General features: G+C 27.1%; 40 protein-coding genes across 41 annotated transcripts; 17 read left to right on the top strand and 23 right to left on the bottom strand.

The window, feature by feature from the left end:
- Window positions 1-8504: 8504 nt before the first annotated feature.
- OCT59_020710 (uncharacterized protein) lies at window positions 8505-9431 on the bottom strand (the record flags this gene model as incomplete). The annotated part of the gene is made up of 1 exon (XM_025311853.2): window positions 8505-9431. One exon carries the CDS (start codon window positions 9429-9431, stop codon window positions 8505-8507), a length of 927 nt encoding a protein of 308 aa, XP_025167717.2.
- Window positions 9432-10253: 822 nt separating this feature from the next.
- OCT59_020709 (uncharacterized protein) lies at window positions 10254-10673 on the bottom strand (the record flags this gene model as incomplete). Its single annotated transcript, XM_066149360.1, has 1 exon — window positions 10254-10673. One exon carries the CDS (start codon window positions 10671-10673, stop codon window positions 10254-10256), a length of 420 nt encoding a protein of 139 aa, XP_065990271.1.
- A 324-nt stretch (window positions 10674-10997) lies between these two features.
- On the bottom strand, window positions 10998-11686 carry OCT59_020708 (uncharacterized protein; the record flags this gene model as incomplete). The annotated part of the gene is made up of 2 exons (XM_066149359.1): window positions 10998-11309; window positions 11372-11686. 2 exons carry the CDS (start codon window positions 11684-11686, stop codon window positions 10998-11000), a joined length of 627 nt encoding a protein of 208 aa, XP_065990270.1.
- A 647-nt stretch (window positions 11687-12333) lies between these two features.
- Window positions 12334-12960, bottom strand: OCT59_020707 (uncharacterized protein). The gene is made up of 2 exons (XM_025321874.2): window positions 12702-12960; window positions 12334-12635 (listed from the first exon to the last, which is right to left on the bottom strand). Exons 1-2 carry the CDS (start codon window positions 12934-12936, stop codon window positions 12379-12381), a joined length of 492 nt encoding a protein of 163 aa, XP_025167715.2. The 5' UTR covers window positions 12937-12960; the 3' UTR covers window positions 12334-12378.
- Window positions 12961-13525: 565 nt separating this feature from the next.
- On the bottom strand, window positions 13526-13882 carry OCT59_020706 (uncharacterized protein; the record flags this gene model as incomplete). Its single annotated transcript, XM_066149358.1, has 1 exon — window positions 13526-13882. The coding sequence occupies one exon, from the start codon at window positions 13880-13882 to the stop codon at window positions 13526-13528; it is 357 nt and encodes a 118-aa protein (XP_065990269.1).
- Window positions 13883-13995: 113 nt separating this feature from the next.
- Window positions 13996-15619, bottom strand: OCT59_020705 (uncharacterized protein; the record flags this gene model as incomplete). The annotated part of the gene is made up of 3 exons (XM_066149356.1): window positions 13996-14785; window positions 14863-14990; window positions 15185-15619. 3 exons carry the CDS (start codon window positions 15617-15619, stop codon window positions 13996-13998), a joined length of 1353 nt encoding a protein of 450 aa, XP_065990268.1.
- A 323-nt stretch (window positions 15620-15942) lies between these two features.
- On the top strand, window positions 15943-16887 carry OCT59_020704 (uncharacterized protein; the record flags this gene model as incomplete). The annotated part of the gene is made up of 2 exons (XM_066149355.1): window positions 15943-16156; window positions 16297-16887. The coding sequence occupies 2 exons, from the start codon at window positions 15943-15945 to the stop codon at window positions 16830-16832; spliced, it is 750 nt and encodes a 249-aa protein (XP_065990267.1). The 3' UTR covers window positions 16833-16887.
- A 471-nt stretch (window positions 16888-17358) lies between these two features.
- OCT59_020703 (uncharacterized protein) lies at window positions 17359-18272 on the bottom strand (the record flags this gene model as incomplete). Its single annotated transcript, XM_066149354.1, has 5 exons — window positions 17359-17393; window positions 17481-17491; window positions 17758-17791; window positions 17867-17948; window positions 18087-18272. The coding sequence occupies 5 exons, from the start codon at window positions 18270-18272 to the stop codon at window positions 17359-17361; spliced, it is 348 nt and encodes a 115-aa protein (XP_065990266.1).
- Window positions 18273-18548: 276 nt separating this feature from the next.
- On the bottom strand, window positions 18549-18863 carry OCT59_020702 (uncharacterized protein; the record flags this gene model as incomplete). The annotated part of the gene is made up of 1 exon (XM_066149353.1): window positions 18549-18863. The coding sequence occupies one exon, from the start codon at window positions 18861-18863 to the stop codon at window positions 18549-18551; it is 315 nt and encodes a 104-aa protein (XP_065990265.1).
- On the bottom strand, window positions 18833-19289 carry OCT59_020701 (uncharacterized protein; the record flags this gene model as incomplete). The annotated part of the gene is made up of 3 exons (XM_066149352.1): window positions 18833-18874; window positions 18943-19004; window positions 19133-19289. The coding sequence occupies 3 exons, from the start codon at window positions 19287-19289 to the stop codon at window positions 18833-18835; spliced, it is 261 nt and encodes an 86-aa protein (XP_065990264.1).
- A 133-nt stretch (window positions 19290-19422) lies between these two features.
- On the bottom strand, window positions 19423-20422 carry OCT59_020700 (uncharacterized protein; the record flags this gene model as incomplete). 2 transcript variants are annotated; one of them, XM_066149351.1, is made up of 2 exons in its annotated part: window positions 19423-19843; window positions 20061-20422. In XM_066149351.1, 2 exons carry the CDS (start codon window positions 20420-20422, stop codon window positions 19423-19425), a joined length of 783 nt encoding a protein of 260 aa, XP_065990263.1. The 2 variants fall into 2 exon arrangements, with proteins under 2 accessions (XP_065990263.1, XP_065990262.1); XM_066149350.1 differs by lacking the exon at window positions 20061-20422 and having other exon boundaries at window positions 19423-19839.
- Window positions 20423-20481: 59 nt separating this feature from the next.
- On the bottom strand, window positions 20482-20946 carry OCT59_020699 (uncharacterized protein; the record flags this gene model as incomplete). The annotated part of the gene is made up of 1 exon (XM_025311852.1): window positions 20482-20946. One exon carries the CDS (start codon window positions 20944-20946, stop codon window positions 20482-20484), a length of 465 nt encoding a protein of 154 aa, XP_025167708.1.
- A 1131-nt stretch (window positions 20947-22077) lies between these two features.
- Window positions 22078-22811, bottom strand: OCT59_020698 (uncharacterized protein; the record flags this gene model as incomplete). Its single annotated transcript, XM_066149349.1, has 2 exons — window positions 22078-22588; window positions 22660-22811. 2 exons carry the CDS (start codon window positions 22809-22811, stop codon window positions 22078-22080), a joined length of 663 nt encoding a protein of 220 aa, XP_065990261.1.
- Window positions 22812-26464: 3653 nt separating this feature from the next.
- Window positions 26465-26722, top strand: OCT59_020697 (uncharacterized protein; the record flags this gene model as incomplete). The annotated part of the gene is made up of 1 exon (XM_066149348.1): window positions 26465-26722. The coding sequence occupies one exon, from the start codon at window positions 26465-26467 to the stop codon at window positions 26720-26722; it is 258 nt and encodes an 85-aa protein (XP_065990260.1).
- Window positions 26723-27240: 518 nt separating this feature from the next.
- OCT59_020696 (uncharacterized protein) lies at window positions 27241-28768 on the top strand (the record flags this gene model as incomplete). The annotated part of the gene is made up of 5 exons (XM_066149347.1): window positions 27241-27352; window positions 27418-27504; window positions 27585-27623; window positions 27705-28040; window positions 28134-28768. 5 exons carry the CDS (start codon window positions 27241-27243, stop codon window positions 28766-28768), a joined length of 1209 nt encoding a protein of 402 aa, XP_065990259.1.
- A 411-nt stretch (window positions 28769-29179) lies between these two features.
- Window positions 29180-29988, bottom strand: OCT59_020695 (uncharacterized protein; the record flags this gene model as incomplete). Its single annotated transcript, XM_025329079.2, has 5 exons — window positions 29180-29291; window positions 29362-29547; window positions 29624-29664; window positions 29743-29908; window positions 29981-29988. The coding sequence occupies 5 exons, from the start codon at window positions 29986-29988 to the stop codon at window positions 29180-29182; spliced, it is 513 nt and encodes a 170-aa protein (XP_025164156.2).
- Window positions 29989-31580: 1592 nt separating this feature from the next.
- Window positions 31581-32175, top strand: OCT59_020694 (uncharacterized protein; the record flags this gene model as incomplete). Its single annotated transcript, XM_066149346.1, has 2 exons — window positions 31581-31825; window positions 31893-32175. The coding sequence occupies 2 exons, from the start codon at window positions 31581-31583 to the stop codon at window positions 32173-32175; spliced, it is 528 nt and encodes a 175-aa protein (XP_065990258.1).
- Window positions 32176-32515: 340 nt separating this feature from the next.
- Window positions 32516-33280, top strand: OCT59_020693 (uncharacterized protein; the record flags this gene model as incomplete). Its single annotated transcript, XM_066149345.1, has 5 exons — window positions 32516-32525; window positions 32581-32614; window positions 32807-32869; window positions 32937-33094; window positions 33159-33280. The coding sequence occupies 5 exons, from the start codon at window positions 32516-32518 to the stop codon at window positions 33278-33280; spliced, it is 387 nt and encodes a 128-aa protein (XP_065990257.1).
- Window positions 33281-33551: 271 nt separating this feature from the next.
- OCT59_020692 (uncharacterized protein) lies at window positions 33552-35821 on the bottom strand (the record flags this gene model as incomplete). The annotated part of the gene is made up of 6 exons (XM_066149344.1): window positions 33552-34684; window positions 34754-34783; window positions 34863-34901; window positions 34999-35052; window positions 35151-35336; window positions 35713-35821. 6 exons carry the CDS (start codon window positions 35819-35821, stop codon window positions 33552-33554), a joined length of 1551 nt encoding a protein of 516 aa, XP_065990256.1.
- Window positions 35822-36868: 1047 nt separating this feature from the next.
- OCT59_020691 (uncharacterized protein) lies at window positions 36869-38670 on the bottom strand (the record flags this gene model as incomplete). The annotated part of the gene is made up of 9 exons (XM_066149343.1): window positions 36869-36959; window positions 37029-37158; window positions 37395-37404; window positions 37461-37489; window positions 37582-37617; window positions 37918-38000; window positions 38170-38284; window positions 38342-38381; window positions 38584-38670. 9 exons carry the CDS (start codon window positions 38668-38670, stop codon window positions 36869-36871), a joined length of 621 nt encoding a protein of 206 aa, XP_065990255.1.
- Window positions 38671-38761: 91 nt separating this feature from the next.
- Window positions 38762-40033, bottom strand: OCT59_020690 (uncharacterized protein). The gene is made up of 5 exons (XM_066149342.1): window positions 39982-40033; window positions 39818-39907; window positions 39657-39752; window positions 39502-39586; window positions 38762-39426 (listed from the first exon to the last, which is right to left on the bottom strand). Exons 1-5 carry the CDS (start codon window positions 40003-40005, stop codon window positions 39059-39061), a joined length of 663 nt encoding a protein of 220 aa, XP_065990254.1. The 5' UTR covers window positions 40006-40033; the 3' UTR covers window positions 38762-39058.
- Window positions 40034-52788: 12755 nt separating this feature from the next.
- On the bottom strand, window positions 52789-54541 carry OCT59_020689 (uncharacterized protein; the record flags this gene model as incomplete). The annotated part of the gene is made up of 3 exons (XM_025317615.2): window positions 52789-52955; window positions 53059-54003; window positions 54091-54541. 3 exons carry the CDS (start codon window positions 54539-54541, stop codon window positions 52789-52791), a joined length of 1563 nt encoding a protein of 520 aa, XP_025177831.1.
- A 2330-nt stretch (window positions 54542-56871) lies between these two features.
- OCT59_020688 (uncharacterized protein) lies at window positions 56872-59063 on the bottom strand. The gene is made up of 2 exons (XM_025310848.2): window positions 58473-59063; window positions 56872-58391 (listed from the first exon to the last, which is right to left on the bottom strand). Exons 1-2 carry the CDS (start codon window positions 58831-58833, stop codon window positions 57298-57300), a joined length of 1455 nt encoding a protein of 484 aa, XP_025177832.2. The 5' UTR covers window positions 58834-59063; the 3' UTR covers window positions 56872-57297.
- Window positions 59064-71368: 12305 nt separating this feature from the next.
- OCT59_020687 (uncharacterized protein) lies at window positions 71369-72961 on the top strand (the record flags this gene model as incomplete). Its single annotated transcript, XM_066149340.1, has 5 exons — window positions 71369-71596; window positions 71731-71800; window positions 71877-72064; window positions 72142-72484; window positions 72570-72961. 5 exons carry the CDS (start codon window positions 71369-71371, stop codon window positions 72959-72961), a joined length of 1221 nt encoding a protein of 406 aa, XP_065990253.1.
- Window positions 72962-74669: 1708 nt separating this feature from the next.
- On the top strand, window positions 74670-75530 carry OCT59_020686 (uncharacterized protein; the record flags this gene model as incomplete). The annotated part of the gene is made up of 4 exons (XM_066149339.1): window positions 74670-74943; window positions 75115-75188; window positions 75277-75363; window positions 75507-75530. The coding sequence occupies 4 exons, from the start codon at window positions 74670-74672 to the stop codon at window positions 75528-75530; spliced, it is 459 nt and encodes a 152-aa protein (XP_065990252.1).
- A 1147-nt stretch (window positions 75531-76677) lies between these two features.
- Window positions 76678-79259, top strand: OCT59_020685 (uncharacterized protein; the record flags this gene model as incomplete). The annotated part of the gene is made up of 5 exons (XM_025308848.2): window positions 76678-76893; window positions 76967-77027; window positions 77101-77285; window positions 77376-77844; window positions 77926-79259. 5 exons carry the CDS (start codon window positions 76678-76680, stop codon window positions 79257-79259), a joined length of 2265 nt encoding a protein of 754 aa, XP_025177836.2.
- Window positions 79260-79649: 390 nt separating this feature from the next.
- Window positions 79650-81299, bottom strand: OCT59_020684 (uncharacterized protein; the record flags this gene model as incomplete). The annotated part of the gene is made up of 6 exons (XM_066149338.1): window positions 79650-79742; window positions 79860-79990; window positions 80083-80428; window positions 80508-80695; window positions 80933-81002; window positions 81072-81299. 6 exons carry the CDS (start codon window positions 81297-81299, stop codon window positions 79650-79652), a joined length of 1056 nt encoding a protein of 351 aa, XP_065990251.1.
- Window positions 81300-83147: 1848 nt separating this feature from the next.
- On the top strand, window positions 83148-85766 carry OCT59_020683 (uncharacterized protein; the record flags this gene model as incomplete). Its single annotated transcript, XM_066149337.1, has 8 exons — window positions 83148-83378; window positions 83459-83519; window positions 83600-83787; window positions 83872-84079; window positions 84151-84354; window positions 84439-84555; window positions 84760-85008; window positions 85312-85766. The coding sequence occupies 8 exons, from the start codon at window positions 83148-83150 to the stop codon at window positions 85764-85766; spliced, it is 1713 nt and encodes a 570-aa protein (XP_065990250.1).
- Window positions 85767-88311: 2545 nt separating this feature from the next.
- OCT59_020682 (uncharacterized protein) lies at window positions 88312-90853 on the top strand (the record flags this gene model as incomplete). Its single annotated transcript, XM_066149336.1, has 6 exons — window positions 88312-88518; window positions 88594-88654; window positions 88738-88916; window positions 88996-89467; window positions 89545-90561; window positions 90612-90853. The coding sequence occupies 6 exons, from the start codon at window positions 88312-88314 to the stop codon at window positions 90851-90853; spliced, it is 2178 nt and encodes a 725-aa protein (XP_065990249.1).
- A 1613-nt stretch (window positions 90854-92466) lies between these two features.
- On the bottom strand, window positions 92467-93078 carry OCT59_020681 (uncharacterized protein; the record flags this gene model as incomplete). Its single annotated transcript, XM_066149335.1, has 2 exons — window positions 92467-92906; window positions 93054-93078. 2 exons carry the CDS (start codon window positions 93076-93078, stop codon window positions 92467-92469), a joined length of 465 nt encoding a protein of 154 aa, XP_065990248.1.
- A 2779-nt stretch (window positions 93079-95857) lies between these two features.
- OCT59_020680 (uncharacterized protein) lies at window positions 95858-98421 on the top strand (the record flags this gene model as incomplete). Its single annotated transcript, XM_025317617.2, has 6 exons — window positions 95858-96085; window positions 96162-96222; window positions 96297-96484; window positions 96566-97055; window positions 97132-97647; window positions 97738-98421. The coding sequence occupies 6 exons, from the start codon at window positions 95858-95860 to the stop codon at window positions 98256-98258; spliced, it is 2004 nt and encodes a 667-aa protein (XP_025177843.2). The 3' UTR covers window positions 98259-98421.
- Window positions 98422-102289: 3868 nt separating this feature from the next.
- On the top strand, window positions 102290-104868 carry OCT59_020679 (uncharacterized protein; the record flags this gene model as incomplete). The annotated part of the gene is made up of 7 exons (XM_066149334.1): window positions 102290-102496; window positions 102573-102633; window positions 102719-102900; window positions 103018-103228; window positions 103292-103492; window positions 103583-104053; window positions 104600-104868. 7 exons carry the CDS (start codon window positions 102290-102292, stop codon window positions 104866-104868), a joined length of 1602 nt encoding a protein of 533 aa, XP_065990247.1.
- Window positions 104869-105715: 847 nt separating this feature from the next.
- Window positions 105716-108381, top strand: OCT59_020678 (uncharacterized protein; the record flags this gene model as incomplete). The annotated part of the gene is made up of 5 exons (XM_066149333.1): window positions 105716-105934; window positions 106011-106071; window positions 106149-106336; window positions 106419-106902; window positions 106982-108381. 5 exons carry the CDS (start codon window positions 105716-105718, stop codon window positions 108124-108126), a joined length of 2097 nt encoding a protein of 698 aa, XP_065990246.1. The 3' UTR covers window positions 108127-108381.
- Window positions 108382-108508: 127 nt separating this feature from the next.
- OCT59_020677 (uncharacterized protein) lies at window positions 108509-109111 on the bottom strand (the record flags this gene model as incomplete). Its single annotated transcript, XM_066149331.1, has 1 exon — window positions 108509-109111. One exon carries the CDS (start codon window positions 109109-109111, stop codon window positions 108509-108511), a length of 603 nt encoding a protein of 200 aa, XP_065990245.1.
- Window positions 109112-110923: 1812 nt separating this feature from the next.
- OCT59_020676 (uncharacterized protein) lies at window positions 110924-111684 on the top strand (the record flags this gene model as incomplete). Its single annotated transcript, XM_025330390.2, has 2 exons — window positions 110924-111062; window positions 111176-111684. The coding sequence occupies 2 exons, from the start codon at window positions 110924-110926 to the stop codon at window positions 111682-111684; spliced, it is 648 nt and encodes a 215-aa protein (XP_025177848.1).
- A 1142-nt stretch (window positions 111685-112826) lies between these two features.
- Window positions 112827-114772, top strand: OCT59_020675 (uncharacterized protein; the record flags this gene model as incomplete). Its single annotated transcript, XM_025317620.2, has 6 exons — window positions 112827-113078; window positions 113167-113197; window positions 113296-113580; window positions 113658-113719; window positions 113808-114307; window positions 114398-114772. 6 exons carry the CDS (start codon window positions 112827-112829, stop codon window positions 114495-114497), a joined length of 1230 nt encoding a protein of 409 aa, XP_025177849.1. The 3' UTR covers window positions 114498-114772.
- A 2128-nt stretch (window positions 114773-116900) lies between these two features.
- On the top strand, window positions 116901-118332 carry OCT59_020674 (uncharacterized protein; the record flags this gene model as incomplete). Its single annotated transcript, XM_025317621.2, has 1 exon — window positions 116901-118332. One exon carries the CDS (start codon window positions 116901-116903, stop codon window positions 118161-118163), a length of 1263 nt encoding a protein of 420 aa, XP_025177850.1. The 3' UTR covers window positions 118164-118332.
- A 299-nt stretch (window positions 118333-118631) lies between these two features.
- On the bottom strand, window positions 118632-120727 carry OCT59_020673 (uncharacterized protein; the record flags this gene model as incomplete). The annotated part of the gene is made up of 3 exons (XM_025317622.2): window positions 118632-119432; window positions 119517-119977; window positions 120066-120727. The coding sequence occupies 3 exons, from the start codon at window positions 120725-120727 to the stop codon at window positions 118897-118899; spliced, it is 1659 nt and encodes a 552-aa protein (XP_025177851.1). The 3' UTR covers window positions 118632-118896.
- A 4933-nt stretch (window positions 120728-125660) lies between these two features.
- OCT59_020672 (uncharacterized protein) lies at window positions 125661-127190 on the top strand (the record flags this gene model as incomplete). Its single annotated transcript, XM_066149330.1, has 7 exons — window positions 125661-125663; window positions 125753-125989; window positions 126059-126128; window positions 126250-126419; window positions 126497-126609; window positions 126676-126824; window positions 126907-127190. The coding sequence occupies 7 exons, from the start codon at window positions 125661-125663 to the stop codon at window positions 127068-127070; spliced, it is 906 nt and encodes a 301-aa protein (XP_065990244.1). The 3' UTR covers window positions 127071-127190.
- Window positions 127191-141875: 14685 nt separating this feature from the next.
- OCT59_020671 (uncharacterized protein) lies at window positions 141876-142574 on the bottom strand (the record flags this gene model as incomplete). Its single annotated transcript, XM_025317624.2, has 1 exon — window positions 141876-142574. The coding sequence occupies one exon, from the start codon at window positions 142572-142574 to the stop codon at window positions 141876-141878; it is 699 nt and encodes a 232-aa protein (XP_025177853.1).
- Between the last annotated feature and the right edge of the window lie 1605 nt (window positions 142575-144179).

Raw genomic sequence — 144179 nt, 5'->3', positions numbered from 1 at the left:
TAGGGCATTTTTTGATTGAGAATTTTCTAAGAGTTCATTTAGGGAGATTATTTTTGAGAATTTTTTAACCAAAGGGACCATTGGAACATTTTTTGATAGAGAATTTTTTTGATAGAGAATTTTCTAAGAGTTTGTTTGGAAAAATTATTTTTTGAGAATTTTTTAACTGAAGGTATCATTTGATAGAGAAATTTCTAAAAGTTCATTTAGAGAAAATTATTTTTTGTATTTTTTAATTAAAGGGATCGCTTAGGGCATTTTTGATAGAGAATTTTCTAAGAATTCGTTTAGAAAATGGATTTTCGAGAATTTTTTAACTAAAAGGATTATTTAGGGCATTTTTTGATTGAGAATTTTCTAAGAGTTTGTTTAGGGAAATTATTTTTTGAATTTTTTAATTAAGGAGATCGTTTAGGGCATTTTTTGATTGAGAATTTTCTAAGAGTTCGTTTAGGGAAATTATTTTTTGTATTTTTTAATTAAGGGGATTGTTTAGGGCATTTTTTGATAGAGAATTTTCTAAGGATTCATTTGGAGAGATTATTTTTGAGAATTTTTTAACCAAGAGATCGTTTGGAACATTTTTTGATAGAGAATTTTCTAAGAGTTTGTTTGGGAAATGGTTTTTTGAGAATTTTTTTAACTTAAAGGATCATTTAGAGCATTTTTGATTGAGAATTTTCTAAGAGTTCGTTTAGGGAGATTATTTTTTGTATTTTTTAATTAAGGGGATCGCTTAGGGCATTTTTGATAGAGAATTTTCTAATGATTCGTTTGGAGAGATTGTTTTTGAGAATTTTTTAACTAAAGGGAACGTTTGGAACATTTTTGATAGAGAATTTTCTAAGAATTTGTTTGGGAAATGGTTTTTCGAGAATTTTTTAACTAAAAGGATCATTTAAGGCATTTTTGATAGAGAATTTTCTAAGAGTTCGTTTGGGGAAATTATTTTTTAAATTTTTTAATTAAGGGGATCATTTAGGGCATTTTTTGATAGAGAATTTTCTAAGGATTCGTTTGAAGAGATTATTTTTGAGAATTTTTTAACTAAATGGAACGTTTGGAACATTTTTGATAGAGAATTTTCTAAGAGTTCGTTTGGGAAATGGTTTTTCGAGAATTTTTTAATTAAAAGAATCATTTAAGGCATTTTTTGATAGAGAATTTTCTAAGAGTGTGTTTAGGGAAATTATTTTTTGAATTTTTTAATTAAGGGGATCGTTTAGGGCATTTTTTGATAGAGAATTTTCTAATGATTCGTTTGGAGAGATTATTTTTGAGAATTTTTTAACCAAAGGGACTGTTGGAACATTTTTTGATAGAGAATTTTTTTGATAGAGAATTTTCTAAAAGTTTGTTTGGAAAAATTATTTTTTGAGAATTTTTTAACTGAAGGTATCATTTGATAGAGAAATTTCTAAGAGTTCGTTTAGGAAAATTATTTTTTGTATTTTTTAATTAAGGGAATCGCTTAGGGCATTTTTGATAGAGAATTTTCTAATGATTCGTTTGAAGAGATTGTTTTTGAGAATTTTTTAATTAAAGGGAACGTTTGGAACATTTTTGATAGAGAATTTTCTAAGAATTTGTTTGGAAAATGGTTTTTCGAGAATTTTTTAACTAAAAGGATCATTTGGGGCATTTTTTGATTGATAATTTTCTAAGAGTTCGTTTAGGGAAATTATTTTTTGAATTTTTTAATTAAGGAGATCGTTTAGGGCATTTTTTGATAGAGAATTTTCTAAGGATTTGTTTGGAGAGATTATTTTTGAGAATTTTTTAACTAAAGGGAACGTTTGGAACATTTTTGATAGAGAATTTTCTAAGAGTTCGTTTGGGAAATAGTTTTTCGAGAATTTTTTAATTAAAAGGATCATTTGGGGCATTTTTTGATAGAGAATTTTCTAAGGATTCATTTGGGGAGATTATTTTGAGAATTTTTTAACCAAGGGATCGTTTAAAACATTTTTGATAGAGAATTTTCTAAGAGTTCGTTTGGGGAGATTATTTTTAAGAATTTTTTAACCAAAGGGATCGTTTGGGACATTTTTTGACAGAAAATTTCTAGGAGTTCATTTGGGGAAATTATTTTTTGGGATTTTTTTAACTAAAGGGATCATTTAGGACATTTTATTTTTTAATAAAGAAATTTCTAAGAATTCATTTGGAAGATTTTTTGAGATTTTTTTAATAAATCTTCTAAGGGTTCATTTGAAGAAATTTTTTAAAAAAGTTTTTTAACTAGAGGGGTCATTTCAAATATTTTTTTGATGAGAAATTTTCTAAGGGTTCATTTGGAAAGATTTTTTTTTTTGATAATTTTTTAATCGAAGGGGTCATTTGGATTGAGAAATTTTTGTTTTACGACGTAATTTTACCAAATTTAATTATAAATGTATTCAGGCTATAAAATAACATGCGGTAAGTTACGTTACGTAATATTGTTATCATGTGATCACATGATTTAAATATTTACATTTCGCATTTTTGTTTATCTTATTAAAACCTTTTCTTCGTTCTCAATTTTTTTTACTTAAAAACACAATTTTTTATCTATTTAATATATCCAGAAATACATATTTTTATATTTTTTTTATTTATTATATCTAGAAATGCATAAAAAGGTATATATTACTAATATTTCTTTTCTTTATTAATGTTTTTCTACCATTTTTTTTTCGTTTCTTTCTTTTCTTTTACTAATACTCCTACTAATATATTTTTTATTATTTTTTTCTACTATATTAACATTTTTACTATTTAATATTTTCTATTAATATTATATTACTACTGATATATGTTCTCTTTCTACTAACATTTTTTATTCTACTAACTTTTTCTTTCTGCTAATGTTTCTACTAATATTTTCTATATTTATATATCTATACTAATATTTTTTAATAACATTCTCTTTTCTCTTACTAATATATTTATCATTAATGCTTCTTTTAAATAATCAAACAGGTATAAGCAAACAAGTGATTTTATTTTTATGCTACTTTTAGTAGAAGTTATATATTATATATATTTATTCAAGTATTCAAGTATAATTAGTATAATTGTTTTTTTTTAATTAAAAAGTGTAAATAAATTTAAATTGTAATAAAGTTTTGAATTAAAATTAAAAAAATATATAAATTATGATTGTATTTTATAATTTTTTTGCCTGAATTAAATTATAAATCTACTAGTATTAATACGAAATTATTATCCTATATCTATCCGTCTGATATCTGTATGATATCTGTATGATATCTATATGATATATATCATAATATATCGGGTACCCAATAAGTCTATGATATGTGACCGATATTTAACTACCCGATATGTAAGATGTATATGTGATATGTACATGATGTGTCACCAGTTTTCTACATTTCTACTACACATATCGGGTACCTGATATGTGTAGCATTGTTAAATATCATACACATATATCACATATATTGTACACATATCAGGTACCCGATAGGTACCCGATAGTATTAATTTTGACCAGTGTAAACTCCTAGGTTTCAGCAAGCAACCTTAGTCTGGATGTTGTAGCAAAAGACTTGTAAATCTAAAATTAAATAAAAATTTAAACTGTAAGCCTGTAACATAAAGTTAGAATAGGCAATTCATTTTAATATATGGAGTTTTTGCAATAGAAAGGTATGAAATTCAAAAAATATCAAAAATTGAATTAATATTAAATTTGCATTTATTTCAGTAAAAAAAACATAATTAGCATATAAAGTAAAATTAAAATTTTTTTTAAGTTTCGTACCTTTCTATTGCAAAGACCCCATATATTGTAGATTGACTTTAATTAACCAATCTTGATAAAATAAAATATGAATATATGATTGTAATTGCAAGTATATTCAAATTGAAAAATATGTATGGCTGTTTTTATAGTATAAGCAGTAAGTCAGCAAATTTGTTTTAGTAATTATTACCTACATGTACTTTGACTTTAAAGAGTAAAACTTAAAGATTTTTGGTGTAAATAAGCCATTTAATTAATGATCAAAGCTCAAAATTTTTGGTTTTATAATATATTTGAATATTAGAATAAAAATTGGAAAGTATATAGTTAGAAGCTAATAATAACCAATTAAGAATTCATAAAGAAAGAAATGTATAAATTAGCAGGTATAGTAGCAAGAGTAGTGTAAATAGCAGTAATTTTAGTATATACTGTATAATAAGAAAGGCTAATTTTTAATTGTACTATGAGTGTATATTATAACAAAGTTCAAATGAGATTCATGTTTTTAAACTCAATTCCATTTTATAGAAATATCAGAAAACCTAAATTGATTAATAAAAAGCAAAATTCATAATATGTGTCCTTTAAAAATGTTAATTATTTGTCAGTATAAACTGAATCAATTAAGAAAGATAGTATAAGATATGAAAAATTTCAGATAACATGATTAGAACAAAATTTGAACTTGTAAATAAATGATTTTTGTAATTTTAAAGAGTTTTCAGATTTCTGCCTATATCACTAATGCAAAGAAATTATCAAATACAGAGGATAATTTCTTTTGTTTAGTACGAAAATTACAACCATTAAAAAAAGCACTTTAACAGTGTATTTTTAAGAATTAAAATTGGTATTAAAATATAATTTAGTAATATTAAGCAGACAACCTTGGTATCATTATAATAAAATAAGTGAATTTATTATCCAATTGAACAGCAATTTTATTTACCAAAGACTAAAAAATTAATATCATTAATAAATATAATTTAATACTATTTCTTTTTATTATCAAATTAATCATAAAGTAATAAAGAAAAAGAAACTGAAATTAAAGAAGTTATAGCAGAATGGAAATACTCAAGTAAAAGTTATTAGAATCAAAAATAATGTCATTAAAGTAACATTATTGAACAATTTAGAAAATTTGCCTATTCCTTATTTTTTAATATAACATGAAATAAAAAAAGATTAGAATTCCACTTACTTATAAAATAGGTTACTCCTAGGTCTAAAGTAAAAATCATATATAAAATTCTTTGTGAATTCTACTATAAAAGAAAATTTTATATTACATTATTATAATTTTTTTCTTTTTTAACTAATTAACCAATAGAATTTAGTAAAAGGCTAATTTTCTACAGTAAACTTTATTTATTATAAATAAGTAAGATCTTAAAAGACTATAGAAGCAAATAAAGATTTTATTATATGGTAATATCTAATAAATAAAATACTAGACATTTTTATAAATAGTAAAGATTAGAAATGAATTTTTAATATATTTTTTATTTAACTTTTTATAAATTTAATTTAAATTATACTAAATTTAGTAAATTAAAATAAATTTAATATTTAAATTATATTAATTTTTATAAATCATTATACAGTATATATTTAAATAAATTTAATACTTTTTTGAATATATTACATATTATATAATTAATAATATTATTATATAATAGTTAATTAATTGATTTTTCAATAATATATAAAATTAAATAGGTTTAATAAAAATTTCTGCATATTTTGTAAAACAAAATAAATAAATAAATATTAATTATAAATAATAATTTTATATATAAAATAGATAATAAATATAAATAAAAATTATTAATTTATTAATATTTTATTAAATAATTTACTATTTATTATAAGGATAAATCTAATTGTAACAGCCTGTTACGCATCTTATTTGTAACAACCCCAATTTTATCCAATTAAAATTTAAGATCAGGCGTAATGTAAACAAAAACAAAAGATCAGTCATGTAGAAACTGCTTATAACTTAAAATTTTGTCTATAAAACTGTCTTAAGTACATTAAGTAAAAGTTTTCCAAATTAAATTTTGCATATAAAAATTTTATTTGTGAAACACATATTAAATTTATTATTAAAAAAAAATAAAAAAAAGGATGTTACAAATAAGATATGTAACAGGCTGTTACAAATACATTTTTTCTTATTACAAATATAAAACTTATTATTTAATTCATTTTATTAAAATAAATTATATAAACTATATCATATTTTATTTTTATAATTATTACAATTATTTTTTTATAAATATATATATATTTTTATAATTATTATTATAAATGTATTGTTTTTAGAATTATATATATAATTTTATAATACACAATAAAATTTGATAAACCGGATATGATTTATTAGTTTCACTAAAAATATTCAGTTTATCAGAATATCTGGTATATTGAAAAAATTAAAAATCTATTATACTGAATTTTCAAAAAATTTTCATACTAATAAAACTATTATATGCTATAATTTAATTTTTAATTTTTTCATCTTAGTTTTAAGTTATAGAATTTATGAAAATAAATATAAAATATTTTTAATTGAAAATATAAGTAATGCATAACTTCAATTAGAATTAAGATTTTTATAATTCTGGCTAAAATTAAGATTTACCACCTCATATTACTTAAATTTTATTAGTTAAATTATCATATGATCTGGTTTATTGAATTATTTTTACTATAGCTGATTAGAAAATTGATTTATTATAGTACTAAATATCAAGCTTTTACTAGTAAATTCTAGTATATTAAAACTATTTTAATATACATAATTTAGTTCTAGCAAAAAAGTATAGTTTAGGTTCAAATTCAGTTTATCAAAGATCTGGTTTATTAATTTCATTATGTAATATATTTAAAGAAAGTATATATTTATAAAGAAATATTTATAAAGAGTTAATTATAAATATTCCCCTTTATATTGATCTATCACGATTCCTTTGAGTATAATAATAAAAAAAAAATTAATAATTTTAGCATTTAAATTTTTTTAATAAAGTTCATTGAATTTTTGGCAATTAAATTAAATGTAATAAGAATTTTAAGTAAAAAAAAAGCTAAAAATTATAAATTTTAATTATAAATTTTGGATTTTATAATTTATTGCATTTGTAATACATTGCACTTTTTTTTGTCACTTGTATTATATTCTTTTTTTTTCATTTTTTATATGTATTCTAAAAACCTAGAATTTTTTCAGTTATAAAAAATCACTCTAGTTAAATGTTATATATTTTAATATATTTTAATTTTACCTGCTATTACATAATTTTGCCTAAAGTGCCTATAGTGCAATATATCACAAATGCAATAAAAAACAAAACTTATAAATTTTATATAATATTTGTATAACTACGTGTGTAAACACGAGTCACGTGATTATTGTCATTTTCCGGTGATCTGCATAAAAAATTTCCTAATTTGGAATTTTGTGTAATGCAATTTCATTTTTGCTGAGAAACAAAATTTCCTTTTTTGGGTTGTATAACGTTACTATAATTTCCAAAATTGGAATTATAGTAATTTTTGGCTGGAATTATTGGAATTATAAAATTTGGCCGAAATTATGGTGTGTGACATATAATATGTGACAAATAAGGTTTTTCCTACCGAAAAAATTCTAAGTCCCTAGAATAAATAGTAAAAATGGAAAACTATAGGGGTGTGACATGGGTGACAAATTATAGTCACGTGATACGTGTTTCGCACACTAGTGTATATTAAGAAATCTTAATTGTTATATAGTGGGATACCACATGAGATATAATTATATCTCATGCGGTATCCCACTTATTCTAGATTATAGTATCACATATAATCTAAATATCACATATAATCTGGGATATCACATATAATCTGGATATCACATATGATCTAAATATCACATATAATCTGGATATCTCATATGATCTAAATAATGTAATCTAATTACCACATATGATCTAAAATGATGTGATCCAATTGTCATATATAATCTAACATTTTATTATTTCTTATATCGCTTTTACATTCTAGCTATGTCTTTGAGTCTTTCTTAGTATTCGTGTTTTTATGTTAATATACTTTTTATTACCACAATGTAATCTAAATACCATAAGCAGTTTTAATGATTTATAGCGGTTTTATCGATTTGTAGCCGATTTAGAGAGACTACACACTACTAAACTCAAATTCGATTGGGATCATCTTTCGGGCTAAGCTAATCTTATATTTACATGCATCTTCGGCTGAATCAGTTTGTGGCATGATGTACTGTATATCGTATCACATGACATCTCTACCAGTTCCCTCAATAGTTCTAGGGTTTCGATAAATCACGAGATGGTTGGCCGTAATCAGATTTCAGATTTTTTCTTTAGCCGGATAGCCTGAAAAATGATTACGAATAAAATGCACATGTTCGAGATGATCGGCTAATTTAGTCATATGGATTCTTATTCGAAATCTTATTGGGGAGAAGTGTGATATTAATGTCACAGCTAAACCAATAAAATCTGGTAAAGTTTTGGAACAGAGTTATGGGTTATGACAATTTATATGCTGAAATGAAAACCAGAAACTTTATGATTTTTGCTCTGAGAGCCGTGACATTAGTGTCACACTACTTTACAAATAAAAAATCAAAAATGGCCGTACTACCCTAAAATAATCCTCCCTTTATTATCAAGAGTTACACAAAATACATGTAGCAGTAGTTCTATTTATTCGTTTAATCTAGCAATAAGAAAATCGACATCATCTGGGATAGATTTAAGATTGTAGTAGCATTAAAAGACTTTAACCGTTCTATTGCTTCTATACCACCAACATTACTAAAAAGTCTGAAAACCTTTTTACCCCTTTCCTTTCTTTTTCGAAGGTTAGTCTCGGTAAGCTTATCTTGTACAGAAATCTGATTCATGATTCTATCGTTAACTTTAGCATTAGATGCATCCTCATTACAAGTTTTTCTAAAATGATCGAATAACTGCTTAGTGGCTTGGCCAAAAATATAATAGCATCGAAGCAAATCATGAAAGGTTCTTCGAAGATTGTCTTCAGCAGTACCAATCTTATTATATAAATCGAGAAAATCAAGCGAGTTTACGTCCATCTCAGAGACACGTGACTGCAAAGTGATGAGGGAGTCTCGAGAGAGACCATCTTCTTGGGACTCCGGAGAAGTCAACTCCATAATTAGTTTTTTCAATGTAGGGGATTCATCTCTATCAATCTGCTTCCTGGTCTGCTTCGCTTTTTTATTTGAATCTTTTTCCGAAGCAAACTCGCTAGAACGTTTTTTCTGGTTTGTAGATTCTTCTGTAAGCACTTCTACGTCTATGGGGGCTGTCTGGTTTTGCAATCCCTTTAAAAGATCCCAAGAGAGAAAAGTTTCGATATCTCTATTACAACCATCATAAGGGCAACTAGACTCACCATCCACCAAATACTCTTTGAGACATTTTTGGTGAAAAATATGTCCACAGGAAGCTAAGGTAAATTCTTTGATTACGGAGAGTTCAAGCGTATAGATATCATTCCCGCATATTGGGCACGGATCTACTTTTGGAATACTAGTGTTCTCACTGGAGGAGGGGAGAGCGTTAGCCTTACTAACGATATTTATTGCAAGAGCTTCGATATGTGATTTATCCATATTGCCCACCTTCGATTGTTAATCAGCTAGAGGATAAGGCATTAGAACAGCTGTGAGAAAAAAGGTTCCCTTCTTACCCTTTTATAGCACTTATAAACATCGTAGGAGAAATCATTCCCCGGATCTTCACTAGCAATTACGCATCGCATTTCGTCATTCATTAATCCCTTGCAAATCAATAAAAATGATGAAGGATTAGCATATACCCCCAAATCCCATATGCGAAATAAAGATTATCGGAAAAAATATCCATACCTGAATATTGTTTTATTGGTATGATACTAGCGTGAACCCGCAAGCTCTGGAGATGATATGCAAAAAATAGACTCAGAAAAATTAATGTGAAATATATACAGTGTCGCACAGCCCCTATTCTGAGATTCCACTGTCATCAGGAAAAATTGAAACAATTGTAAGATCATTAGATATGGTAGGACAGAATTTTTAAAAATATAGTTGCGCAAATTTATTAGACTGATCAGCTATGAGCCTATGGCATAACAAAAAACATAAGAAAATACTATATATAAGAAAAAAACTAAGTTCTGCATTTGATCTCATTTCATAAGGTGCTTGTTTGCTTAAGCAAACTCCAGGAATACGCGTTATTCTATTGCTGTTGCCTTTGACAACCTCAGTGTACATTTCGAATTGAAAAAAAATGAAACTAATCTCCACAGAATCCTAAAAGCTGGTTCCCGATTAACATAAAAAAATGATCCCAAAGGGACGGAAGATATGACATATTTTTCTCGGTAACCAGGGCATATAAGATTTCATAAAGCTATATATGGATGCATCCATAATGAAAATCTAGGCCACTCATTTTGCGTTCATATTTTTAATTCTAACGCTTCTTCTCATAGGTTTCTTAGCTATGGTTTTATTAGCTGTGGTTCTCTCCGCGGGTTTCTTATCTGTGGTTCGACCTCTTTGGGTCTCTCTCTTCGCTTTAGTTCTATTACCTCCGGCAATGGGACTGTTATAGTGAGATTCCAACATGCGTAGTGCTAACTCTTGGGCTATAGCATTCAGCCCCATAACTTCTTCTGCTCTTAAATTTACGTTCCAATGTGAAATGGTTACATTGAAAACATTACCCATAGTATCCTCCATTCTTGCATTTGTAGAAGCGCATTCGGCCGGGATTTTAGATAATAGAGAGAATATGTTTGTAGAAGCGCATCTGGCCGGGATATTAGGTAACAGAGAGATTATGTAGCTTGTAATTTCGTTCATCATCTTGTCAATGAGTGGGATTTCCAAGGAGTTGGAAATGGGTCTGGCACATCATTAAATACTTCATGCGACGCCCAATCACTGCTATTTTGGAAATGAACATCAAATAATCTATGTTCATACAGAAAGTTTTGGGGTGTACACATCGATTTCATGTGATTATCATCAGGAGTATATTTTTTTCATAAGTGCTTTTCGGCAAGAAATTTTACCGATATCGACTGCGCATTTCAGGTGATCGGCCCACATGACGAATATAAAGATGACGTACAATATCTAAGCCACCCAGTGTTCGAAAAAAAGAACAAATATATACGATAATTCAGTCTATGCTTTTACAGATACTATTGGGAGTTCTTTATTATAAGCCTCATAACATTCAAGGTAATAAGCATGTTCTCCAGAATATATACCAGAACTCCATCCACCCTTTATATTTTCGCCTTCATGGTTTTTATTACATATGGGGCAACGTATTGAACTATTAAACACAAAACTATCGCCATAACTCTCACTATACTCCAAGGATAGATAAGGAAAACGCTTTAACACCAACCCAATGATATGTTTTCGTTTCTCTTCGGAATCATCAGGATCATCAGGTAAAATAGAAATTGGAAGCCGAGCTCTGATTCTCCCCTGGGGAATAAATGATGTACTCACTTCAGCTTTGGACGAACTGCCCGGACTAGAGGAATCACCTGAAGAATTTTGGCCGGGCCCCCGGCTGAAATCTCAGTCATGTGAATTGATACTTCTTCCACATCGGTGTTATCGTTATCATTTTGCTTGGAGAAATTATCTATAATATCTTGAACTTTATCATTAGTCAACTCAGAAATAGAGTTTGCACTATATGTCGTAATATACTTAATATTATCTACGCCTACCTTTTCAAATAATTTATATATCTTCACAGCTTTCTGAGTTTTCCTTTGTAAGTTTTTACAGGAGATTTCTCGCAATCCTGTTTCTTCAGATCTCTTTTTATGGATAATGGAAAGGTGTTCCAACATTTTATCTCATCCTGAGAAATACTAGATTTATATTGATTGACCTTTAAGCGCTTTCTAATAGCAAGATTGATCAATCCTTTTTTCTTTTGTTCCAATATCATTTTGATTATTTTTAGGATTTAAAAATATGAGTATATTAACATATTTGATTTTTGTCAATTGAAAGGCAAATTGATCAATGGATGAACAATTATCATAAGCACGAACCCAATTCTACCATATGAAGAAAGTAAATTTTTATTGCAAGCCCTAATTAGTCCCCACTGTTTTTTAATTTAGAGGGTTCAAAAGGTTAAAATTAATACATATGGATAATTAGTTTAGTTTTAGGTCGCAACATAATATTGTTAATAAAAAATGATATAAAAGCTATTATTTCGCAGAACTAGAGAGTGATTTTTTTTCTAGATAACATTCTGAAATTAGAAAAGTAAATACAGAGGAAATGTGAATAAAAATAATGGTTTTTAAAATAGGCCAATGCCCTGAACCATCTACCGCAAATATGGTATAAAAGAATATATTGGCCTTCAGGTAGGACATAGACGTAAATATTATAACATTTAGGGACGACATCATAGACATTTATTTCCCCCCGTAATTTCTTTCCTTTTCCTTCCTTTACCGGATTTAATTTTTTTTCTTCCCTATTATATGTTCTAATCGTACCCTTCTTACATAACCCGATTACATCATCTAAGAGGTTTAAAGTTCTTAAATCGTTTAGCATTTTCTTGATGTTTCGCGCTTGAAAAGGAAACGTGGTCGGATCTGGCGGTTTCACCACGATGTTCACGGTCTTTGCTTCTTCCGGTTGAGGTTCCCTTGGTTTGAGTAAATGAATACCATCCTTTCCTGGCGTCTCGAAAATGCCGATCGGAACTTTTGCAAAAAGCATCTCTATGATCGTGTCTTGTTCTCCCCCCGTCAGTGTTAAGTCGGCTGGCTCCTTAAAAAATTAATAAAGTTTAGTATTATTATTTACATACGAAAATAGAACATTCACTAGGTTTACCATCTGATCTTTTGTTAGAAACTCCATTCTGATTTAAGAACATTAAAACTTCTTCGGGCTCTTCATATGGTTTTCCCTTTTCGACCCACTCTGCATACGCATCCCAGTCAAAAGCTTCTTCAAACTCTGGCAAATGAAAGGACACTACAGTCTCTGATTTTTCAGGTAAATCTCTTAACTCTTCCTCCAGTTTTTTAAGCTTTGCTGATTCCTTAGTGTTAGACATTGTAGACATTATAACGTTAGTAAATGAGTTTTGGTAAGATACGCAGTTCAGTAAAAATTGGCTTTTTATTTGCATATCAGATAGATCAGATAGATCAGATAGATCAGATAGATTACCGTGTTCAAATTTCAGAATTTCAAATTTAGAATGAACAGAACGATTATAAAGCAGAATAAAGCAGAACGAACTATTAGTAATGGATTTATATATATCACGATTTATGATTAATTTGATCAATTCATCAATTTAGCGAAAATAGAGGAGTTTCTTTTTATTTTACTTTTGATTGAACCACCGCAGTAGGTCAACTAGATTCAAATGTGATATGATGCAAGTCACAATCACGATTTGTGATAGTTTAATTACAAATCGGGACAAAGCTCGTGGTACATGACGTTTCGGCTCATACTATGATCGCGAACTTGAATTTATTGCTTGAAAAGAAGCAAGTAAGACAATACTTCAACTTATCTTGGGAATACAACTTCGCTAATTTAGGTTCATAAGGGAGCTGATTCCCATTTTCGCAGTACCATGAGCCATGTAATCCATAATTCCCATGTTTTCCATCGCAAATAGGGCATGGTGAGTTCCATGGCTAAAGAGATGTAAAATTATAATTATCAATCCCTCTGAAACTATTTCGGAATTTCAAGTATGGGAAGTGCTCTAAGACGGATTTGATAATTAATTCTGGATCAGGTTTGACTTTGAAAGTGATAGGCCCCTCTTCTTCACATTGCTCGGGAAAAGATGATACTTTGTTTTCTGGCTTCGAATTTATAGCTTCCGATTCATGTACTTCTGTTAGTTGCCATGGCTCATTTCCAGTTTGTTTTTTATATCTTTTGTATAATTTGGAACGAATCTTATCTGTCAAAATACTTGGTAATCCAATTAATTTGGTATGCCAATCCAGATATTCGGCGGTTAGTATTTTATCAGACTCAGTCATTTTCCTTTTTATATGACTGCAAACAATTTAAATCCCTTTTTCTTCCTCAGGTCATCAATTCGAAAAAAAAGATTAAAAATTTTTTCAGATAGAAAGCTGTCTAATCATCTGGACTATGCAGTTATCTCAATTTCACGCTGTTCACATTTAATAAAGTAAGATCCGGCTTTATACTCACCTTCTATTTCTTCATCATCATGGCCTAATTTGCATAATGGGCAGATGTAGTCCCCGCATGATGTCTCATCAGTAATCCCATAATAATCGAAATTTTCACAACTACATTCTTTATATAGATTAGGATATTGATCCAATATCTTGTTGCGAAAGTAGGCTCGGTCATAAGTTGGCTTAGATTGGACTCGTACATTAGTCTGATTGGTTTTTGAAGTCTGAGATGTAGGTGGAGTGCTTTTCCCGACATCTGGTGATTTTTTCAATCCAGACTTGTTTGATTCAGCTGGTAGATCACGTGAGCGTGAAGAATTCTTCACGCTGATCACTTTTTGACATTCTGCAGTGTAAAGGTTTATTATATTTTGAATTTGTGCACCCGTTAAACTTCCAATAGCATCGACACTGTATGTAACTAACCCGATTTTATCTATTCCTATTTCTTTAAACAGTGTATAAATATTTTTAGCTTTTTGAGTCACCTTGCGTAAATTCTCTCTCTTCTTACCTGGAAGGTAGGGCTCCATTTCATTGTAAATCTGCGTTCTTGCCATTTGATCACTAATATTGTTTTCCAAAGCAATAGTTATGGCCTTTTTTTCGAATTCCTCACTATAGTAATACCAACGTAACTTTTCTTTCCGACCAGTTTTTTCGGCCTTATCAAATAAGTGAGCTAAATGAGGTATAGAACCCGGAGCTAGATCAGAATCGACTGGAATTTGTTTACTAGATGCAGTAGAATTCGGTAAGGATTCATGGCTTCTAATGAATTCAAGTAATTCACATACTAAACCTTTTTCTACTTTTTGTTTATAGGGAACTTTCCCTCCTTACTATATTCAAAGCCGGGTGAAGCAACACATGATTCGGATGATGGACTGGCAAGATAAACATCTTGTCCATCTTTTTCGTTCAAGGGAATGACAGAATCCTGAGAATCGATATCAGAGATATCGGCTATGAGTGGCTCTGAATCCAAATTCTTCTCCCGGGAATCACCTTCTCGAAGCTTTTTCTCCCGCTTCCTTTATCTTATTTCCTCACTAATCCTTTTTGTTCTTCATCCAAGAAAGCGTCCATCTCTCTGTCCTCTAACGACCCCCCTTGATCTGGTAGCAAAACTACCTCTTCGATCTGTGGGGTGAGAGTCAAACCATTCTGATTGCACAGCCCTGGATCTCGCACCTCTGATAAATTTAACTGACTATAAACTTCGTGAATAGGCGGGGGTATACACTGTTTGGGCTGAGCTATAACTGAGTCAGGTACGTTGACAGATTCTTCGAGAATAAAATCATCTATTACCTTATCTGGTACCGATTGCTCTGCAATCACCTCAGGTACCTCTTCCATTGACTTGGTGTTGACATCATTTTGCTGGTCTATTACGGAGTCAGATTCATCAACGGCTGATATTTTTGCTATCGTTTCCCTATCGTTCTGTGACTGCCCATCCACTACCGAGGATCCCTGTTCCAACATCAAGAGTCTGGCCTCAAGTTCCGTATTTTTTAGTTCTAATTCCTCGACTCTAGCATCACGCTTAGCATTCTCATCCATAACCTGCTTTAGAAGCTCGACATTCCTAGCCTCAATCTCAGCTTTCTCAGCCTCAAGCTTGGCGTTCTTAGTCTCAAGCTCGCTAATGCGTTGTCTCAATAATTCAAGCTCTGTTGACATGATCTATAAAATTATACACTCTACATAAGCATTCAAAATAAAAAAAAATCACGTGCGCGTGAAGATTCTTCACGCCGATCACTTTTGCTAAGAAAAAAAAATATTAATAGGGGTTTACGACCATCATACAAGTAGGCACGATCCCCCTTTGGGATCAACTTATTCGTTGTCTCTCTCTTTAGAGACGACGATAAATTTTAAATATGAAAATGAGTATGAATAATGGACAGAGGAAAGAAATGTCTTGTAATTGGTTGTTGGTTGGAAAGACCCATTTCTGCGAAAAATCAGCACGGGATCAATATTGTGCATCCCACGCATTCAAAATACAAAAGGGCGTAATAATCCCACAACCATGTAAAGGATGTGGACGAGGCACTAAATCAAGCGTTCAGCTTTGTGTCCAATGCGGACAAGGTAAGGAAAGAGCATACATATATTATAAAAAGAAGAATATGGGAGGAAATGAGTAATTAAACATACCATTTTCATAAGTACTAATCATCTATTATCACTTTCATAAATGCTAATTTCAACAATCCATATGCAAGAATCAGACATACATAGAACAGTACTTAATTTACTAACTGGTCGATGGATCAGCCCGAATGGAAAGTTATTCCAGAAGTTGATTCGCGAAGGTTATAGATATGCTAATAGACTTTCGGATTATTTAGAAGATATTGGGACTATATGTGACGGTGAATTTGAACTGGATCCCTTAGCCGACTTCTACTATCCAGCCTTAATTCCGCCCTTATCTATCTTAGCAAGTAGATCGGATATTCATAAAAACTTCCCTATTACTGTGGACTCTGCTGTTGGGGGTGGGATGAGTTTATTTACCCTCGAAAAAAATAAACGATCTTCGCTTCAAAACCTAATGGAAATGAATTACAGTAACCTATCTACATTGATAGAGATAACTTGGGAGCGTGAGGAGACGAAAGCTTGGAGGAATGACATACTCGTGAAATTCCTTCATCATCCAAATTTGGTTCCTTCAAAGTATAGGCCAAATTCTTTATATGACGCATTTACCAAGACAAGTGTTTTAGGGCCAGAACATATATTGGCTCTATCACGAATTTAAGGCGTGATTATGATATAAATAAATTGTTTATAGCCCTGGAATGGTAGTTCCATGACTAAATATTTTTTCGCTTATCATATATACCTGCAAATTTGCCAAGAAAAATTTTTATTAATATACATACATGCAAAAATAAATACAAGATCGGGACTTAGCCCGTGATACATGATAGTTCTATGCTAATACACAGACAGTTGCGGAGTAACGTTATTATTATTCTTTTTTAAGGTATTCTTGAACCCTAGCCTTTTTATTCTTAGGCTCTTTCTCAACGTCCACCCGTTCCCTCAATAACCCAACAATAACCTCCATCACCCGCTTCACATTTTTACACAACTCCTTTTCATCCTCCGAACCTTCTTCCAAAGCAGACTCGACAAAACGAATATTGAGTGGGTTTCTACTCGTGCAAGAAAGCCCATCTGGGGTATAAAGGAGAAAATGCCATTCCGTAGCTGTAGTCACGATCCCGAAGAGATAGTCATATTCTTCACCGAAAGCATCATCCGCCTTTCGTTTTCTCTTATTAGTTTGTAAAGCACTTTCGCATTGTATAACATTCTGTAGATTGCCAGAGGTATGTTAGTGGAACAAGTCTTGCCGGAGGCGCCTAGGCAAGAAACTCTGGAATAAAATAGGCTTACTAACCTGAGCGAATCCTATTGCAATTTGATATTGTTTACCCTCTGTGATGCAAATTAACTCCTCAAGCGCTTGGATTGCGTAATCAACACGACCTGTATTTTCCTCGCCAACAACTTCGAACTGCGGGTTTAGTGATATTTTTTTTCCGGTAAGTTCTCTGACTATATTAATACATGCATGGAGGATTGCCGAAATATATTCACAACGAATAGCTTCGTTACTTTCAACGACGGGTCCCATATTGCGTAGCCTGAGTCGTATATCTTTAAGACAGTGTAACAAAGCCTCGTTCTTATCATCGATGTTGTGGGGTTCTGTTCATAAAGCAATAATACTATACGTTAGTTCCTGAAGGGTAAGTAATATACGGCAAAAAGGAAAAATCATACTTGGTGTAAATTGAGGTATGTCTGTTATTCGCCCATCTTGGACTCCATACTTTGCTAACACCTCTTTCAAGTCTTTCTTAGTCTTGTACGAGGAGAACGACCTCAGCTTTTTCTCCTTGCACTCCCTAGCGAAGTCTACGAGAGCAGTTGCAGGTCCCAATTTCATTCCATGACGCTCAAGCTCTTCTTTGGTTATCTTGAAGAAGGTACGGCCATTAACCTCTTCATTTTCTAATATTTTAAGAGCTGACTCGCTAAGTCCTAAGTCCTCCTGACCCTTCAGAAACTCTATAAGCTTGGCCGTGTCATATTTTTTAATTTCGTCCGCGAGCGAGACCGTCTCATTTCCAGCAACAGTAGTAGAGGTGGAAGCTGGAGTATAAGGTGTACTGGTTTCAGAAGACATAGTGTTACGTTTTTATAGGGATATTTGGCTCGGACAAAAAAAATAGTGTTACTTTCCGGAGTAAGATAAATTTTTATTTCTGTTCGGGAAAGAGAATACTGGGCGTTAATATAGGTTTTTATGTAGCACAGGAATTGCATCATTACACGTGACCCTTTCTCATATACGTTCGATAAAATAATACTTTATTTATGAAATACTGTAAAATAGTTGCCGGTAGCCGGCTTACAATACATAAAAATTGGCCGTTAAGGCGCTTCGCACGAATATTTCGCATTACAAGTCATAATAACCATATACATCATCCTCTATAAGAACATGGTAAACGTCCGCAGTGAGATTTTCATCAAAATAATTAGAAATCAATCCCCCTTGTCGCATAGCAACGTAATTTACAAGCCCAGAGCGGAGTGCGCGAAGATAAAATGGGACATTTCTGAATTGCTGAGGTAACTGTTGTTGAATCTGAGCGTGAAGATTTCTGACTGTATTTCCAAGGGGAATTGTAACCGTTAGATTAGCATCATTGTTTGGAATTCTAGTGAAGCGACCGGTGGGAATTATAAGGCAGTTGAGAGTAATATTGGCCATATTTTCGTTTTCTGGAATGTAAGGGCCCGTTGTGAGAAATTATCGCTTGCAGTAAACATGACTTTTGGCATATACATACCTCAATTATTTTTGCGGAAAGTTGGTTGAACTTCCACATACCTCTACATGCTTTATATCTTGCTGGGAAAAAGAGCGCCAAGCCGAAGTTAAGGAGATAAGAATAGTGATTAGCATTGTCGTATGATGCCAAGAGTTCTATGAAGGCACATGCAAATAGAATTCTCATACCTTTTCACATGTAGATCTACCGGAAAGACATAGTTGGTTTTCCGCCTGGCGATCTCGAAATTCCAAAGTCCTCAGCCTTTCATAACATATGCTTTTGTCGGCACTATTTACTTTTAGAGCTGGTCCTGTGCTCCAACTAGACCTCCTTTCAAGCGAAGCGCCTGTGAAGCAGGCCATTTTTTCCTCATGTTTGTTCGGGAAAAAAATAAAGAATAAAGGTTAATATGTTTTTCGAATATATATGTGAAAATTAATATGTCGCACAAACCCTGCCTGGTGATCGGCCTTTTTCTGTCACACAATCTGTGGCTCAGCAAATTCTTCCGAGCTGAAGAGGTCCTAAAGGGACCAGATCACTGACCTCGGACTGACCAATATATACCATCCGGGCAGGTCCCCATATTTCTGATCGAAGTTCAAGTGGATAATATGGCAATTCTATTAGACTTATTATTTGTGGGAGATAAATAACATTGGATTGTAAGAGTACATGGAATAATGACGTTGGATTACTTACACTGGGTAGACTATATACAAATCGCTTAAGTATTTTCTCTCTCCAATACTTGACAGCTTTTGTGTTCCAATGGGTCTTAATTTCACAAAAAAGGTCATCCCAGTCATACCAATCATCATAAATAGTCCAATCCTCTTCTCTCTGTCCATATTCTTTGGTAAATTCATCGAAGGCTTTCTCCTTCTCAGCATCTATATCCTCATCAAACATTTTGCTAATATTGTAGATCAATTATACTTAATAAAAAATAAAGTACTGTTAGCGTGCATAGCTTCTTTTCAGTATATGCGAAAATTATGTTGCACATGAGGCTGTTCTAATAGTTCTGGTAAATAAAAGATGCTTGATTGCGCCATACATAGTGCATGTTATATGTTGTATCTTTAAACGAAAAAATAAAATTAGCCAAGCCTAGTTCGCTGGTAAATTACTGCTCCGGACTAAGCCTTTCCACTATGTCATCTAATGCAAGTGCTTGTAACCCATCCAAACGAACTTTTAATATATCTTCAGGTGATAATTCTCTGAAGAATAGATTTTTAAAAAGCCATTCTGGATAGTCTTTGCTTAAATTACACTCTTTCAGTTTCGAATAATATTCCTTTACTGTATAATTGCCTTGAACTATTCTCCCAAATAAAAAATTCATTCTTTTGGACCATTCAAGATTAACCTCTCTTTCCCATATATTATTTATATTGCGGGCATTTTTTAGATCCCGTTCTGGGAGGTACTTTGAAATGGATGGTATTAGTTCAGGCGGAAGTTGTTCTAGCAAATTAACTGTATACATTTATATACGGTTAGAATATCTTTCGATCAAAAAAAGTGAAATACAATATTGGAAAGCTTTCATCCTGATCGAAGGGTCTTAACTTTCTTTGGTCGCGCCCTTCTTCGTTGCTTATGAGGGACAGCCTTTTTTTCTCTTACCTCAACCGAATCAGAATCTTCAGAAGACTCAAACGAATAGTAGGAATCCTTATGCACATCGCCTTTCAGCCCTTTTTTACTAATTAGCGAGGGAACTATTTCATGTATTAAGTCGACCACAGCTCCCCTATCTACACATTCGTTCAGATCATCCAATTCATCATCCAATTCATCTTCCAATAAATTGACCTTCCTTTTAAGCTTTACATATTTGATATGATAATCTTCCAGTCTTTTTTCTAATGCCCAAATCTGTCCAGAGAGTGCTTTATATGCTCTTGTATTCTGCTCATCCAGTCCTAATGACTGGGCTAATTTCTCTGTACGCCTGATAACTTCCTGCTCGCTGGATATATCAGATGAATACTTTTGATCAGCTACCATTTTCGTAATATATTCTATATGCTAGATCTTGCCTCGAGCGAAAAAATAAAATTAATAAATGATATCAGACTGATAAATTAGTCCTCCCGATCTTCTAACCCATATATCTAATTAGTTTTCATCAGAAATCCAGAATGGTTTTGCTTGATCATAAGGTTGTCCTCTCCTTCTGAAATTAACTATAGTATATCTATCAGATGGAGAAGCATGGTTATCAGGCGAATGTCGAAGGGCTTCACTGGCATAAGTATTGGCTTTTGACGGTGTAATAACTGAAAATATAATAAATAAATGACGCAGTAAATCCCGTGGCGCAGTAGGTCACATGATATGGTTACACAAGAAGAAATGGTTGGAAATACAAAAGTCACGTGACAAGTCACATGGCGCAGTAAGTGACGGATAAATATTTAGCCGATGGATAAATAATTAGCCAATAAAATTATATTTTAGTTTAGTATAATGAGAAAGTCATATGATAATACATCTTTTATTTCTTATTATTCTTAGAATTTTGATAGAGAAAGAGTAGTAAATAGTAGAAATGATTTTCTTAAAATGTATAAATACAAGTGGATTTCGATAGGAAATTCCGCAGTTCAATTTTTGAAAAATAAAAATTATTTCGTCCTTTAATAAAAACTAACACATTCTTTTAACCTTTTTCTTATGATGAAAAAGAGGTGTCATTTTTAATGACCTAATAATGATTTATGAATTTAGGGAAACTATCGCGAAATTAATGTTTGGGTAAGAAATTATGTTTTGTAATTTTTATAGCTAATATTTATTTTAAACCAAGCATAGATATTATACGAACTCAACACGTCGGTGGCAACATACGATATTTTATTTTAATATCCTATGGGCGGCGTGTTACAACGGATTTTTAGGCCCATGCACTACAGAAGCAAATACCGCCCCTAATTTGCGCAAGGAACTAGGAAGTAATGGCTCATAAGGTTTAGGAATATATTCATCTTTTTTCAGAAATGAACTTAAGTATATCGATCTAGGCTTTCTGGGGTCTCTTAACTGTCCGGAAGAAACTGCTTCCTGAATCCATGTAAGTAATTCTCTTGCTCGCTCCTCATTTTTTTCCAGTGATCTAAACACCCGAGGAACATCCTGTTAGCCTCGGTTTTTTGCGTATCCAGTTACACCTCCATTTGCTATGCGCAAGTTTTTAATTTCAGCAGGGCGGATACAGAGCATGATCATTACATCAGCTAGGGCCTGTTTATCGGGTGTGTTAGACACAACATATAAATCTAGCCGTTCCTTAACTGATTCTAACGAGAAGTGGTCCGGATAATGAAGTCCTTCATTTTTACGTTGCTCAGTACGCTCCTGTTGGATTTTATTAGATGCTCTGGTTATCTCTGGAATCTTGGTAGTAGAGATTATTTTTTCTGGAGCATTGAGGGTTCGCAATTCTCTTCGAAGCCTGGAGAGACGTGATGAGGCAATAATAGGATCAGAGGCGGTTTCGGCTAAGGTTCTAGATATCGCTTTTACATTTCTTTCACTAAGATTATCCCGAACAATACGCTGAGCCATTTCTCTAATAGTCTCGCCTTCTGGGGCGTTCTCAGATACTAGGCTTATATTCACTTCGGCTTCTAATCCTCTAGGATCGGTACTTGACTTATGTACCGCTCAATTCTCTGGTCAGGAATCAATGCGAATGCCTGTCCTTTGCTAAATTTATACCCTTTTTGAAGACGATTACGAGCCTGGCACCTTTTCTCTCTATCATCTCCCAAGAGGTCACGCATTTCTAGCGCATACTGACTGAGCTCTTCGATACTCATCTCATTGGTGAATTGATGGTCTGTAACGAACTTGGTTGTAATTGCGGACATTATGTGGTATGTAGATTATATGTAGTAATTAGATAATCTGTGGTATTCAGATTATATTATGTGGGAAAAGTTCAATTCGAAAAATATTCCGTAATTTCACTACCCCATGGTCGGTAAAAACTATCGAAGGGTTAGAGAAAGGGAAAAAATATATAACTTATGGGAGGTCTCTTTGAGCCACCTGCTCCGGCCGGGATATCTTTTATATATATTTGAAAATTGTGGGTAGATATGATAAAAAAAAATATAATAATAATTTGGAATAATATATCGCTTAGTTGTAAAGAACGAAAGTCCCATCCTTACTAATATTAATTAACCCACTCTTATTCACTCTTTACCAAAGCATACCATTCTCCTGGAGTATGCTTACCGTTTTTTTCCATTTCTCATCGGTATCAAGCCAGGAGGATGTAACTCCATCATCCTCGCACTACGACGAATTATTTCTTCTCCTATTAATCTTTCCCGTACTTTCATGTCCATATATTCTTTGGGATCTTCTTCAGTCTCTATAGCCCAATCACATATTCGTGAATCAGTTTCCATCCTATCACGGAATGCAATGGAATCGAGTCGGTTTTTTTCAGTGATAGTCACGAAGGCATCTGGATTCTCGCCGAGTTCGACTGCCTTTTTTCTGAGACGCTCTTCGCGCTGGGCTCTTGATAGAAGTATGGCAGACGATACTTCATTGATAGGCTTAGAAAAATCGGGAAGCTTGCTAGTTGTTTCTTTAGGGGGCGTATTCGTGTTTTTACTTATGGGTTCGTTAGTTTTGGAAAGCTTATTAACTTCAGACTTATCGATTACTGGCTCAGGTGGTTTAGAAGTCTCGGATGTCCTAGATGTTGAAGCACCTGGGAGTTCAGCTTGTTCTGCCTCATAGTCAAAGAGAACTTGGGTCGAATTGTCCTGTTTATCCGCTTTCTTACCCCTTGGAGGGAGATTCTCTTCCGGTTGAGGTGGGGTTATTTTCTGGGGAATAGTTGGTCCCTCTAGGACCGTTTCTGGCACATTGAATATAGGTATGTCTGTAATCTCATTTTCGGGCAAGTCGTCTTGAGATATATCAGAAAATTCTTCCATATCACCTAAGCCAGATTCATAGAGCTTGGCTACGATCTTGGGGCGGTCAAGTATATACTGATATACTCTTACTCCATTATCTCGTGAACGTGTCTGATCAATACTAATTAGTAAAAATTTAGTTCTAGCATCCTTCTTAGCCAATGGCTTCTCTCCATTACACTCACACCATTCAAGATAATCCTGGTATACCTTTTTACAACTAAACCTATTAATACAATTTTCAGGCCAAGGTAGAATATAATCAATTATAAATCGAATAGGATTAGGAAGTTGTCTTCGCATTGTTTCTATCTTCATTTTAGTTGTAGGAATTTTTCCTGGACTCCAATTTGTTAAGTTACGGCTAAGAAGGTATGACATTACTACTCCTGGTACATCAGGATGGTCTAGAATTTCACCTAGCCGGTCAAAATATGGTATATTGCCTCTACAGCACGCAGAGACATCAAAACAGACTATATGAGAATCCCCTATATCTATTTTGAGCGGGCATCCTGATTGCTTGTAACCATATACCCAGCATAATCATTTATTCGTACAGTTTCAAGGCCTTTGCGTTCTATAGCTACCATTCGTTCTGTTATGAGTGATTTGAGATGCCCGTTAAATCTATGCCATTCCCCACTAGACATCCCAGTCTCATTCATAACAATAAGCTTTCGAGTTTGGATGGCACTATTAAAATGCCCAAGAATTTTCTCCAGATCTGACGTTGCAAAATGGAGGTGTGACCCCAAGACTTTGTCACCAATAAAATCAGTGATGATATTTTTCCCGCACTGTTGTAATGTAAATTTAAGAACTAAGATAGTTCGGGGTTTCTTCTCTGGCTTCTGAACTAAATATGCCCACCAGTTCCAGATATATTCGTTAAGCCTTTCATCTTCACTACAGATTACGTTCTTCACATGCCAGAGAATCGGATCCATAATTTCTTTATTAATTTCTGGCGCTGGCTTAGCTAAAATCCTATGAAAAGATTAAAGAACTTTGTATCATAAGCTGGAGTATTTAGCGGATATGGAAGAAAATTAATATTGTGGTAAAGAATTAGACCTTTGGTAACCGCCCGATCTATTAAATTAATTAACTTCACCGGCTCTCCTCCTAGCTCAACTAAGTTAACTTCATACTTGGCAAGATCTAGTTTTGGCGCCATATCAAAATAAAGCCCACCATTTGTATTTTCTGTCTTGAGTACCCATAATCTTGATGTCGTTTGAATACAGGTGACTGTTGCCTGAATTGCGTCATAAATCTCATTACGAGAAAATTTTCGCCCAGAGGTACACATATCAATTAAATCTTCCCATACAAAACGGTCATTTGGGTCAGAAATTCTGGATTGGTCTAATTTTATAGGACTCGGAAGCTTTTGTTCCTGTTGCAAAGCAGTTTCACTAATGGTAAGCTTTACTGAGGGATTTCTAGTTCCAGGTTCTCTTTCGTGGTTTGCACGATGACAATAAAATCTATATGTTTTTTTATTTCGTAAGATATATCCGTTATCACTTTCATGTTCCCGATCACATATTGGGCAGTGTGATGGGGAGTTGCGAGTTAATGGAAACAAGTCTGGAATGTTATCTGAGGGGAATGAGAGAGTATACCCTTCGATACCGTTTCCCCCACGTAACGATTCCACAAAATCGAAATCAGCCTGGGTAATTTCATTATTTGTATCATTATTTTTCTTCAAACATCTGTTAACTTCTGACTCTGGAACAACCAAAAGAGGACTGTCAATGACTCTAGAATCATCATTGGGTGGACGAATCATAAAGTCAAAGATGGATCCATCTTTTGGACGAATAACTTTTTTTATACGAACATGTTTGTCTGTTTTTTTATCGTATTTGGGCGTTCCAAGTATTCGTAAGGAGAAAGATTTGAAAGAACCTATATTTGTTATATTATCAATTATCCCTTTTTTCTGTAATCCTGCTGGAAGTTTCTTGCGAACAAGTTTGGTGAAAGCTGAAACCTTAGCGATATTTGGAAGTCTCATGCCGAAAGTTAAGACATGTAGAGATATTTTTTTCTCATCACTACTTTCAGCAATAGACATAGTTTCTTTATCCCATTCTGGGAATATTTCTAGGCAAGTATCTCTAAAGGCGCGACAAAGTAAATTTTTTGCCTGACCGCTTGAAAGCTTGGGGGTAATAGCATTTAATGCTTCTACTAGTAAGTCAAAATCTATAATGGGGCGGAGTGGTTCATCAGCATCGATGATTTCGTGCAAAGAATGACCTTCGCGATCTGAGAGTATGGCTTCTATTTCATCCGCATTGTCTGCACCTAAAAAATGTCTCAGTCTAATACTATCATCGCGAATTTTATATAGAAATGCACCTATATTGGAAAGTTTAAACCCACAATAGTACGGGGCGGAGGGCGCATCGAGGAACTCTGAAAGCTCGGAATGTTCGGTCATAGTAAAAATTTTCGGATATGTTATTTAGTATACCTGGGATTTGGTATATAATACCCTTGTAAAAAAGTTTAAAATAAAAATAAATATTATTATAGACAGTAAAGATTAACCGGAATAATATCAAATGGGAGCCAAATATATTTGCCAGTATCTCTCCGATGAAGGGATTGTTTGTGGAGGTGGAAGTACGCGACCAGAAGGGTGTAGTATTCACTGGAAAAGACGCCAGCGATCTCTATGCAAACAAGATGGGTGTATAAGACCGACAGCATCAAAATATGGGTATTGTAATTGGCATATAAGTAAATGCCATTCGAAAGCAAATTATCATCAAAAGAAGATGGATAAAATGTTTCGGGATGGGCAAACACCAGCCCTATAAAAAGTCCACATCCTTAAAATGTTCTAGTTTTATGGTTAAAATATCCTTATACAGTGATAATATTCTTAAAATATACTAAAAATTGAACAGACGGTTTATTTAAATAGAATTTTATAATAATAAATTATTTTAAATTATACAAAAAATATACTGAACTTTTGAATTGTAATATTAATGGATATTTAAAATATTCTTATTGGATATGCAAAATATCCTTAAAATTAATTTACCAATAATTTAAGTATGAAATATTTCGATATTAAAATCGATCGGCAAAAAATATACTAAATATATTCTTAAAATAAAAATAAAAATGCCAACGTAATTAGATAATTTTTTTTTTTTTATCTGATGTAGTTCGATTTTTTATTTCAGATTTTTTTTTTAAAAAAGTCGAATTACGTATTACGATTAAAAAAATTTTATGAAAAATATTTAAAATTTCGTTTTTTTGGTTTCTCTTTTTTTTCAAATTACCGAATTTCTTTTACCAATTTTATTGCAATTTGAAAAAAAATATGGACTTCTCAAAACCAGTAAAAATACGAAATATTCACCTACTAAAAACAGCTATTTTACCTTTTCAATTTAATAATACTTCTGCTCAGTCTGAAGAACATCCTGAAACAGGTTTGCAAAGTTAACTAATTAGATATTCTATGATTTCTATTTACGATTTTTTTTTACTTTAATAGAAACATCGTCTCAACAATATGATCATGAATCATCATCTCGAGTAACTACTGAACAGGAGGAAAATTCGCAAGTAAATAATAAAAAATGTAAGTCAATACAATACCACTTTAATTTATGTTACTTTTTTTAAGCAAATGATAATAATGAAAATAATTTAATAATTCAGACAAAAGAGTCAAGACTAAGTCATCACCTCAAGAAACAGGTTTGCAATTAAAATTATTATTGACGTTTTATTAAATTTTATTATTCCTGCCCGCGTAATAAATATTTGATATTTTCGCAGAAGATTCAAGAGAGATGGAACGAGAGATCAATAAATTTGGAACCAACTTTATCGATGTATTGTTTCATTATTTAGATAATATGAAACAACATGGAGTCTTAAGTGTTACATTTAACATCTCTGAAGGCACCATATCAGTCGTTGATTCTGAGAGTACATTAATATTACGTTCAAATCAGTACGCTGATTATTTTCAGAAGAAAAAAATTAAAGAAATTTGTCCCAGCGCTATTAATGTTGGCAAAGATTTACATATCTTATTAGGTTTATTCTTGAGACTTCCTCAAGAACCTCCTATGCGTGATAAGATCATATTTCCAAAAAAAGAGATTTATCGTAAAGCCTTACTAGACCATTTAAAGATCATTTCTCAAAATAACCAAGAATTCAAATTCTTTAAAGGGACTTAGAGTGTAAATTTGAATCAAGTTGGAGGTAGTTTGGAATTGGTTACTAAAGTACCAATTAAGGTTCAACAAGGAGATAATTTTTCGGTTAATTTCAAATATATTGCAAAAAAATTAGCCGAAAATATTTATCAATCTGTTAATGGTGAAGTAAAGGAACAAATTAACAAAGAAATGTCCAGAAGGAAGGAATTAAGATTCCATGTTGAGGTGTTTAAGGCGTATACACGACTTCAAGCATTTTGTGCGTTAAATCTAAGTCGAAGTAAAAGCGAGACGGCAAGATCACAAGCAAAATCAATTGTTGTCAAATATTTTCCACAAATTTCTTTGCAAAATATGAGTTTAATGTTACAGCGGGCACCGAGAATATACCGATTACTCTTACTTTCAAATGAAGACTGGCGTTTAATTGATTCTTTTGAAGAATTAAGCGCGTGTTTTTTTAAGAGTTCAATGAATTCTGCCGCCAATTTTGAAATTTGGCTTAATTTGGTAAGGACGGGACAGATAGCTGATTACAAAAATGGTACAAGTATGTGCGAAGAAGGAAAGAAGTTCATGAAAGAAGTAAAGCTTAATATTATTAAAGAATATTTTGATGAAGTCGATGAAAAAAATCTAAAGGATTTTATTACTGATGATGACGATGAATAATAAATAATAATAATGTAGAAATTTGTATAATAATAATGTAGAAATTTGTATTTTAGATGTAAAAGAAACAATTTGTAGTATTCATTATAATGCTAATAATGCAATATGTTTAAATAAAAAATTTGTTAAATTTGCTAAATTCGCTTTATTACATTTATCAAAAAGAAAATTTTACTTTTTGTATAATTTTTTTGATTGAAAATAATATACACGTATTACAATAATCTTCATATATTATGGTACTTGTTCGCTATCAATAATAAATTATAGTTTTTTTTCTTTTAACTAATAATAAGTCTTTTTGGGATTATTCATTTCGGGATTTTGCCTTTCAGGCTTATGAAGTATCGGTATTATGAAATTTTTCGAAATTATGGCAATTCAGGATATCATTGTGCAACCAAATAACGATTATTCAACATCAAGCTTTATTCGTTTATTTTCTTGTGATTTTTTTATTACAAATTTAAACATATTTGAATTTTCTATTTTTTCTATTTTTACTTTACTAGTTAATTCAATTCTATCATATCAATAAAAGTTAGTGGATATGCATAATAATAAATATATAATTTATTAATTTAACAACTTACTTTGATGGTAATGTTATAACATATTCGAAATCGCCGACCGGTATCGATTTTTTTAAAATGCTTCCTGCAAAATCGAGTTCTTTATATTCTCCGGAAATTATTATATTTTCTTCGCCTTCCGTGAATAATTTGATTTCGTCCTTATTTGTAATAGAAGGAAGGCAAAGAACAATGATGAAATGGGAACTATATAATGAATATTAAAAGTAAACTATCAGTAAATTTTTTAATTTATATATTAAAATTAAAATGAGAACGTTACCTATCATCATAAAGGTTATAATATGGTTGCCAAGTAGAACCCTATAAGTTAATAAATACTTTAATAATAATAACTTAATAACTTATGCTTTGATATTTCTTAAAAAATTATCAAATTACAGGTTTATTACGGTATTCGCTATGAAGAGATTCGTTACTCTTTCTCTTGATAGGTTGAAATTTAACAGTAATATTTTTCTCCTCTTCAATTTTAAATTTAGCTCCTCTTACACTGTAAAAGAAATTGTCTTTTTCTTGTACATTATTAAAATGTATAAACCCATAACTAAAAAGTTTAAAATTCTCCATTAGTTCATTAAAAATTTAAAATTTTAAACCATTATTAATAAGTTTATACATACTCATCTTTTTTTTTTTACCACATGAACAAAATTTTGTGGAATCTCATCATTTTTTTTAATCAAATCTTCTAATGCTGAGGATTTAAGATCCTCAAGATTACTTCCGCCAAGAAACAGCGCGCAAGTGTCGGGGTGGCAAGATTCTTAAGTGTAAATGAGAAAAGAAAGGCATCATAAAAAGCCTTTATCAGAAAAAGGCGACATAAAAACCTTTATCAGAAAAAGGCGACATAAAAACCTTTATCAGAAAAAGGCGACATAAAAAACCTTTATCAAAAAAGGTGGCATAAAAAACCTTTATCAAAAAAGGCAACATAAAAAACCTTTATCAAAAAAGGTGGCATAAAAAACCTTTATCAAAAAAGGCAACATAAAAAACCTTTATCAAAAAAGGTGGCATAAAAAACCTTTATCAAAAAAAGGCAACATAAAAAGAAAACGCGACATAAAAACCTTTATCAGAAAAAGGCGACATAAAAAACCTTTATCAAAAAAGGCGACATCAAAAACCTTTATCAAAAAAGGCGACATAAAAAACCTTTATCAGAAAAAGGCGACATAAAAAACCTTTATCAAAAAAGGTGGCATAAAAAACCTTTATCAAAAAAGGCAACATAAAAAACCTTTATCAAAAAAGGTGGCATAAAAAACCTTTATCAAAAAAAGGCAACATAAAAAGAAAACGCGACATAAAAACCTTTATCAAAAAAGGCGGCATAAAAAACCTTTATCAAAAAAGGCAACATAAAAAACCTTTATCAAAAAAGGTGGCATAAAAAACCTTTATCAAAAAAAGGCAACATAAAAAGAAAACGCGACATAAAAACCTTTATCAAAAAAGGCGGCATAAAAAACCTTTATCAAAAAAGGCAACATAAAAAACCTTATCAACGAAGGTTAAAAACCTTTATTAAAAAGGCAACAGCGACATAAATGAAAAAGAGCAATATAAAAAACCTTATCAAAGAAGGTTAAAACCCTTTATACAAAAAAACTCACCACTCATTTTACTCTTTTTTCAAAAATAATAAAAATATTTACACGCTAGTTAAAAAGTTAAAACAATTGTGTATTTATTTGTGATGAAAACAGGGTGCATAAGATCATTAGCATGTGTACCCCAAAATAAAAAATTTTTTTTTCAGATGATACTAGCGCAGCCCTGTCCGGGAATGGAAGCTGGCCATCAAATTAAGAAAGTAATGATATGCCTTATTTGCAATGTGAATAGGTCTAGTTTTTTACTGTTATTATCATAAACTAAGAAAGTAATTATGCCTTATTTGTCATGTGAATAGGTCTAGGTTTTTATTGTCATTATCATATAAAAGATAAATAGAGTAATGTTATATATAATTTATGCAAATATTAATGAATCGTGTGAATGTTACAATTGTTTAGCGATTCGTCACAAAAAAATTTGTCTCAAAATAATAAATACATTAGTGATCTATTTTACTTATTAGGATTAGTACAAATACGAGGTAATCTAAACGTTTACATGTCTCACAATCTTTTTTTTAATTATATAGATTTAAGATATCGTTACATAATGTGATGTGAAAAAAAAACTTCTAATTTACAGCTCTTATAATAATGCAATATTTTTGCTCTTGCCGTACCTGTAAAATAAATCCTGGTGGTGGAAAGTGGTTGTCTACCAAAAAAACTTTTAAAAAACATCAAGAAAAAGAAAAAGCATGTATTGAAAAAATTAATGAATCAGAAACAGAAAGCAGTAGTGAATCAATTTCAAGTTATAATGTAGCTGAAAAAAGAAAGTTTGATGAATTAGATAAATCGGATATAAATTCGGTGAATAGTCTTTCAGATAATGAGAGGTAATTAATGAAATTATAACAAAAAGTAAATTTTACTTTTTGCTAATTATATTATTCATCAAAGTAGTCTTGATAATGAAGACGATAATAATAATCCAAGTCAAGAAGATTATAATGGTGACAATGACAATCCAAGTCAAGATTATAACAATTATAACGAAAATTATAATGGTGATAATGATAATTCAAGTCTTGATGAAGATAATGGTAATAATAACAATCCAAATCAAGATTATGATTGTGATGATAATCCAAGTCTTGATAATGATGAAAATGATAAAGTAGAAGATATGGAAACTGAAAGTGATGTTTCTGAAGAGAATGATGAATTTACAGAAATGGACAATTAATTTAATGACATAGAAGACATAAACGATGGTATATATTTAATATTACATCGATAATTGTGATTACAATTTTTAATTACTTTTTTTTATTTATTTTAGACGAATTGATCAAAGGCTTACGCCTTTTACATACAAAAGTACTTCATTCGATATCCGATATTGCATTTAACAAAATACTCGATAATATTAATTCTAATTTAACAATTTATAAGTTGAAAAAAAAATCAATAACATAATTCCTTTTAAACCGCAAAAATATGATACTTGCAAAAACAGTTGTATAGCGTTAAATATGAAAGAAAAGCATATTTTTGGAATGATGAACTTTCGGTAAGTTTCATCAATGGACGAAAGTTTTTTAAAATTTTTGTTTTACTGTTGTCTTACCATTATTTCTCCTATTGTCAGGGACCTCTCGCTACACTAAATTGAGATTGTCAAAGTGAAAACCTTCCCTTATTTGTTAAAATTGCCCTTATTTAAAATCAGCATAGTCAATTTTTTTACTTTATCTACGAATAATTAAAATTATCATTATACCTCCTAAAATATTAGCTAATATATCGTACTGTCATTGCTAAAAGTAAAAATTACTTTTACTAATTTACTAATTGTTGTTATAATATGACTTTAGTGACAGTAATAATCAAAGCTTTGATGTTCCATTTCCTTCAGTGTTAGAAGATACATCTAAAAGGTAATTGATCGATTATTTATAATAAAAAATATAACTTACATTTTCCTAATAATTACAATTATTTTAGCGATGATCAAATTCTTGATGATTATGATTATGGACCTTTTAAGATCATTGATAATTATGATAATGATAATTCAGAGACAGAAAGTGGTACTTCTGAAGAGTATGATGGTTTTGAGGAATTTGAAATAACAGCAGAAAAAGAGAATAAAATATGGGACGGTATGTTTAATATTATAAATTTAAAATTTTAAACTAGATCATTAATTAACATTTAATTTTTTAGATAAATTAATTCAAGGACTACGTCTTTTACATGTAAAAGTACTCCATTCTATATCTGATGAAGCGTTTAACAAAATATCGAACCAACTGGAACAATGTTCCAAACCATTAACAACAAATTGATGTAAATAATAAATGTATTAAAAAAAAAACGTTTTTAAATAAATACATAAAAACGTATACATAAATAACATATCGGAGTTTTTTTCATGTAAAAATAGGCTAAGCCACAAATTGATTTATTTATTTATTTATTTATGATAGTAAACGATAGCAATTATAGCAAGTTTATTTAGCAAATGTTAGAATGCGCAAACAATAAAAGATTGCATATTATTTAGCCTTTTATTCATGTAAAATTACTAAATTACTTATAATGTTAATTTATAAATACCTACTCATTACCAACCATCTCGTCAAAATTAACCCCTGAAATATCAAAATATTCCTTAATAATTTCAATTTTAATCCTCTTGTTTTCCCTATTTCTTTCTTGAGTTTTTAATTCTTCGTCATAACTAATCAGCTTGCCTGTACGGACCAAATTGATCCATATTTCAAAGTTAATTGCCGTCTTTACTCCACTCTTAAAAAAACATGCGCTTAATTCTTCGAAAGAATCTAAAAGTCGCCAATCAAAATTGGCTACTTCTAGTAACCTGTATATACGTGGTGCTCTCTGAAGCATCAATTCCAAATTCGGTAAAGAAATTAAGGGGTAAAATTGAGCAATTAATATTTTTGCTTGAGATTTTGTCGTCTCTGATTGTTTTCTGTTTAAGTTTATCTCACAAAAAGCCTGTAATTGTATGTATGACTTAAAAAACCCGACATGGAACCTTAGTTCCTTGCGTCTGGCCATTTCTTTATTTCCTTGCTCATTTGCTTCTCCCATTACGGATAAAAATATATCCTCCGATAAATCTTTTGCAATCTTCTTGAATTCATCGGATAATTCAGTAAGTGATGAAGTCTTTTCTTGCACACGAATTGGTAAAATTTTAAAAGAACTGCAACTTTTTTGATTGTCATCAGAAATCAAATTAATACGTTGAGTACCACGAAATAATTGAAAATCTTGTGTTGAATTAATCTTTTCCAAATGACTAATGAGGGCTTCTCTATACTCTTCTTTTTTACTGAAGATTGACCTATCACGTATAGGTGGATTATTTGGCAATTTACCAATATAACCTAGCAGCTTATGCAAATCTTCCGCCAATCTTATACTTGCCATATCCAATTCTTTGAATTTCTTTAATTCGATAATATTTGCCTCGAAGCTGAGATCCGAGGCTTGATTATAATCATAATGAGGAAAACTGGCATTAATTGTTATATCATCGGAGTTAACGTGATTTGGCTTTATCACTAATGTTCCTGTGGAATCCATAAGTCGTATATTATTATTAACCAAGTTCATTGTTACACTTTTAACTCCGGTATTTTTCAATTTGCTCAATGAATATAATAACGAATCTATTGTGGGACCTCCGATCTTATTAATGGCCAATAATATTTTTTCGTCTAAAGAAAAATATATATATTATTTCAAATTCAAGTTTCAGAGTTTACTTTCTGTGAATTATACAATACCCGGTTTAGCCCTTTTACGCATCGAGGTATCTAATATAATTTAAAATAACAAAAAGTAAGTATCTCTTTTGTTAATCAACAAGGTAAGAAAAAAAATGCGAAAATTTACCAATTTTCGTTCTTTTTTTATCATTTTTTTGGGTTGAACCTTATACATTACAATAAATAGAAAATAATAAACATAAATTTAAATATTACTGTTTGCTCTAAATTACTAAGATTATAAGATATAAATTGAAACTTACAAAAATCTTCGTTAGCATCATCAGTATTGGTATCCAATACTTTTACTTGATCATCTATAAAATATAAATAAGAAAAAAAGAATTTACTTTTTGTAAATAACAAAAGAAAAAGACGAAACAACCTACAAAATCATATTAATTTTAAAACTAACCTTGACCATGATCCTGTTCTTCATTCCTATCATCATTGTCAAAAAATTCATTATTTATATTTGGTTTTTTAGTGCCATTATTACTAAAAGTTTCAGAAACCCCAACCCCGACACTGGGAGAACCAGAAGAGCCATCGTCACTTGTAACACTTGGAGAAATTATTAGGACCAATGGTTCTTGTTTATCTTTAAATATATCCAATTATGAAATATTGATTCAAAATTGAAGTAGATATTAATTGATTGAAAATTTCTAAGTTTACACGGGGTGTTTGCACACGGGTCATATAAATATAATTTTTAATAGACTAATTTTTTGTTTTTTAATTTGAAATTGAATGCTACCGACATTATACTCTTTTACTTTTTATTCTTATTATATTACAGATAAATATATGTATTTTCACCTGCTCTGCAAGTTTACTTAAGGCATTAAAGGAGGTTTTGAATGCCGTTTTTAATCTACTAATATGACCCGTGTTTAAACACCCCGTGTACAAATAGAAATTGCCTAATTGATTTATTAGAATTAGATACAAAATAAATAATTAACTTTGCAAACCTGTTGCAGGCTGTTCTGTTTCGGGTTGTTCTTCAGAATCAAAATTATAAGGTAAAATACTTTTTTGCAGCTGGATAATTGGTATTTTTACTGATCTTAAAGAGTCCATGTTTTAAAATTGCGATAAAGGTGGTAGAAAGAATTCAGTATTTTTTTAAAAAAAGAAGAGAATTAGAGAAAGAAGAAAAACCAAAAAATGAATTTTTAATTTTTTTTTTGATAAATTTATTAATCGTAATATGTAATTCTATTTCATGGCTTTTTTGCTGCGACATATTAATCGTAATATGTAATTCGATATTGAATTACATCTTTACATCTTTTAATGGAAGCGGTGTATTTATACTTTAATGGCAAAGTGGGATTTGATGAACCAAAAATGGGTAAGATTTAATTGTGTTATAATAATGATGTTCCACCACCTTAGCGTGACACATTAAACTCTGTGCAACATCCACATTTCTCCCATTCGGTATTTTTTTTTCGCAAATAAAAAATTTTCTCACTAAAAAAAAATGACAATTTTGATGGTAGCAGAATGTAACAGTTAGGATTGACAAAAAATTTTTTTTTCTCTTGTAAAAATAATTATTAGATATATAATAAATAAATAAAAAAAATAATAGGTGGGTTATTAAACTTGCGCAATGTGCAATGCGATCATAAATTGGAATCATTACGTTAGACGTTTTCGTCTTACGAACCGAGAGACCTAAAAAAATCTTCAGGTAAAGAAAATTTATCATTCAGTTACACGTCGATTTTTTTATTAAGATTTATTTGAAATATATATATATATTTGCTGATTGACTTTAATATCACAACAGTGTTCGTACAGTATAACATATAATGTATAACGTCAGGTTAGGTCTGCATCATTTTCGTTTACATTCATTTATATCTTTCTTTTTTTCATTCTGTCTTTTGGCTCTTTAGTCATTTTATTCGCAATACCTGTAATTTTATTGCACTTTGTATTGTCACTACTCTTGCGCTAGATTTTATCCTTCATTCTTAAAACTAGTTTACCAAGCACGTCAATATTTACAACTTACAACAACGATAATAAACAATTTGTAACATATTATATTATTAATATTTATTAACATATAGATGAAAAAATATATTAGGAATATAAATAACATTATACAAAAATTTATTTTCCCCTTTTCCCTCGTCCCTGTCCCCTTCTTTGTCTTCTTTCTTGGCCTTCTTCATCCCTTTCCTCCCCTTCTAAACGAGTAATCCTAATAAAATAAAAGTGAAAAATTATATTAATTTAAGGAACCTTATTAGCAAAAAAGTTGATTACTTACTTCCTCTCTGCCTTCTTTAATTCATTATGTACACGCAGCAATTCTCTCTGGTCATCTCTGTAAGCCCGATCCATACCATTCACTTGCTCTTGAAGTTCCTGCACCTTTTTTTCCAATTCCTTTATGTAATCTAATGGGGGAAAAAAATTGGTTAACTTGATCTATGCGCAGCTCGACCAAGCGGGTTTCTCCATCTTAGGTTGACACCGATACCGCTTAGACGTCCACAGATTCGTTTTAGAACAGACGTCCACAAGTCACCTTTAGAACAATCCAAAGACGTCCACAGGATCATTTCAGGACAAACGTCCACAAGCCCTCTTTAGAACAATCTAAGCCCCCAGGATATCATAGAGAGGAACCCACCTGCAACTACCTGACGAGCACTTCCTCTCTTGCTCTTAATGCGAGCAATTCGTTTTTCCTTCGAACGTTGAGAGCGGTGTCTGACCATCGTGAATCTATTATATAAATTAAAAGTTATTCCTATCATTAAAACTATCTCGGCAGGCTAAAACCATCCAAGCAGCCAACCGGTTAAGCGCAGACTTACCTAAAGAGAGTACCACAGTTTTAGACGTTACGAAAACTTAAAATAATTTTTACGTAATTGGATTGTATATATAGGAAAAAATGCGTGAGAAAATACATGTTTCAAAAAGAAGGATTTTAGCAAATACACGAGAACGATAAGATTTTTTGTGAAATGGGAAAAATGGGGACAAAGAAAAGTACAAAATTAATTACAAACAACGTGCTAGAAACTTTAATCGGAATAGTACAGTATGCCGATCTGGTTGTTAACTGAAAGTAAAATTTACTTTTTGTCAGTATTCGTATTTTATTTTATAAATTATACAAATATTAAATATGAGCTATTAGTAATTACGTAAAAGTAGCAGATCTTCAATGTAACAGGATTGTTTGACAAACTCCTTTTCTCGTGAAAAAATGATTTTTTTTCTCACAAAACTTGTTTCGTATGGGAAGATATATCATTTTTATTTCATATGGGAACATATCATTTTTTTCTCCCATGAAAAAAAAAATTTTTCACGTAGTTCTTTGGGGAACAGAATAGTTGGGAGAACTGAATTATAATAACATATAATTTATTAACAAAATTATTCATTTTCTATACATTTGCAATTTAATAGTTTCATTTTCTAATTTATTTTCTATTTCTATTATTTGGTTTAACTTTTGTTGATATAATTCAACGGCAAATGTTTTTTGCCGTTTTAATTGTGTAATTTCTAAATAAATGTTAGTAATTGATATATATTATTTATACAATAATAATTTATAATTACCTTTATCTTTATTTTCAATTGTTTCGTTTAAAGAGTTGACCTAAACCAATTTTTTAATTAGAAACCAGATAACAACCGAATACAATTATATACTCCATCTTTTATTAAACCCTCCAAAAAAAAAATAAAAAAATAAAAAAATAAAAAATAGAAGAAAAAAATAAAAAAAGCTATCTAAAAGATCTGAAAAACTACGGGCGAACCTAGTAACCACTCTAGGCGGTTCTCAAGTGTTCACTCACCTTATCTCTTTTTCTTTTATTATTCGAAAAGGATTTATTTTTTCGTTCTTGTAATTTATTTTGACTTCTTTTGTGAACCATCTTCATTTGTAAGTTATCATAATTGAAGGGAAAGGTATTTATAAGATTTAAGCGATTTTTTAGAACAAAAAAGATTAAATGTGTAAAATTTCTTATCAAAGTAATTTATAGTGTGTAGATTATTTATTAATGATTAGAACAATTAAACATTGCGTAATGAGGCGTGGACAAATTACGCGTTACACAATTCAAATTATTTATGCGGAGGTAATCTAAACGTCTTCAAATTTTTAATTTAATTCGAATGAAATGCCGAATACTGATATAGTGTATGAGAAGATGAATTAACCAATAGTTTATCATAACAAGATTTATTGAACTAATTAAGTCAAAACTATGTATGATTCGTTTTATACAAGAACGAAGAAATTGTCATCTCCGAGATCAAGTTTATTTATTTACTTGATTTTGCTTTTCTTCCTCTTTTTTTGGGGACATTATTTTGATTTTCTTTGTCATTTACACGTTGTTTCCGGACCCTTTTTGGAGGATCACTTTGAACTTTTTCATTAGTACGTGGTTCTGGAGGCCGGACCTGAACTTGTTCATCAGTACGTGGTTCTGGAGGCCGGATCTGAACTTGTTCATCAGAAGGCTCAACTGGAGGCCGGATCTGAACTTGTTCATCAGAAGGCTCAACTGGAGAAGGAGGATCTTGTTGTGCTTGAGGAGATGGTGGAGGACGGTCCTGTAATGCTGGAGAATTTTGTGGTGGAACTCTTAAATTATTTTCTAATTCATTTTTTTTTTTCAGATAATAGCCTATTATAAATAAAATGAAATAATTAATTTCTACTATAAACCAACTAGGTATAAATAAAGTTATTATTAACTTACGTTTATTTTGTATAGTACTAACAAGCATCTCCTTTACAGCCCAATCGGCTGCGGTTATAGGGAAGTCAGGAGCCTTTTTTTTAAACTATAATATAATAATTTTTAGTATACTTCAAAAAAAAAAGAAATGACGAAAATTAAAATTTAATATTTACAGAACGAACTATTTGTGCAGTTATTGTATGCTTTTGACTCCTATAATCGGCGGTAAAATCTACATTCTTTTCGTAGAGACATTCTCGCATTATCTCCTATTACAAAAATTTACTATTAAAAAACAATTTTTATCTTTTATTAAAAATTAATAAATAGTTACCAAATAAGCAAGCCAGCGTTGCTTTTCATTTTTTAATCCTAACGCATCTTGTAAATTATATTTAGACGTAGGCTTATATATGGGCCTGAGCTATAATATAGTAATAAAGTAAGAATTTTTGATTATAGATTATTAAAAATATTTTTATATTTTTACTCTTATACCTCAGTTTCGGGTGTTTGTTCCATTTTCTTAAATTTTTTTAAAAAAATGCGTAAAGAAATGAAGAATCACTAAAGATAGCATGTATTTATACTTTATACTTAAACGTGACGCGACTGACGCGTTGTTTATTTTTATTTTTTATTGATCGCGAAATACCATTTATAGTTGTTCGACACCATTTTCTGATTTTCTGTCCTGATGGTCTGACAAAGTGCCTCTCCAAAAACTGACTCATTACCCCTGTGAATAATATATTACGACTCGTTTATGCATCAAAGCCCAGCTCGAGGACACTAAGGAGACCAGTATCAAACATGTCTAATAACCGATATAACTTTATTTTAGGTTCTGACTGATTGAGAGCCTTGCGAACAATTGGTGAGAGGGAGTTACCTTTAAATATAACTTTTGCATTTCACTGTAGTGTTGGTGTCATAAAGAAAAAAAATATCATGAAAATTATATTATGAAATTATTAATGAAAGATTATTACAAGTATTAGGACTACATTCTTGTCAGTATTAACACGGTTAAATTAACTTCATTGATAATAATACATAAAATATAATGATTCAATTTATCGGTCATCAGTACGAGCGTTGCTCATAACACAATCTCTTAATACAATTAGTATGGCTTTGTATGAACCGTTGCTCATAATAGGCTTTGAACAATTATTATGGCTTTTATATGAACCGTTGCTCATAATAGGCTTTGAACAATTAGTATGGCTTTGTGTGAACCATTGCTCATAATACAATCAGTATAATTATTACGAATATTGTCATTATTATATCATCTCTAATAACGATACACAATCTTGTAACACAACCTCTAACTTTAATGCGTAAATTTAATACAATCATGTAATACAAACTATGTGATTGTTTATAAAAATAGATCGTTACATAAATTCTATCACGTTTCAAAATGCCATTTCTTTGTTCTTGTCGTATTTGTAAAATAAATTCTAAAGATGGTAACGGAAAGTGGTTGTCTACTAGAAAAACTTTTAAAAAACATCAAAAAAGAGAAAAAGCAAATATTGAAAAAATTAATGAATCTGAAGCAGAAAGCGGATCAGAAACAAAAAGCGATAGTGAATCAATTTCAAGTTGTAACGCAGCTGAAAAAAGAAAGTTCGAAGACGATGAATCGGATAAATCAGATACAAGTTCAGAAAGCAATGTTTCAAATAACGATCATGTTCCTGTAATTTTAAAAGACATACCAAAAAGGTAATTAATTAATTGTTTTATAAAAAAAAGTAAATTTTACTTTTATTAAACATTATTGTTATAATAATACTTTAATAATCATCAAAATCATGTTAATTGCAGATCAGAAGATTATGATGATGACGATAGCGATGAGCCATTTCTTGACAACGAAGATTATAATAATGGTAATCCAATTCCTAATAACGAAGATTACGATAAGAATAGTGATAGGCAAAGTCTTGATAATAAAGATTGTGATGAAGAAGATGATAAAGGAGACATAGAAACTGAAAGTGATTGTTCACAAACAAGTGCATATATTTCTGAAGAGAATGATGAATTAACAGATGATGATAAAGAATTTGAGGAATCTGAAATGACAAACATAAACGATGGTACAGTTAATACTATGTTTATTGATTTTAATTTTGATAGAATAATAATATTTATTTATTTTAGATGAATTGATTCAAGGTTTACGTCTTTTACATACAAAAGTACTCCATTCAATATCTGACATCGCATTCAACAAAATACTTGATAATGTTAATTCTAATTTAACAATCTATAAGTTGAAAAAAAAAATCAATAGCATAGTTCCTTTTGAACCTCATAGATACGATACTTGCAAAAACAGTTGTATTGCATTTACATCATCATATGAAAATTTAGCCAGTTGCCCTATTTGTGGTGAAAACAGATTTGATGATAATGGCAAACCTGTAAATACAACATTTTTTTTTCGGTAAAAGAACGCCTAATAATTCAATACAAGAATAAAGAAAGAGCCGAAGAATTACAATATAGAAGTAATTATTCCCAAAACAAAGGAGAGGAGGAAATATATGCTGATATCTTTGATGGATTGTGAGTATAATTTAATTACTAAAGTAAATTTTTTTTTAAAAAAAAGGCCATTAAAATATGTTTCTTTCAATAGGTTATATAAGGATTTATTACAAAGGGGTTTTTTTAAAGATGAACGGGATATCGCACTATCTGGGACATGTGATGGATATCAGATCTTTGAACAACGAACCGATGATTGTTGGGTCATCTTATTAATAAATAATAATCTTCATCCTTCTATTCGTGTAAAAAAAGAAAATCTACTGGTAACAATGATAATACCAGGTCCCCGTTCGCCAAAGAATTTTAATTCTTTTTTATGCCCTCTTATAAAAGAATTACAAGAACTCGAAGGTATAGCTAATTTTAATATCTAATAAAAATGTATTTTTTCTATAATTGAAATTTTATTTTGTTAAATATTATAGAAGGAGTTCAATGTATAGATGGACGAACAAATGAACCTTTTATTTTACGCGCACATTTATTAACATGGACGGGGGATGTTCCAGCGTTAAGCAAAAGCTTAAACCTCTCTGGACACAATTCGTATAAAGGTTGTCGTTTTTGTATGATAAAAGGGACTTGTCACCCATCAAATAAACACATATACTATCCATCATCTGCTCTTTGCAATATAAGAAATCATGATGACACGATCAATATGGGAAAATTAATTGAAGAAGAAACGAATAAAGATCGAAAAGATGAAATGATCAGAGAAACAGGTATGATTTTCTTGAGAAAAAAAGTAAAAGTATACTTACATCTCTGTATTAATTATTATTACTTTACTATACAGGAATTAAAGGGTCCAGTGAATTGTTAAAATTACAAACATTATTATTTCCATGGTCTTTCCCAACAGATATAATGCATTTATTCTTCGAGAATGTGGCACCGTCAATGTATGCACATTGGAGTGGAAAATTTTTTTATAACAATCTATTATTGTCTAGTGATTATGAGTTATCAAAATCACAGTGGGAAAGTATTGGCATACAAATGGAAAAAGTAAAAAAAGATATGCCTATTGAAATTGGTCGCCCTCCACGTGACATATTTAAATATCATAATGGTTACAAAGCGGTAGAATGGAGAAATTGGATAATTTTATTTTCATTACCATTACTAAAGGTGTATCTGGATAAAAGGTATTTTAATAAAAAGTAAAAAGTTAAATTAATACATTTTTAAATTTTTTTAACTAATCAAAAAGTAAATTTTACTTTTCGTTACATAATAGGCATCTTCAAGGATGGGCAAACTTTGTGAAGGCTGTAAAGCTTTGTTTAGAACCTGAAATATCTGAAGAACAAATTGATGATGTACAAATTTTGCTTAAAAAATTTTCAGATTATTATGAAAGGTAATGATTTCTGTCTTATAATTTATAATTGTATAATAATTAAAATAATGATTAATTATTTTAGAGAGTATTATCAGAACAATGGCCAACGTTTAGCAGCATGTAAGATAAGTTTCCATTACCTCTTACATGTAGCAGATTCTATTAAATATTGTGGCCCTAGTTGGACCCATTGGCAGTTTCCTATGGAAAGGGTGTGTGGTATATTACAACCACTCATTAAATCAAAGATCAAGCCATATAGCAACCTTGCAAATATGCTTACTTTGTTACAGCAATTTTATATGTTACCATTTTTTTCTATCTCAAAAGCTATTTTCAAAGAAAAACCGCTAAAACAATGGAGTAAGGAACGGGTCTTTAGTACTGAAGGGTATGACGAAGAATTTTATTCCCCTTCTACTCAATATTCTCTGCTAAGCCAAGAACACAAACATCTGATTAAATTTTACGAAGGATCAAGCAATATAAATCGTAATGATTTAGAAATGGTAATATAAAGCTTTATTTTATTTAATTTTAAATTCATCATTACAATAACAAAATAATTTCGTTTTTTAGGAGGTTAATAATTATGGTGTAAGATATGGAAGATTAAGAACTTCAGATGGACAATATATTAGTAGCTGTTGTATAAAAAGAAATAATAAAATTGCAAGAAATAATTATTGTGCTCAGGTAAAATTTATAATCTTTGATTACTATCATTGCTATTTTTTTGATATAATTTTGATTTAATTTTGATTTTATATTTTATTTATAAATATTTTAGATAAGACGCACAATAGATAAACTTGCCCACAGACCCAATGCGCCTCCTCAACTCGTTATTGTAGATATATATGGAATCGTAAATTATTATCTTGTCCATGAATTAAACCATCAGGTTTACATGTTAGCCTATGTACAATTAACATCAAAAATTGTAGAAGATGAATATGGATGTAAACATTTTACTCAATTCAGATCAAAAGAATTTATCGATGTAAGATGTTTAGATCATTGTATAGGTTTTGCTAAAATAGATAATAGATATTATATAATTGATAAAGAAAATGCATTTGATGACTCTAATTGGGAAAATATTGGGCATTGATTTCTTGCAGCAGTTCGCACTTATAATAAAACTTTTTATGTTCTAGTAAAAAACCCGATAATTAAGAATATTTGTTGTATATTGATTAATTTCTAAAAATAGCTAAACACGAATAAGATTATCCCATTAACTTTATTTGTATCTAAAAATAGTTAAACACGGATAAGCGATGATGAAATAGATGAAATAGCTATTATAAGCAAAACATTTCACTGTTTTTTTATTTTACCTTTTCTCTTTTCTGATAAAATATTGGTAACAAGTCTATGTTATTCTGGTAATAAGTCTATATTATTTATAAACTTACTGACGAAAAATATTTTACCAGGAATAAAGGATACAAGATACAAAACCTTGAATTTCTGGGAATTAGAAAGTTTTAATTAACCCTACTTAGAAGAGAAGCTGACTATATTACAGGGAAAGACGGTATGAATACATAAATTTTCCACCACAATATCAATTATCCAATAGTTAGTTACTGTCGAAATTAATATTAACTGATTCTTTTATTTTTTCTATTTTAATGTAGCCGTGTCAGGTGTTAACTGTAGAGTGTAGACGTGTATAAGTATTTTTTTACTTAAAAATTATGTTTATTAACAGGTATGCATCAAACTTTATTGTATTGGATTTAAAATTAAATAATTAAATTACTAATATACCTTTTTTCCCTCTTTAACAAGTACATTAAATTAAATAGGTCCGTGTCGAGGTGTTAATTGTAGACGTGTATAAGTATTTTTTACTTAAAAATTATGTTTATTAAACAGGTATGCATCAAACTTTATTGTATTGGATTTAAAATTAAATAACTAAATTACTAATATAACTTTTTCCCCTCTTTAACAAGTACATTAAATTAAATAGGTCCGTGTCGAGGTGTTAATTGTAGACGTGTATAAGTATTTTTTACTTAAAAATTATGTTTATTAAACAGGTATGCATCAAACTTTATTGTATTGGATTTAAAATTAAATAACTAAATTACTAATATAACTTTTTCCCCTCTTTAATAAGTACATTAAATTAAATGGGTCTCGAGTTATTGTGTAATGGGTATGAAAAATAAGTTTTCCTAACTGTATCTTCTTTTCTTTATTTATTTTATTCTTTATTTAAAACATTTTACTTTACTATAGAAATTATTTGTATCATTGGTTATTAGCATAGCCTTTAAAATGTACACGAATTATTATTGAAATATAATCAAACCATATCGATATTGTATTTATATACTAAAAATATCATTATTATCAAATGTAAAAATGTAATTAAAATAATCTTTAATGCAAGTAAAAATGTATGCTATTTTTAATTAAAAGATACATAAAATATTATTTTATTTGAACTAAATTGACCTTTAAAACTACTAAAAATATATGTTATTTCTAATTGAAATATTATTAAAATATATGCAAAATACAATTGAATCATATTTATAATACACTGAAAATGGGCTTTAAATATACTTAAATATATATAATAACACGAAATAAAATTATCCTGAAATTAAGTAGAAATTAATGACATAAAATTTGCACTGAAAATATACTTAAAGAGGCAAAATTTAAGGGTGTTTTATGAGCTTTTTACATATTAAATACAGTATATTTAAACATAATTTAAGCATTATTTATGGATATAAATATCTTACATAAAATATGCTAAAATTATATTTAATTTATACTTATAATATACATGATTATATAGTTAAATATTCTTAAAATTCAGTATATTTTCAGTATATTTTCAGTATATTTTCAGTATGCGAATTTTCTTACTGGGCAGGAGCATTAGAACAGGCTCTTGATAAAATATTGCAACAAGTTAAGTTGTCCCTAGAAAGTTGTCCCTAGCGAAAATTTTCTGGGGACGCTTCAGGGACGCTAAAAAGTAGGCTTTTTGATGATTTTAGAATTCTGGGAAGTCTTCTAGGTGGGTGTCCCTAGTGTCCCTAACGTCCATCAGGAAATTATATAGTGCGAAAAGTTGCGCAAGTTTACACATCATAATATTTCGTAAGCTTCCAGACCCGCCGCAAGTTTGCGTAAGCGTAATATTTCGTAACTTTTTAAAATATTTCAAAATATTACGATATGCAAAGCTTCGTAATTTTACGATTTGTAATATTCCGTAATTTTGCGGTTCGCAATATTTCGTAATTTTACATAATATTTCGTAAGTTTTCAGACCCGCCGCAAGTTTGCGTAAGCGTAATATTTTGTAACTTTTTAAAATATTTCAAAATATTACTGTATGCAAGGCTTCGTAATTTTACGATTCGTAATATTCCGTAATTTTACTGCGTAATACTTCGCAACTTTTTAAAATATTTCGAAATTCTATGATGCGTAATGTTCCATAATTTGACGATTCGTAATATTCTGTGATTTTACACAACTTAATATTTCGTAATATTTCAAAATATTTCGATAAATAATACTTCATTTTCTGTACTATAAGTTTATATAATGTATGTTTTATTAGATATAATCATAAAAAATTACAAGTATTTATTAATATATACAGAATACATAAAAGTAAAAAAGAGAAAGAGTAGAGTAACAATATTATTAGACGTAAAAAGAAGAGAAACAGCTATAGTAACGTTAGTATTAGATATAAAGATAAAAGAAATATTGTTATTATTGTTAGTATTAAGGTAAAAAGAGTTAAAGAAACAGTAAAAGGAGTAAAAGAAACATGGATATTATCGTTAGTATTAAAGTACAAGTAAAAAGAAATAAAGGAAACGTAGATAGTATTGTTAGTATTACGACATAAAGTAACAAAGAGGTAAAAAAAAAACGCGTTAATATTAAAATAATTAGTATTAATAAATAAATATTTCTATACCTGCAAAGTAATTGAACAAAAGAATAAAGAAATAAAGAGAAAGGAAAAAATAAACATGTTGTTAGTATTGTTAGTATCGTTAGTATTAAAGTACAAGTAAAAAGGAATAAAGGAAACATGGATATTATTGTTAGTATTACGATACAAAATAACAAAGAGGTAAAAAAAAATGAAAATAATTAGTATTAATAAACAAATATTTCTATACCTGCAAAGCAATAAATTATGAAATATATGTAAATATATTGTATATAATTAAAGAAATAATAGAAAGAAGAGACAAAAAAATTAAAAATATTGAACAAAAGAATAAAGAAATAAGAAACAAAAATAAATAAGACAAAAACGCGTGCATGATTAAATGATTAAATGATGCAAGGATCAGCCTAATTTTGATTGGCCAGAAATCATGTACATCGTATAGCGGGTGTGACATAAATAAATCGTGACTGAAATTTGTGTTCAATTTGTGTTCAATTTGTGTTGATAATTCTGGTAAAAAATTATTAATTTTAGCCAAATTTCGTTAAATTTGTTAAATTTGTGTTGAGTTTGTGTTGAATTTGTGTTGCGTAATTTTTTATTTATCACAAGGGGATGATATTTAGTAATTGCATGTACGACGTACAAGATTTTTTTTATGATTTTTTTAAGAAATGTACGCAAAATATTTAATCAGAATATAATTGTTTTATTTTTAAATATGTGATTTTTTTTTAAAAAAAAAATTGATTTTTTTAAAATTCAATAGAATGTGCTAATAATAAATTGGTTTATTTTTAAATATAATATATTGATATTTATATTTAAATAACCAAAACATGTACATGATTTTTAATTATTTTTAATTGAAATCAAACTAAGATTTTTTTTTTAAAAAAAATTAAAATAAATTAAGTGATTTATATTTATATTTAGAATCATGATATTTATATTTAGATAATCCATATCCGCATGAGATTTAATTAATATGTTTAATGATGAAAAGTCTAATAAATTAAATTTTAATTGAAACGAGAAATAAAATCAAACCAAAGAGGAATTGTTCAAATTTTATTTAAAGTGACATTTTACGACTTTCTTTCAAATTTTTACTCATCCCAAAATCAAATTACTAATAATGCCTCACCACACACGTCGTCGTTCCCACTATAACGTCCATTGGAACTGGGCTATGATGGACAAACTTGTTAACATACGCCGAGACAGAAACCGTGCCTACCACAATATTAATGGTAGAAGCCGCCAAGATTTTTGGGACTCTGTTGCCAATAGGTTCATATGACTAATATCTATAATTTCTTTAAGAAAGAATTTAAATTCAAATTAACCAATCCATTTAATTGAATCAGAATAAATAGAATATTTCGAACGAGGGTTTCTGGGCAACAGTGCAGCCAAAAGTGGAGGAACCTCATCAGGGATTACCATGTAAGTAAATAAATAACATTACATTCATATAAATTAAATGTATTTACCGAATATTCAAACTGATTTTGATATTTAGAACTATATCCTTTATCGTAATGGTAACCCTGGGCGGCGGCTGTGGACGCGTACCGGCGCAAGATATTATCGCGAATTTAGAACGAGATTTTGGGAGAGGCCGGGTAATTATACTATAATAAAATTTATAATTAATATTTACGTTCATGTTTTAAATTTGATAAATTTGATCAATTTTAGTCACGCGTGATGATCGTAGGGCAAGGAGAAACTTACCTACGTATCGTAGAAGAAGATAATTATTTTTATTTTTTTATTATTTATTAAGTGAGTAGCTAGGTCCAGTCCGTACCAAATATCGGCTGGAGACTCACGTTTTTTTTGGGCTGTGACTGATACTGACGTCCACGCCGTACAGCCTGGGTACTATTTTATAAAATAGTAGCGAACAAGTATCAAATGTGTATTTTTTTTATTAAGTTATAATAAAAATTAGAATTTACTTTAATTTTTAACATAAAAATTGTAAATAATAAAAAATTCGTAAATAAAAATAAATTTGCTTTCCCAAACTTAAAAAAAAAGGTGTTTATATAAAAGAAAAGGTGTTTATATTATTTTTGATTATTCAATAGTATCACATGCCCCTTGTATACGTTCTACTGCATATGCAGTTTACAATCTCGTAAATTTTCGAAATATTTCAACCGTAATATTACGCAGGTTTACAGTTTCGTAAATTTTCGAAATATTTTAACCGTAATATTATGCAGGTTTACAGTTTCGTAAATTTTCGAAATATTTCAACCGTAATATTACGCAGGTTTACAAGTTTCGTAAATTTTCGAAATATTTTAACCGTAATATTACGCAGGTTTACAGTTTCGTAAATTTTCGAAATATTTTAACCGTAATATTACGCAGGTTTACAGTTTCGTAAATTTTCAAAATATTTCAACCGTAATATTACGCAGGTTTACAGTTTCGTAAATTTTCGAAATATTTCAACCGTAATATTACGCAGGTTTACAGTTTCGTAAATTTGCAGAATATTTTGACCGTAATATTGCATAAATCTTACGATATTGAAAACTTACGTAATATTTTAACCGTAATATCACATAAATCTTACGAAATTGTAAACTTACGTAATATTTTGAAATTTTTCGAAATATTATGCCATAAACTTTCGTAAACTTACAAAATCGTAAACTTACGCAATTTTTCGCGCTATAAAATTTCCTGATGTCCCTATGAAAAATCGAAACTTCTAAACTTTTTTTTATTTTTTAGCATATGTATATTACACATATCATCCATATAGTATCCATATACCACCCATATAGCATACATATATAGCATAGGATAAGTTTCGAATTTTTTTTCCTATAACTTTACTTTTACTAAGGACACTAGGGACACTAGGGATAAGCATAGAAGAACATAATCAGTAAACTTAAAACCCCCAAAATCGATATCATAGTTGTCCCTAGAAAGTGTCCTCAGAAAATTTTCGCTAGGGACACTAGGGACGCTCAAAAAATTAGCATACATACTGTCGGCAGTTTGCCAACGACGTGACTCAAGCGCCCTTGAACCTGAAGGCAACGTGATAATAACAATAATTTCGGCTAATACTATTCCACAATTTCGGCCAGAACTTTGGACATAATAATTCGGCATCCAAGCTGGCATTCCATGCACTTGCAGATGGTTCTCGCTGAGTTCCAGACAGCTTCGCAGAAGTTCCAAGAACGCTGTCAGTCAATCATCGATACAAGCTGATCATCGAATCGCATGTCCAAAAGATCAGCCAAAATTATGGCATAATGTCAGCCAGAATTAATCGCAGATCTAGATCGAATTACTGCGCCACCTGACACCTTTTTTTACACTATTTCGGTATCTAGAAAGGCAACCAAATAGACGCAAAAAGGTAAGTACTTTAATATAGAATTTGACATTCAATCAGGCGCAGAAGGTCAACACCTCGACATAAAACCAGGTATCTAAACAGCTACAGAAGGTTGACAATAGCATTATAAAATTTAGCATGCAAATGCTAAACAAGAAACAAGAAGAAAACCGTGGTATTTAGATTATATGTGTGTGGTATTTAGATTACATTGTGGTAATAAAAAGTATATTAACATAAAAACACGAATACTAAGAAAAGCTCAAAGACATAGCTAGAATGTAAAAGCGATATAAGAAATAATAAAATGTTAGATTATATATGACAATTAGATCACATCATTTTAGATCATATGTGGTAATTAGATTACATTATTTAGATCATATGAGATATCCAGATTATATGTGATATTTAGATCATATGTGATATCCAGATTATATGTGATATCCCAGATTATATGTGATATTTAGATTATATATGATACTATAATCTAGAATAAGTGGGATACCACATGAGATATAATTATATCTTATATGGTATCCCACTTATATTTATTTAATTTTTTTCAAATTTATAGATAATAAAAAAATTTCAAATATTTACAAATCAAGTTATAAGTCATACTTTAGCAAATTAGTTTATGTTTAAAAGTTAAAAATTAGAATTGTATGATTTTCTTAATATTCAATATTTAATTTTGATATTTTGTAAAGTTTACTGAATATTAAAAAAAAAAATGATTTTAATTTTAACTAAAAATCCATTATAACTTATATATTATATATTTGGATTTTATAAAAAGAATATTAATTTAATTTAATTTGTTATTTTAATTAGTAAATATTTTAGTTATAAAATACTTTTATATTTATTAAACTTTAAAATTACTTTTAAAAAATAGTAATTTGTAATTAATAATTTTTAGTATTTTATTAAAAAGTTAGTATTTTATTATAAATATTTATTTTAGATAATTAAAATATTTGATAATTATATATAATTTGTTCTTTATAAGTATATAATTTAGATTTTTCCAGGAGTGATCATTACCGTTGGCTGGAATTATCAATTTTTACTGGCACTATATTTTTTTAATGCTGGTCGATCATCATAATTTCAGTTACCAGTGATCATAACCCCTGGTGATAGTTAGAAAAATTCTATAATTTATATACTTTTATTTTATTAACATATTAATTAATATATATTATTACTTTATATGAAATGAAACTCCAATTTGATATACTTTAAATAATAAAAAATATATATATTACTACTCTAAATATTTTAATTATTATAATAATTTGCTTCAATAAATTATTTTTTTAATAAAGTCTTTTCAAATTTTCAGTATATATAAAAAAAGTAAAATTATACAATTCAAGATTTACAGTATTTATACAGGTAATTAAATATGACAGTTTTTATTATTATATAAAATACTAGTATTTCTAAATAATATTTTACAGGTTCTACTTCTTTTACAGTAATTATATTTTCATTTGAATGGATCTTAGACATTCTTTGATAAAGTTATAGTATAGGTTGTTTCAGCCTACTTGGTTTTGCAACTGAGATATGAAAAGCTTTTACATTTTCTTTATTAGTTTTATTTTCAATAATATCTGAAGTAGTTAGTCATGGATATTGTCAGTTTTCTTCATAAAAGAAACATTTAAGGTTTAAATTCTGTATAATATAACATGAAATAATGTTCTAAAGACTGTTATGTTCTAAATACTTTAGTGAAAAGGTTTAAAAACAAAAAATGGTTTTACTATAAAAAGTATGGCTCAAAAAAATATGCCAAGAACCTTGATAACTCAAAAAGGAAAAGATTTTCATTCGGGTTTGGTTAATATACAACCAGGAGAGTCGGGTAGTCGTTTACATAAACAAGTTGGTAAGCAGTTTATCCAGGTTAAACTATAGCAACATGAGAATTTTACCCATTACTAATCGTAATTTATATTAATAGATGATTTTTGAATTTTTTTTTTTAATGGATCTATTATATACAAAATTCTTTATGTACAAAATACAAATTAAAAATTAAAGTGTTAATAATCGTTCCAATGGAGGATGATATAATTCATTCATTTGATTCGTAATTGTTGTAATTGTGTTAGTACTATTGTGTCGAACATCATATTGTTGTGATTGCCTTCCGTCATTTGTTGATTGTTCGTATGATGGGGGAGATTCATATGAAGGTGAATCTAATTTTTTTTAGGGAAAATAAAAAAATATTTTATATATTAAAATTATTATTGATTTTTTTTTTAAAAAAAAAAGAATAATAACGATTATTAAAATAATTACCATCTTCATATTGAGGTAAATCTTCTGCACATCTACAAGAAAGTAATGTAATAGGAATATCCACTTTAATATCATATTTCTTTTTCTTCTTTTTACCATCTTCATTGTTATCGGATTTTATTGTAAAAATGATTTTAAGATGATGTGAAATATTAATTGAAGGAGATTTATATGAAAAATATATAGGACTTGAACATTTTGGAATAGGTAATAAAATATTTTTATGATAAAATAAATTTTCATCATCGTCTTGAATAATTTGAGCTGAAGAACTAGTTCCTTCTTGAATATTATTATTATTAATTGAAACATTTTTATCGGATATTAAAATTTGTTCGGCAAAATTATTAACTTTATGTACTAATAAAGTACGTGAGTCAGTACTTTTTTGACCTTTAGTTTTAAAGACAGATTCTTCTTCCATTTGAATTTTAATTCCAGCAATATTAATATTTTTCGATCTAGGTTTCAATTTTAAATCAATATCAATGGAATCACCAATAGGATAAGCTTTCTTAGGAATAGTAATTTCATAACCTAATTGATTATTCCAATCACTTGAAATAGCAGTTCCTTCAGAGTTTCTTTCTTCGAGAATAGTTCTAATTATAGGTACATATTGTGATACATGTAAATTTGGCGATAATCCTGATCGAATTGCTGTAGCACTTAATTTATAGTGTACTAAACCACGTTCTGTATCAATAGTTTCGGGAACATTTCCTGGTATAAATAATTCAAAAGGATATTTATGTATACCAGCAGGAATTAAGTTAAATTTAGATGTACTTGAAGAACGACGTAAAATTTTAAAACGATTGGAGTTTGAACCAGAATTTAATGGAGATGAAGATGAGGAAGAAGAAGTAGAAGATGAAAGGAATGACCAATTATGGGACATGATTTCTTGTTCTTCACACGAATCATTTCGATTTGATGCCGATCCTAAAAAGAAAGAGTAATTTAAAGTTTAGAAACCTATAATAACTATTAATAACTTTTTTTTATTAAAATAATTATAATAATAATTACCATAATAATTTCTTCCTTCAGGCCAAAAAGTTTTCACTTTACCAACAAATTTCATTTCAATTTTACGAATTTTTGTAGGTTTAGGTAAATTTAATATTAAATTACCCCTAAGAAAACAACCAACAGATTCTTCAGTATCTCCTCTAAAGTAAAGTATAGGTTCAATTAAATTAATTTGTAAATTTGTTGAAGCAGGAGGTAATATACTACTAAGTTTAAGTAAAGCTTGTGAACGGAAATTTGAGTGATGATGATGATGTGTCTGTTGTTGTCGATGTTGTTGTCGTTGTTGCTGTTGTTGTTGCTGTCGTTGTTGTCGTGAGGTTGTAAACATCGTTGTTGGACGTATTGAATTTATTGTATTAAAATTATTTAAAGTAGTTCTTGAAGTTCTTGTTGTAAGAGTGTGTGAAAGAGCAGTAACAGATTGTGATGATGTTAAAGGAGGCATTCTATTAAATTTTATGAATAAATCAGTATTATATATTAATTAAGATACAAAGGATAAATAAATTAATTGTTTTTTAAAAAAAATTCACGATGAAATTGTGACACAGATTGTTTTTTTTTTTGAAAAAATTTTTTTGTGAGAAAATCCCAACAATTAAAGGTGTCATATTTATACTTCAAGGTCAAACGAAATAAAATTTCTCGGAAGTTTATCATGATGTCATGCACACAAAGCAATTATTATTAATGATCGGTATATCGGAATACCCGTGGCATCATTAAAGTCAAAAATTAAGATTAAATATCTATATTGTCAGGAATTTAATTATATGGAAATGATCAACTTGTGTTAACATTATCAATATATCATCAATTATTTTCATTCGCTTTCAATTAAAAGTCACTATGTTTTATGCATTGTATTAAAGTGATATTTTTGGAAAATGTACGGAAGTATAAAATATTTTATAACCGATTTACTCGATTGTGGCGGATAATTTGTTGATACCTTCCTTATTTGACAAATTAATACTTATAGTTTACTATTTATTTTTTTAATGTGCTTTTCATTCTCGGTTTAAATTTGGATTAAGTGGATTTTTAAAATTATGAATATCTTTCATTCCTTTTTTTTTGTTTCAAATATATATATATATATATTGATCAAAACTATCATCTTTTTGTTTAAACTATAAAGATATTTAGTATTGATAAAAATTATTTATTATTGATAAGACGAATATATTTTTCTTTTAATATAAAAAAGGTAAAGTTTAACTTTGATATTTGATAAGGAACAAGGGAATATTCTAATTAAAATTTGTAATAGATTTTTGACCAAATTCAACTAGATTCGATTGCACATGTGACATTGTGACAACATTCATAAATCCCCACGAAAAAGTGGATTCCTCATATGACTTATGTAAGGACCCGCCAAAGATCCTTAATAAGTTAATAACATAAGTTCCAACCGGATTATTAACTAGTAATATCTTTTTTAAAGCTCATTAAAAAAATATTTCTATTTTATGCAATTACAGATGCAAGTACTGAAACACAAATGTTTCACATGATGTTATGGTGATCGCATTAGAATTTTCAAGAAGTTCAGATATTTTACGGTATTTACGCCCGCACTAACTTTGGAAATTTTTTAAATAGTAAAAAAAATAACAATCAAAAAAAGGAAATTATTAATAGTTGAAGAGATCTTTTCATGAAAGAATATAAACGTTAATTCGTTACCAGGTTTGCTATTATCAGTTATCTTAAAAAAAGAATGATTACAAATGTATAGATAGGATTACCCATTTTATCGAAAAAGACAGGAGTTAAAACCAATCTTGTTACAAATTATAAAAGAATGATTACAAATATATAGAATTACCTTATTTTATCGAATGCAAAATCATAAGAGGTCACTACTCACTAATAAATTGTGCGTCCTTTTTGAGCATTTTATTTATATTATTAGGAAGTGTGATATAAATATGAAAAGTCGCGTGAATAAGTTGAAATGTTACGGAGTTAAAAATTGAATATTAAAAGTTAGACGAATTTCACACCTAACATTTCTGCATGTCTCTTCGATTTTTTTTTTTTGATAGTTATATCAGGTGTATTGGATGACGGCTTCTAATTAGAGTACTTACTAATGAGAGAGAGAGATAATTTTAAAATTCTTTGTATAAGAATAATTCGTAACACAAACACATGATATTTATTTACTAATAATGATAATGTTTGTTAAATTGAATGAATGCATTTATTTTGAGTGCATTTATTTTAAGCGCATTTATTTTGTAAATTTTTATTTGTAGATGGTGGGTGATACCTAATAATTTTTTTTTTTTTAATTAAATATCAATCTAGGAAACCGGATCATAAACTTTAATTCTTTACACTTAGGGGAAGTACTAAAAAATTTATGAGACTGTTAGGGATTGGATTTGGGGGACAAAAACAAATATGGTTATCGAAATATGCATAAAATGATAATATGTATAGATTGTTCTTTGTTATACATAAGTTGCTTTTTCCCCATGAGTTAATATGACAAGAAGATCGATGTATCAAGCTAAAAAAGCTCCGAAAATCTTTTTAATAATGTAGGACCGCAGTCCTCATGATCGGATCATACTCATTTAAGACCATTCGATCTCTTTTTGGATTAATTACATCGATTATAATAGATTTTATCGCGAATATCACATTGAAAAATTTGATAAAAAGGTTTTTAAATATTTTTGAACAAGAATAACAATCGCATTGGTTTCGAATTTTATCACATTGGAAAATACAATCGCATTTTGTCACATTGGAAAATTTGATTAAATATTTTTAAATAAGAATTTATTAACTTTCGTACGCGATAAAGCGATAAAATAATAATAATAATAATAATTTTCCTTCGATTTAAACTTTCACAATAAAATAATAAGTATTATTATACCTAATTATATAATTATATATATATCGCAAATAATAACACCTCTCTCATCCAACTTTACAAAATATAAAAATATAAATATAAATTATATATATCTGATATATATATATATATATATATATATCTTATCTGACCATAAAAATATGTACAATAAATAATAATTTCTTATCTATATGTAAAGCTAAGAAAAGTATTAAAATAAAATAATAAAATGGTTATAAAAATAACGTAAAATGATAAAATGAATTTGATATATTGTCCGTTTAAAAAAATGTTCTATTTAAATTATGTTTTTTTTTTCACGCCTATATTTCGACAACTGAGTCCTCATAACTTGGAGGTGCCCTATTATAATTATATCTTTGTACGTTTAATTTATGATGATTATAACCTCCATTATAACAAGTTTCTAACCTATTTCCATCACTCTCTCCTAGAACCAATCTTGCCATTCTTAAATATTCTGGATGACAAGGACAATAAAAACTATCATCTTCATAACTTGGTAAAGTAACATAATCTTCTATAGCTTTACAAGATAATATAGTTATAGGTACACTTATCTTTAATTCCGCATGTTTTATTGAATTTTGAACGTTAGGATCACGTGGTAAAGATATTAAAAAACTAAATTTTAAATCATGAGCAACACTTATCAAAGGAGTAGTACAAGAATAATGAACAGGTCGAAGACATTTTGGTAAAGTTAAATCCATTGCTTGTTGATAAAAAACATTTCCAATATCACCATCTTCCTCATCATCCATCAATCTACTTTTACCAAATGTTTCTAAATTTTGTCTTGCAACTTCACGAGAATCTGTAACCTTTTGACCACATGAAGTATAAGTTGTCTTTTCAATTACTTGTATCCTCACACCAGTTACTTTTAATTTTTTAATATAAGGAGAAATTTTCATATCTATAGGAATTTTTTGACCCAAAGGATAAGCTTTCTTTGGAATATTAATTTCATAAGATAATAAATTATCAAATTCTCTTGAAAAACCAATTCCTTGAGAATTTATATGATCAGGAAGAGTACGTAAAATTTCTACTTCTTGTGATAAACGTATTTTAGGGGATAATCTTGATCTATAAGCTTTAGCTTTTAAATAATATGTGACAGTACCTAATTCTGTTTTAGCAGACTCAGGTAAAGAACCAGGTAAAAACAATTCAAATGGATAAGTATGAGAACCAGAAGATAAAGATGTTTTATATGAAGATGATGAATTATAAGTAGATGATGAATTTAATGAAGAATTTGAAAATTTATTCGTAAGTGATTTAATTCGAAACGGATTTATCGTATTATTATGATTTGATTTTTTTGAAGAGTTAATAAATTCCCAAGTATGAGAGATGATTTCCCTTTCTTCAGAAATGGATTTTTTATCTAAATAAATAACAGGTTAGTTACTTTGAATTAAAGATAATAAAATAAATAAGTAAAATTATAATAATAAATTGTAATTACCTTCACGCCAATGAGTTTTTGTTTTACCAACGAATTTCATCTCTAATTTTCTTATATTTGTATCTTTTGCTAAATTTAAAATTAAATCGCCTCTTAAAACACATCCAACAGCTTCTTCAGGTTTACCACGAAAGAAGATTACGGGTTCAACTAATTTTAATTCTAAACATGTTCTTATCTTATTAAATTTGAGTTTTTGTGGTATAGCATTGTTTAACTGATGTGCTGTTATTGGAGAAACAATTTGTGGGATTGTTTCAGTTGAAGATGAAGCTGTAGAATGCGACATTGTCGTAGTTATGAATGATGAATTTGTTGTATCGTGGATATTTTGCGAAGTTGGTTGTAAAGTTGATGTCATTTATTATATATTTATAAATAAATTTTTTTTTTTATAAAAGTTATTTTATAAATTTTTTATTTTTTGTTTTTATAAAAAAAATATTATGTATAAAAAGTTGGATGAATAAATTTGGAAATAATATAATAAAATATAAAAGAAAAGTTCCAAATTATTTTTCTATTTCGACCGGCGAAAGAAAAAAATTTTTAATTTTTTTTTTGTCTTTTTGATATTTTTGGAAGAAAAGCGAAACTAAACCCCGAAAATCCGACGCTTTTATAACCAAATTACAATATATTATATGTAATGCATAATATAAATAAAAAAAAAATACCCGGTATTTACAAAAAAGATCATTTAGGAAAAAATACTTGTATCACAATAAAATACATGTTGTGATTAATTGAAAATTTCCAAGCAATTATAACTGTTAAATAATTTTAATACTTAGTCTAAATTGGTTTAATCATAACAAGAATAACTCCGTGTTTTTTTTTATACTCTTGAAAAATTATTATGATTATTCTTGGCATTTTCATATTATTCTGTAAATGATGTTTTTTTGTTGTGGAATTATTTGGATTTACTTAATCCCTCTGGAAATTTCTGCCTCTCTTTCATCAAATTTCTATTCTTTGTGAGTTTTCACTAATTCTTAATAGAAATTTCTTTTATTCTTTCGATAGTATTCTTTCACAGAAAAAGTAAACAATAAAATTATTTTCTTTAAATGTTTCTATAAAAAGGATCATCCCAATTTTGCAACAATGAATTAATCAATAATATGTTTATTTAATTTTTCGATTTAAAAGGAAAGACATTCTGTTTCACCTTATAATTCTTAAAATTTGTATGAAATTGTATGATAATTTTTATTATTCTTGAAAAAAAAATCTATAACTGTTAATCTTTTGAAGGGTTTCAATTTAAACAATATATTAAAATCCCTTCTAATCTTTTTTTGTTAATTTCATCCCAAATTTATTAATTTTTCATAGTACAATTGGTCACAAATAAACATATTCTTTGTTTATTTTTTGTGTAATCTTTTTTTCTTTCTTTTTTATCCAATTAAATTTATTTTAAATCCTAAGCCTTCTATAGATTGGCGTAATTGATCCCACAAAAATACAATAACTGGTAATTTTTTTTTTCATTGATGCATATTTTTCCTCAAATAGTTCTTGCTTATTTTCGTAATAAACTAATGTCCATGCATAAACATGACGCATTTTTAAATCTTTTTTTTCCTCGTTCCCGTACCATTTTAACCCAATTTATTTTACCATTGCGAAATGGCTTTAACCTTGGATCGGAATCAAAAAGATTTCATTGTTCTCCCATTTTCCCTTTGAGAAAATTTCTATAAAAGGTAAAAAAGCCTTTTTCGTATCACAATGAAAATGTGATTTTTTTTATGTTTTAACGGTTTTACCATAATTCAAAAAGTTTAGTTTGAAATTATTATACTTGAAATAATCAATAAAATGAGCTAATGTTAAAAAAAACAATGACGGCTATGACGTAGAACCATTCAATCGTTTCGTCATACTAATTAATAACTAATTAATAACTAATTAATAGTTATCATACTTTATCAAAAAATCATTGTTTTTTCTTTAAACGTATATTATGATGTAATATTCTATTCCCTATTATTATTTATTATTGATAAAAATCAGCAGGAATCTTTTTTTTTTTTTTTTTTTTTTAGAGAAAGTTAATTGTCTTTTTTTGGATCTTGAAATTTCCAAGAATCGGTAAAACTTTTGTAAAGTAATAAAGTTCCCTCTTTTTAAGCCTCAAAAAAAATTATTTTTCGAGAAAATTTATGGTTTCTTTGTGTATTAGATATATGTATAATATTTTTTTTTTATTATTATTAGAAAATTAATCGAAATTATTCTTTCATGCATTCTGAAAAAAGTTAGACTCATCTTATATGCAAGACGGATTTTATGCAAATTCCTATTCTATATTATATAAAATTTATGTCTAAAGTACATTATTGTAAGTTATATTTTTTCTAATATGAAATATTATAAATTTTGATTTGTTTTTAATAAAATTAAATAATTTAAATTAATATTTTTTAACATTAGTATCAATCACAAATAGAATAGAATATTCTAATTTTAGCTGGAAGAAAAAAAATTTCCCTCTAGTATAAATGAAATAGTAAATATTTATATTTAAGTAAAATAATAATTGGGACCTAAAAAGATCAAGGTTAGAGAAATTTTTTTCAAAAATTGAGATTTTTATTTGCATTTGCATTATATTTTTTGATATGACTAGATTAAAATACAATAACTTTTAAATTTTAGTCAAAAAAATTCTTTTACCTTGATTTTTCTAGATCAGATTCCATTATGTTAAATAAATTTAATTGAATACTAATTATAATTTTAGTTAATCAATTTTTTTTAAAGCAAAAATTCATATATATCATCAATTGTATAAAATTATTTATAAAAAAAAAAATACAAAAATTCCATTAATTATGTATTTAAATCAAAAATTAATAAATTTTCTTTTTAGTTAAATCTAATAATTTTATTAAAAAGTAAGTTACTTTTTAATAATACTATTTGTCAATTATTTGATATTTTAAACAAATAGTTGTTATAATTTAAAAGCTAAAAATATATTAATTAATTAATAATTGCAAAAACAGCCAAATATTTCACTACTAATGATTTATAATACAATATACAAATCAAATATTTATTGATTAATATGTATAATAAAATTCAGATTTAAATATCTAAAAGCTTTTTATATATAACTTAACAATAATGATAATTTGAGGCTTTTTATATAGCTATTACTTACATCTTTTAAATTATCATTATTATCTAATTAAAATAAACGATAAAATAAGTTAACAATAAATTAATTCTATATTACCATTATTAATCAATTAATTTAAATATTATTAAACTTATCACAATGATATTAATTCTATTAATAAAATTATATTACTAATCAATTAATTTAAATATATTTTGATAATAATTTTAAAGAATATATTAATGTAAGTAACTTAATTTTTATTTGCTACTGTAATACAAATTATCATTTGCCATATAGGTTTATATTAAATATCTTATAATCTTATTCATTTATTTTATGCAAATATACAATAATCTATATATGATCATATGAAAATTAAGTTCATACTAATGAATATATTACTGTGTATAATTAACTACTATAATTATTAATATTAATATTTTGAATACTAGATCCTTTAATTAGATTCTGTATTTGTTGCAATTAATATGTAACTTCTTAAGAGTTTAAAGAACTTGTTTCTAATAGTTTTCTTTGAGTACTTTTATTTATTGAAAGTATAGAGGTTTTAACAAATCCATTAAAAGTCATATCTATTATTAAATAATTTAAATTATATATTGAATTTAAGAAAATAATTAGAATATTAAAAATTTACCTTTATTTGAATTTGTATTTTCAGCATATTAAAAATTTGAAATTCTAGGAATGATAAAGTCTAAAAGTACTATACAATTTGTTAATTTAATAATAAGATTAATTAGCAGTACTATGTTAATAAAATAAAAATAACCTTCTTGTTTATTTTATTTTGATAGTACGTAAATAAAATCAATTAAATCTATTAATAATGTTATTTGGGTATTTTCCTTTAGAAGTTTATATAGTTTTAGTCTTTCAATAGATGAATGTCAAGTAACTTTAATAATATCAGCAGCACGTTTTTTATCTTTTTTTAAAATTGCTATAAATCGCTAATATCACGTAATTTTTAATAATGTATAATTTGTCATCTTGTATCATACTCTCCTTGTTTCTATTTTTACTATGTATTCTAGGAACTTAGGATTTTTTTAGTATAAAAATTTCTATTTATCACCCTTATTTGTTACACCTTATAATTCCAGCCAAATTTTATAATTCTGGCCAAAATATTTTTTTTTGAAAACTTGAGTAATGTCATACAATTTAAAAAAGGCAATTTTATTTTTTATAAAAAATGGGAAATGTGTTATATAATATTTCAAAAAAGGATTGATCATTTAATTTTAGCTAAAATTAAAAAATCACGTGACATTGGTAATAATCATTGTCAACAATAAATAGTAAACTCCATCTTTTTTTAAAGACTTTGAATTAAAGTATTTCATCTAGAATGATTTATAATAATTCTATCTATTTTATAAATCTATACCTGTTATACTGCAATTTTCTTTATTTATATTTTTAATCTATTTTCACTAATATGGCTTATTTTAAACTAAATTCCTGATATTAAAACTGATAAAAATGTAAAATCAGAAAAAATAATAAAAATCATTAGGGGAGTTACATATATTACGTAATATTCAGTTTAATATAAACTTACTCCCTCCACCCCCTTGTCAGATTTAATAACCAATCAAATTATAATATTTATAAATTATATATTTTATTAAGTGTAACGTAAAATTTTGGTTACTCCCTCTCCCTCTTTGATAATTACGTAATATCTGTAAGCTCCCTTATAATAAATAAATAAAATAGCCATTTTTACCTTGATTTTCTGCAAATTTTTGTAAATAAAATTTGGGATCTATACCATAGGTCTTTAAGAAAAATACATGTCATAATTATAAATGATTTTTGAAGAATTTGAAATAATCAATACATTAGCAGCTTTTTTATAATTATTGAAATTATATTGATTAGTTTTTAATCTATATACCATAATATCATATCTTCCATCTAAACGTTTTTTATTCTAATTTACTTTTAGATTATAATGTTCATCATCTCAGAAACTTAAAATAACAGCATTGTAAATAAAAAACTTTTGAATTAATCTTTTTGGTGTAGAACTAACTACTAAATAATGATTTAAAATCATTAAAATTTCTTCATCTTTAAGTGCATCAAATTTGAATTTTAGCATTACCTATTTTAGCAAGTGCTTTTAGCTTACTATCAGCTATAGTACAAAATCTTGAAACAATAGCTTTATTTATAAAGATCAATAAATCTAACACAGAATTTGAATCAAGATGATATTTTATTGTGGCAATGGCAGCACTAACAGAAGCTGCTTTATATTCAGATCCATCTTTAGTTCTTATTTCAATAATAAAAGATGATAGTTGTTTTTCTAAATTCTTTAAATTATTAACTTCTTCAACTTTTTCAGAATAGCTAGTCTGTACCTTGAATTCTTTTAGATGATTTATCCAATTAATTGTTGCTTTCTTAATGCTTTCAAAGTACTTTTATCCTTAAAATAGTCCAGCTCTTTAGTGATAGAAATATGAATAGTAGCTAAAGTTTTCTAAAGTAAAAAAGAAAAATAATTTTCAATAATAAATTAGTAATACAGTAAATTTTACAGAAAATTAATTATTTATTGTCATATGTTGCTTATTTTTTTAACTTTTCCCATTTTTTTATAAAAAATAAAACAATCACTTATATTAAATAATAAATAAAGGGTTATAATATAACTTTATTTATACCAATTTTTATTGTACTTATTAAATTGAAAATTTCTAAGTTTACACGGGTGTTTGTACATGGGTTATATAAATATAATTTTTAATAGACTAATTTTTTGTTTTTTAATTTGAAATTGAATGCTACTGACATTATACTCTTTTACTTTTTATTCTTATTATATTACAGATAAATATATGTATTTTCACCTGCTCTGCAAGTTTACTTAAGGCATTAAAGGAGGTTTTGAATGCCGTTTTTAATCTACTAATATGACCTGTGTTTAAACACCCTGTGTACAAATAGAAATTGCCTATTAAATTTATTATATAATAATTTAAATTCAAAAATACTAGTAAGCAAATATACTTATATTATAAATAAAAGATACTATTTAAATAATTTATTTTTTATTCAAATAATATATTTAAATATTTTTTAAATATATTACAAAATTTTAAAACTCTTTATTTATTAAAAAATTTTGTATACTTTTGAATATAATATTAAAATTTTTAAAATTTGCAAAATATTCAAGATTATATTAATTTTATTAAAAATACAAATTTTAGTTTTTTTTTTTTATAAATATTATTATAAAACATTATAAAAACTAATGCATTATAGTAATTACAATTTATTATTTAAACTACTAATTTAAATTTTATTCTTTTAAAAAAAATAATATATATTATAAATTTATAATATCAGATTTTATTTAAAAAAGAATTTTATTATTTAACCTTTGATTTAAAAATTAAATAATTATTAAAATACAATAATCTTAACTTTAATTTTAATTCTATTATATATTATTAAAAATAGAGGCTGCAGAGCATTATTATATTTAGTTTAATATTTTTATTTATTTATTAGATTTAATAGTTAATTAAACTATTATATTTATAAATTATATAATAATTTTATTAAACTTTACAGAAAATCTTGTTATATTAAATGATATTATTTCAATATCAAATTAATATTATTTTAATATCATTATAATATCATTTTACTATACAATATCAAAATAATATTAAATAATATCTTAACAATATCAAAATTATATCATAATGATATTGTTAATGATATTGTTAAGATTATTTTAACAACTTTGTTTTAATATTTATTATAAGATATTAAAACAATATTATTACAATATTACATTTATATTATAATAATGATAAGTGATATTGTGATGATATTGTAATGAAATTGTTTGATATCATTTTGATAATGTTACAATATCAAAGTAAAGTTATTAAGATAATCTTAGTGATATTGTTTGAAATTTTAGGATTTCAGTAAAGAATATAATATAAGATTTTGACTACTTTTTTCTTCTCTTTAATGATGAATTATATTATAAGTATTATTTTTTTAATTATAAATTATTATTAAATTAAATAATACATAGATTAATAAGAATAAATTTATAAACATAATAATTAATAAGTTATATATTTTAATAATATAAATTATTAAAATTATTGATACCTAGCTAAACTCTTTTTACCAAAAATTTCAGTTTCATCACCAACCTGTTTCAGTTTCGTTTCATCATTATAAACTATATAGTAATAATTTTTAAGTTTAAATTTTAATTATATAAAATTATAGTTTTATTATAAAAATATATGAAATTATATTATATATATAATAGTTTTATAAATTCCTTTAAAAAATATTATATTTTAATATAAATTTATTAGAAATAATGTATTTACCGCACCCTGCGTTACAAATTTATATATATTTTTATGTTTATCATTTGCCATTTTAAGGGGAGGTGCGTAAGGTTGCTTGCCGAAACCTAGGGGTTTAGGCAAGATGGCGTTTCGCCGAAAAGTGAAATTCTGCCGAAACTATATTAAAGTTATATTAAAAAACTGGCGAAACTTTGGAGAAAGGCGAAACTGCCGAAACTTATTATAAATGCCGAAACTGCCAAAACTCTGCCAAAACTATAATAAATCTATAGTAAAATTTTGACGAAACTAATTGTAGGATTTTGAAGAGGTTTAGACAAGCAACCTTAGGGGTGCGGTTTATAAACTAAAGATCGATATAAACAATTTACAAAAAAGGAAGGATGCATTGTAACGCAGGGTGCGGTAAATAAATTCACTCAATTTATTATTATTTTTTTTATAAGTAATTATTATAATTAAAAATCTATAGAAATCTATAAAAAATCTATGGAAATACTATAGAATATTGAATTTCAGCATTTCGTCTTTTAATTTTAAATGTCTAAACTATTTCGGTTTAGTCAAATGACTAAATATTTTGGTTTCGCCCAGGATCTCTAATTAAAATATGAATTCTTAATCTTTTGGTTAAACATTAGAAGTATTTATAATATTTTTTTGCTAATCATTTTGCTTAATATCAATTATATTATCACTCTAATCTTTATATTAAAGGATTATTCTATATAAAAGATTTTAATCAATAAATATTTTATATATAAGAAATAATTATCTAATAAAAGAAATCAATTTTTATAATATTAATATTAACTTTAAAAGCAAATATTTAATTTAAATTAACTTTTTTAATTTTTAAATTTATTTTAACTTCATATGTGCCGATTTTTGGAATTAGTCTAAATTAAGATTTTTATAAAAATTTAATATTTTAGTAAGATTAACATTACACAAATCTAAATTAAATATGTGTTACATATTTACGTAACTCAGATTTAATAAAAAATAAAAAAAATTTTTTTAATCAATATTCAAAAATAACGGTAATAACCACTTCTTTTTCCCCATCACTCCCATCACTTTTCCATCATTTTTCTATTCACTTTTATTAAATATGACAAAAAAGTTTATAAGCAAATATAGCAGTTATTTTTAAGTGGTAAGTAAAAGAAAAAACTTAATATTTTATATACATAGATAAGACATATTTTTTCATAATTTTTAGCTTTAATTTATTGTTTTTTCTTTGTAAAAAATACATGCAAATAAAAAATAATTATGATGTAAAATAGTTGTAAAATGAATAATAAGATATTCTTTTTTTTCAAAATAACTAATTATATATTTGTTTTTTATCTTTTAAAATTATTTTATTAGATTTATTCTACTAAAATCCTTAAATGGCAAATAAAATCTTTTAAATAAAGTAAAAGAATTTGGGATTCTCTTATGAAAGCATTTTTTGGTAAGAAATAAAATTTTCAGATCGGACTTTATGCAGGTGACAAAATCGTGCATTATTATTCCTGGAGATATGCTAACGTCATCATTTTACATTCATTTGAAAGCTGAGAATTTGCTCTATCGTAAGAATCAAAGATCAGGAAAATTGGATCACTGGATGAGGTGTAATTAACGATCAAAGTCAAATCAAATTTAAAAATTAAAAATAAATATATTAGACGTAATTATTCACAATCCAGTGATTCAATTCATTCGATTTTAGGCTTATTAGATAGACCTCAATTTTCTCTTTCAAATGAATATAATTTCATTCGTGTAGCTTGCATCTACAGGTATTTAATAAATTTTTTTATATCAGATTTTATCAAACTTATAAAATTTTATATTAATAATATAATTGATGATTCCTAAACATCTACATATATTAAACGAATTATTTTAAATTTATTTTAAAGATAAAAGTTGGCATCACCTTAGGGAGCAAAGATCATTCAAATTGAATCACTATATGTAAAGTAATTAATGATCAAATTTAGATAAAATTCAATAATATACTGAACGTGATTACTGAACAACTAGTGATTCAATTCACTTGATTTTAGATTCATTAGATAGATCTCGATTTTCTCTTTCAAATGAATGTAAATTTATTTGTATAGCTTATTTCTACGAAGAATTATCAATGATTTTGTCATGAGAGTTATATTTGATCTTTTAAATTTTAATGATATCTTATATTAAAAAAAAATTAAAAATTATATAATTAATTAGTTTTTTTTGCATTATCTGGTATAAATTTATTATTCTTATATAAAGGATAATTTATATTTGCTTTAATAAAATTATTTTTGTGTAAAAAAATTAGATTCCAAGGATCGGCCCATATGTTAAGTAATTTTAATATAAATATTAATTTTAAAGATATTTTATGTATATTAAAAACTTCATTATATATATAAATTTTTAATTTATAAAGTTAATTAATTAATTAAAATTAAATTATAATTTTATTAAAATAAAATATAGTACTAAATAATAAACTTTATTTAAAAAATGAATAAAATAATTTATAATGTTAATTATTGTTAAATTACTGTAAATAATAAATACTATTGATATTATTGATTATTTAGTATTTTCAATTAATTTAATGATTTTGTTTACAATTTTCTTAGTAAAAGTTTTATTATTTAAAGTGATATTATTGTTTATTTAGCAATGTAATAACAATTCTTAGTTATTAGATAATATATTTTCTAAGAGATTTGCAATTATTTTACTTAAAAAATTAATACAAAATATCATATTAGCAATTTTTTATTTCTATAAAGGTTTTCTGGTTTTTCTCAAGTTTTTGATGACAATTATTACAAGTTTTAAGCTGTATTATATCCTTAACTCCATAATGTGTAAATTCAAATGATAGCTTAAAAGATTTACAGCTATTGCAATAGGTATCTTATAAAAATAATTTCATTTTATATTTCATATTTTATAATATTTTATTTAAATAATGATTTTGTATTCTAATAATGTAAATGTGAAAGAAAGCTAAAATAATATTATGTATAATATGTTAAATAGATCAGAATTATTAAAACTGCATCATATATGGGAACATTCATAGAAAAAGAAGGATGGGTTGAAAAGATCTTATAATTATACAAAATCAATCCATTTAATCTTTTAAAAAATGCATTTATTATGTGACGTTAAACAAATTAAAAAAAGTGAAATTTATATAACGATAATATAGTTCCAGCCAGCATTCCTAGTGCGAAGTAACAGGTTACAACTAGTAATATATTAATAATTAAATGAGACTCTTAATAATTTTATTATTTGCCAAGTAATATATATGTGTTGAAAAAACTACCAATGAATTTAATGAATTCCTTCCCTAGTTTATTAAAAACATAAAAAACTAACAAAATTGAATTACCCCCCCCGCACCGCCAAAATTTTGCACACAAGGCCGCATTACGGCATTATGCACTAACACGTAAAAAATAACAGTGACAAATAAGGGTCGAATAGGACCCCGGATAATTATAATAAAGGTCATATGCAAAAAAAGTATATAATTTTGCATTTTTAATGGAAAGGTCATATGAAAAAACGGGTATTTTAAAAAAAAGTTACATGTCAAAATAGAGTACCGCCAAATTAGGTCACAGTAAAAAAAGTATATAATTTTAGACAAAATTTTAAGGTCACATGTGATTTTTCTAATAAAAGCGTATATTTAGGAAATATCATATGCAATGTTACATCAATTTTCAATATAAATAGCAAATGAGAAAAATACATTTTATATTAGATAAATTTATCATAATTTATCAAATTTACTTAGTTGCTTTGGCTCAAAATGATGGCACAAAAACTGGAAATTTAAAAACTAAAAGATGGCAAAATAGAACATGTTTAGAAGTATTGGAAAGATATCAGGTAAAATTCACTGGTTATTGTTTGCAAATTTATATTAATTTATAATTTATATTATAATTTATTTAGCTTTGCTAAGCATTAGCGTTGCAAATGTTACTTTAGAAAATTCCACCAATCATGGTGGTTATGCATTTGCACTTTTGGGATTAAAAATTTGACTTGTTCAATTTTTGGCTATGTATCATAAATTAACAAATTATCATTCTTATGTTGATAGTACTAGCTGTATTGATTCACTTTTTTATATTTCAGTACATGTTTATATAGAACAGATTCCAAATATTTTTGGATGTTTTCCAATGGATGAACCAAAATATGTTTTGTTTTTACATATTCCTAGTTATTTGATCATTATTATTTAGGAAATTGCGAAAATATTACTGAAAATATGGGATTTTTAATTGTAGGAAAAAAAGAAATGGCAATCTATAATTTTTTTAATTCAATTATAGATAAATTACAATTGATTATTGCTACAAAGTCGATTAAATGATGATGCTGAATAAATTTAATATGAAATATAATATTGTAAAAAAAAATATTATTAAAGTCATATGATAAAAAAGGATATTTTTAATACGTATAAAGGTCATATGATAAAAATGTATATCAAAACGGCAAAAATTATGTATATTTCATTGAATTTTTAATTAGTACTGCGGATGTGACCTCTATTATAATTATCCGGGGTCCTGGTCGAATAAGAATTAAAAGCTATCACGTGACTGTGAAAAAAATTGCGGGGGATGAATTCCATTTTCAACACTTGAGTTACCCACCAGACAAATGAACTCACGCAAATTTTAAATCTTGTGTAAATAAGTACGTTTTAAACAAAACACTAACCATTTAAATTGTAATTTTTTTCTACGTAGAAAAATAACAAAAATGTTTAGATCATGACAATAATCGGAAAACAATTTAGTTTAAGCTTAATTTAGAAATACAGAATAACCAATAAAGACATCATAATTGGTAATTAATTAAATACAGAATGCAGAGTAATGTTAAATTCCGGGTAACGTTCAACGTCAAACTTACAAAAATGTTTAGCGTCGTTATTTTCGATTGAACCCGCGTAATATAAAAAAAAAGTCAACCAACCATAATAAAAAAAAAAGTCAACAATATAAAAAAAAGTCAATATATTAAAAAAACGTACAAAATGATCCAAAATAATATAAATACGATTTTTTGTATATTTGTGTGAACAAAATCATTTTTTTTATACAAAAAAAGACTTTTTTTTTTTTTTCATAATAGCAAGGTATTTTTTTATACATGCAAAAGTTTCTATATAAATAGGGTGAAAAATAAATAAATAAATAAAAAAAAAAAATCAATAAATATTATACAAATAAATAAAAAATATATCACCGTGATATAATAGGAATTATAGGCTGTCAGTTTTTCCTATAAAAATTTTATACAAATTATAATTTTTCAAATAAAATATGGAACAATTAAATTGTCAAAATGAAAGCGAGTGGATTAATTGGCTTGATGAAGCAATTAATAAGGAACATATAAAATATTATAAATATGATCAATTTAATAATGTTAAAATTATCGGTTCCGGCGGATTCGGCAAAGTATTTCGAGCTAACTGGAAAAATACGGGAAATATTTTAGCTTTGAAAGAATTTAAATATAATACCGCTGTTAAAGAAATCATCAATGAGGTAAAGTGTAATTGTTCCTGTTCAGAATTCTTCAACAAAAAGCTTTGCGCACGTTGATCATGAAATTCGACAAATTTTATAAAAGTAAATAGATCAGCCTTTGTGATAGAATCGAATTTTATTTATCTTTTTAGATCTACTTACAACGTAAAGTCGATTTTCATGAAAATATCGTACGATTCCTTGGAATTACCTATGAAAATGGTAAGAATAAAATTTAATAATTTGAATTTTCTTAATTAATGACAACTTATTTATTACTAATATTGTTAATTACTAGATAATTACTCTCTTTTAAAAAATAAAAAATTCATGATTGTAATGGAATATGCCGACGGAGGTTCTCTTAGAAACTACTTGAAACTTAATTTCAGTACTCTCACATGGGATAATAAATATCAATTAGCATATCAAATTGTAAGAGCTCTGGAATGTTTACATAATGAAGAAATTCTACACCGTGACTTGGTAATTGAGCATAATAAATAAATTATTTACATTAATATTATAATATTATCCTAATCAAGCATTTTCTTTTATAATAGAATTCCAATAATATTTTTGTTCATCAAAATAGAATTAAATTAGGTGATTTTGGATTATCCAAAAGAATTGAGGAAATATCAAAATCTGGTTCAGAAACAATTGGCGTTATTCCTTACATCGACCCAAATAAATTTGAACAAAAAAATTATAAATTTAATAAAAAAAGTGATATATATAGTCTTGGTGTAATACTTTGGGAAATATCAAGTGGCAAACCTCCATTTAAGAATACAGATTATAACGATCCACATTATGAAATATGTTTAGCAATAAAAATTATGCAAGGTTTTCGAGAAACAGTTGTTAAGAATACACCTATTGAATATATTAAACTTTATACTGGTAATTATAAATTAATTCTGAATTTTCTTTTTTAACGTAGTATAATTTCTGGAATAACATCGAAAAAAATAAAATTTATTTTCAGCGTGTTGGGATCAAAAACCAGACGAACGCCCAACTGCTCAACAAGTCGTTACGAAATTGGAAAAAATTATGTCACAAAAAAATATATTAGGGGACAATTTTGAGGAGGATAATCAATTATCGAAAGAAATTCAGTGTAATAAAAATACCAATACAAGTTTTAGTAATTCTAGCATACATTTAACAATTTTGGATAAAGATAATAATTTATTTCAGGAAATATCTAATAATATAATATCATCCGAAAAATTAGAAACCGATAAAGCGAGAGGTTTTATTAATAAGAAAACTCTTGGAACTAAACAAATTCTTAGGTTTCGTACGCCAAAACTCGGAAATAAAGTAAAAAAACTACTAAGTAAACTGAAAGTAAAGCAAATCATAAAACATTAATATCGTTGTAACTTATATAAGTGAAACATAGTAAGGGTTATAGGGAGGTGAAATATTGATTTTTGTAAAGAAAAAATTTTTTTCATGTTTAATAAAGTTTCTTCCCCAATAGTAATAGCTTGGAATGGGACTGTCCAAAATGGGATGTCATGCATGGTGACTCACATTCCGGAAAATGATAAAAATGGTATGATTATCCACGCCACAGATAACTAACATTATAACTGAAGGGCTTTAAACAACATACTAAGCATTATCCCATTTTTGTCGTATTTTAGTAAATTCAATAAAATTTATATTCATTAAAATTTTTTCAATAATAGGAATTTAATGGGATTAAATTTTATTTTTATAGCCTTAATAATTACTGAGATAAAATATGGATCTAAAGCAATTTTTGCGTTCAACATAAATTTATTAATAATTCATTTCCATATAAATAAACTCTTAAAAATAATTCTCCTTTTTTTTGTGAGTTATTAAAATCAGAGTTTTTATATAAGAAGAATGTCGGAGTTTACACGTTTCTTTAATTTCAAATGGACTTTAAAATCGTGCAATAATGTAATAAATTAAATTGGATTACAAAATTACTTTTACAAATTACAATTGAACCATTCGCGAACAAATCTAAAGAATATTCAAGTAATTACAATAGTTATAATAGTAACCCTTTTGCAATTATATATTTACATTCTAAATAATGTAAAATATAATTCAGCCATCTTCACCAAATTAAATGACCACTATATAAATTAGTATAAGAACGGTAAAATTCTAAATAATGTAAAATAAATGATCGCTGTAATTACTAGTATAAGAACGGTAAAAATTAGGCTAATTTTGACAATTACACAAACTTTATTTTTAAATCAGGTAAAATTGGGTTTAACCCAGAATATTTTATGGTTTTTTAAAAAAAAACTGAGATCGAAGTTTAGCTAAGTATATTTTTTAAAAGAGGAGATCTGAATATTCATCAATGAGAATGATTAAACAAGTTATGCATGGCATATTATAATACTACTAAATTGGAATGTTATAATATTAATGCTGACAAATTAAAAAAGATCAGAATTACAAGATGAAAGATTGAAATTTTTGATATTTCTTGTTAAGTAAAATCAACAAACCAATGAAAGAATAATATTAGACAACAAACTCAAATTTCAAGATCATCATCATGTATACGAACTTTTTCATTTTCAGGATGTACATAAACACAATACGATGCGAAAAACTTGTTAACGATTGTTCATATTGTTTTTGTATATGAGCCAATATTTAGAAAATTTTCAACTTTAATTCCCTTTTTATTAAACTTTTTCTCAGGAATTTGAAAAAAAAATAATTTTTTTTAGTTGATTCATTAAATTTAATGTAACTATTTTTGAATAGAGTAAATTAGAGTTTCATTAAGATAAGATGCCAATTAGCTAAAATATAAACCCCCCCCCTTTATTGATTATCAAAACAACTTAAAATCTCTAAAATTACGATATTTGACCAAATAAACCGATAAAAAAAATTAATATTTTACTTTTTTGGATTACATGTATATCTATTGAGCTATTGAGCTATTGATATTTTTTGATGCGGATAAGGACATTTTGTGTTACCGTTTTATTAAGTTAGTGGACATTTCAAACAACGTTGTGATTCATTGCTCTATTGTTGCCTTAATTATAGGGGCCTCACACAAAATTACATGTGTTGCTGGGATATTCGCAGAGAATATGAAAGAAAATTAGCTAAACGATATGTTTCTAGGGCTAAAATTTCTTTGGTTGATTCCTTTCCCTCTTTTCCAAACAACGAAAATGCAGACGAAAATGACAAAGTCTTATACAAAGATGTAGACAAAAATGATACAAAGAAAAGAATCGAAATATTGGAAATAACTACAAAAGGTAGGATTGAGAGACTAGAGGCTATGTTGGAAGAATTTTATTTGGATGCAAGTTATTTTAAAACATTAAAAGGTGTGATTAAAGCAAATGAGTCTTATAAACACGATTATATAAAATAAAGACTTACAATAGGGTATACAATACTTGTGCATTTATTTGTAAATTAATATTTAAAATATATTCCATTAAAATATATTGATGTATTATTGATTTATTGATTTTTAATGATAATATTATCGCCAGAATTTTTATTGCTTTCAGTCTTTAAAAAAAGAAAAAGAGAGATAAACGATAATGAAAATAGATTTAGTGATATAGTAAAGTTTAAATTAAGGGAATAAATTTCTTTGATCGATAGTAGTGACTGTAGTGTTCGAATTAAAACTTACTCCATATTTTAATTAGGATCTTTTTAATGTTCCAACATTTCAGGACCGAATATATGTTTCTATTCCTCCTTTAGCTCTTGATGCGGAAGATGGATTAAATCTTGTAAGTTTATATTTGTTTTTATATCGCCAAAGTAATTAATAATATTTTTTTATCTTAAGGATTTTCTAGAAATATTATTTTTTGATTTATCGAAAATTTTTATAATATTACAATCTTATTCCAATCGATTCGAATTCAATTAGGGAGTAATTTTTCAACCGCGTTAATTCTTCCCTTCACATTTCATGCTTTGCTCCAACTCATATATAATAAGCGAGAAGTATACTCACAGTATATTTTAATAATGTACTGTAATTCCAATTTAATATATTAATGAATATTAATCCATTGAAATCACGTGCTGTTACGCACGTGATTTTAACTTGTCTGGCAAATGTTTAAAGAATAATGTTAAAATTGATATAATAATCTTTATACAGTATAATTTACAATAACATTAGTTCATAAAACGAATTATTTTATTAAAGAAATATACCTTTCTTTTTTACTTTCAGTTTATTCATGATTCAAGTAAAAAAATTCTCGATACTAGTTCCAAATTATTTTTCCTATAAAATTGAAACGTATTTATTTAAGAGTTTAGAAGTAGTGTCGGAAGTAAGATTTTTATATATTGTTAAATTAAAATATTATGCCAACTACATAATTTTAGACCTAAGTTTGTTAATTGAACAGATTATGTGCTAATTTTCACCAATCCTTTTTTTTTAATTTTAATTATAAATGTATTTTTTTAATAAACTTTCAATTGAACTCAGGGATAACACAATTCTTGATTAAGAATTCAATTCTCAAGCCATAATTTGCTAAAGAACCCAATTATACCTTAAAATCCTCTTTTCATATTTAGTAATGAAGTTCGTCACCAGCTGACGGATAATGTTAATTTTAGTAGAAATTGTAATGATTGATTATTTCTTTCAAATATTTTTTTATTGTCATAAAAATTGTTGTGCGATATAAATATTAGTGAATGTACATTCAAAATACATCTATTTTAGTATTCGGAATTTTTTTTAAATATTTTGGAAATGTAAATGTTAAGTAGTACAGTGGCTAATAATAAGATATTCATAAACCGTAGCAATATTTTCTTATTTAGTATCAAGATAATAACATGAATAATCCTTTATTTAGAAGTAATTCTATGACTTTCAAATTTTAATAATTATGAAATGTTCTTATTTAGAAAGAAGTAATTCACTAAAATGAAGTATTTTTTATTTAGAAATAAGTTCAAAGTTGATTAAAATCATAACATTTTCTTATTTTGGAATAAGAAAAATAATATATATATGGGTATACTCTTGTAAGAATTTGAACCATTAATGTATAAAATTTTATTCTGTAATTATGAATTCAAATGAAGATTGGTATCAATCTGCTATTTTCGAATATAAAATTAATGAAATAACTGAACATTTTGTCAATAAAGATCTAATAGGTAAAGGTTCATTTTCTTTAGTTTATAAAACAAAATGTGAATCCCTTGAAGGAATTGTAGTAGCGATTAAAGAAGTAAATATAATTTCGAATGATTATAATTCTCTAAAAACTTTTATAACTGAGGTATGTTCGTTGTCTCTTTATTTGAATTATCAAAAAAAAAAAATTAAAATTAAAGACACAATCTAAAATTTAGTTAAAAATATACAATCGTATTAATAATAAAAGAATTATTCAATTTTATGGCATAAGCCGAAGTAAGTTAACATTAGTTTAATCTTAATTATTATAATTCTTGTAACGCCTCTAATATTATATAAATTTTTACAGATGCTGAAAAAAAATTATATTACTTGGTATTAGAATATGCAAATCAAGGAAATTTACGTGAATTCATCAATGAAAAAAATCGTAACGAAAATGATTTTGAATGGAAAGAAAGAGTAAACCTCGCAACTCAAATTGCAGAAGGTCTTTGTTATCTGCATAAATTGAACATTGCACACCGTGACCTGGTAATAATTTTTGTAAAATATATTGTAATTAAAACGTTTGAATTTTATACTAAATATATATTTATGGATTTTTTTTTTTCTAAATATTAGCATACGAAAAATATTCTTATTAACGATGGTAACATTAAAATATCGGATTTTGGTTTATCTAAAGATTTAGAAAGTACAATGTCGTCTGGTGGAAAGTTCTTCGGAGTTTTACCATTTATTGATCCGCATAAATTAAAGCATCGGCATGTTTCATTAGATAAAAGATCCGACGTTTATAGTTTAGGAATGGTACTATGGGAAATTTCAAGTTGTCGTAAGCCTTTTCATAATTATAAAGAGGAATTGAATTTATATCTTGATATTTGTCAAGGTTTGAAAGAAGAATTTATTAAAGGGACTCCAGAAGGGTACATAAATATTTATGCTAATTGCTGGCAATCAGAACCAGAATCTAGACCTTTAATCGATCAAGTTCATTTGCAATTACAATCCATATCTCTTAAACCAATTTTTGAAGGTTCGAATAATCCCATTTCCATTGATACCGAAAAAGAAAAAACTCCAATAGGTAATTTTAAAAATAATAAAAAAAATAATTTTTTTTTTTTGTTAATTATTTTTAAATTAATTAATTATTTATTATTATTAGGTATTATTTCTACCCCAGATAGTCCAATTTATGACTCAAATTTGTTATGTAAAATATGTGGAATGCAATTCAAAAATTATTACTGGTGTCATGAATGTGAAGCTCAAGCATTCCGGAAAAATTTTCCTAATTGGACGAGTGAAAACAAAGAACTCGATGAAATTATTCAAAGTTCTCAACTTGACGCAACAAGATATGATAAATATTTTGAATGGATCGATTATGATCGATTTAAAAAGATAGAATTTATTATACAAGGTTCATATTGTAAAATTTATATTGCAACTTGGTTAGATGGAATAAGAGAAAAGTGGGATAACGAATCTCGACAATGGTTAAGAACAGGTCCAGTTCAAATAATTTTGCGAGAATTTAGGTCTAAATCAACCATTAAAAATCTCAAGTTACATTTAGAATTTGAAAATGCTATATGTTGTTATGGATTTACTCAAAATCCTGAAACTAAATGTTATTATATGGTATTAAAATATGCGAATTGTGGAAATTTTCGGGAATATTTATGGAAAAATTTTCCATGTAATTGGCTTAAAAGATTATCAATATTACAAAAAATTGTAGAAAATCTTAATAATATTCATAAGAAAAATTATATACATCGTGATTTGTATCCAGGAAATATATTAATTCAAGAAGATAATAGGGAGGATAATTGGGAACAACATAATGTAGAAGTATATAATTCCGAATTGGATTCATGTGCCAATTTGAAATCTCCAATAGAACAACAACAATATGGTAATTTACCATATGTTGCTCCAGAAGTTATAGTAGGAAATGGAAACATAACTTCTATTAAATCAGACATATATAGTATTGGTATTATAATGTGGGAATTAGCATCAGGAGATGAACCATACTCTGATCGTGAAATCGATAATGAGGATGAATTAATTCTTGATATAATTAATGGAGTACGTCCAAATGATGTAATTGGAACTCCAAAATGCTATTATGATTTAATGCAAAAATGTTTAGATGCTGATCCAGAAAAACGACCCACTACTTTAGAACTACTTGAAGAACTTAAAACATTTATTTCAATTCCACTAAAAAAACACCAGTTTGAAGCTGCTAATTTTAAAAGACGTAGTCAACCTCTTGGGGCTAGACCTAATCAATTATCTAAAGATAATGTAGAAATATTTGTAGAATCGATTAGTGTTATAGAAGCTTATAAAACTTGTTTTAGATTTACCAACAAACCTCTTCAGCTCGACTTTATCTTATCTGAACCAAAAAATGCTAGCGAAAAAAGTTTATATTTTAATGATCAAGGTTTATTGGAATGCCAATTAAAAAGAATAGATTTGTGAAGGTTTTTACAATATAAGAAATTTATAATAGATTTTTTATTTATTTACGTTTAAAAATTTATTAAATAGGGTTATAAATGGCGTAAAATAAAGTAAAATTTAATTTAATTGAATTAACCAATAAAAATTATTTACGTACAGTCAAGATTTTCATGATAATTTTAATGATTACATATTAAATAGAAGGGTTCTAGTAAATATTTGTATAAATAAATAATTTCTATATTCTAACGAGTTGTTTACAATTTACACTAAATAAATCATTAAAGTTTTTTTTTACTTTACAAAAATCAATCCTTCACCACGTGTTATAAATCCCTATGAATAACTAACATGTGTAAGTTACTAATATTTATGTTTTCTTTATTTTTAATTTTCTTAGTAGTTTTTTTACTTTATTTCCGAGTTTTGGTATACGAAACCTAAAAATTTGTTTAGTTCCAAGAGTTTTCTCGTGAGTGAAGTCTCTCGCTTTATCGATTTCTAATTTTTTTGATGATATAATATTATTAGATGCTTCTTGAAATGAATTAGTATAATTATTCGGAATTGCCAAATGTATGCTAGAATCGCTAAAACTTGTATTGGTATTTTTATTACATTGAACTTCTTTCGATAATTATCCTCCTCAAAATTGTCACTTATTTTATTTTTTTGTGACATAATTTCTTCCAGTTTCGTAACGACTTGTTGAGCAGTTGGACGTTCGTTTGGTTTTTGATCCCAACACGCTGAAAATAATTTTTTTTTTTTCGAAGTTATTCCAAAAATTTATACTACATTAAAAAAAAAAATATTCAGAATTACAGTAATTTATAATTACCAGTATAAAGTTCAATATATTCACTAGGTGTATTCTTAACAATTGTTTCTCGATGACCATCCATAATGTGTTTTACCAACCACATATCATAATGTGGATCGTTATTTTTCGTATTCTTAAATGGAGGCTTTCCACTTGATATCTCCCAAAGTATTACACCAAGACTATATACATCACTTTTTTTATTAAATTTATAATTTTTTTGTTCATCAAATTTATTTGGGTCGATGTAAGGAATAACCCCGAATATTTTTGAACCAGATTTTGATATTTCCTCAATTCTTTTGGATAATCCAAAATCACCTAATTTAATTTTATTTTGATGAACAAAGATATTATTGGAATTCTATTATAAAAGAAAAATGCTTGGTTAGGATAATATTATAATATAAATATAAAATAATATATAGACTATACTCAATTACCAAGTCACAATGTAGAATTTCTTCATTATGTAAACATTCCAAGGCTTTCGAAATTTGATAAGCAAATTGATATTTATTATCCCATATGAGAGTACTGAAATTAAGTTTCAAATAGTTTCTAAGAGAACCTCCATCGGCATATTCCATTACAATCATGAATTTTTTATTTTTTGAAAGAGTGTAATTATCTAGTAATTAACAATATTAACGATAAATAAGTCATCATTAATAAGGGCAATGACATATATTAGTTAATATTTTAAGGGGTGGTGGGAATAAAAAGAAAATCTTAAGTTACACATAATATAAACCATGTGAAATGGTTGTGATTGGTCATAAACCTTACCTGGGGTGTAAACGTTCTATGAAAATAATATTTGCTAATATATGTCACTGTCCTAATGAAAATTCAATTTTATTTTTACCATTTTCACAAGTAATTCCAAGAAATCGTATGATATTTTCATGAAAATCGACTTTACGTTGTAAGTAGATCTGAAAAGGTAATTAATTTCTTAAATTACCATCCTTAGCAATAATCAAACAAGAACAATTATACTTTACCTCATTGATGATTTCCTTAACGGCCATATCATATTTAAATTCTTTCAAAGCAAAAACATCTCCCGTATTTTTCCATTTCGCTCGGAATACTTTACCAAATCCGCCATAACCAATAATTTTAATATTCTCAAATTGATCAAATTTAAAAAGTTTTATATATTCCTTTTTAATTGCTTCATCAAGCCAATTAATCCACTCACTTTCACTGTGATAATTTAATCGTTCCATATTTTTATGTGGCACTGATATACTATAAAAATTATATCACCGTAATATAATAATAAATTAGAGGAAGAAAGGTAAAAGAAAATAATAAAAAGAAAAAATAAATAAATAAAATTAAACACGCAGTCACGTACCTTTTTTGATTTTTTTTTATGTCAATTTTTCCTTTATATAAAATTTGGAGGGATTGGGAACACAGAAAAATGTCAAACGAAACACGAAGCAACGGTTTCCGTATTGCAATAAATTATTATTAGTCCGTCACTAATTTATGCAAACATGTTTTATGCAAACATTGCACGAAACGACGAAACGTCCTGTTGAAAGGTAATTGCTAATTATGAATATGATCTGCTCATCTGGATCACGTGTTAAGACTTAAGACATTAAAATTTTAGCCCACAATTTTTAATTACGGGTAAAATTACAAGTAAAATTTATCAATACATCTAAATTATTTTTATGCGTCTTCATTTATAATTTCCGTGGTATAAATGAGAGGTACGAACTTATGGCATCATAAATATTCTCACAATCACATGATATTAAATAATGTTAATTCATCGATTATCACACAAAATTATTTCACAAATTGATGTAGTTATTTAAAAAACTTCGGGGGACAAGTTCCCAAAGAAGTCTACAAATGATTTCGAATTTCAGTTGTTCGGTGTAACATATTTTATTAATATACATCTGATTGATAATTTTTTTTTCAGAAAATGTTTTTAATAAGTTTTTTTTTTTTAAGAGAATAAATTTTTTTACAAAAATGTACATCAAATCGTGAATAAAGACGACATTAAAGCAATATGTAAAGGATGCATACTAGCTATAAAAGGCCTTACTTAGGAAGCTCTAAGAAAAATACAGTTCCTAGTATTGGAAAACATTTATTTGAATGTAAGAATTTAAAATTATTTATCCAGATAAAATTGATTATGTAAAGAAAATATTGAAGCAATAAAACAAAGAACAATAATTTGAAAAAATAATCAGAAAATAATCAATGTAAGAAATTTTTAGTTTTATTTATTCTTGATTTAATTAACTAATTATTATGATTAATGTTAATTTAATTCAAAATCTACGAGATCGATATTAATATATCCTGGAACTTTACCATAAAACACTTCTTTTTATATATGCCAACATGATACTTTATTTTAATAAAAGCGTTAAGGTTACATAATGAAAGCGATCATATAATCAATATTTACGCTTGTACACGATTTTACTATGTGGCTGCTTGTGTGATGATGATCGGGATTGAAGTATTGAGCCAATAAAAACGATATCAACGAAAAATATGATTGGCCAACTTAAAAAAATTTTTTTTTTTTTTATTTGAATAAAATGAATAAAAGAATTCTTTAGAAACAAAATTTTTGAGTCATATAAATTATATAGTTAAGATAAGGAATATAAACAATGACATTTATTTATTATTTTTTTTTTAGTTATTAATTACGATTATTTTTTAAATTTTAAACATTTAATGCGTTCTTATTTAGCAAAAGGTCAAAGTCTAAAGGAAGTTTCGTAATAACATTGTAAGGATCTTTATTTAGAAATAATAATGTTTAAATGATAATTGATGTGCCCTTATTTAAAAGGAAGTAATTCAAAAAAGTCATGATAATGAATAACCTCATTTAGAAATAAATTCAAAGGTGTCTTGTAATTACTTCTTATTTTGGAGTGATTCAAATACTGCTGGCTGAAACCACAAAAATATTTAAGTAACTTCTATTTTATAAAAAATTTATGACGTATTTTGTACTTGAAAATAATAATAATAATAAAAATACTTGATATTTGTAATAAATGAAAAACTTTTATTCTGCAATTATGAATTCAAACAATTTAAATGAAGATTTTTATCAAACCGCTATTAATTATTATGGAATTAAAGAAATACTTGAAAATTTTGGTAATGAAAAAGAACGAATAGGTCAAGGTTCTTGCATAGTTTATAAAACAAAATGTGAATCCCTTGGAGGAATTTTAATAGCGATTAAAGAAGTAAATATAACTTCAGATGATTGTAAAAATCGCACTATAAAAACTTTTGTTAATGAGGTATATAAAGTGTTTCTTTACTTGAATCATAAAAAAAAAATAAAATAAAATAAAAATTTAAAATTTAACAAATTTTTTAGTTGAAAATTTATAATCGTATTGATAATGGAAGAATTATTCAATTTTATGGCATAAGCCGAAGTAAGTTAGCATTAAATTTATTCTTTGGCTATTGTAATTTTGTACAAGTTGCGTTTCTAATATTATATAAATTATTACAGACGTTAAAGAAAGATTATATTATTTAGTATTAGAATATGCAAATCAAGGAAATTTACGTGAATATATCAATGTTAAAAACTGTAATGAAAACGGTTTTGAATGGACGGAAAGGGTATTCCTCGCAACTCAAATTGCGGAAGGGCTTTGTTATCTTCATGATGAATTAAATATTGCACATCGTGACTTGGTAATAATTTTTTGCTAACATGTCGTTATCAGTTATGTATTTGATATTTATACAAATGTATTTACGTATTTTATAAATATTTAGCATACGAAAAATATTCTTATTAATGATGGTAACATTAAGATATCGGATTTTGGATTATCTAAAAATTTAGAAAGTACAATGTCATCTGGTAATAAGTTTTTTGGAATTATTCCATTTATTGATCCGCATAAATTAAATAATAGGAATGTTCCATTAGATAAAAGATCTGATATTTATAGTTTAGGAATGGTACTATGGGAAATTTCAAGTTGTCGTAAGCCTTTTCCTCTATATAAAGAGGAGTGGCGTTTATATCTTGATATTTGTCATGATTTAAAGAAGAATTAATTAAAGGAACTCCAATTGATTATATGAAGATTTACACTAATTGCTGGCAATCAGAACCAGATTTTAGACCTTTAATCAGTCAAATTCTTTTACAGTTGCAATCCATGTCTCTTGAACCAATTTTTGAAGGGGATGATGATAAAAATTCAATTTACTTATTACCACCTTCTGATACCTCAAAAAATTTTATTTCTGGTATTATTATGATAATTTTTTTAATTTTTTCTATTTATTCATTTATTTATTTAAATTAATTAATTATTATTTTTATTTTTTTAGGATATTCTCCTTCCCTGTCTTCTCTGGCTATTTCTGAGAACTTAGCAAGCTCATTTTTATCAACAAATACAATATGCAAAAAATGTGAAATACAATTCAAGAATTATCATTGGTGTCGTGAGTGTGAAGCTCAAGTGTTCCATGAAAATTTTCCTAATTGGACATGTGGAGATAAAGATCTTGATAAACTTATTCAAGATTCTCAATTAAACGCAACAAACCATAATGATTATTTTGAGTGGATTGATTATAATCAATTTACAAATATAAAACGTATTGTACAAGGTTCATATTGTGAAATTTATACTGCAACTTGGTTAGATGGAATAAGAGAAGTATGGGATACTGAGTTTCAACAATGGGTGAGAACAAAAGATGCTCAAATAATTTTACGAAAATTCAGATTCGATTCGACAATTAATAATCTAAGATTACATTTAGATATTAAAAATACCATACGTTGTTATGGATTCACACAAGATCTGGAAACTAAATCTTATCACATGGTATTAAAATATGCAGATGGCGGAAATTTACGTCAATATATTCGGAAAAAATTTCCATGTAGAGGTTGGTTTAAAAAATTGTCAATATTAAAAAAAATTATAGAAGGTCTTCATAACATTCATAAGGCAAATTATATACATCGTGATTTATATCCAGGAAATATATTAATTCTGAAAGAACATAATAATTTAGAAGTATATATTTCTGAATTAGATTCATGTGCTAATTTAAATTCTGAACCAGTACAACAATTGTATGGTAATTTATCATATATTGCTCCTGAAGTTATAGTAGAAAATGGAAACTTAACCTCTATTAAATCAGACATTTATAGTATTGGTATTATAATGTGGGAATTGGTATCAGGAGATGAACCATATTCCGATTATGAAATTGATAATGAAGATGAGTTGATTCTTGATATAATTAATGGTGTACGTCCAAATAATGTAATTGGAACTCCAAAATGTTATCATGAATTGATGCAAAAATGTTTAGATGCTGATCCAGAAAAACGACCTACCACTCTAAACTTACTTGAAGAGCTTCACGCATTTACTACAGCTCCGTTTAAAAAGCATCAGTTTGAAGCTGCTGATCGTCGAGTACGTGGTCAACCTCTTGGAACCAGGCCTAGTCAATTAACTAAGGATAATGTCAAAATAGTTGTAGAATCAATTAATGTTGCGGAAGCTTATGCTGGAACAACTAGTTTTAGGTTTACTAATAGGTCTCTTCAGTTCGACTTTAGCTTACCTAAGCCAAAAAATGCTATTGAAAAAAGCTTATATTTTAATGGCGAAGGGTTATTAGATGAATGACAATCATTAAACAATTGGATTTATAAAAATATTTACATATTTAATATTTATTATATAAATAATTATTTATATTTAAAATTTAATAAGTATATTAATTATATTACACTTAAATTAGCCAATAAAAATAATAATCATCGGAATTCGGGATTTTTTTTTTTTTTCACGAACCTAATTTTTGCATTGCAAATTGCAATTAATTTTACACAATAAGAATATCGCATTATAGTTAAAGATTTTTTTTTTGAAAATAATAAATCTTAAAAACTTCCTTCCTGATATGTATGCTATTTGAATGAATCAAGCTCAATATAAAATAAATTTCTCTAGTTTCTATTATGCAGAAGAAATATCGTTATTAATTTTTAAATACAATTTGAGAATTGATTCAAAATTCTCACAAAAATTACCTAAATTGGTTTTGTTCTTACTCATTGTCCGTCGTTCCATGATAATCTCTAATCAAATTGCTATGATATAAATAAAATATAATCGTTATTTTTATTAACAATATGACACACTCAACTTCTTGAGACTAGACTATCCGAAACAATTAGTGTTGTAGAAGTTTAAGCAATTTATAGATTTACTAAAAAATCTTTCATTTCATTCTGAACCAAAAACGCAACTGCTAAAAGCTTACATTTTAATGAGATTTATTGAACAAAAAATAAATGACCAAAAATATCATATTAAATAACGCAGAGTAAATATTATAAAAATTTTTTTTTCCGGGTAAAATTCTATATTTATAATTTTCAACCAAGTATAAATAATTACAATTATATAATCATTTTCTTTTACTTCAGAAAGAGATACCCGATTAAGAAACCGCACTTGTTGATTTTTCTTAAAAGAATATATATTTAAAATATTTATTTAATATGAAATTTTTCTTAATGTAATGTAATAAATTTGAAATTCTACAATAACACGAAGTAAAATTAGCAAACTAGTAACAGTAAAATCAATAAATTACTCAATAATTTCATATATGAATATTCAAATAATTTTCAGATGCACGTGATCTTGAAAAAAAGATGGGAAATCATTTAGACACTGTTTTTTTTTGTAACATAGATTATATGAATTATTTATCTTATCAGTCGGTGTGATATGATAATATCCAATAGAAGCATCAAATCTGTAAAGATAATCGGCATAAATTTGCATTATATTGTGGGAACTGAGCTTATCTGTGGAAACTTTAATTTATTTTTCAATTAACTTTAATTTATTTTCAATTATAATTAATGAAACAGGTATCAAGCTGATATGGAATTAAAGAATACTCTATAAAGAACCGAGTGAGGAGAAAAAAAAATGGGATTTGGCGCGTTTGATAAAATTTATAAGACAAAATGTGATTCCATAGGAAACGTAGCAATAGATGTTGAAGTCCGATGTGGGAATTGGCATCAGGAGATGAACCATATTCTGATTATGAAATTGACGAGGAGGATAAGTTGATTCGTGATATAATTAATGGAGTACGCCAAATTGTATAATTGAAATTTGATAATGATCAGAAAATACACGATCAAATTACTTCAATCCTCATGAAATGGTTGATGGAAGATTATATGATTTTACTAGCTTAATTTGATTACCCTATAAAAAATTTTATCCGTCATTTCTGTAAAAACTCCGTAAAAATGAGCCATTCACAGAAAATGCAAATGATTCGATAAATTCCGTGATATAAGGTTGCTAATTTTATTTCGTGTTATTGTAGAATTTCAAATTTATTACATTACGTTAAGAAAAATTTTATACTAAATAAATATTAAACTAAGAATTTATATTCTTTTATGAAAAATTAACAAGTGCGATTTCTTCATCGGGCGTCTCTTTCTCGTAAAAGAAAATGATTATAGGAATTTTACCTGGAAAATAAAATTTTCATAATATTTTTTTTACTTGCGTTATTAAGTATATTTTAGTCATTCAATGAACCTCATTAAAATGTAAGCCTTTAGCAGCAGCGTTTTTGGACGTGTTTTATATTCCGTCTTTTTTTCCGTAAAAGGCTCATATTTCCGGAATTAATAACCTAATAACAGTAAAGCCATAAAAAAAAAATTACTCAATAATTCCATATATGAATATTCAAATAATTTTCGGCGCACAAGATTTTGAAAAAAAAGAAATTCTGAATAACTAAAATTCTTTAGGAAACTAACATGAGATTATTTGTTCTCTTGCCTCTTTCGCAATTCTTTTTAAGCAAACAATTTGGTTTTTTTGTAACGTAGGTTGAGTCATTTAAAAAATCTTAACAGTCGGTGTGACATGGATAATATCCAATAGAAAAATTGTTATAAATTTTTAATTAATTGGATCTTTATCTAGGCGTAAAAATGTAAGTTTTGATGTTTCATGTCATTCAAATAAGAAAGATAATGAAGGGCCTAATTTAGAAATAATTCAATGATAAATGAAGCATCATATCAGTAAAGGAAATAAAGAAAATAATCGGCGTAAATTTACATATATATATTGTAAGAATTGAGCTTATCTATAGAAACTTAAATTTTATTCTTTAATTATGATTAATGAAAATTGGTATCAAACTGCTATTAAAGAATATGGAATTAAAGAAATACTTTATAAAGAACTGAGTGAGAAGAAAAAAGAAAAAGGATCTGGCGCGTTTGGTAGAGTTTATAAGACTAAATGTGATTCCATAGGAACCGTAGCAATTAAGAAAATAACTATAGATGCTGAAGTTGAGGTTATACGTTTTATTAAAGAGGTATTTAAAATTAAAATAATATCCAAATTTATTTTATGTTACTTAAAACTAAATACGATTTATAAATTTTACTAGCTAAAACTTCATAGTCAAATAAAACACGAAAGAATAATTCAATTCCATGGAATAAGCCGAGGTAATCATTACAATACTGTTTCAAATTTGTAACTTTTTTTTCAATATTCATAAATTATAAAATATATTCTGTAAAATATAAAGATGAGCATAAAGGGCATTATCTCGTACTGGAATATGCAAAACAAGGAGATTTACGTGAATTCATCGAAAAATTTGGAAAAGGTGAATTTAAGTGGGAAGAAAGAAAACGTCTCGCAATTCAAATCGCAGAAGGACTTCGTTATCTTCATAATGAAAAGAACATCATACACCGTGATCTGGTAATAATCTTTAAATATGAGGAATGGAATGTTTAAAGACATCTGAACTAATGTAATATACTTTCTCTATATATTTTAGCATACCAAAAATATACTTATAAACGAAGGAAATATTAAGATATCAGATTTTGGATTATCCAAGAATTTAAATGGCACAATGTCATCTACTAATAATGGTGTCTTTGGAATGGTACCATTTATTGATCCGCAAAAATTAAATCAAACAAAATATGTATTGAATAAAAAGTCTGATATTTATAGTTTAGGAATGGTATTATGGGAAATTTCAAGTTGTCGTGAGCCTTTTCCTGGAGAAACTATAATCTTGGATTTGTCTCTTAAGATTTGTCAAGGTTTAAAAGAAAAATCTGTCAAAGGAACTCCAATGGAATACAAGCAGATTTATACAAGTTGTTGGGAAATAGAACCAAATTCTAGACCTTTAATCGAAGAAGTTCTTTCACAATTGAAATCCATGTCACTTGAACCAGTTTTTGAAGGAGATGATGAATATACATCATGTTCCCCATCACCATCTCCTGGTACATCAGGTATTATTATAATTTTATTGAAAATGGGAATAGTGTTTTATTAGCCATTTAAATTAGTTTTATTATTTTTTTTTTAGGGTGTATCTTACCTGATGATCTAATCATACAAACAAATAGTGTAATCTGCAAAAGATGTGATTCAAAATTCACAGATCAAAATTGGTGTAATAGTTGTGAATCTCAAAGATTTCAAGAAGATTTTTCTAATTGGACGAGCGAAAACCAAAGTCTCGATGAACTCATTCAATATTCCCAACTTAGTGCAACAAAAAATAATACGTATTTTGAATGGATTAAATTTAATCAATTTAAAGATATAAAAGTTATAAAAGATATAGAAGATGGATTTTTTACTGCAACTTGGTTAGATGGAAGTAGAGAATTATGGGACGACAGATCTCAACAATGGGAGAGAAAGGGACCAGTTAAAATAATTTTACGAAGACTTAGATGTCTAAATATTAATAAACTAAAATTATATTTAGAATTGGAAAATATTATCATTTATTGTTATGGATTTACCGGATTTACTCAAGTTTCAAGCACTAAATCTAAATCCACTAAATCTTATTATTTGATGGTATTGAAATACGCAAATGTTGTGAAATTACGAAAATATATTCAAAATAAATTTCCATTTAGTTGGTTTGAAAGATTGTCAATCTTAAAAAAAATTGTAGAACTTCTTCATAACATTCATAAGACAAACTATGTACATTGTAATTTTCACTCGGGAAGTATATTACTTCAAAAAGATGATTTGAATCATGAGCTAGAAATATATGTTTCTGATTTGGATTTTTGTGTCTATAGTGGAGAATTTTATAAAACTGATGAGGCAAATAAAAATAATAGACATATTTCTCCTGAGATTTTGAAAGGAGAAAAAGTTTCTATCAAATCAGATATTTACAGTCTTGGTGTTTTAATGCGGGAATTAGTATCGAGGAACGATCCGCAACGCTATTACGAACTGATGCAAAAATGTTTAGATGATGATCCGGAAAGACGACCCGACACTAAGGATTTACTTGAAGAACTTCATACATTTACGGTGTCTAGAAATAGTCAATTTGAAGCTGCTGATAGTAGAGGTATTTCACCACCACAAACAAATCCATCATTAGTCAACCGTTCCTTTCAGAAGATGTACCATTTTATCAACAGCCTCTCTTTCCCCTACTCCCTCCATTTAATCGGCAGCATTTCCCTCCCTTCCCTCTCCCTTCCTCCCCTTTCCCTCCATTTTATGAACAACCTCTCCCTCCCTCACCTCTCTCACAACCTCTCTCTCCCTCACCTTTCCCTCAATTTTACCAACCTCACGATGAAAATGAAAATGATACTTATGATTTCGATAATTTTGATAATTTTTTTAATTTATAATTACGGCAACATTCTTAAAATTAATTTGATTTTAATCCTTCAAAATAAACGTGAAGTATAGTTTTATTAGTAGATACTATATAATTATGCTAATTTTATCAAATACTACTATACTCAATACTCAATAGTATGTTGATGAAAAAATTAATTATTATAGTATTTCAATATTTGTCAATTTGTAAAGAGTTTACTTAATCAAATTCAATCCTAGCGAATAATTAATAAATCATCGTTCTTTAATTACGGAGCGTATGATAGCGAAGGACACGCATAGGTCATGTGACCAGTTATGATAACCAACAATTTATTTTAAACTGTTTTAATTGGGTGGGGTTCATATTCAAAAATTCGAGAGGTGTAACTCTACAAAAAATATAGAGTTTTTGTAGTTCGTTGGTTTGCTAAATCACACTTTACTTAACTCAGCTGGTACAGTATATAGACCGTATTGTAAAAGGAATTATCGAATTAATATTCATTTTTATTTGCAATCTTTACATGTATTATAATTTAAAGTATAAAAAATAAATTTAATGTATATATTATTATTTATTTAATTATTTATTTAATAAATTATTGCCTTGTTAACAAATTATATTTTTTGACAAATTTCGAATTTAGTTTTTTCGACCGGAGTAGGACATGTTTATTTATTCCAAGGTTGGGAAGTAGATTGAACAACTTGGGTAATTGGCTGTTCACTAATTTACAAATTATTTAGTTATCGTTCTATTCAATTTTCTATTTTTTTTCTTCAGCTAGCTCCTTTTTGCAATTGTGAAATCTGCTCTTTGGCTTCTTTTCACTCGTAGTTTCCTCTTTGATTTTTTTTATTAATTTCTCATTAGCCTTTCTCAACTCTTGCATATCATAAAAATCAGTACAGTAACTATCATTGAAAAACTTTGTTTGTGATAAGGTCTTAAACTTGAAAACAATTGATTGACTTTTGCTTCTTTCGGTACGGTTCAGAACGATTAATAATAATAGATTTTAAATTGCTTGGTAAATATTCTAGACCACTATCAATGTCTGTTTCATAGATATCTAATTTTACTAAATTTTTCAAATTTCTTAAAGGCTTCAAACTTCCTTGAAAACGATAATACCTCTTTGAATATTATCCTTATTGCTTATGCCCAAATATAAATATCTTAGATTAGTAAATGGTTCTAAATTCCAAGTCTTGGCAAGAAAAATTGTTATCGGATATTAACAAAATTCTTAATCTGTTGAGGTCAGTTTAATTGAGTTAATAAGTTACCATTACAAAATAATATTCTCAATTTTGCTGTTGCATGGTGATTGATTTATATCATTCGTAAAAAAAGATGTACATTTATTTTGTTTGTGTTGTAATACAATTTTTGATTGTCGATTTTGTTGATATAATCTATTAAAAATTGTTATTTTTCTTTTGTAAGTGCATTACATTAATTATACCTATATTAAAAAAAATATGCCATTATTTGCCTCCTTTTAAATTTTTTAAACGAATCAGAGGCAGGAGAAAAATTATTTTTGGATTTTTATTTTTATATTTTTAATTTTTATTTTTGATTGTTCATCATAATTCATAAAATATGTTTAAAAGAGATATTAATGATGATGAATTAGTCTTCTAATTCAACATCGTCATCTAAAGTATAAGTGAGTTTAGATGCGGCATCTTGAAGAATAGTAGTGTTTTGTTGAACTTGTTTGTTCGAGGCTTCAAGTTTCTTTTCGAATTCTTCAATACCCAAATCATTATCTAAAGAGCTCGTTTCCATATGAAGTCTCTTAGCGTTATCATTAATAACTACTGCCTTATTAATCACATTACCAGACGTCGATTGTTTCGTATTAATATTTTTAGTTTGTTTTTTTGGCGTTAAACTATTATTGAGAGCGTTAATCGGATCTTTCAAACATAATAGTTCGTTGTACATATCTTTTTCATGCTTAGGATTATTATGATTATGTTTATATTGCTTATTGTTGTTAATATTTCGTCTATTCCATTGTCGAAAATTTCGTTGATTGTTGGATTGTTTACCGTTTTCCACGCCATCTGCATAAGATAATAATTGATGTTGTTTGGTATTATCATTTTCTTCAGAATTTTCTTAAATCTTTTTAATGCCTCCTTCTGTTTATATATTTTGGTCTTTCAAATTGTAGTTGGTCACAATCAGCCGTGCCCAGAATAACAATTTACCCTTATATCTAAAATCAGTACACATCGTGTTTGTAAATCATCATCGTTCAAAAAATAAGTATAAACATATTTGAGAGGTTTATTAGTATTATTAGGGTTTCTAGGAATAAAACAAATCCTAGTTAATAATTTTTTGAATATCATGTGTTTTTGTATTGAATGGCCTCCTCCGATAATATCAATGGACTAATAAATTAAATATATGTATAGTCTCCGTAGGATTTACTACTATTTGATCAATTTTGTGATCATCGTATTGAGTGAGATATACTAAAAATTGACTTTTACAGTATATTAAGTTTCCTATTAAAATTGATGTATTTTAAACTTCCATAAATCGAAACCCTTCCCATTATTTACATTGTACATTTCTGCAGGAACATTCCAAACAATCATCTCTTTATTATCGTTATTAATTTTTTTTTTAAATACAACTTGAGAATTGATTCTAAATTCTTACAAAAATTACCTAAATTGGTTTTGTTCTTACCCGTTGTCCGTTGTTCCGCGATCTCTAACCAAGTTACTACATTATGAAACGCTCAACCTCTTGAGACTAGACCTATCCGAAGCAACTAGTGTTGTAGAAGTTTAAGTAATTTATAGATTTACTAACAAATCTCTCAGTTAAATCTGAACCAAAAACGCCACAAGATTTATTGAACAAAAATAAATGACTAAAATATGATATTAAATAACGCAAAGTAAAAATTATGAAATATTCTTTAATTTTCAACCAAGTATAAATAATTACAATTATATAATCATTTTCTTTTACTTTAGAAAAGAGACTGTACTTGTTAATTTTCTTAAAAGAATATTTTAATATTTATTTAGTATGAATTTTTCTTAATGTAATGTAATAAATTTGAAATTCTAATAACACGAAGTAAAATTAGCAAACTAGTAACAGTTAAATCATAAAAACAAATTTCTCAATAATTTATAAATGTATATTCAAATAATTTCAGGCGCACGAGATTTTGAAAAAGAAATTCTGAATAACTAAAATTCTTTGGGAAACCATTCAGACAATATTAAAATGAGATTATTTATCTTTCACAATTCTTTTTAAGCAATTTGTATTTTTTTTGTAACGTAGATTGTGTGAGTTACCTTCAAAAAAATCTTATCAGTCGGACGGTGTGACAAGTATTACTTATCTCCTGGCTAATTAGGAATAAGTAAAATTTTACTAGGATTGGATAAATGATCGGCCGAAGGCTGATCATGTTCCGATTCTAAGTAAAATTTTACTATTCCAATTAGCCAGGAGATAATTGATTTATCCCCTGCCATTTACACAATAGTAAGTGTTTTATAGTATATCGTGAGTTTAATATAGTTTATTTTATTGTTGTATCTTATTTTTCTTTCGCTTGGTTTTTTTTTTCATTTTAAAAGATTTTAAAAAATAATTGAATTTTAAAAAGCTTCGGAACTATTACTAATACACTTGAAAAATAATATTGAGATTACAAATAAATTAAAAGAAAGTTTTTCTCATTTGGAAAATGCAAATCTTTCCAAATTACTCAAATTTTCAAATCAGTCCATTATAGTATAATCAATAGTTAATTTTTACCGCAAAATTTCCTAGAAACGGATAAATAAATACATATAAAATTTGCTATCCAGTAGGTATAACTACATTTGCATAATCGTGTAAATGGTGCCGATCAGGGGATAACTGATAATATCCAATAGAAAAATTGCTTTAAAAATTTTAATTAATTGAATCTTCATCCATTTTAAAAAGTTAAAATTCTATAAATGTAGAAATGGTAGGAATATTAATGCAATAACGCCATAGTGTAAGTAAACTCATTCAAAAGAATATTAAAATAAGAAAAAAATTTGTAATGTTTCACGATAATGAAGGCCTAATTTAGAAATAATTCAATGATAAATGAAGCATCAAATCTGTAAAGAAACTTTAATTTATTCTTCAATTATAATTAATGAAACTGGTATCAAACTGATATGGAATTAGTAAAGAAATACTTTATAAAGAACTGAGTGAGGAGAAAAAAAAACAGGATTTGGCGCGTTTGATAAAATTTATAAGACAAAATAGGAACCGTAGCAATTAAGAAAATAACTATAGATGTTGAAATTCGATGTGGGACTTGGCATCAGGAGATGAACCATATTCTGATTATGAAATTGATGAAGAGGATAAGTTGATTTCGTGATATAATTAACGGAGTACGCCAAATTGTATAATTGGAATTTCGGAATACTATCGTGGCCCGCGATATACGGTAGATACAATAACGGATAATAAATCATTGGTTGATTCATAAGTTAATGTAGTATACAACTAAAGTACTAAACCACTTTATGATAAAGAAATTCCCAGTAATTTCAAATTTTACTACTGCATTTTGATTAATCACATTGTTTGATCTATAGATATGCTGAAATTTAAATTTTTTACCTCACGTGACCTAAAATATTCATCACCGGCATCACACCCACTGCGTTTTCATCGTTGGCTGAAAAAATTGTGATATAATTTTTTCGGAAGTTTTTGAAGTTTTTGGCAAAGTCGGAAATATTCGGTACACCCAATTTCAGAAAAGAGAGAGGGGTGCTTTAAACATACGTGAACATATGTGATTAAATTATTTTAAAATTTTCAAAATAGGGGGGGAGGACATTAATTTTGAATGTGGTTTTTGCTCCCAAAACACATCCCCTTAAATGTCACCGGTCACGTGGGATGTAATTTTATGATTAGAATCTGCACATAAATAAAACGGGCAATATACCAACAAAAAAAGCATTTCGTTCTCTAGAATATGAATTCAAGCAATTCAAGCGAAGACTGGTATCAGACCGCTATTAAAAAGTTTAAAATCAATGAAATACCCTATAAAAAATTTAGCGGAAAACCAACCCGAATAGGACGTGGTGGATTTGGTCTTATTTATAAAACAGAATGCGATTCCATAGGAACTGTAGCAATTAAAGAAATAACAATAAGTATTGAAGACGATGAAATTTGTATTAAAAATTTTATTAATGAGGTATTAAGTTTAAAAATCCATTTCAGTTTATAATGTTACATTTATTATTATCATTATTATTAAAATGCAATTATAGTTAAAAATTCATAGTCGTATTGAACATGAAAGAATAATTCAATTTTATGGAATAAGCCGAAGTCAGTTATTATTTAATTAAACTTATAATTATATAAATTTAATTTTCTAATATGTTATAAAATATTTTATAAAGATATTGATGAAGGATTGTATTATCTCGTACTGGAATATGCAAACCAAGGAAATTTACGTGAATTTTTGATCAAGAAAAAGAGGTGTGATAATTGCTTTGGATGGGAGGAAAGAGTGCGACTTGCGATTCAAATTGTGGAAGGGCTTCGACACCTTCATGAAATATTAAATGTTGCACACCGTGATCTGGTAATATTTTTTTGTTTTGTTTGGTAATTAATCATTAAATATTCGATGTTCTTTATTTAATTCTGTAACACTTATAATTAGCATACCAAAAATATACTTATGAACGATGGAAATATTAAAATATCAGATTTTGGATTGTCTAAGAATTTAAACAGCACAATGTCATCTAATAATAAATTCTTTGGAATGATACCATTTATTGATCCGCAAAAATTAAATCATGGAAAAAAATATGTATTGGATAAAAAATCTGATATTTATAGTTTAGGAATGGTATTATGGGAAATTTCAAGTTGTCAAACACCTTTTTATGGAGAAGATTTAGCGTGCTTGTCTCTTAAGATTTGTCAAGGTTTAAAAGAAAAATCTGTCAAAGGGACTCCAATGGAATACAAGCATATTTATACAAGTTGTTGGGAAACAAAACCAAATTCTAGACCTTTAATTGAAGAAGTTCTTTCGCGATTGAGTTCCATGTCACTTAACCCAGTTTTTGAAGATGATGATAAAGTTTCAACGATCGTGATTAATCTATTCCAATATCCTGATACATCAAGGAATTCCACTTCTGGTATTATTGTAACTTTATTCTATTAAAAGTAGTAATAGTATTTTTTTATTAAAGTCATTTAAATTAATTTTTTTAGAGTATTCTAATAATATATCTTCTCTAACCATACCTGATGATCTAACCTTATCAACAAATAACGTAATCTGCAAAAGATGTGATTCAAAATTTACAGATCAAAATTGGTGTTATGATTGTGAAGCTCAAAAATTCCAAGAAGATTTTCCTAATTGGACGAGTGAAAACGAAAGTCTCGATGAACTTATTCAATATTCCCAACTTAGTGCGACAACAAATGATACGTATTTTGAATGGATTAATTTTAATCGATTTAATAATATAGAAAATATGCAAAGTTTATATTATGAATTTTATACCGCAATTTGGTTAGATGGAAGTAAAGAATTATGGGACAACAAATCTCAGCAATGGGCGAGAACAGGACCAGTTAAAATAATTTTACGAAGACTTAAATATCTAACTATTAATATACTAAAATTATATTTAGAATTAAAAAATATTATCATATGTTGTTATGGATTTACTCAAGATCCAACAACTAAATCTTATTATATAGTATTAAAATACGCAAGCGGTGGAACTTTACAACAATATAACAATATATTAAAAATAAATTTCCATTGAGTTGGTTTGAAAGATTGTCAATATTAAAAAAAAATTGTAGAACTTCTTCATAACATTCATAAGACAAACTATGTACATGGTAATTTAAACTCAAGAAGTATATTACTTCAAGAAGATGATTTGAATCATAAGCTAGAAATATATATTTCTGATTTGGATTTATGTATCTATAGTAACTATAAAGCGAAACGAGAATTTTATGATGTACTTACTAAACTTACTGTTTATGCTGCTGCTACTGCTCCTGAGATTTTGAGAGGAGAAATAATTTCTATCAAATCAGATATTTATAGTCTCGGTGTTATAATGCGGGAATTAATATCAGGGGGCTATACTCCACAATGCTATCATGAACTGATGCAAAAGTGTTTAGATGATGAACCAGAAAAACGACCCGACACTTTGGATTTACTTGAAGAACTTCATATATTTACAGCATCTCCACTTAGAAAGCGTCAGTTTGAAGATGCTGATAGTAGAGGACTACAAATAAATCCACCACTACAAATAAGTCCACTACTACAAATAAGTCCACCACTACAAATAAATACACCATCTTAATATTTTAGTAATCAACAACTTTTCTTTCAGATGTACTATAATTTCTTTAGTAACTACTCACTTAAAACTTACAATTAACGGTTTTAAAAATCAATTATATTTATATTTGTAATCTTTACGTGTAATTTTTTATCAAAATTTAAAATAAATTTAATATACAGCATAATCTTATTACTTATCTCTCGAGCCATTATTTCATAAATTATTGTCTTGTTGATAAACTAATATTTTTTGGCAAATAAAATTCGAATTTAGTTTTTTCGACCGGAGTAGGGCATGGTTACTTATTCCAAGGTTGAGAACAACTTGGGTAATTTGCTGTTCACTAATTTACAAATTATTTAGTTGGTTTGATCACTAATTTGCAAATTATTTAGTTGTCGTTCTAATTCAAGTCTTCTATTTTTTCTTCTGCTAGCTCTTTTTGCAATTGTGAAATCTGCTCTTTGGCTTCCTTTAACTCGCAATTTCCTCTTTGATTTTTTTTTTAATTCCTTTCTCTATTCCTTAAATCATAATAATCAGTAAAATCAGGTTCAGTAACTTTCATTGAAAAACTTTGTTTGCAATAAGGTCTTAGGCTCAAAAACAATTGATGGTTCAGAACGAATAACAATAATAGATTCTTAGTTGCTTGCTAAATATTCTAGATTACTATCAATGTCTGTTTCATGGATATCTAACTTCCTTGAAAACGATTATAAATATCTCGTTTATTGCTCGTGCCCAAATATAGTAAATCTCTAAAATTCCAAGTCTTGGTAAGAAAAATTGTTATCGGCTATTAACAAAATTCTTAATTTGTTGGGTCAAGTCTTCTCCAGTTTAAAGTTACCATTACAAGTAATTATATTTTCAATTTTGCTGTTGGCTGGAAAAATAAGTTCATTTGTTTGATTAGACGAACAAATCAGTTCAGTGAGGTGACAAGTTAAATCTTTTAGGTTTATATTTTTGCTTAGATATAGCCTTTCTAATTTATTCCAGAAGCAGTCAAGTCGCCTCAACTAAATCTAAATTAGCAAGATGATTGCTCGAACAATAAATCACAGATTATTATTTTTAAACTAGGGTCAACTCATCTAATTGATTGAGGGAACAGTTTAGTTCAAAGTCATGATAATAATGAAGCATCATATCCATAAGGAAAATAATTGGCATAAATTTCATATATATTGTAAAAATTGAGCTTATCTATAGAAACTTTACTATTAATGAAGATTTAAAACTGCTATTAGAGATTGTAGAATTAAAGACTGAAATACTTTATAAAGAACTAAATGAAGAAGATAGAAAAAATAGGATTTGGCGGTTTTAGTAAAATTTATAAGAAAAATGTAATTCCATAGGGAACCTTAGCAATTAAGAAATAACTATAGATATTGAAGACCGATTTATTAAAGGGGTATTTAAAATTAAATAATATCCAAATTTACTTTATATTACTTAAATTTATAAATTTTACTGGTTAAAACTTCGTAGTCAAATAAAACACGAAAGAATGATTTAATTCCATGCATGGAATAAACCGAGATAGTCATTATAAATTTGTAACTTTTAATTTGAATATTTACAAATTATAAAATATGTACTGTAAAAATATAAAGACGAACATAAAGGGTATTATCTCGTACTGGAATATGCAAAACAAATTTACGTGACTTCATCACAAAACAATCTAAAGAAGGTGAATTTAAGTGAGAAAAAAGAAAACGCCTCGCAATTCAAATCGCAGAAGGACTTCGTTATCTTCACAATGAAAAGAACATCGTACGCCGTGATCTGGTAATAATTCTTAAATGTACGAAGAAAGGGATGTTTAAAAGACATTTGAATTAATGTAATATATATTTTCTATATATATTTTAGCATACGAAAAATATCCTTATTAACGATCATGATAACGTTAAAATATCGAATTTGGATTATCCAAAAATTTAGATAGCGCAACAATATCATCAACTGATAATGATTCTTTGGAGTTTTACCATTTGTTGATCCGCAAAAATTAAATAACGAAAAAAACTTTGTATTGGATCTTGACAAGCTTATTCAAGACTCTCAAATAAATGCAGCAGTAACAAACCATATTCCGATTATGAAATTGATAATGAAGATGAGTTGATTCTTGATATAATTAATGGTGTACGTCCAAATGATAATGTAATTGGAACTCCAAAATGTTATCATGAATTGATGCAAAATGTTTAGATACTGATCCAGAAAAACGACCTACCACTCTAAGCTTACTTGAAGAGCTTCACGCATTTACTACAGCTCCGCTTAAAAAGCACCAGTTTGAAGTAGTATACGATCAACCTCTCGGAACCAGACCTAATCAATTATCTAAGGATAATGTCAAAATAATTGTAGAATCGATTAATGTTACGGAAGCTTACTATGATGGAACAACTATTTTTAGGTTTCGACTTTAGCTTACCTGAGCCAAAAAATGCTAATGAAAAAAAGCTTATTTTTAATGGCGAAGGGTTATTAGATGAATGACAATTAAAAAATTGGATTTGTGAAAATATTTACATATCTAATATATATTTATAAATAATTATTTACATTTAAAACTTAGTATGTTAATTATATTACACTTAAATTAGCCAATAAAATAATAATCATCGGAATTCAGAAATTTTTTTTTTCACGAACCTAATTTTTGCATTGCAATTAATTTAATGTTGGTTTATACAATAAGAATATCGCATTATAGTTAAAGATTTTCTTTTTTTTTTGAAAATAATAAATCTTAAAAATCTCCTTCCTGAGTACTTAGTATGTATACTATTATTTGAATGAATCAAGCTCAATATAAAATAATTTCTCTGGTTTCTATTATGCAAAAGAATTATCGTTATTAATTTTTAAATACAATTTGAGAATTGATCTAAATTCTTACAAGAATTACCTAAATTGGTTTTGTTCTTACCCGTTGTCCGTTGTTAACCAAGTGCTATGATATAAAATACAATTGCTTTTTTTATTGACAATATGACACGCTTAACCTCTTGAGACTAGACCTATCCTAAGCAATTAGTGTTGTAGAAGTTTAAGCAATTTATTGATTTACTAACAAATCTCTCATTTCAATCTGAACCAAAAACGCTACTGCTAAAAGCTTACATTTTAATGAGATTTATTGAACAAAAATAAATGACTAAAATATGATATTAAATAACGCAAAGTAAAAATTATGAAAAAGTTTTTTTCTGGGTAAAATTCCTATATTCTTTATAATTTTCAACTAAGTATAAATAATTGCAATTATATAATCATTTTCTTTTACTTCAGAAAGAGATATCCGATTAAGAGACTGCATTTGTTAATTTTTCTTAAAAGAATATATTTAATATTTATTTAATATGAAATTTTCTTAATGTAATGTAATAAATTTGAAATTCAATAACACGAAGTAAAATTAGCAAACTAGTAACAGTAAAATCATAAAAACAAATTTCTCAATAATTTCATATATGTATATTCAAATAATTTTCAGGCGCACGAGATCTTGAAAAAAGAAATTCTGAATAATTAAAATTCTTTGGGAAACCATTCAGACAATATTAACATGAGATTATTTATCTTTCACAATTCTTTTTTAAGCAATTTGGATTTTTTGTAACGTAGGTTGTGTGAGTTAACTTTCAAAAAAATCTTATCAGTCGGTGTGACAACTATGACATGATGATAATATCCAATAGAAAAATTGCTTTAAAATTTTTAATTAATTGAATCTTTATCCATTTTAAAAAGTTAAAATTCTATAAATGTAAAAATGGTAGAAATAATAATGCAATAACGCCATAGTGTAAGTAAACATATGTTTTTAATGTTTCATGTCATTAAAATAAATATTAAAATAAGAAAATTTTGTAATGTTTCATGATAACGAAAAGCCTAATTTAGAAGTAATTCAATGATAATGAAGCATCATATCCATAAGGAAAATAATCGGCATAAATAAATATATATATATTGTAGGAATTGAGCTTATCTATAGAAACCTCAATTCATTTTTAATTATGATTAATGAAAATTGGTATCAAACTGCCATTGAAGATTATGGAATTAAAGAAATACTTTATGAAGAACTGAGTGAAGAAAAAGAAAAAATAGGATCTGGCGGTTTTGGTAAAATTTATAAAACAAAATGTAATTCACTAGGAACAGTAGCAATTAAGGAAATAACTATAGATATTGAAGTTGATATTAAACGTTTTATTAAAGAGGTATTTAAATTTAAAATAATATCCAAATTTACTTTATGTTACTTAAAAACTAAATACGATTTATAAATTTTACTAGCTAAAACTTCATAGTCAAATAAAACACGAAAGAATAATTCTATTCCATGGAATAAGCCGAGGTAATCATTAAAATGCTGTTTCAAATTTGTAACTTTTTTAATTTCAATATTCATAATTATAAAATATGTACTGTAAAATATAAAGATGAACATAAAGGGCATTATCTCGTACTAGAATATGCAAAACAAGGGAATTTACGTGAATTCATCACAAAACGATTTAAAGAAGGTGAATTTAAGTGGGCAGAAAGAAAACGCCTCGCAATTCAAATCGCGGAAGGACTTCGTTATCTTCATAATGAAAAGAACATCATACACCGTGATCTGGTAATAATCCTTAAATATATGAGGAATGGAATGTTTAAATGACAGTGCGCCTATGATTGGCGAATGCAACATCATCATTTGAATTAATGCAATATATACTTTCTCTATATATTTTAGCATACGAAAAATATCCTTATTGACGATGGTAACGTTAAAATATCGGATTTTGGATTATCCAAAAATTTGGATAGCACAACAATATCAACTGATAATAGAGCATTTGGAGTTATACCATTTGTCGATCCGCAAAAATTGAATAATAAAAATTTTGTATTGGATAAAAAATCTGATATTTATAGTTTAGGAATGGTATTATGGGAAATTTCAAGTTGTCGTACACCTTTTATTAGGGAGGATTATAAACTTTTGTCTTATAGGATTATTTGTGAAGGTTTAAGAGAAAGACCTATCACAGGAACTCCAATTGAATACAAACAAATCTATGTTGATTGTTGGGAATTAGATCCAGATTCTAGGCCTTTAGTCGTGGAGGTTCTTTCACGATTGGAATCCATGTCACTTGAACCAGTTTTTGAAGGAGATGATGAATATCCAACATATTACCCACCATCATCTCCTGAAAATACTTCTGGTATTATTATATATAGCGTACATACTATTATTATTTTTTCCATGTTAATATGATCAAATAAACTAATTAAATATATATATTGCTTTTTAGGGTTTAATCCTTCTATGGCTTCTTATATTATCCCTGATGGTCCAACAAACCCAACTACATCATCAACAAATACAGTATGCAATAAATGTGGCAAACAGCTCATGAATCATGACCGGTGTTGTGAATGTGTACTTCATGCATTACAGGAAGATTTTTCTAATTGGACAAGTGAAGACGAAGATCTTGACAAGCTTATTAAAGTTTCTCAAATAAATGCAGCAGTAAAAAACCATGATGAATATTTTGAATGGATTGATTATAGTCAATTTAAAAATAAAAAATGGATTATACAAGGTTCATATTGTGATATTTATACTGCAACTTGGACAGATGGAATAAGAAAAAGGTGGGACAAACAATCCCAACAATGGGAGAGAACAAAAGATTCTCAAATAATTTTACGAAAATTTAGATTTAAGTCAACCATTAAAAATCTAAATTTACATTTAGAAATTAAAAGTGCTATACGATGTTATGGGTTTACACGAGATTCAAAATTTTATTACATGGTGTTAGAATATGCAAATGGTGGAAATTTAAGACAATATATTCGGAAAATATTTCCATTCAGTTGGACTAAAAGATTAACATTATTAAAAAAAATTGTAAAAAGTCTTTCTCATATTCATGAGGCAAATTATATACATCGTGATTTATATCCGGGAAATATATTAATTCAAGAAAATAATTGGGAAGGTAGTAATTTAGAAGTATATATTTCTGAATTGGATTCATGTGCAAATTTAAGTACTAAAATAGAACAACAACAATATGGTAATTTACCATACGTTGCTCCTGAAGTTATATTGGGAAATGGAAACTCAACCTCTATTAAATCAGATATTTATAGTCTTGGTATTATTATGTGGGAATTGGCATCAGGAGATGAACCATATTCTGATTATGATGAAATTGATGATAAGGATAAGTTGATTCGTGATATAAAAAATGAAGTACGTCCAAATAATATAATTGGAATTCCGGAATGCTATCATGAATTAATGCAAAAATGTTTAGATCCTGATTCAAAAAAACGACCCACTACTCAAGATTTACTCGATGAGCTTGAAAATTTTACTACAACTTCTCTTAAAAAACAATTTGATAATGTTGATCAGGAATTACGCGATCAACCTCTTGGGACTAGACCTAAACAATTGAAAGATAATAACGTAATAACCAAATCATCAATTAATGTCAAAGAAAGTTATGCTGGAGAAATTAGATTCAGATTTACTAATAAACAACTTAAACAACTTCAATTCTACAATGTACCTGAACCATGAAATGATTGATAGAAGTGATAATAATTTTATTAGCTTATAATTTAAGATTATATCTACAGTTAGATTTCATAATATTTAAAAGGTTGAAATAATACAATAACGGATAATACATCTTAAATCATTGGTTCATTCACAGGTTAATATAAGTATGCAACTATACCAAACCATTTTACGCATTAGATAGATGCTTTTAATCTTAATTGTTTAAAATAATATCGAATATACAGTTTATATTTATATAATGATTTCAAATTTTACGGTTTATACCGATTTTACTGCATTTTATCTGATTAAATTGATGGCGTATTTTTTCAGCTTTAAATTTTAAATTATGGTTCATAACATTATTTTACTGATCGCAAAGAATATGTTGCCTTAAACGAGTCTTATAATGTTTGGCACTTTTTTATTTTCGTCTTATAAATGTTTACCGTATCGCACTGCGCTTCCATCCTGAGAGTACTGTTATACTTTTCCTCGGATTACGGCATATGGATCTTATGCGTAATGCCGTAATTCAAATACCGTAAAATAGGAGGGTTATGCGATATAAAAAAAGAAACCCATTAAAAAATCAACATTAGCATTATATTATAGATTTACAGTTTATAGCATTATTGAATATGCATTTATGAATATAATTCGGTAAAACGGAGTAATGGAATAAGGAACTTTCAGGATGAGCGAATTACACGACATCCAGTCTGGACATGACATCATCAAGCGTAGAAGTATATAGCCTTTTGTTACACTAAATCTACATATCGAAGGTATCTTACTTTATCATGTGAAGAATCTGCACATATATAAAACGGGCAGTATAGCCAACATTTTCGTTCTCTAGAATATGAATTCAAACGAAGACTGGTATCAGACCGCTATTAAAAAGTTTAAAATCAATGAAATACTTTATAAAAAATTTAGCGGAAAGCCAACCCGAATAGGACGTGGTGGATTTGGTCTTATTTATAAAACAGAATGTAATTCTATAGGAACTGTAGCAATTAAAGAAATAACAATAGGTATTGAAGACGATGAAGCTTGTATTAAAAATTTTATTAATGAGGTATTTAAGTTTAAAATCCATTTCAATTTATAATGTTACATTTATTATCATCATTATTATTAAAATGCAATTATAGTTAAAAATTCATAGTCGTACAGAACATGAAAGAATACTTCAATTTTATGGAATAAGCCGAAGTTAGTTATTATTTTAATTAAACTTGTAATTATATAAATTTAATTTTCTAATATGTTATAAAAAATACTTAATAAAGATATTGATGAAGGATTGTATTATCTCGTACTGGAATACGCAAACCAAGGAAATTTACGTGAATTTTTGATTAAGAAAAAGAGTTGTGATAATTGCTTTGAATGGGAGGAAAGAGTGCGGCTTGCGGTTCAAATTGTGGAAGGCCTTGGATACCTTCATGAAGTATTAAATGTTGCACACCGTGATCTGGTAATATTTTTTTTGTTTGGTAATCATTGAACTAAAAAATATCCGATGTTCTTTATTTAATTTCTGTAACACTTATAATTAGCATACCAAAAATATACTTATAAACGATGGAAATATTAAAATATCAGATTTTGGATTGTCTAAGAATTTGAATAGCACAATGTCATCTAATAATAAATTCTTTGGAATGATACCATTTATTGATCCACAAAAATTAAATCATGGAAAAAATTATATATTGGATAAAAGATCTGATATTTATGGTTTAGGAATGATATTATGGGAAATCTCAAGTTGCCAAACACCTTTTTATGGAGAGGATTTAGCGTGTCTGACCCTTAAGATTTGTCAAGGTTTAAAAGAAAAATCTGTCAAAGGAACTCCAATGGAATACAAGCATATTTATACAAGTTGTTGGGAAACAGAACCAAATTCTAGACCATTAATCGAAGGAGTTCTTTCACGATTGAAATCTATGTCACTTGAACCGGTCTTTGAAGAGGATGATAAAATTTCAACGATTAGCCTATTCCAATATCGTGATACATCAAGGGATTCTACTTCTGGTATTATTATAATTTTATTAAAAAATAGTAATAGTGTTTTTTATTAAAATCATTTAAATTAATTTTATTATTTTTTTAGAGTATTCTAATAATGTATCTTCTCTAACTATACCTGATGATCTAATCTTACCAACAAATAATGTAACTTGCAAAAGATGTGATTCAAAATTCACAGATCAAAATTGGTGTTATGATTGTGAAGCTCAAAAATTCCAAGAAGATTTTCCTAATTGGACGAGTGAAAACGAAAGTCTTGATGAACTTATTCAATATTCCCAACTTAGTGCGATAACAAATGATACGTATTTTGAATGGATTAATTTTAATCGATTTAATAATATAGAAAATATGCACAGTTTATATTATGAATTTTATACTGCAATTTGGTTAGATGGAAGTAGAGAATTATGGGACAACAGATCTCAGCAATGGGCGAGAACAGGACCAGTTAAAATAATTTTACGAAGACTTAAATATTTAACTATTAATAAACTAAAATTATATTTAGAATTAAAAAATATTATCATATGTTGTTATGGATTTACTCAAGATCCAAAAACAAAATATTATTATATAGTATTAAAATACGCAAACGGTGGAATTTTACAACAATACATTAAAAATAAATTTCCATTGAGTTGGTTTGAAAGATTGTCAATATTAAAAAAAATTGTAGAACTACTTCATAATATTCATAAGACAAATTACGTATATCGTAATTTACACTCGGGAAATATATTACTTCAAGAAGATGATTTGAATCATAAGCTAGAAATATATGTTTCTGATTTGGATTCATGTATCTATAGTGACTATAAAATGAGAAAAGAACTTTATGTATATACTAGTAATATTGCTCCTGAGAATTTGAGAGGAGAAATAATTTCTATCAAATCAGATATTTATAATCTCGGTGTTATAATGCGGGAATTAACATTAGGCAACTATTATAACATTAACAATCCGCAATGCTATCATGAACTGATGCAAAAATGTTTAGATAATGATCCAGAAAATCGACCCAACACTTTGGATTTACTTGAAGAACTTCATATATTTACAGCATCTCCACTTAGAAAACGTCAGTTTGAAGATGCTGATAGTAGAGGACTACAACCACTACAAATAAGTCCTCCACTACAAAAAAATAAACGACTAATAAATCCATCATCTGAATATTTTAGTAATCAATTTAGTAGGGGTGCAGACTATTCCTTTTTTTAGCTACGTCACTCATTAAGTCAATGAAAGGTTGTAACTCGTGACGTAGCTCGATATTATATAAATTATTAACGTTTGACGTAACTTTGTTACGGCAGTTACGTCGGTAAAGTTTAGACTTTTTTATACCTCTCGATAATTCTCTGTCCAAATATAGTTTAGATCACTTTCAACATTTTTTAATATTTGTAATTTCACTTGTAATTTTTTAATTTTAAGGATCAAAGTATAAAATAAAGTATAAAATATATCTTATAATTTATCTATATCTTATTATTTATCTCTCGAGCCCATTATTTCATCGATAAATTATTGTCTTGCTGATAAACAAATATTTTTTTTGGCAAATTTCGAGTTTAGTTTTTTCGACCGGAGTAGGGGATGGTTATTTATTCCAAGATTGGGAAGTAGATTGAACAACTTGGGTAATTGGTTGATCACTAATTTGCAAATTATTTAGTTGTCGTTCTAATTCAAGTCTTCTATTTTTTTCTTCTACTAGCTCTTTTTGCAATTGTGAAATCTGCTCTTTGGCTTCTTTTAAAAGAACCTCACTCGTAATTTCCTCTTTGACTTTTTTTATTAATTTCTCATTAGCCTTTCTCCACTCTTGTAAATCATAAAATTCAATAAAATCAGGTTCAAAAACTTTCATTGAAAAACTTTCTTTGCGATAAGGTCTTAGATTCGAAAACAATTGATTGACTTTTGCTTCTTTTCGGTACGGTTCAGAACGATCAATAATAATAGATTTTAAATTACTTGGTAAATATTCTAGACCACTATCAATGTCTGTTTCATAGATATCTAATTTTACTAAATTTTTCAAATTTCTTAAAGGCTTCAAACTTCCTTGAAAACGATTATAAATACCTCGTTGAATTAATTCCTTATTGCTTGTGCCCAAATATAAATGACTTAGATTAGTAAATGGTTCTAAAAATTCCAAGTTTTGGCGAGAAAAGTTGTTATCGGATATTAACAACATCTTTAATTTGTTGGGGTCAAGTCTGCTCCAATTTAATTGAGTTAATAAGTTACCAATACAACTAATAATCTCAATTTTGTTGTTTGCAGGAAAAATAAGTTCATTTATTTGATTAAACGAACAACTCAGTTCAGTAAGTTGACTGTTTTGACTAAGGTCTAAACTAGTTAAAAGATTATCTCGACAAGTTAAATCTTCTAGGCTAATATTTTTGCTTAGATTTAACCTTTCTAACTTATTACAGGAGCAATTAACTTGACATTTTCATTTAAATCTAAGTTGGATATATGATTGCTCCAACAATAAATCATAGTTAAATCATTATTTTTAACCAAGCTCAACTCATCTAATTGATTAAAGGAACATCTTTATTTTCGGAACAATTAATAAATAAGAATTGCTTAAGTCCAGACTAGTCAATAGATTATAACGGCAATTTAATTTTTCCAGACAGTGAAAATTTTCCAATTTTAGAGAACCGGATAATTTCTCGTCATCAGAATCATATTCATCATTACTAATATCTAGACCTGTGATACTACTCCTAATATTTTTAAGATAATTCCTATCCAACCATTCCCTGTGCTTTAACCATAAAGTTTACCCCTTTCTTAAATACTTTTAACTCTCTCAACCAATAAACTATTACAAATACTTTAAAATATTTCTTGGGAAATCCTTAAAATATTATTGATTATTGAGTGTTATACAAAATTTAATGGATAAAGATTAAGTTGGGAAACAAATGTTTTAAAAATTATTTGATCTACAAAATTGTCAACAATGAAAAAACAAGCCTATTGATGTTTCAATTTTCGACCAAAGTAAGTGCATTTCAATAACATCAATAAACATCCAAGAATCTTTTAAAAGAATTTACAAAAATATGATTAACCAAGTATGGTTTAGACTAAAAGATGGTGTCATGATGATAAATGTGACACAAGAAGTCACATTAATATTGGTCACTAAAACATGTAAACAAAAATAATAAAAAATAAATAAATAAAAAAACGGATGTTTCGGGACCAAAATAAATAAATATATTCAAATTGAAACATTAATTTACATTTATATTAAGTTTTAATATTAAAATAAATAGAAAATAATTTGTTTTATAATATTTTCATTTTTTTTTTTCTCGTCATGCTTTAAAAATTTAAAATTTAAAATTTAAAAAAAGTTCATAATAATCGATATATGAAGGTATGTTCAATATAACGAAAATATAAAGAAATATCATACGTTTATTTCAAATTCGTTATAGTAAAAAAAGTTGAGGGGAATCGAAAGAACAATGGAAAAAGACTTTGGCGTTGTGTTTGTTTGGTTTCAAGCCAACTTTATTCGCGTGCAACGATAACTGATTGATCAAATTGATATCACAATTCTTAATTCTACGTCTCATTCTAATTAATTTTTATGAACACATTTTTAATTAAATAATTTTAAGTTTGTCGTACGAAAAATAATTTTTAAATAAACGATAGTATAATACACTTTATCTGTATAATCATGCCTGTAACTATTTTTTCCGAATTTAAAAAAACCATATTACCATATTACAGTTTCCTGTCCAACAATAGTAATGTGGCGATTCCTTTATGAAGCAATCACCTTCATGCTTTCGTCTTTTGGTTCCTTTTCAATAAAATTCATGAATTATTTTTATAAACGTATTTTGCTCTTATTGAAGTACGTCTTATATACATTAATTATTAATTATTTAAATTATTAAACCACTTCATTCTTTTCATTTTAAAGCTATTTATGCATATTTATTAAATCCTTTTAATAAAAGATTCAATAAATATGAAAATAAGGGGAGAAATTAGGACTAAAAAATCATTAAGTTCCGTTAAAAAGAATATTAATCCTTCAATTATAAGATATGATAAAAATATAATGAATAAGTTAGAAAGCACAAATACTATCTCATCGGTAAATGGAGGTAATTATATTATTATTTTTTTTTCGCGCAAAATACATGGGAATTTATTTTCTAATAACCATAGTAGAATCCAACAATGCATTTATTAATTTTTTATTATAATTTTTTTCTAGGTTTCGATACGCAAACGGTAACATCGATACCTTCTCCACATGTAACTGGAAAACACTCCTCAACTCAAACTATTCCAATAATAGTTTGTTTAGTAACAATGTGTCTTCTAATAATTGCCGCAATAATTTTCGTTTTTCATCATAGACGAAAATTCAATGCTGAAAAAGATGAAAATGAAAATCCTATAAAACTTGCAAAAAGGACAAATGAAATGAGGGATATAATATCAGAAACAACTTCAATGAGTGATGATGATATTGAATCAAAAAGATCTTCCGGTTCCTCATTTCTTGCCATTGAAGTTATGACAAATACTTTATCAAATATAATTAAACAACAAGGAGGAAAAATTAAGATCTCTGATACTAATAATATATCAGCAACAAACGATTTGGTTAAAGTAAAATCTTTAGAACTTCTCGAAAATCGTGATACCTCCAAAAGTTCTAGGCGTGTAAATAGCTTTATAAGTATGGCCAATAATATGTTTGGAAAAAGTTCCTCGTGATAAGTCATTTGACGTATATCTTTGTTTATATATTATATATATATATTTATTTACCTGTAATTGTACGAGAATTTGTTAAATTTTTTTCTTTAATTGTACAAATTATGTAATAGCTGATGATAGTATTATTAGTATAAGTTTTTTTTTCTTTTAAATTATATGCTATATTATGCATTATTATTCTAATTAAACTTATAACTATTCATGGGTTTTGACATTATATTTGATTGATAATCATATTTAATAATACTTTAAATTATATACTTTTTGTACTAATTATTTCTGACAGGTTTATGGTAAATACCCTAATTACAAATTGAGGTTTACTCTGATTTGTCGATCTTGACACATTATACTTGAATTGGGAAAGGGCAGTTACAATATTTCTTGATCCGGATGTTAAAAAAAAACAAAGTTTTATACGCAATGTATTACAGAATTATGAATGATTTTAGTCTATTGGATTTTATCTTTGTTTTCAAGTTAAACAACTGTTAACCATTTATTATCTATCTATAATTTTGTTGAATTATAAAACGTATATAGAAATCTTCTTGGCAGATGTTGAATAAACAAAAACCATAGTATTATACTATATAAGGTAATTAAATTATTTTCTTTACCAAGTTTATAATTGAAAATATCCTAATATGAACATGAGCATTGTTTCACTAACTTATCTTTTGTGTAACATTTAACATTTTGTAATCTTAATGTGTTTATAATCCGAATTAGGTGAAAAATGCTTTTTTGACTGAAACAATGTAAAGATCTTCTATAATTCCCGGTTGTAATATACTTTTAAAGAAAAAAGGCGGTCAAAGATTTGTATAAATTGATGTGGAAATTAAATTATTTTCCCAATTTTTCCAATTTTTTTTTTTACCTTTTTTTTCTTTCTCTTACTTTTTTAGTTTGAGGTGGGGTACATTTTCCCTCCTTTTTTTTTCATTCTTTACTTTTTTACAAACACCTAGCAGTGCTAGGCATTCTCATTATTCTTTCTCTTAATATCCCACCTCATCATTTTCATTCATTCATTCTTTCTTTCTTTTTAGCATTGTTTTATTTAACATTCTTTTCTTCTAGATACTTGATATTAGATCATAAATTTAGAATAAATAGATTATATAAAAAAAACCATGAAACTTGATCGATATACATACAAACACATTTCCTTCCCTACCGCACCAAGTATTTCCGTTATCTTATTATTATGGATTACAATTTTTTCTACCGCAGTAACATCCTTACCAGCACCAAAGTTTAAAAATGGAACTAATACCAAACAAAACGATCGTCTTTTCGTTGATGATATCTCAAAGTGTCCTCCACTACCTCCAAGAGCAGCTCCACCGACAAACGTTCGAGATTTGAGAGCAGATGATATCAAGGTAATTAATTATCGAATTATTTTATTTTTTCAACATAATATAATAAAAAAAAAAAATTAATCAATCATAATTAACTTTTTCTTTTTAGGTTATAATGGGTTTAGGTGATTCGGTTATAGGTAAATAGTTTTTTTTTTTATGTTTGAATTTTTTTTTAAAAATAATTTTTGGAATAACCTCGCTTACTCAAACGATTTTTTATTATTTCAAATTTTAGCTGGATTCGGAGTTCGTGTTGATAAATTAGGTCAAATTTTTAAAGATGGAAAGGAACCATTGGACGAATATCGAGGAGCTAATTTCGCAGTGGGAGGCGATCCTGATGTAGTCTCGATACCAAATATACTCAGAAAATTTAGTCCAAAATTAGTTGGAGATTCAAAAGGAACTCATATTATTGAAGTTTGTTATGGTATCTTATGTCCAAGTAATTATATTCCAAAATTGGATCAATTAAATGCAGCACAAAGTGGTGCACAGGCATTAAATGTTGACAAACAAGGTTAGTTTATGCGATATATTATTGAAATATTTTTTTTTTTTAAAATAACTTATTTTGTTTTAAAATCATTTGATTAGTGAATTATCTTATTGAACAACTTTCTCAAAGAAAAGATATTGATGTGAAAAATGATTGGAAGGTAAAGTAACTATGATTCTTTTTCCATTATTGCGTAATAAAAAATTCTTTTCGTGTATAAATAACTTATAATGATTTCTTATTTATAGTTTGCTACAATGTGGTTTGGTAATAACGATTTATGTAATGGATGTACGGATTTATCCAAACAACTCCAATTTTCACCTGATCAATTTGAATCTCATATTCGTGAAGGATTAGAAAAAATTCGTAAAAATGTTCCTAAAGTTTTCATAAATTTAATGTCAGTATTCAAAATATCACAAATGTTTGAAGCAAGTTTAAAAGATAAAAATTGTGTATTGGGTAAAGTGGCAGGATTATTTTTAGAATGTCAATGTGCTTTTGTTCCAGGACCTTTGGGTGATAAATCAAGAAAATCTATGGATGATTTAGCTGATCAATATAATGAAAGATTAAAAAAAATTACATCAGATTTTCAAGAAAAAAATTATCAAGATTTTATTGTAACTTATGATCCTGGTATGGAAAATATGGATATATCTAGTGGTAATTTGGATTTATTAAGTGGTATTGATTGTTTTCACCCTTCTTTACTTGCTCACGAAAGATTAGCAAAAGCAGTTTGGTATGTATGAATAATATATTATATATATATATATATTGCCCAATAAAAAAAAAAATTTTTTTTAATATATTTATTTTTTCTAAATAATAGGAATAATATATTCACACAACAATCTCAAAAAACGAGTAAATATGATCCAACCGCTGATTTACCCATCTTATGTCTGAATGAAGATGATAGATTACGTTAAACTTATTTTGCGATGTTTTGGAGATATATTCTCCTAATCATGTAATCACCTCACTTCGTTAATAGTAAACCCATTAATTGCGCCTTTTATTTATTTTTTTTGTATCATATAATTTTTTTGTAATTTTTTAATATACAGTAAGTAAATAGTAACAAAATAATAATTCATTATGTATTAGAATTGTTCAGGAATAGGAAATATAATCGGATAGATTTTTAATGATATCTTCAAAAAGATTAAAAAGATTTAATAAATGATAATTAATTTTATTTTTTAATATTCCGGTTAATTTGAAGAAAAATGCATTTACACACCAATTTCCTACCCGCTAATAATTCTGAACGTACACCGCAGCGTTACTTACTTACATTTGTCGTCTTATAATTTGCACCCTTTTCACACATATTCTAGTCAAAGTTTTTATCATTTGGCCAAATTCTCATAAATTGTTATAAAGTGGGCTAGGATGATGTTATTTTAAGGTCATAGATATCACATTATTTTAAATCGTCTTATGCGTAATCGTCTTCTGAATGCTCTATTGCTCTTATGAGATATTTCATGATTTTATTATAAATATTCACAATGGTGGTAACTCTCACTAATTTCGTTTGAATAATAAATATAAAGTGCGGTTAGCTTAGTTATTCACTTGATACTTGTTCATATTCTTATATACCCGATATTTATAATCAACGTTAGTTTTGGTATCTTCCAAATTGGATCTTTTTAACAAAGCGATACACAGTTGTTGAAATGTCAGCGATACACAAAATAAATGTAGTATATCAGAAAAAACTATAGTATCTGCAAAAAAGTACGTATGGTATCGAAAGATTAAAGTTATAATTTTTAATTCCTACGTTACATGGTATATCAATTATCAATTGTATTAAATTGATAATCTTTTAAACTGGTTACCAACTTCTGTCCAGAAAATCATACATCAACATGGCTAAACCCGTTTACTATCTTGATCGCAATTATTGAATACTAACTTATCTTCAATTGATTGGTTTATTCGTAACAATGAAGAAATTAAATGAATTACTTTATGATCTAAAATAAATAAATTAATTATTTTTTTTTTTTAATATAATATTAATAATAATAACAAATTATTATTAGATAATTACTAAATATATATTTTTGTGAGAAATATTAGTTATTAATAAATTTATATTATTTTTAGTTAAAAATAATTTTATTAGAACTTTTTTGATTTTTTTTTTTATTATTTCATTCTTTTTTTTTTTGTTTCTAAATTTCAAATTAATTTAAAAAATTGATTCTTAATTTATTTATATAAATGCATTTTCAAATTTTTTTTTTCTTTATTTAAAAGAAAAAAATTATGGTAAGTGTCTATGGCTCATAAATTGATTTTTGAAAAAAAATGTAATTTCGGGATAATTTCGGGATTTCGGATTTCGACAAAGACACGGCTTTACTATAAAAATTATAAAAATCAAATTCTATAATGGTAACCATTAACAATATAAAACAGAATGTCAGAGTGTCTATGACTCATAAATTGATTTTTGAAAAAAATGTAATTTCGGAAGATAATTTCGGATTTCGGATTTCGCGGCTTTACTATAAAAATTATAAAAATCAATTCTAAAATGGTAACTATTATCAATATGAAACAGAAAGAATGTCAGAGTCGATCCTCTTTTACTTAGCCGATGCGACCCGTGATTGCGGGGGATTAAATTCATCATGATGCCGATCAGGTTTTACCATTAATCTTAGATTTTATAATCATTAATATCTAAAAACAGAAAAAGTAATTCTTTAGATTATTATTTTATTTTTGTATATTCCATTATTCTTAGACCAGTTGTTACATCTCAATGGATCAACATGCAGCTGATCCTTGTAATTTTGGCTTAAACCCTGAGTTGATGACGTTTTCATATCGTAAAGTTTCCTAGTACCTAACCTAGTCCAAATTAAGCATATTCTTCCATAAGAAATTCTCGAATTTTTTTTTAAAGCCTCAGTGCCTCACCACGGCAAATAAAAATAATCTTGTTACCCATACGTAGCAAGTATCTTCGGGTTTCTTAAATTACCATAACCAATCATCATATTTTACCAAGCTTCCTGTCCTACCTTTGCCAAGAACCCGAACAATAAGGTCCTAAAGACACGCCACGATTAATCATATGATAAAAGTTCAAAATTTTATAAAATAATGTCCATTTAAGGATATTGTCTGGAAATTTTCAGCCATTGTAAACCTATCAATACCACTATTGTTTAATGATCCTACTTAGCCAATATCATAAATGGAAGAGTCAATTCGCTTATTATTAATAAGCTAAAAAATATTTTTTTCCATAAATACCCTCCAAAAAACTTCAACCAAAAGATAAAAAAAATCCTAGAAAAACATCAATGTCTCCTATTACTCTTACCTGTTTGGTCCAATGCGAAAATCCTAATCCAAAAAACATTTTCAAAGTTAAGATTGAAAAAAACAAGTCTATTAAAGAACTCAAGAAAGAAATTAAGAAGAAAAAACACAATAACTTTGTGAACTTGTCCGCTAATGAAATTCAGTTATGGAAGGTTAACATTCCTTTTGAAAAACCAAATGACAAGTTAAACATTCTCAATGCTCAACTTTATGCCAGTATCAAGGAAGAACTTGAAGGTGAAGAGTTGGATGGAGAAAAGAATATTTCTGAATATTTTCCCTACGAACTTGGGAACGAACATATTAATATTATAGTACAACGTGAAAGAATAAATGTAGCTTTTTTTGGACTTACTGGACATGGCAAGTCTTCTATCGCTAACATGTTGATTCAAGGAGATATTCATCAAAATAACGCGTTCAAAGTTAATAATGGTGCGAAAGGAGAAACTATTAATATACACAGTGGCGTTAACGAAATATTTCAAGTATTTGACACAATTGGATTGGGAGAATCATCATCTGGTAGTGTTCCACATAAGGAAGCCATAAAAAGGATAAGAGATTATTTTTCGAGATGTCAGGTTCCACTTAATTATATATGTTACGTTAAAAAGCAAGACAGATTTACCGAAGAAGACGCTAAAATGTTCAAGATATTTAAAAAGATTTTTAAAGGGGGAGAAGTAAATTTTAACATTATTATCACCCATAGTAAACCGGAATGGGTTGAGGAAAACTATGAAACAATAAAGGAAAATTTCGGAAATCATCCAATTATTCCGGTCGATTTTCCTTGGAATAATAATGGTGATTTCACTCAAACTGAAAAAAGGCAAAGAGATCAAAGTTTGGAACGTTTATTAGATACATTATTGAGACCAGGAAACAATGGTATTAAATTAGAAGTTCTCAGCTCAAGTCAAGCCTTCGAGACGAATGTATCAGAAATTGTTAGCCTCGTGCCTATTGTTGGTTCAGCATATCAATTGATCTCTTCTGGTGTTTATTATACGTTAGGAAAGCCAACCGTTGCAAAAGAACGATTTAGAGAAGGGGCTGTTGGGGGCTATGCAGATGGAATTTCCTTTATATCTTCGGGGCTTGGTAGCAGCGTAATGAAAGTTCTTGCTAAAAATGTAGGCAAGAGAATTGCATTAAAGATAGTTAATCAAGTGAAAGAAAAGATTGAAAAAAGTGAAGAGAAGCTTTATACTACTCTACCTCATTTCGGCAAATAAGTGAAGAGACATTTGTAAAAAAAAATATAAAAAAAAAATGATATATTATACATATTATGCAAATTATAATACAACAATTAGATATATATAAAAAAAAATGTAATTATAGAATATATATATATTTATATAAATAACTTCATTTAATAAATTTCATTTCCAAAAAAATTAATATATATTTACCTTTCCCATTTTAATAAATTAATTTTGTGTCATTTAAACTTATTCGAAAATGCATACACGTTTATATATAGTCATAATTTTTACGGTAATTCCCGATGAAATGGTGATAAACTGAAAATTATCATGATAAATGACAGAATTTTTATAATTGAAATGAAAATTATCATGAAAAATGACAAATTTTTATAACCTGAAATTATAATGATAGAATTTAATTAAAAAATATTTTTGATTTTACCGCTTGATAATTTTAATTGGAAAAAAATTATGAAAAAATGACAAATTTTTATAAAATATATTTGATTTTACCGCTTTTTAATTGGAAAAAAAATTTTTGAAAATTTGGTTTCTGCTAAGATATTTACTTATTATTTGAAGGGTTATATTATAAAATACTGCTTAATGAATCTTCTAAAATACATATATATATATTATTATAAATACAAAAAAATAAAGTAATAAACTAATAATACAATGGTTAATAATACAATGTTTTTTTCCTTCGCTTAAAGAAATCTAACATCTAACTTTAAACATTTTTTTCTAACTAAAATTATCCTTTATTATATATTCCTTTTTTTTCGATTTCTATTCCATACATTTTCAAAAATCTTTCAAAAGTATTTCTATATAATAAATTTAATACTTCTTCCCTAGCTTCTTCATACATTGTTAATTCATATTTTTCATCTTTAACCATCTCTTTAATATCACTTAATAAACAACCAGGAAAATTAATGGCTAAATCAGAATTTGAATCAAAAAATGTTTCATAAAAAGTACTATAATCAGTACGTAATTCAAATGGCATAGGTATCCAAGAAGCAGCTGTTACAGTTTCAGCTATTGATTTAGTACAAGGAGTAGTTACAAATGTTGGTGATACTAATGTCGCAGTTGAAGTATTTAATAAATCTGAATTATTAGGAAATGTAACATGACCAGTTTCTGTTATGTGAAGTACAGGTGATGGAGGAGGAAGAACTTCTTTATTTGATGGAGTGCAACTATGAGCAACCAATATTTTCAAGTATTGATATTCTTGTAAGAAAATTACAAGTTCTGCGCAGAAACATGCAGCGGCACATACTAAAAAAATATAATTATATATTGTATATTAATATTATGAAAAATTTATAGAAAAAAAATAGGTAAAATAATTTTTTTGCTTACCTTTATAACGTTCAAATAATTCAGAATCTTCTAGAACCTTTTCAAACATTAAATAACGTTTAGATTTACCATCTCCAATAACAATATTATTTTGATTGTTTTGATTATTCCTTTTTGTTGTAGAGAGGCTTCTTTTTATTGCACGTTTAGATGATTTTATTGAGTTTGGTAGGGAATACACTTTATTATTAAATGATTGAATTAATGGTATTGTGATGGATACCGTGTGACATATAATAAATGTCACCCAAGCAAGCATAAGACTACCAAAATAATTTTTCCATCGTGGAAATACTAATTCAATCATGAAATATCCAATATATGCGATCGCGCCACTGACTAAATTAAACATTAATTCATTTCTAAGGCCATAAGCATCTTTTATATTATATATTAAACAGATAAGAAAAGGAATTATAAGTATAAGAAATGTTCCATTCAGTATATGTAATGGAATATATCTAAAAGAAAAGAGAAAATGTTAAGATTAACGAATGTCACGTGGATAAATACATTATCGCGGTAAAATGACGTAGAAGAATAACTTACTCAATTCCAGCAGGAGTACAATTAGTGCTTAATGGTATTATTGAAAGATTAGGAGAAGTTAATTGTTCCACGAGAGCAAAAATTAAAGCCATAAGCATCGTGGGAAATATAATCCAGTACGTTAACCATTTATCAGTTGTAAAATGTTTAAACATTTTTAATCTATTCATTAATTTAACTCCAGGAAAATCCTTTTCTAATCTCTCTTTTATTCCCGGAGATATTGGCGAGTTATTATTAAAATTATTATTAATACTATTATTACTAAGATTACTAAGATTTAATGAAGGAGTATAAGCGATGCTTAATCTCAATTTTGCTAAATTATATTTTGCTATCCAAGTAAATGATATAACTCTACAAGTTACAGAACTACAATACAAGAAGAAACCAATATATGCGGGCCAATTAACTAATGCACAAGGAAAATTTGGGTAGAAAGCAGTTCTTAAACAAGCCATCACGCACAGCGTAATCGAAGCTATTACATTTAAAATGTTTAGACGTAATGGTCTATATCGAATATCAGCAATTCTTCTTCTTCGGATATAAAAAAACACAGTTGTTATAGAGAGGTAAAGAAATGAGAAAGCCCCTAATATAGAATAAAGTTCTTTCCTCCAAATCTGTGCACCGCCAGCGGGTTTAGCATTATTCTCCATTTTTTTTTTTTAATAAAAATTAATTAATTAAAATACTTTTTATATATTTATTTATTATAATATACAGTACAATACGAGAAAGAAAATTTCTCTTCTTCAGCAACTTTTTCTCTCCATAAAAAATATCCCCCGATATATGACAATAATAATTACAATGATTAAATAAAAGGATAAGAAGTTTTTTTTATATAAAAAAAAAAAATGAATTACGATCCTTATTTACTATAACTATTTATAGACCCAAACAAGTTGCAAGTTAAATTGTTTGAGAAAAATCAAAAAAGACAATTCAAAAAGAATTTTTCTTTTTTCTTTTAAAACGTAAGGATCTTATAAAGGAAAGAAATTTGATTTTTTTTTTGAAACAAAATAAACAAAAGCTAAACGACAAAAGAAAAAATAATAAGTTATATATATTTGGGAAACAAAAATTTTTTGATAGATAATGTGTAACAGAAAAAACCCTTGTAGTCGGAAAATTTGCTGCGTCATTTACATATTATATATTATTCCTTGAGTAAGTATTGTAGTATTATGTACCTTATTTGGAAAAGTAAGAGTGGAGATTTTTGTAATACACGGCCGCGTTTGATCATCATCAACGAAATTCTCGATTAGGAGCTCAAATGAGTATCATTAATTTAGAACATCGTTTTCTCTTTAATTTTTTTTTAATTTTAGACTTTAGAACACTTTTATACTCTTTGATACTCTTTGTCAATGAAATAAAGATGATTTCAAAATCAACAATACCCTGAATTACAATATTTTAATATTATGGTAGTTAGATTCTTTTTAAATGGGAATAATTTTGATTATTATATTAATATTATATTTAAAATATAGTAAAATATGGTCATGTACTCATGTTATATAAAAAAGGAAAATTAAAAATGAATATATAAAAATAACGAAACGAAGCATGAATAATTCATAATAATTTGATCACTTACATATTACACTATAATTAGAATGAGTTTAGAAATAATAATTATTTTTTAATAATATAATCATAAATGTCGACTTGTGGAATTTCTAATTTTTGACATTCATTATAAAAATTAATAATTTATTTTTGAAAATGAAATCATCGGGAAAATCTTTATATGTTTAGCGTAAATAAATTGTATCAACTAACTAAATAGGAAAGAACATGATCTAAAATGTCGTTCACTTTCTTGTTCTGGTTAATCATATTGGAATACACAATATTTTTTGACGTATTTCAAAAAATATTTCAGAATTCTTCAAGAAATGTTTTTAAATATTTATGAAGCCCAACCTGGGTTTAGACTTGAAGATCTTTAAAAATAGAGAAAAAATAAACATATGTAATATATGTAATATATGTAATATATGTAATGCATGTATAACAAATATAAATCTAATATTCATTATTACATTCATAGTATTTGGTATTTACAATGAAATCGATATATTTATTTTATGTAACCATAAACAATAACAAAAAATATGAAATTTATGAAAATTTACGAAAATTACAATATATTATATATTATTTATTACCTTCTGATCTTTTTTTTTTTTAATTAATTAATTATTGTCTATGAACTCTATAATTAGATCTTTTGACATCAATTTTGAATGCATAAATTAAACTATATTTTTCTTTATTGAAAGATATTTGACTGCGCCAAATATTATATAAAATGTATTATTCTTTCTAGTTAGAATATTATGATCATCCTAACATATGCCATCGATATTCTAAAAATAATATTATGCTTTGGTAAATCTACTCATACGGATAATTGTTGATTATGTTAGACCAATAAATTATGGTGCTTGTCTTTATTCATTATTAGTTCCATTTCTAATCAGGGAAAATTCATCTTAAATTAAACCTAAATTTTATGAATTGATATCATACCACTTTTTAGTTATGGCATGATTTTTAGAGTTCACCCCAATTTTTAATATATCGACAGTGTCAATCTTAAAAAATAACAAATAATATCATTTTCTCAAGAAATTCGCTACTATAAATTTATAATATATGTCATGATTTTTACGATTTCTCCCATAATTATAAATTTTTAGTTATATGACATGATTTTTACGATTTTACCCCAATTTTTTTTTTTAAAGTGTCAATCTTAGAAGTTGCGAAACCTACGGTTGAAAGCATGATATTATCAATAAAAGTTTCTTTAACAAAGCAGCATACGTTCATGAAATTAAGCCTTTTTCAATCAATAACTGAAGAAACTACCTTATAACAAGTTAAAACAAATATTATTTCTATCGAATTTTTCTTAAATTCTTTATTTTACAATATTTTGGTATCGGCATTTCTTAAAATGGTTAATGTCGATTCAGGATAAACTTGAACTTATTTTGAAATTCATGCATGAACATTTTTCAAAAACTAATCATAGGTGCAGTTTTATACAATAGGATTTTTTTTTTGATATTATTATTAATAAAATTTTACAAATCTTTATCAAATCAATAATAGGATTTCCATACATTTTTCACTCTAAGTGAATCTAATTCGAGATTCATGATAAAGATAAACAGTTCCAAAATTAAGTTCTTGGAATCGAAAAACCTTCTCTATGTAAATGCTGTAAATCTTCTTTTTTGGAATTTGTTGAACCCATAAAATCGTAAATCTGTAAAATCAATCCCCAAAGAACCGTCTTGTTAATCATTTTGTGTTTTTTTTTCAGCATTGTTGTGCGGAATAGACTTTAACCGTATTAAATTAGATTTGACCAATTAATTTTCAAAGATTAGTAATCCTATACCATTTTTTTTTAAGATCGGCGATAATCAACATTAATTAAAGATTTGTACTAATGAAATTGTAGTGTTAAAATTTATTAATAAAATTTTATTATTATTATTTTTTTTTTTTGGATTCAAAGCATCAAACAAGCAATCCGTCTATCCGTCATGGCAATATTATAAAAATCCTCGCGAATTTCTGCGGTTTATCCGTCGGTTATCCGATTCGATCATGGTAACATTGATTTCGATTTCATCGTTTCGCCGAAATCCCGAAATCCCGAAATTATCTTCCATATTTACTTAATAGCCGAAATTATATCCGAAATTATTTGAATTCTATAATTATTTTAAAATTTTTTTATATAAAAAATATTTCAAAAATAATCCCGAAATTATATAAAAAATATTTCAAATAATCCCGAAATTTTATATAAAAAAAATATTACAAACATAATCCCGAAATTATATAAATAAATATTTCAAAAATAATAAACACTATGGAGTCAAAATTATAAAATTAATATATAAATAGCGAAATCACATTTTTTAAAAAAATCAATTTAGGAGCCATATATGGGCGGATTGCAATACCATGATAATTAATTAATAAATAAATTATCCATTACTAACATTTATTACATTATTAACATTTACTACGATAATTAATTAATTAATAAATTACCTGTTGGCTGTTACTAACAATTACTACATTATTACAGTGGTATAAGATTCTAGTGAATTTTACGTCCCTTGACTTCAGCCATTGATTGTGGCGTTACGGCTGAATATGATCTTTTCATATGAATAATTCAGATCTCACATCCCTTTTAATTATTTGCCATGGTAGAAATAACAAGAGAATCGTTGTTAATTACTCTAACTTTATTCAAAATTACGGTGTGGCTAGCGTAACTAGCGTAGGTAATAAATTTACTTCGTTGTATATTATACTCATTAATTCATTAATTAGTAGTTTCACTATACTTCAGGTAATGTGAGAATTTTAATCACATCAAATTATTACCAGAACATATCCCTGAAGTGTATTCTTTTGGAATGTTCACGTAATTTACGTGTCTTGATTTCTGAAGATAACGTTCTTCATAGCATCCTTAAAATTATTGCTTTGTGTTTCTTTATATAAACTAATGCTCAGAACAGAAAGGACAGTCAGATAGTTTCTTGTAAACAAGGAAATACGAACCGTATTAGGATGATACAACTTTAATTAAACCTGCATTCTCAGACTCATTAAAAAGATATTACCTTTCTAACTCCCCACGTGTAAGATGAGAATAGTTAACGTAAATAAGTAATATTGGTCGCAATAATTCACGTTATTCGTCTTTATCGTTGCATTTCTGTTACAGAGTAGTCACTTTTTATGATTAATCGTAAGGAATTACTGCATAATTTATAATTGGAATTATAATTTTTATATGATATAAATTTTGGCCAAAATTATAAAATATTTTCCTAAATTATATGTTTATTAAAGCACTGTGTAATTTAGGGAGTGCTATGTATTTTTAAGGGGTCATGCAATATTATGCGGCCATAAATATTTATATACCACTACACATAACTTTCGCTTTTTTGTTTTCATTTTCTCTTTCTTCTAAGTTTTATACACCGAACTTATAAAAAATTAAGAAAAAAGTTAGTTATATAAAGGTCGTTGTATTCACTGTATTCAGTTTTGAACGAATAATAATCTTTTATCCCATCAGTATTATGTATACACCGATGGATTTTTTTGTAAATTATTCCACCGGTATAAAAAAAGTATAAAAAACATATCGGCGGATATGTTCGTTTGCATGTGATAATTTAATAGTGTTTGATTCCCATTACTATGTATGCAACGGCCCCATACGAGTATAAAATCCATCGGTGTATACAATGAGATAAACCTATTATTCCATGGGTATCTAATAAATACCCCTCCCTTCGGGAGGGCCCCCAAGGCATCGGTGAATATTTCACTTATTCATTGATACCCATGGAATAACAAGTATTTATTTTGGCCATATTTCAGTATTGAAAATATCTAATTTTCTATTTCTTTTATTTATGTTCGATACCAAAACATTCCTTTATTTCGCTGGTAAAAATTGTTAAAAATTTAGGGTTCACAAAGAGACAACAGTCACCAAAATCCGAATACTGCGCCATAAAAATGGTTTTTTTTTTTACCCCTGGGCTAACTATATAGCACCACCCATTATGATTAAATGCAACAAAACGCCATCAATGACATCATTGTAACAGCTGTACCTCGAAGACGGTGATACCAAAAATACTCTAAAGATATTATTGGATGACAAGATATCACAAATAATAAATTATTATGACCCTCGAGAACTTGATATTCTTCCTGTGACTATTGGCTCTGGAGGATCTGCTACAGTTTATACTGCAAATTGGAAGAATACATTAACAATACATGTTATTAAAAGATTTCGCAATGATTCTATGAGAGATATGAAAGAGATCATTATTAATGAGGTTTAATTTTGTAATTTTTGTTACATAAATATATGACATGTAGATAAATTATAGCTCTATTAATTTTAGGTTTATTTAATGGGAATGGTTAATCGGCATCCAAATATAATCAAAATTTATGGAGTTACGAAATTCAAAGGTAAAATAATGAATTTAGAATATAGTTGCCATTAGTTTTACCCCGCAAATGGAACAAATCGTTCTGAAGGAACTGGAGACATGTTATCAACAAATACTTAAAAGTATTGTATATTTATTAGATGAACCAAATTATTCGCTCGTTCTGGAATATGCAGATAGTGGAACATTAGGAAAATATTTAAAGAATAATATTACGACGTTTAAGTGGCAAGATCAAATGAAATTTGCTAATGAAATGGCAAGTGCGATTTTATGTCTACATGATAATGAAATTATACATGGGGATCTTGTAAGTCAATAAATTTTTTAATATATATTCGTTTTCATAATTTTGTGTTTATTATAATTAATACATTTTTTTTTTAGCATCCCAGCAATGTCTTAATACATCAACGTACGATAAAAATAGCAGATTTTGGATGTTCACGTTTACACGGATCGGTTATCAACAAAAAAGAAAAACCATATGGCGTAATGCGGTACATGGATCCAAAAATTCTTAAGGATCATTCGTATGATTTAACCAAAAAATCTGATATATATAGCTTAGCGGTATTATTATGGCAATTAACAAGTTGCAAACTACCTTTCGAATCTGAGACTGATGACGATGTTCTAAAAATCTGCATTATAAATGGTAAAAGAGAAATTCCTATTAAAGAAACAAACGATGAATATGTTGAGCTTTATCAAAGTAAGTATAAAAATTAGTAAAGATAAACAGTATATTATTTTTTTTGTAAAATACATATCTAATCTTTATATATTTTATATAGAATGCTGGGAATTTGAACCAAAGGACAGGCCAGATATTTCGGAAATAGTTTCTACTCTTAAGAGTATTAACTCCGAAAAAAATAAAACTATCAAGTCTGAAGAAAATGAAATAACAAAAGAATTAGAAAACGACAATTTATCGTGTCAAATTAGAAATTACTAGATATTTCATATTTTCTTTAAAACATTTTATTTATTATTTCTGTTTCTTTTTTTTTATATTATGTTGTTGGACAAATGTTAAATAAAAAAAAGTACAATTCTATAGAAATCCATGTACTGTATATTGTAATTATTGAGAAATAATAGAAATAATAGAGCATAAGAAGAAAATGCTTTTAACGAGTACAGAATTGATATATGGATTAACGTTAACAAAGTTATGCAGGAAAGTATCGAAGAAATTACTCCAATATTTCTCCAGACGTCTGATTTTCCTAATACGTGTTAAATAACTTAAATTAAATCGTTGCAGGAAATGATGGTTGTTAGTTTCTATGTGATATCTCGGCCTAAACTACTTTATCAAAGAATTGGATGCGCTTTTATATTTTAAAGTAACAATAATTTTCATTTAATATAAATTATAAGCTGACAGATGGTTAATCTATTTTTTTTTTTAAGATTTTAGCAAATTGGTATAATGCTAATTCTAGTGAAAATAAAATTTAACAAAAAAGTATTATAAATGATAAACTGCAAAATTCTGCCAAAATTATAGTAAAATCTTGCTGAAACTTATAATTTTAATAATAAATGTTCTTTTGATAATAAAATATTAATTTAAAATACAGTCAGACCTCCATAATTGCACATCCCTTGAAACCATATGCATAATTTTCAAAATAGTACATTTAAGAGAGTGTGCATTTATAGAGGTAAAATAATTAGAGATCATATAAACTTGAGACCAAACCAGAGGGTGTATGAGTGCAATTATAGAAAGTGCAGTTAGAGATCTGACTGTAATTATTTCTTAAAATTTTTATATTCTTTAAAAAAATTTTTTGCATAGAAATTTTTTATAAAAGAAAAATATTTTTAAAATTAAACATAAATATTAAAAACACTTATAAAAAAACTAAAAAATATATAGAATATTATTTAATATAAATTTATTTTTTGTATTAAAATATGTAATTAGATATATTAGATTTATTAACTTTTTATATTAATGTAAAAAAAAACCAGAAAGTTTAAAATTTTAATTTAATAATAAATATACTATTTGGAATAATAAAATAAGACTTTTATTAAAAGAAATTATATTTATATTATTAATAAATAATTACTATTAAATTATTGAAAAATATAACTAAAGACTTTTATATTAAGACAAAATATTATCAATTTAATAAATTATTGTTAAAAATCAAATCAATCAATTAAAATATTTTAAAATTGGTTAATTGACTAGAAAATAGTAACCATTGATGCATTTGAAGCATTATAAATCATATGCCCATAAATTTAAACTATAAACTATAAAATGTAAAAAATCAACAACACAACAATTAAAAACTCAGTGCTATTTTTGAAATTAATTGGTTTATTTTTTTATTTTTTATTTATTTTTATTTTGATTTTTATTTTAAAAATAAATACAAATTAAAAAACATAAAAAACATGTAAAAATTATATAAGAAATTAAAAAATTTATTTGTTATTTTTTGAATGGCATAAAAAACTTAAGAAATATTAAGAAATTTTAAAGGACATAAAAATTTTTTTTAAGAAATTTTAAATTAGAGGATATAAACAAAAAGTATTATACATATAAATAAATTTAAGATTATACCTGATCCTAAGATTTTATTAATCATATACACATATAGACAGATAACACATGTATGATTTGAATAGAATGGAGCTAAACTGGTTTTTGAATTTGGCAAAACGTCTAAACCTCAGTTTTGCCAAAATTTTATTAATATTTTAATATAGTTTTGTCAAGTTTCGTGTTTACTATAGGTTTCACTCGCAACCTTATATATTTCAGACAATTAATTTAATTAATTTAACCAATTAATTAATAATAATTCCTGATATTTATAAAATTTATTAAAAATTTAAAAAATTTGAATTTAAAATTTTTATAAGTTTATAAATAATTTAAATTTTAGAAAATTTATTAATAAAATTTAAATATATTTTATATACTAATATTATTTTAAAAAGTTTAAAAATAATCACTGCTTCACTGGTAATTTTTAATATAATTATATTAAAAAATTACTAGTAATTTAGATTAGATTATAAAGGTAATTTTAAGTAATTTTATAATTTAATAGTAATTTTACAATCAATGGTTCTTCTAATTTAATAATAACTTTATAATTTAATAGTAACTTCATAATTTAAATATATAATCTAATAGTGACTTTATAACTTAATTATATAATTTAATATATAATAATTTTATAATTTACTGGTAACACTTTATTTTACAACTTTTTAGTTTAATTCCTATTATATTATAATAGATAATAATACAATTTAACAGTAATTTTATAATTTAACAGTAATGGTATTTCTTTAATCTAATAGTAATTTTATAATCTAATGATTATATAGATGCTTTCCTTTTATACTTATTTCTTTTATAATACTATAAGTGGATTTATTTAATTATTTATTAAAGTATTATAGTAAAATACATATTTTATTTAAAAAAATATTTTAGAATTCCATTCTTTTATTTTTATTTAATCTTTAGTATTATATGAAAGAAGGTTTATATCACTTTCTTTTTTTGATTTTTTGTTAAAAACTATTTATAATTGTCTGTAAATTTATAATAACCTCATTTTAGTAAAATTAATCAAAAGTTTATAAAGTATGATAGTAAAATAGCCAACAAAAAAAAATATAGGAAGTGCAAATTAGGCGACACAAAGTAGTAAAAATGGTTTTCATAGTCCGGCCGGATCAGTTTTGTTAAGTCTTAAAAAAAAATTTTTATATTATTACTATGCTGGGTGAGAATTTTTTAAAAATTAAAAAAAAATTTCGCATATAAAATTTTTGAAAAAAAAAATTAAAAGCCGGGTTACCGGGTTATTGATGAAATTTTTATATTATGAAAACCATAAAATCAAGTTTGTATGGCTTCATCAGACACTGGTAAAAAAATGATTTATCACTACCTTTTATCTTACAGCATGTAGATGCTGAAAATGTAGAAAATCATACACATAATACACATATCATACACATATCAGGTACTAATATATATATCATACATATATCAGGTACCTGATAGGTATACTATATATATAGCACGATATGCGTACGTTTATATGTATGTATTTGATTTTCTACATTTCGAGCATTCGATATATTGTAAGATACGTGTAGGATATGCTATGTAGATAGACCATTTTTTTACCAGCGTAGAAGTTATTTATTCGAAAAAGCCTAAGAAAAGTTATAGGATTTAATTATTTAAGTATTTTAAAAAAGGAAAAAGGTTTCTTCACTTAATAAAATTTTTGAATTCTAAATAAAAAAAATAAATACTGTAAAGTCCCAAATATAAGCAACCTTTTTTTGCTTATATTTGGGTAAATTTATATATTTAGTATATTGTAGTATTGGCCAAAATTATCATAGTGTTGGTCAAGGGTGCTTACTTTCGGGTAATATAAAAATCTGGGGATGCTTATATTCAGGAAGTACTTATAATCAGGACTTTACGGTATTAGCTTTATACCTTATATAGAATTAATTAATATATATATAATGACTAAAAAATATTATGATTTGTAAAAATAATAATAGTATAAATAATTGTAACAACTATACAACTTTATTAAAAATATTTTCAATAATAATAGTAATAATTGATTAGTATTGTTAAAAAAAGTAAAGTTTTTCTTTTTTAATAAAATTACAGAATTAGTAAAAAATTTAACAATTATTTATTTGCTAATTATAGAGTTATTTTAAAATTCTATTAGAGAAAAGTATTAAACTATTGATATTTTTGTATAAAATCTTTCTAAAATTATATATATCAAGATATAGTCAATCTCTTTATAGTCACACATTTGGGACATCCATATTTGCGATTATAAAGAGATGCGACTATATAAAAAATTTCTTATATTTGTATATCATAATTCCGGCCAAAAATTAACATAATTTTAGCCAGAATTATACTTAAAACTTTATTGTATCATAACTTCGCCAATATTAATCGTAGAGAGATGATCTTACCGCTAAGTAGGGTGTCCAGGATGGGTTGATCACGATTTTATCACGATTTTGGCAATTTTTTTGCGATTTTATCACGGTCACGATTTTTAACAAAAATTTGCGATTTTCACGACTTTTTAATTTGATTGGATAATCTTTATTGATTTCAATTGGACAATCAATAAAATCTTTTTTTTTAGCCGAAAAAATTTCTAATCCTAACCATTTTTGTTCTAATTTTTTTTTCTATAAAAGGTTGCTCCAGCATATACGTTTATCATTACAAAGTGCAGAGTATCAAGAGAATTATATTGTACAAGGCAATGTGCTGTGGTGTCGATTTTGCAATACAGGAAAGTGAACATAAAAGAAAAGATATTGTAGATAAACATCTTCGTACAGTAAAACACCTTAAGAATAAAACTACCGATATTAATTCGCCAATTCGAAGAACTATACCATCATTTGAAAATACAATAAGTGAAAGAGAAAAGTTAATACTGATGTAGTGGCTGCTTTCACATCTGCAGATATTCCTTTGAGAAGATTGAAAAATTAAAACCATTTTTACTAAAATATTGTAAAAACGGTATGAATTTTATATTTTAAATTAAACTAACTTTACTTTATTACAATAATTTACTTATATAATTATTTCCATTTGCATTTTTATTTTTATAGGAGGCTTAATTACTGAAGCAAATCAGCTTCGTGAAAAATATCTTCCATTATCGTATGAAATAGAATTTCAAAAATTGAAGACAGTTATAGTTAACAAAAGTATTTGCTTAACAATTGATGAGACTACTGACCGTCGTGGCTCAATGCTGTTAATATTTTATTTAGCTTTGATAACCAAACTAAATTAGCTAACAAATTTTATACCTAATGTTAATGCCTCAATGATTTCTCAATTTGTTATAGATACAATTCATCTATATAATATTCCCTATCAAAACGTTATTTTTTTTATATCTGACAATGCTTCATATATGAAATTGGCATATTCCCATTTATCTCCTTTTTTACCAAAAATGAAACACAATTGTTCGCCTCGGCACACATCCTTAATCTAATTGGTGAAACTTGGATTGATTTTCAAAAATTTGAATTAGTTGACAGATTGGTTTCTAATTTCAAAGCAATTTTTGTTTATAATTCACAAAGAAAAATTCGTTGGAAGGAGCATTTACTGCGAAATAATGTTGAATCTCCTACTTTAGCTCCATTACCTGTGAAAACGTGGTGGAACTCCTGGTTTTCATTTTTATATTGGATCAAACCTATATATCCTCATGTAATTACATTTATTAATACAGAATATTCTATCAATCATGATTCAAAAGCTATCCGGTATCTTCAGACTTTTTGCGAACATCATGATCATGTTTCATACGTTGAAATTTTTATATTTTTTATTACATACAATTGTGGCAGGTAAGAAAATAAATTATTAGCTATAACTTCATTAATTTTATTATACTTATCATTTATTGAATTTTATTCAGATTGTTTAATGATTTGGAATTCTTTAAAATACGAAACAAAGCTATAGCTCCCTTTGTTTATTCACGAATAATAAACCTTCAAGCTTTTCTTTCATCAGGAAGAAGGAATCCTCCAGTTTCAAATGAAATAGAACAAATTTTCAATGAAAGAAATTATGATAGAGAACCATTTATCTCATTATTTTCTAAGGCTTTTGTGTTGGCTTATGAAAAGTGTGAAAAACATATATCTAATCATCCAGCTTTACCATTATTTAGAGCGATACAATCCTTTGATCCAAGATTTATTCAGTCCAATACGGCACATCATAATATGGGAGACTATAGAATTATTGAAGAATTTCAATTTCCTATGGATATTTTAATACAAGAATGGGGTATTTACTGTGGATTAAATAAATCTGTTGAAGAATTTGAAAATTTAGATGTATATTGGCGAGGTAAATCGCATTTATTACCGGAACTTAGTTCATTAGCTTTGAGATATATATGGTTACCAGTATCTGGTGTAGATATTGAACGTAGTTTTTCTAGTTACAAAAGTATATTATCGGATAGAAGAGTGGCGCTTAAAGAAGAAAGCATTAAAATGCTTAATTTTCTTTATTTTAATCTGAATGGTAATATTGATATTAATTTGCTAGTTAGGGAATAGTTTATAGATGAAATTTTTGTAAAGACGAAAAATTGTAAATAAAATAATAAAAATAAAAATTGTAAGTTTTTTAATGTTAATTCTGGTCGAAATTATGTTAATTTCGGCCAAAATTATAATCGCGATTTTCGCGATAAAATCGTGAAAATCACACGCGATTTTTAGACCATTACGACAACCCATCCTGGACACCCTACCGCTAAGGTTGCTTGCCAAAACCTCTCCAAAATCCTGCGATAAATTTCGGCAAGATTTTACTATATGTTTACTATAGTTTCGGCAGGGTTTCAGCAGTTTTAGCAAATGGGGGTTTCGGCATTTCGGCAAAGTTTTGGCAGGATTTTTAATATGATTTAATATAGTTTCGGCATTTTCCGTATAGGTTTCGGCAGTTATTAAGAAGGTTTCGGCAAGCAACCTTACTTACCGCCATTCGATTTGTCTTGATGAGACAGTTCTAATGGTATAAAATACGTCGAAATCCAATCACTAGATTAATTTCCAAAATTAAAAAAATATTAATGGTTTTTGTATAATAACTCTGCCAATATTGATCCTAGAAAGATGATCTTACTACCATTCGATTCGTCTTGATGAGACGAATCTAATGGTATAAGATACATCGAAATCCAATCACTAGATCAATTTCTGAAATTAAAAAATATTAAATGGTTTTTAAGTAATAACTCCGTCAATATTGCTCACAGAGAGATGAGCTTACCACCATTCGATTCGTCTCGATGAGGCGATTCCAACGAGCTATAAATCGTCTTTTTACAATCACTAGGTACCGAGAAATCTGGTAAAATGTTAAATGGCGCAGTAAACGTAAATCAAGAAATATTATAATGTCGATGTTTAACATTTTGTTGAATAACTCGTCAGTCAGTGATCAGAAAAGAATAAAACTACCACCATTCGATTCGTCTCAGTGAGACGATTCTAACAAGCTATGATACATCTTTGTACGATTATTAGATGCCAAGTTATTTAATATATTCTTTATATAACTGTGATTATAAACGGTTTTTTTTAATATAAGATTTTTGAGGATAGGTGTGATAGTGACTATAGATAGATTGTGACTATATAGGATAGATTTTAATAATAAAGTGTTTTGAACATTCAACTGGTGTGACTATATAGTAGAATGTGACTATAACGGGAGTGACTATAGAGGGAGTTGACTGTATATATATATATATTTTTTTATAATTTAATGGTTTATATATGCTTACACCCTATAAAAAGTATTTATATTTAAAATATAATTAAAAACTTTTTAAAATATACTTAAAATATATTTAAAATATATTTAATTTAAAAATTGCGAAATACTTATAATATACTTAAAATGTATTTAAAATTATTTTAAAATATATTTCTAATATATTTAATTTTTGCCCAAATACTTAAAATATACTTAAATTATATTTAAATTAAAATTTAAGTATATTATAGATATATTTTTTACATACTTAAAATATTCTTATAATATATTTCATAATATATTTTAAATATATTTTAAGTATGTAAAAAATATACTTATAATAATCTTATAATATACTTAAATTTTAATTTAAATATAATTTAAATATATTTTAAGTATATGGGCAAAAAATTAAATATATTAGACATATATTTTAAGATAATTTTAAGTATATTTTAGATATATTAAAAATATATTATAAGTATTTTGCAATTTTTAAATTAAGTATATTTTAAATATATTTTAAGTATATTTTAAGTATAATACTTTTTATAGGGACATTAAAATTAGTTAACAATAATGAAAACTATTTTCTAAATTAGCTATATCCACCTGTATGGATGCAACCATCAAATTTCTCCAAGTAGCCATATTACCATTATATTAACATTAAAAACAAATAAAAACAAAAGCCAAACCCCTTCATAATCCCTACAAAGTTCTCATATAGAGGAGGAGTAAAAGCCCACAGCGGTAGGAGATGCACTTCCTAATGCTATGGTATTTCACTAAATCCAAGCGGATACACCAGATCCAGCTAATGACATTGTAAGCAATCTAATATTAGTACTTTTGATGGATCAACTGCTAATCAACTTGATTAGTAAAAATTAAAAACTAAAATTCACCAATCCTATCAGCCTCCCTATATTAACCGATCTACATAAATCCAAAAAAATTAAGTAACACCAAACCTCCAGCCCAGATGATCAACATTCCAATACCCCCAGTTTCCCAAAAGGAAAACCGATATAAAAATGCCAAAATTTCAGGAAAAAAAAAAACAAAAAAAACAAAAAACAAAAATGAAAGTCATAACTTCAGAAAACCCTTAAGGGAAAAACTGAGTAAAGAAGGTAATAAACACCAAGCCTCCGTCTACAACTACAACTTCTATAACTTCAACTAATAAAAAAGAAAAAGCCTGCTTCCTAAGTGGCACCATTAACATCAACTGATACTCCATGAAAAAAACTTTCGCCATACTTCCAAAAGTAAAGAAACTAACAGGAAAGCTTCACACTAGTGCAGAGTTCAAAGCCCAGCCACCCAATGCATAACTGTTACAACTTTTAGGAACCCAGTGGAAGAAAAGCTTCGCAGAAGTAAGATTACTTTTGATGAGAACTGCTCCATAGTTTTGTAACTTCACCAAAACTTTGAGTTAAAAGCCCATTCGAGTTTTAAAAGAATGACCGAGAAGTCTAAAATAAATAATAAAAGCACTTTACAACCACTTGAATAAGAAAAACCAAAGTTTTTCCTTCAGCAACTTCCGCTGGAAAAATGGTTAAGTGATCGGCAGGTGAGAAATGTAGTCGATCCCTATATATCAATATATTTAAAGTATACTATATTTTTTTTTCAATATTAACTAAAAATTTTGTATAATATTTCAAAAAAAATGAATAGCAATATCTAAAATATCTAGATGAAAAACTGAATATGATAATAGATGCATGGTATAATAATTCAAATGAGTATAATATAGAATATTTTACACAGTAAATATAAATCAAATTTTAAAAACTTTAATATTTCTTAAACAACAAATGGATTATTTATTTAAATATCCAGATTAACTGGCAACTTAGATAATAATTTGAAAGAAAAAACCTGAAAATTGTTCTATAGTATTAACAATTTTTTTGGATTAGAGAGTAAAAAAGTTTTTGTTTAGAATAATAATATTAATAGATTTTACAGAAATTAAAATAAAGTTATTGATTTTATAATAGAAATTCAATTTAATGAATCTTTACATATTTCTATAAAACACAAATGGAAATTTGTTGAGAAGAGTGGAACTCTTATGGGATTATAATGACAACTATATTGAAACAGTAAAGATAAGACCTTCCAATAAAGATATATGCAATTTATACAGATATACAAAAAAAATGCCTCTATATAAGAATTGTTGGTTGACAATAAAGCATAATATAAAAAAAATCTGCTCACTTTTTTTAACTTATTAAAAAGTCAATATTAATTTTATGATGAGACAAACAAAAATATTCTGCATGATCATAAAGTTGAAAGATTTGCTAAACTTTATAATTTTATTAATGTTTGTATTTTTCAAGTGATAAATGATAATACATTCTTTTGGTTAAAAGACTTTGATGGCATTATTTACTTATAGTTTTGGTACTGATGAACTGATGATATATGGAAGATGTGATATGAAAGAGGTTCTAATAAACTTTTCTTTCACCAAGAAATCTTTACTATATCAATGAGTATACTCATAAATTTATATCAGTAAAAAAGCTAAAGAAGCTATTGATGAGTGATATAAAGAAGCTAAAGAAACTGAGATTGTGATAAATGCTGATTAGCTACTAATAAAAAAATGAAAAGAAAGGTTCAAAAAAAAGGTGGGAAACAAAGAAGTGATTTATTTACCATTTATTTATATAATTATTATAGTGTTTGCTTTTTCTTTTAATTAATTCTTTTAATTAATGTAATAAAGATATGCGAATTTAACTTTACAATACACCCAAAGCCTAATATGGCGAAAATTATGTAATATAACATATAGCAGTGATTCTTTTGCAATGTATATGACATGCTTTCATAGGCCATTTAATGTGAGTCTCTGTGCCATACTAATTCATTGCTTTCTTACACAAATGAACAAATTAATGAAAACATTTCCCAGTGTTATAACTTATAACGGTATGTAATTTATTATATAATGTGCCTGACTTTTGCATTATCACATCATGGGAGCAATCAAAAATCACGTGAATATTCAGGCATTTTTGGACTAAAAGTTGGGTTAGACTTAATATATCTTTCCAAAAATCCGCGCATATCAGCATATGCTAATAAACGAGACATCCACCTGAACACTTATCTTCTTTATTCTATTCATCCATATTAATAAACCGGAACTTCAGTACGGATTATCAATTTAAGCCATCCCCTAGCACATCAAGATCATCTGACATTTTGCAAACGCGTATAAATGCGCGTAATTCTACTATTTTTCATTATCAGCGTTTTTTCGCTCATTACCAAATAAGTTTAGCAAAAATTCTCGTCACAAGTTATATTGATAGTTTTGTTAAGCACGAAAGAAGTGCCTGCGATAGAGTATAGGAAGTTATGGCGAGTCGCCATCAAGCGGCGGCTGGCCTTAATTGAAGGACTGCTCGCTTTTAGTATTTGCTTGACAGTTGACACTTCTAATTACGATAACACTTACAATTCTCCTTTTTTTCGTTAAGCAATAATAGCAATAATGGGAAAGAAAAAACATGTAAGAGTTGCCAGGAATTAAAAATAAACTGGACCTTAAACTGATTCTCCAGAACCAACTCCAATTGGATTTTTTTCGCTTAATTCATCCGCCGTCACGTATTGAAAATTAAAAAATGATTTGGTTTTGTCTTAAGTCGTAGTATAAAGGGTGATAAGCTCGATGTATGTATTTAAGCATGGCAATATTGACGAAATATAAAGTGTTTTTAATGTCTGTTCTCCCACAAATAGGAAGAAATTATACAAAGAGATTGGGAGATTGGGAGATAAGGTTAAAAGAAAAACGTATGTTTGAGTTATAGTTGCTCTAGATTCTAGCTTGCCGAATACACCACGACACAGGTCTGCGCATTCAACAAGATCTCAACTATAATTAATGTAAGTCATTTATCGGTGTGTATGAACTGGAGTTCTTTCGAAATTACTCAAAAATATTTTACTGTAGATTATCGGCGGTAGGCTGTCGCAGAAAGATCGGCCTTTTCTGTGTTATCATTATTAATGCTTTACCATTGACATGATTAGAAACGAAAGCATGATGACCCGTCGGAAATGAAACAATTATACCCTCAGAATTCATTTATAGAATTAGCCAAAGTTTCCATTGAAGAAGTTGAGATTGAAAACCAGATAGTCAAAAAATTCAGAGGGCAAGAACCAGAAAGGTGATTGGAGAGAATGATTGGAGAATGTTTTAGAGGTCAGTAAAATGGCTACCTGTAGAAATAATCGTCAAATGGTTATACTTAATTGTTGTCCTCAATAGAGAAAGTCAGAATAAAAATTGAGTCCCATGCATACGGCTATGATACGATACATTAAGTTGTTATTTTAGTAGTCAAGACATTTCATTCTATCCATGTAATAATATCAATCAATCAATTTAGCGTCAACAAAATAATTGATGTTCTCGGACTATTGATGAGACTGGATAGTCAACAAATTATTTCCGCTGTTTACCTTCCTCCAAGAAATAAGATACTATTCCATTGGTAAGCACCATTTTTCTGGAATTTTTACCACTTATAAAACCTAACTACTTATGTATTCAAACCCATAGGATCGAACATGATATCGAGTCTACACATGTATAACAACGGAAAAAAGGTCTTATATCATCAATTCATAGCCGACATGTATAGAGATGGTATCAATGAGCCCTTCACTACATTCCATGAGAACTATACACATTGGACAGGCAATCCAATGACTAAGAATTTTGTATCGCGCGCCCTGGGAGCGATTGGATTAAAGGCAAAGATGGTGATAATCAACTTTGAGGGACGCAAATGTCTTGTCAGTTTAAACAAGGGAAGAATGAAAGCGGACATAGTAGGAGTTCGTCTATCAGAGGTTGTGTTCCTCGAAATGAGCAGTGCGCCAATAGACTTCTTAAATATTCACGCTGTTGGGAATTTCGCTTTCAATTTTTGAATTCTTTGAATTAATGAAAATTGTAATACGATCTATTTTAGAGACTCAAAAAAATTGTATTATGATCTATTTTAGAGTACTCAAAGGAATTAATGAAACATCCAGCAAAATCGTCCGAATTTTCCATTCGGCACTTTATAACATAATAAATTATTAATAATGATATCAAAAAGAAACTTATTATACATAAGCAAATATGCATACCTTTAATATTTTTTTTTATGCTAATTCTCGGCGTTCTGAAGAGAAGTGCGCACATGATTTTTTACCGGGATGGCTGACCTGATTCAATCTAGCCATATTGGTCCCGAAACTTTGAATGACACACACGTGATTTTTTACCGGAATAGCTGACCCGTTCAATCTAGCCCATATTGGTCCCGAAACTTTGAATGACACGCACGTGATTTTTTACCGGAATAGCTGACCCGTTCAATCTAGCCGAAACTTTGAAGACACTTTTTCATACCCAGTATAATAATCATAAATCAGCTGTTAGGTTACATAAAAAATATACACGTGATTTACGTGACGGATCATCTAGCTTTCGTGTATATCCGACATCCGACAGTAAAACTTGTATGGTACTGTATAAACAACCTGAAATTATTTATCGTGCGAATAATATTTCAATTAAAAAAATTAAATTAAACTATAAAACAGGAATGAGAACAAGTTCTCAATAATACTGTAAATGGGCACAAAAATCTGTGTAAGTAGACGAGAATAAAGTACAAGTAAAAAACTCAAACTAAAAAAGGCACAGAAAGAGAATATTTGTACTCTCAAGATAAAAAAAACATGAATTTTTTAGGATAAAATTAAAAATTATGATTATTATATCATTATTATGATTTGTAAATCGATATTATAAAGTTTTTTAACATTATCAGTTATATATTAGATATATTAGAATGATATTTTTCTTTCTATATCAAAATTGGTTAATTGTTTATTATAATTATAACCAATAGGATCATTTCCAATGATACTTATCCGTAATCATAACGATTTCACGCTAAAATATTAAAAAGATCGGTCCGAGAATACAAAAAAAAAAGACAAGAATTTTTGGGACCATTAAGGCAAGACCGATCAGTCTTACTAATATTAAAAAATAAAATAAAGTAAATATTAATCACTAATTACAATGAGAAAGACCATCCATTCACATAGAACCATGTGAGATCTGTACACGCGAAAAAAAAATAAAAAGTTCAAAACTACAAAGACTACACCAAAAAATTGGACCCTATCATAACCAGTTCCAACGAAAACATAAAAACCTATTATTCGTTATTAACACATATATATATATTTTTTTTTTACTTTTAAATCGAAACTAATTAACTAATTATAAATATTATAATATTATCATTAAAAAAATCAAAAAAAATTTTGATTGGCCTTTTTCTATTTAGTTGGATTTTCAACATTTCTTGGGGTAATTTACAAGAAAATTAATACATATTGTAAAACTGTTACACAAAAATGTCGATGTGACGCTATAATGCATGTTCACTACCGAATATTTTTTTTCTTTCGAACAAGAGTAAAAAAAAAAAGAAATATTTTTAGTTTGAATAAAATTAACTAAATATACTTTCTTTTATCATCTTCTTAAGAAAAATAAGGGAATGATATCATTTTTTTTAAAAAAAAATAAAAAAGTTTTTTCTCTTCTTTTAGAAAATAATTGAACTTTTTGGATAAGTATTTGTTATGTACATGTGACTATCTATGTAAAAAGGGATTGAGTAACATAAAATAATATATACAGATAATGTTAAAAATCAAAAAAAAAAAAACTTGGTTTTGCATAAATTTATTGCAGATAAAAAAAAAAAGCGGAGAACTATGCATCATTTTTAAATAAGAAAAAATACGAAATAGGAATACAACAACTTAATATTCACTTAATATAGTTAACGGGTAATCGGAATACGGAAAGTCGGAAACATTTTAAAATGATTTTTTCATTTTCATTATTTTTTTCATTACGCATATAATATATTATGGAAAGTCTTGGATTAAAATAAAATTCGTGTAATTCTGACATAATAACTTTAAAAAAAAATCTTGGGAATTTTTCTTTTTTAACTGCGTTATTATTAATCGCTACGTTAAATTTCTGCGCCGCGTTTTCTTCAACGAAAAGAAAGAAAAGAAAAGAAGAAAAAAAAATGTTCAGTACTTTCAGCACTGATTTATTCCATTAAATAATTCTTTTATTTGATATGTTATTTATCGTATATTAAATAATTTCAATTTTTTTTTAAAAAAATAAAAATTATTGAAATTTTTTTTTTAAAATAAAATATAATAAATAAATAAATAAAAAAAAAAAATTTCCAAACCTTATTTTTTTTTAAAAAAAAATTATATGTATATAAAAAAAAAGTTCTTTTTTTTTTAACGATAATCTTCGTAATACATAGTCTTTCGATTTGTATTATTATTATTTCCTACAATACAACCATTTTCTTCATCATAAGCCAAAACTTTAATCATTCTACTTGGACTTCTATTCCCTTTTCCTTTACTATTACTATTATTAGTAAAATTACTATTATTACTAGTACTATTTCTTTTTCCTAAACTATTTCCATCAGCGTCAACTACAACAACATTAGGATGCATTGGTTCAAATTGTAATATTGTTCCTTCATTATGTTTTTTATGAGTACGTTTATAAATTATTATACCAATTATTATAGATAATATTATAAGTATTATAGGAATTATTATAAATAATATTATAGTCATATTTGATAAATGAAAATTGTTTGAATTATTTAAATTGGTTGAATCTGAAGAACCTGAAGAAGAATCAGTTGAATTGTATATTGTTGATATTGTTGATATCGGTATTTCTGCCGTTTCTGGTATAGTTGTTGTAGTTGGTTCCGGGAATGGTGTATTAAGAGGACAATCAATGACATTGCAATCAGGTAAAATTGATGTAGGTAATGGATTCTCGGCAAGAGATACTGGAGGAACTGGAGGAACTGGAGGAATTGGAGGAACTGTTGATGGAACGCTCGTTGTTGAAAATGGTGATGAACTCTCTGTAGGAATTGTATTTGTATTATTAACATTTGATTCTGTCATTATAATTAATGCGTATTTGACACGAAAAAGAATTTTTTTTTTTTCAATTCGTTATGAACTCGTTAAATAATAAAAATAATAAAAAAATAATTATATACTTATTTACAAATATTTTTTTTTTTTTTTTTTTAAATTACAAAAAAATAGAAAATTATAATATACGACAATAAAAGTTGGTGGTTATTAACATGAAAAAAATATATATATATATATTATATAAAAAAAAATATAACAAGAAAAAAATATAAAAGAAAAGAAAGTGAAAGAGAAGGAAAACTTAACAATCACTCAATGATCGTAATAAACTTGACAAGAAGAAGAAGAAGAAGAAGAAGAAACGTCAAGTTTTAATTAAAGAAAAGGGTCGACTAATTTTTTTTTCTTTTTTTTTTTCGCAAAAGAAAAAGGGCTCGAAAAAGAAAAAGGGTAAAAAGCGAAAAACGTGAACTAAAAAAAAAAAAAAAATTAATTAATAAAAGTTATGTCGTCAATAAAAATAATAATAAAACAAAAAAATAATTTTTTGTTTCAAATTATTCATTAATATATTTTTTAAACGGTAATGTTTTATTTGTAAACGTTAAAAAACGTTATTTTTCGTTGCGTGATACTTGAAAATTGATTTTCGGGAATAAGGATAACTTTAAAGAAAGAAAGACTGAATACGATTCAATGTATAATAATAAAATAATAGTAAACATACAGTATATACAAAAAATCGAGTTTGAAAAAAAAATAAAACAAAAAAAAAAGTTCGTTATAAAAATAAATTTTCTTTGTTATTAGTAGTTTATATATACAAAATTTTTAACTAATCCTTTTTTTTTTATTTTGCGAGTACGAGAAATTTCCTTCGGTTTTATAAATTATTATGTACATTATGTGTAAGGTAAATAAATATATGAAGTAAAAATAAATTGATGTTTTAACCAGTTATTTTATTTCAAAGGTCGTTTATGTTATCATTTATGTTATGATCCATGATTATTAATAGCATATAATGATATTGATAATATTGATATATATAATTGTTATGAAATTTTATTACTTATTGTCTCTTTAAATTATACCTTAAAAAACTCTCTTCAATAACAAATCATTCATGTACAGTATAATAGAATATCCAATGAAAATAAAGATTAACCTTCGTTCTGTAGTGACCATCAAAATTGATTGTGTTACAGGTAAATTATCGCAATACGTTACCAATTAGTTCTGAATCAAACTTTGTTAATAAAATATTTGTTAATTATTACACAATAATGTTATATATTATAATACTTGTTTGTTGTTTGTAATTGTTTCATGTTATCTATGAAGGAACTAAGGAACTTTAAAATTAATCATATGATAATTTATAATTTGAAGATTCTAGATTTACCATTTTATCTAAGCGAAATTATATTAACATATTAAACATATTAAGAATGATTTAAAAGTAAAGTATTTACATTTTACATTTTACATTTTGATAAAGAGATGAAAGGCCAAATGTTGTTCCGTATATGGCGTATTTTTTACTTTCTATAATAATATATAATGCGCAGTATATACTCTATACAGTATACACATCTGTTATGTGTATATGCTGTATGTATATTTATT

This window comes from Rhizophagus irregularis, chromosome 3, assembly GCF_026210795.1.
Source record: "Rhizophagus irregularis chromosome 3, complete sequence".
Taxonomy (NCBI): Eukaryota; Fungi; Glomeromycota; class Glomeromycetes; order Glomerales; family Glomeraceae; genus Rhizophagus; species Rhizophagus irregularis.
This window is presented reverse-complemented; position numbering and strand designations above follow the sequence as displayed.

What these genes read in the sequence shown, in the direction of transcription:
- OCT59_020707 (XM_025321874.2), bottom strand. Translation starts at nt 12,936, where the DNA reads ATGTCTACAATGTCTAACACTAAGGAATCAGCAAAGCTTAAAAAACTG. An exon ending in TTCTAACAAAAGATCAGATG is followed by an intron (nt 12,636 to 12,701) that starts GTAAACCTAGTG and finishes TAATTTTTTAAG; the next exon opens with GAGCCAGCCGACTTAACACT.
- OCT59_020690 (XM_066149342.1), bottom strand. Translation starts at nt 40,005, where the DNA reads ATGGAACAAACACCCGAAACTGAG. An exon ending in AACGCTGGCTTGCTTATTTG is followed by an intron (nt 39,753 to 39,817) that starts GTAACTATTTAT and finishes TTTTTGTAATAG; the next exon opens with GAGATAATGCGAGAATGTCT. An exon ending in TAGTACTATACAAAATAAAC is followed by an intron (nt 39,427 to 39,501) that starts GTAAGTTAATAA and finishes TATTTATAATAG; the next exon opens with GCTATTATCTGAAAAAAAAA.
- OCT59_020688 (XM_025310848.2), bottom strand. Translation starts at nt 58,833, where the DNA reads ATGACATCAACTTTACAACCAACTTCGCAAAATATCCACGATACAACA. An exon ending in AAAAACTCATTGGCGTGAAG is followed by an intron (nt 58,392 to 58,472) that starts GTAATTACAATT and finishes TTATTTATTTAG; the next exon opens with ATAAAAAATCCATTTCTGAA.